Source organism: Parambassis ranga, chromosome 16, assembly GCF_900634625.1.
Source record: "Parambassis ranga chromosome 16, fParRan2.1, whole genome shotgun sequence".
Classification (NCBI taxonomy): domain Eukaryota; kingdom Metazoa; phylum Chordata; class Actinopteri; family Ambassidae; genus Parambassis; species Parambassis ranga.
The window spans coordinates 16,502,362-16,646,540 of record NC_041036.1 but is presented as its reverse complement, the minus strand read 5'-3'; the positions used below and the strand labels follow the sequence as shown (position 1 = coordinate 16,646,540).

The 144,179-nt window shown below is 39.7% G+C and overlaps 1 protein-coding gene across 1 annotated transcript; it reads right to left on the bottom strand.

The window, feature by feature from the left end:
- Positions 1-28,691: 28,691 nt before the first annotated feature.
- grik3 (glutamate ionotropic receptor kainate type subunit 3) lies at positions 28,692-102,630 on the bottom strand. Its single transcript, XM_028424535.1, has 16 exons — positions 102,315-102,630; positions 62,209-62,382; positions 61,813-62,070; positions 61,532-61,713; positions 59,169-59,222; positions 56,456-56,626; positions 55,441-55,584; positions 52,394-52,501; positions 50,303-50,416; positions 47,746-47,949; positions 42,881-43,104; positions 39,334-39,452; positions 32,678-32,895; positions 30,176-30,401; positions 29,719-29,969; positions 28,692-29,017 (listed from the first exon to the last, which is right to left on the bottom strand). Exons 1-16 carry the CDS (start codon positions 102,427-102,429, stop codon positions 28,823-28,825), a joined length of 2,757 nt encoding a protein of 918 aa, XP_028280336.1. The 5' UTR covers positions 102,430-102,630; the 3' UTR covers positions 28,692-28,822.
- Between the last annotated feature and the right edge of the window lie 41,549 nt (positions 102,631-144,179).

Here is a 144,179-nt window from a genome sequence, read left to right as displayed (position 1 = left end):
TTAAAACTGCAAGAGAGGCACTTTGTATTTACCTTTAGTGTGGTGTAACTGCTCCTCTTCGGTATGGCAAACACAAAATAGGACTGACTGTGTTAAATGCTCAACAGAATAAAATGTCAATCGTGGAAGATGGCTTTTACGCCAAATACTAGTTTACGACGAGTTTATTTATTTATTTTTTCGAGTGCTAGTTTACATCTGTCACTTTCCCTCTGCTAATAAAGATGACAAATACTTATATTAAGGCCCATCAGTCATTATGATCCTAATAAAGTGACTGTGATTCACCTCTTCAGCGGACACTGTCCTGATCCCATCTTCATACTGTGATGACACAGACTGGCATCTCATCCAGTCATTACGTATTCAATGTGTATATGTAGTGACTTGGAGTCCATCTGTTGAGGAGCTGAACATTTGTGTTATAAGTTAATCAAAAGCATAATAATCACTGTACTAAAATCAGACCCCGAGGTAGAAATCCATTATTACAACAGAGTATGACAGCCTGTGCTCTTATTTCAGTCACTTCATTACCCCTGATGTCGATTTCTCATATTTGCTGAGACATGCGCAATTCTCCAGGGCTTGTTGTCTCAAGAAAAGCTGCATCAGCAGTAGCACTTCAAGAGGGAAAAAAAATCAGCTGGGCGAGAGAAAAGCTTCGGCAAACACATCCAGTTTCTATTTTGATTTATTGCACTTTGTAATTACAATAACCAAAGGGCTCTGATGTGCAGATATTCCAGTACAAGCTGATTTATTTTCTTGCCACACAATGAAACTTGTTATACCCTCCATGTAGTTTGCTTACTGCAGCGTGCCTGTGCAGTGATTCTATTGGCATGCATGCAAACAATTTGTTGTGGAAAAGTGAACATATCTGAGGAGTGAATGCAGAATAACACTACAGTGGGGCATGGATACAGACCAAATACATGCAGGTTCTGAAGAAGACTTTGTTTCAATTTCAACTATGAAGAACATTATTTAGGTAGATGCAGCACTGCTCTTCGGGGATAAAGCCAGCGGGCCATGTAGTACGTGGCCTGTTTAGACAGATTTTGTCATGGGAACTTACTGGACAGTTGAGAAAATGATTACTCATACTTTCTGTAAAAACTATCTGATTGAGAATGAAACATTTTTCTAGTGTTTGTGGCTTAGCAGAGGTATGAATTCAATGCAAACAATGCCATAAAGGTGGTTAAAAATGGGGGGTATTCAGAATTGTTTATTGTGACGTACTAGAAGATGCTGATCACATCATTATAGACTAAATGTTACTGTGTGGGGTCTGGGTTTGACTGTATGTGGAACTATTCAGTGTTCTTGTGTGGGTTTCTCCAGATGCTCTCATTTCTTCCCACAGTTCACAAACATGCAGTTTAGGTTAATTACCATCTATAAATTGCCTGTAGGTTCGTCTCTGTGTGTGTCCCCCAGTGTACCTACAATCAATGCCATGTCTCTCACTCCAAGCATCTTGGAGCGGTGGCAATAATTGTTTCCATTCTTGTAATACTGATGTGAGATTCACTCATTGCATGATTTAGCATATCAGTAATGCATCCCAAAATACCTTCCCAAAATAACCACAGCAGTCATGTACTCATTATAAATTATGTACATGTTGATAAAGCCAGGACAGACTGTGCTCTCACTCTTGACCATGGAACACTTAGATTAGGAGGCTGCTCCCTGATTTATGATGCAGCCTGATGTCCTTTTGTGTCAGCTACATTTTTTTAGATGTTTCAAAATATGCTCATTTATGCTGTTTCATGATCTAAATAAATCTAAAATTTCAGACTATTTGATTGCAGAATTATAGTTTTTGATATAATATGCATACTATAGGGCCAGAATTGCTAAATGTAAACTCATAAACTTTACATCCATCCTCTTCTCTTCCCCTTGAAAAGCCAGTAATCCAAAACTTGCAAGGCAGATATCTCAGCCAGGGCTTCAGTTTCAGTGGTGTCAAAAGTACACACATTTATTAGTATAGCAGGCGTAAAATAAATATTGGAGTAAAGCAGAAATAGCCTACTCAAAAATTCAACTTAAGTAAGGTAACAAAGTATTTGTACTTCATTACTTTGACACCACTGTTCAGTTTACAAATACATGCATCTCATACAGGGCTACATAGCTAATACGTTATCTGTTATGGGGAAAGACTACAATATATTTACTCTCAGGTCAAATGTTTCTCTGACATAAACACAAGGCATTGGTAAACGTGCTAATTGTATCCCCTTTGCTGGCTCATCTCCTAATTCAGGTAGATACAATCAAGTACGGTGTGTAATTGATGTGTTTATAACTGGCTTACATTTTATAACATAACCTTGTGAAAGTATGCTGCTATATATGCTGAAGGATTTACTGTCTAAGCCTGAGATTTTAGACCCCTTAGATATCGGTGAAGACACTAATCATGATTCCAAGTGAATGCTAATGCTAAAGCATAGACAACTTGTTGCCTATACATTACCCATAAGATTTTAAAAGTTTATCTTCAAACAAACATGCAATGTTTCTCTTGTCTGACTCTTCTACACCAACGGTCAATAACACATCTCCAGAGTTGCACTCCTGCAGAAGTGCCTGGATAAAGCCAAGCTTGTTTTAGGCATTAGATTGCGCTTGACGAATAAAGTACTAACGAGATAGCGATCAGAGAGGGCCCAACTCCAAAGGCAGGCTGCTTGCCTGGCAGCGCTTGATAATCTCTTCGTTGGTTTCACTCAGCTCCCTTTAATCTGACTTCACATAATCCTTTTTTTACCCTCCTGATCAAGTAAACGCTTAATTATGGCTAATGAATTCCATCCAGAGCTTGGGTAAACATGTCTATCAAACAAGATCATGCTGATTTTTAACTGAAGAGAGAAGAGAAGAGGAAAAAAAAACAAATGTGGAAGAGGGCAATCACTAACCATGAACATTTTCTGTGCCAAAATGACTGCAGTCCCACTTAAAACTTGGAGGAGAGCTGGTTCTATAGCTGTAATAGCAGCAATTTACTGCTAAAATGAGAGAAAATGTGGGCTGCTGCCATTATTTTGTAAAACTGAATACCCCTATTAATTAATTTATGGTGGGCCATTAGTATCTGCAAGATGCAAAAAGGAACAGTCCAGTTTTCCATACATTGCTGACTCCTCTATGAGGAAACAGCTACATAGAATTTTAAATATGCAACTTTTATGTTAGCCTAATATATAATATGTTTCAGAGGAAGAGGACGAAACCATAGCTTTTTCACAATGGATTAAATAACGTACTTGTTTCCTGTGGCAATAGAATACACATTCATTCCCAGGTCAAATTTCTCTGCAATAGTCAAAAGGGAAAACTTTCTAAAATGCAACATTACATCAACCACAAACTGTAAAAAAAACAGGAAGAATTGCAATTACATCAAAACAGCTCTATTTTACATATGTCAATGTCAAAATCCTTAAGTCAAGTTGCTTTGATTAAAACATAACATCACCTGGATGAAGAGAGTCTTTACAGACATGCTTTTTAAATGAGACGCTTCATGAAACACTTTTTTTCTTTTAGCTGCATTTACTTTTTATTGCTGTGAAACAACAGCCTTTTAATGAATGTTTACACATTTATTTAGTAGCTTATGTAGCTTTTGTCAAAGTTGTCCTGTTTGTTGTTTATGTGCGAGTATAAAATTCATAAATGGTTGAGGGGTCTGTTGATGGCACGAAAACCAAAGAAACAGGATATTACAGACAGAACACTGCTGTGTTTCTACAGATGTGGCAGTTGACATGTGGAGACTACTTGCTGCTTTTCCTATCATTAGTTGGAACAATGTGTCTGAATGTGTGTTGAAATACAGCTATTCTGTGGAGTTTATGCTAGTAATTACCTATGTCCACTGTGAAGGACACAGTGGCACAAAACTAAAAGTAGAGGTTTGTGCGTTTATATTTATATCAATTGTATGAGAATATTAAGCACAAAAAAATAAACATTTGTGTGTGTGTGCTGGTGTCAAAGTGGCTTGTTGATGGGCCGAAAAGCTGCCTGCCTGTATTATTTACTCTGAGGAGGTGACCACATTGAAGCGATTTACCATGGTGTTACACCGGTTATGATTATGACACACTCCATCAGTTTAAGAAGCTCATTGCTTATCTTGGCTCTGAATGTTGTTTACTGGAGGATTTAAACAATCTACGAGACGCGGCTGTTTACTTTGGCTTTCCATTGTCATTCTCTATCCATGCTTGACAGTTGGGCCTGGGCAATTTGTGCTTGGCATCCTTGAATAGGTTTCCCCTAATGAGGCTGATAGAATGACCATTCATCCACAGGGGGCTCTTGATGTGCCACAGTTCAAATGTTAATCACCCGAGCTACTTTGGCAAATTGACAGAGCTCCATTCACTGCTTGCTCTGTGAATGTGTTCTCTCTAAAAGCCAGGCTTGTGTGTCTCCTCTCATTTCTTGATGTGGGACTAAGAGCAGGGAGTCCCCGCTGACCCTGTTTTACAATCCTGAGCTTACCTCGCTCTCATTTTTTTTTTTTTTTATGTTAACGGACAGAGCGCTGGCACTCTTATCCGCTGTGGCGTTGCTCTGGGGGATGGCGCTGTGGCCTGCTGACAAGGTCCCATCCGGACTCTCTCCATCATCATGTCAGCGTTCACTGAGAGTTCAGTCTCCTGAACAAAGGGGTCTTGTTTACTTACAACTCGGCTAACCCTCCTGGCCCGGGTGTTTACAATCCCTTCATTGAAAATTATTTAAAACATAGTGAGAGCAAACCTACCGTTAAAATCTGTGCTGTAGCACTAAATTATTAAAGCAGGTAAAAATAATTTCACTACAAAACAAACTATTTACATTTTATGATGCAGTGGAGGTGTACCGTATCATGACAAATGTTTGTAATATACCAATAAATAATTTAAGACATAAATGCTGTATGCAGGAATCTAAATATACCAATTCTAAATAAATGAATGAATACATGTTTTTGTTTTGAATTAAAACAAAAACAACCTAGCAAACATACCAAAATGAAATACTTCTAATTTTTTTTTACTACTACTGATATTAAAATAAGTTGGAGTTGGGGTGAAATTTTAATAAAGTGACCACATTGCTGAACAGGATTCAGCTCACTAAGTCGGCACGCTTTCTACAGAACTGCATAGCATTGTCTGTTCTTGAGAATGCAAAATACTGCTGACCAATCAGAATCATTCATAAACAGTGTTTAATTACTGTATTTAAACTTTTTTTAAGCACTTAGTCACATTTAAGTTGCCCCTTCTTTCGGCCTGTGTATAATAATGTTACATACAGTCGCGGGATAGAAGATAAACCATTTTCAGTCTGCACATCCTCAAACTCTTCTCCCTCCACTGAACCTCCTCAGAAGCATGAGCATACTCCTTTAATCCATAGAGGTTACGTTTCTTTATAGATTGCCCTGTTCACCTTCAGCAAACAAACCTGGCCTTGGCCACATGTTAGCCTCAGATCAAAGCCTCCCAGGTCATGGTTATGGATTTAGCCCCAGTGAGAGCAGAACAATCTATATTTATATTGCACTTGAACAGCATGACGTCCAAATGATCCAACTGTGGCCAGCTCAGAGGTTCAGTGAAGTCTGGGTACTCCATCTCCTAGTGTACAGTTCGCTTATACAGATCCTCACGATTACACTCTAGTAGGTATGATACAACTCATTGCTGGGCTGTGGTTAAACCCTCAGTGGTCCTAATGGCCAGTGGCAGTGCACCCCCCTTGGAACAGGTGATGAATTACAGGAAGTGTTACATTTTCAGCTGGTAGTAAATGGGCCCTTTTCATGTGTGAGGCGTTTTTCTGACACCACATTGAGCCAGATATCAGGGGGACACTTGTTGTGGAGGATGATACAGTATTCCTTGTAAACACATGTAGCTGGATTGATATTCTTTACAGAATAATGCACACAAGTGAATGATTTCTTCTCTTGTCACATTAGTGTGTTGTATGGAAGCTCCTCTGCAGCAGCTCAGTATGGCAGGAGAAGGGGGATTGCGGCATCTGTCGCTGACAGTGATGAAACAACCGTTTAACGCAAGGCGACAACCAACACGTGTAGAATCATCACTTTCTCAAGGTGTGGAAGTGGCACTGTCATATTCTTAATCATAATATCCATCCCAGCTCTGAGGCCAGATTAAACAGCCCATTACCCCGCTACTCATTAAAGTGCAGGCAGACACCTTGATAGGTAGAGCCAATTGTGCAGTGTGGTAGAATATTTTTGTATAGCAGAATTCTCTATAGTGTGTCTCTATGTGTGTCATTTCTGCATGTTTAGGTGGTATTTTACTGGAATATTAGGTTTTAGTTATGATAAATAATAACTTGACTTAAACATTTAGTATCTGAATGCCATATCAACACTGAAATCTCTCAAAAAATATACATTCAATTATACACACACAAAGGAGTAAATATGGGTAAAATCCCACCTGTTGAATAATCATCAAAGCATTAAACAGAGGTTCTTTTAATCCATACATCTTCTTCAGATAAAACTGTAGCACCTCAACAGGAATCATCAACATCAAAAGTCACCAGCTTTCTGCATTTATTTAACTCTGAGCAGCCTGCAGTGCACAAATTAGTGTTGATGTGTTGGGATGTCCTGGGCTAAATAAAGGAAATTAATAAGGTACTTGGTTGAGAGGATTTCTACAGCTGGGCGACTGTGTTTATTATTACCGAAGAAGTAGTATAATATACTCTTCTTTGTGGCCCAGTGTTTAAGACTGATTTGGAAATATTGGTAATGATCATTTAAAAGTTTGTTGACCTAATATTAATGGATACCAGAATTAACCCTAACCATGGTTAGGGTTAATTCTGGTACAGTTGTGTTTACACTCACAGTACTGTATAACCAACTGTTCATGACATTGATGCTTATGCTTTGGTCCATTTATAAAATGAAAGTTAAGAGTGAGAACTTGAATTTAAATGGGCCCAAGCTGTGCCTGCTCAGCTTTAACAGTCCTCATGAACCCTCATTTATCACTATTGTCTGTTCAGCTTCGTCAGCCAGACAACCAGTGACCATAAAATGTTTCAGCTCAAACAAATATCTGGATTTTAAAGAATACCTACATAGTTTGACACAAAGGTTACTGATCCACATTCCCCAACATTGATGTGACCAGCTGAGATATTACTCCCCACAAAAGTGGAAGGCAAGTCTCTAAATGTAAACATGGTTAGACCTCGGGAAATAACTAAGATTTATTGCCTGACAGCATGCGTCTTCTTAACTCTACCTCAGATATACAAGTGTCAAAAGGCAGGATAGATAACACGCTTTAATCACTGTTGTTTACACTGCATCCCACCTCACTGGGAATGTTATACTGCTGACATAACACAGGAGGTTATCAACCAAATTATAAGAGTTCATTCAGCACTTTACGTGGGTGGAATATCCATGGATAGCTGGGCTGCACATGCTCAAGTAGCGCGTTGCTGTTACAGCTGAGGGAAGTTAACAATAAAACATGTTTTCCCCAGAGGAGTGAATGGAAAAATCAATATTATACCACAATGTACAATTTGAGTTTAGAAAAAAAACATGAATTATTACATTTCAAGTGAAAATCATGCTAAAATATAATTAATTAATTAAATAAACAGACATGTCTATCTGAGCCAAGCATTTATTGGTCTCAAACTTGACTTTTTATCACAAATTCACCCGTTTGTGTGGCTTGAAATATCAGAGCTGGCACTAACAATGTGGACGTGGGCTGACTTTGATATTGTGTAGGGCCTTCTGCTGTGCAAAGGTGTAGTGAGATGTTTCAGGCCCTACAGCGCCCTCGATGTTTCCCACAATGCATCATGAAGTAGCAGTAGTGTACTCATTAGTAATATGTACCATGAGCCACTGTGAGGAATTTGTTGGGCCATGAACGTGTCATGGGCACTCACTAAAGATGACATCATCCAAACAAGCTGCACCCATTTCAGACTTTTACAGTGGGATGACCCGTCAGCCATCTTTGTTCTGACACTAACATCATTGAGGTCATGTGACAAAGAAATCAAAGAACGACATGTCTGCTGTGAAAGACTTTATTCACCCAAAACACAAACGTCTGTCCAACAGGAACTGGCCACACCCAGCTGCAGCCCCGCCCCTCTGGTTGACTGATGCAACATAAACTCAACACTTTTTACAGGAAAGTGCATCAACCCAGCCACCATAACAGAGCACTGAAATTCACAAGCTAAATGCTAACGTGGGCGTACAAATGCTAACATCACCACCCAGCAAACTAACACCGTTTAATCCTCCTCAACACCGAACACTAACGCTCATCTGCAGGGACATGTTCACTGAACATACCGGTACCCTGTGTGCCTCACATTGTTGGGGGGATGAAGTGTGGAGCTGTGTGGTGAGGGGGTGGGGCAGTGATGTAACCGACTACGGTACATGGGCAGGGGTTCGCGGGCAGTAGACTCGTGGGGTGTGACCTCCAGTGGAGTGGTGCCCAGAGTGGGCAGAGGGGGGGAGGCATGGGTGGTAGGTAGAGTGATGGGGGAGGTGCAAAAGTTGGGGATGGGAGATGGGCGTCTGATCAGGGTACAGAAGAGCAGAGGAAGGGGAATTTATGTAAAATTAACATTGTTGAGCAAAAATGATTCAATTTGCTCACATATTGACAAAGTTATGGCCAAAATAAACAGAAAAACTTCTCTCAGAGGACAAAAATGTCCCGAACAGTGCATGAGGGTTAAATGAGACTTGCATAAAATATAGAATTCTGATTACATTAACCAGCCCATCAAGCAGTCAATTTCTCCCACCTATTTATTAAAATAGTTTAAAATATATTTTTTGTATTTATTTATTTTATTTCCCTGTGTACTAATTCTTTGCAAAATTATGTACAAAAAAGGTGCAGAGAATAAAGTGACATAGTAGTGTTTAATCAAGTTGATTATAACAGGAATAATTCACTGCTGCTGTTTCTGCTGTTCCAACTGATAAGTAAGTTGTTTTTTATTTAACCTGTTTGTGAAGGAAAATGTGACCTTGTGAACCTTTTTGTTATATCAAATCTTAATGTGAGCTGTGACAGAATGTGTATCAGCATGTCAAGCCTATAAGAAATGTAGGGATATTTGTAGAGTTTGAGTATGACAAATACAGTAGAAGGATGCTGTACAACACAGTCTGTGGATAAGAAAGGAAAACATGGTGGGGTGAGGGGGGGGTAGATTTAACAATAGATGCAAAAAATACCTTTCTTACTTGACATTTGCACTGATAAGTCAATACCTCTCCATATTTCAGGGCTTTTCAGGAAATGGGAACACAGGTAATATGAGGGCAATCATCACCAGCAAACACTCAGCAGGCAGTATGAGAACAGGATTGAGAGGTTTTCTCTTCAACCAAAACAGTTGGTGATTCTGTATGTTTTGCTTAAAGCTTCTCTGCCATCTGTTGTAGGACATTTTAGCTTTTGAGTGTACTTTCCTCACATGATTCTGGCTCATAAATAATATAACCTTTTGAAAAGTTTGAACTCATTTTTATCTATATTTTCTGGGACATTTTTAAACAAAAACAAAGAATAAATATATATATATATATATATATGTATATATGTATATATGTATATATATATGTATATATATGTATATATGTATATATATATGTATATATATGTATATATGTATATATATATGTATATATATGTATATATATATATATATATATATATATATATATATATGTGTGTATATATATATATATATATATATGTGTATATATATATAATATGTATATATATATATATATATGATATATATATATACACATATATACACATATATATATGTGTATATATATATATATATATATATATATATATATACACATATATATGTGTATATATATATATATATATATATATATATACACATATATATATGTGTATATATATATATATATATATATATATACACATATATATATATGTGTATATATATACACATATATATATATGTGTATATATACACATATATATATATGTGTATATATATAATATATATATATATATATACAGCTGCAGCTATATTTGGACTCCATCTTGACTGGGTGTTTTTTGGTTCATGTCTCCATATTCTCTAATTAGAGTTAAGTGCTCCTTAGTATTTTACATTAAGTATGTATGTTATTTAGCAAGACTCAGTTTCACTAAACAGCTGCATGAATGCCAGTGAAGTGAAGACGGATATCAAGCAGCTTTCCTGAAGTTTTTAGCTTCCTGCTTGGGTGCTGAAACTTTTAAGGCAAATCTGCCAATGGGAGGAAGGGGAGACTATGATCTTCATGCTAGAGCTCACCTGGGAGACTGACAAGACCTTGCTTTATGGGTCTGCAATTCCCTTCATGTACAACATTTGAGTTAATAGAAGTCTTCATCCCTGACCAACCTCATCAGGCGCTTGCTGCCAGGGAAATTATGGGGCTAAAAATGGCCGTACAGCAGTAGCAGGGTAACTGGGGAGAGAGGGAGTGTGATGCTGAGGCAGGACAAGGGAATATCATTACAAGGTTAGATGAGATATGGATATCGCAAAATAATAATCAGAGCTCAGTTAAGATATAGAGCACAGCCTGGTTTAGCACATTGAAATATACCATTAACAAACTGTAACATAACTCTGTCTGACAGGAATTACATTTATATCCTGTTTACAACAACAGATAGGAGTCAACATAGTTTATGCTTACATTTACTTATTTACATGATCCCTTTTAGGACTACAGTACAAGTTTTTACTCCCAAAAATGGACACATCTTGTTGCTTCAATTTGTCTAACTTATCTTAATCAATGTCTTTATGTAGTCCAAGATGGAATGGTCTGAAAAAAATGAGAAAGAGCACTTCAGCATATTCAGTCTTTGAGACAAACAGAAACAAGACCTTAACATTCAAAGAAATGCTATGTGGGCACTGTGCCTTGACCTTTGGCACTCCTTAAAGAAAAACTGCACCTTTTTAAATGTGGCTGTAAAACCCAGCCTATGCCAAGATTTTCACTACGACTATCCAGCAGTTTTCAAAACCTACACTCTGTATTTGAGGAGTATTACACAACATAAGGTTTCTAGGTGACAAGAGTGGTACAGTGTGGTAACTGGTAATGGACATAGGCAATTTGCACCATACAGCCTCACTGAACAGGCCATTGTTCAACCTTTGCAGCATACAAAGGCCACGCAGGCTTAGTTGAGATAGCCACAGTTGGTAAGGTTTTGGAACTGCATTGGTTAAAAGAAACATATCATCAGAATAAAAAAGACTGAGCAGATAAATTATGCAAGATGCACAAAATGGATGAATAGCAATGATCTAACAACCAAATAAAAGCCCCTCTCCCTTTTTGTGTTTGGTGTCTGGGAAGTGACTGGCTAAATGAGCTTTTGGATTGATGCATTATGGGAAGGACAAGGGTACTGCCAAAACCATGCTGTCAGTGCCACTTACGAGGGGAGAGTCTCCATATAAACATATGGTGTATTCAATCTTTCTAAGCCTTGGGGGGCCCCAGCAATGAGCGATGCGGTGAGGAGCTCCATTAAGGACTGGCTGCTTGTATTTGCACTTTATTATTGCAAATAGATGCTCTCCCCTTCTATTCCATTGTTTCACAAGTCCTCAATTTCACTGGTAAAGGCTCTTTGACAAAATCATTGTTTGGGTTCTGCAATTTGGATTTTTGGTTATATGTGCTTTTTATAGCCATTCTTTCATTTTAGGGTAAAGTCTATGTAGTAATTGATCAAGTGTGGCCTACTTTGCCACACTAATTTCCATTATAGACACTGCAAAACAAATGTATATTTCTCTAATAAATGGTAATGATAAGCCTTAAAATCTATCATCCTGGTGTAGTAGTACGATAAAATGATGTGTCAGGGAGAGATTCATTGTTTTTGTTGCAAGTGCAATTATCTCTCTAGACAGGCATCTCACCCCTAATCTGTTGGTTATTCTTACTGGGTTGAACCAGACCAAGCTTTTGCCAAGATGTTTGATATACGACGCAGCCATTCACCCAGATTGTAGACCACACACTTTGCCAAGTTAATGTCCCAGCCTTGCTAAAAGAGAAAGTAAACCTCTTCACATCTACTCTGATCTGCAAGGAGAGACATCTGTTGTGAGCATCAGGAAAATTGAGGTCATATATCCTAGTGGGTTATTCACCCTTGCGGACAGCCAGAGAAAGTATTTAATTCTCCTCATGTTGGAGCAATTCCTCCACAGAGCCAGCTGCAGTGTGTCAGTGGATTATAAATGACACCTGCCATGTTTTCTTGAAAAAAAAAAGAAGTGATAACCTTTAACTATTTTAACAGCTGTTGTTCTCCAGCAGACATACCATCACTGTAGTGTGGTGTTTTCTAGAAACCAATTCAGGTGATCATTTGACTGACAGTAGAAGTGTGTGTCAGTGTGTGTGTCATTCCTCTTGCTGGAATAAGGAGGAATATAATCAGAGAGAGAGACAGAACAAAACATGTCTGCACCTGATTGGTAAAATATTTGTAGTGACATCTAAAATGCTTGGCATGTGTGTGGTTAAGACAGTGCTGGCTGTAAGCAGTGTCATTTTTAGCTGCTCTAGGAATCAGCTTGGCAGGCCTGACATGTTGCTATTCCTCAAGATGCGTAACACGCTCTCCAGCCAAATGAAATGTTCCCTCGAAATTGAGGTCATTTCTATTCAAATATTTGTTGTCCTGACAATCCAACAGGATGGAAAAGATATTACAAGAATAACTGTGACGACAATGGAAATATTGAGCCTAATCGTAACGGTGCTAGACTGCAACCGGTGTAGACAAATCTTTTTTTTGTGTATGGATCAAAATCTATTCCATGAAATGAATGTCATTGGACAGGTCAGTCTTAAAAGCACAAACAGATGAAGCCATTCTCGCTCTCCTGTTGTGGCTCAGAGAGTTTCTGTTGAATGATGTGTTTGCACATGAATGAAAACCCCTGTGATTCGCAGGATTTGTAATGCAGCATAATTTGGCTGAGCATCAGCCTTAATATTTTACTTGCTTAATCAAACTGCAAGAAAGGGTAATGCACACCACTAATTGGATTGTGTCATTTAATTTAATAATGAACAAGAGGGAAAAAATAAACAAACGAGAGATCCTACTCATTTATGCAATTAATTCCAGATCATATTGTAAGAGTCAGTTCATGGAGAGTTAGTAATATTAAAAGCTTACAGTTAAAATGTCTGCAAGTACACAGTGCAGTATGAAGCATTAAAAAAAACACCCCGCTTATTTTCTGTTGCTCATGCAGCAATACTCAGAGGTACTACAGTTGTTATGGGCTTTTCATGCTTTTATCTATCAGCTGCATGTAGGTTTTTTTAATCATTCTGCTTCTTCAGTTCTATCCAGATCAAGCCAGAGTGAAACATATTTCATCTCAACATTGATCTATCAAGCTTCACTGTGAGGCAGATGAGATGATTAGCCAGAAGCCCTGTACACATATTTTGTCAGGCTTTTTTTCTGATGATAAATCTTTTGCTTTAAATAACCTATTTGCACAGCTGTACGACAAACCTGCCCTCATATATGAAAGATGACAAAATCCCTAAAGAATTGGAAGGTTGGATAGTGACAGCTATCATGAGATCGTATTTTGTTTATTTTGGAATATAGTCATTTTAGATGGAGTTAGATATAGCTGTGATATTGGGTTTAACCAGTCAGTGCTGAGCCCTGGCCCATTTTTTTAGTGCTACTGAGAAGTGCTGTCTTTGCAGGGACCCTTTTTTTCCTACACGTGAAGATCCAAAAGTGGAAACATGCCAGTTAACCCATTTTGCATCATTCCTTTGGGTTTTTAGTTGTTTAGTCTGTGCCTGGTTAGGCTTAAGGTCCAAAACTAATTGATCAAGAAAAACAGTTTTTGGCCTTTTTTAGCTGACATGGTGACTCTCTTGCATCCAGTTATTCGAATATATAAGGACACCTAGCTACTTAAACAGCAGACCTCTTCCACAAGCAATGGTAGCTAAATACCTTTAGAAACATGGCTGTGGGTGTTAAATAAATCTGATTTTATGCTTTACTGACAGGAGCACAGTCCATGACACAAATGAGGCAGAAAAGTTTCACAACACATCACATAAAGGATTAATCAGCAGGGACTGTTATTGTAGATTTCTCTTCACATGTGTGAGCAATGTGCCACATCCTAATCTGTCTTGGCACTTCAACATATAGCCATCAGATTTCTTCTGCCTGACAGCAAGAAAGCAGGATCTGTGTAGCCGGAGGCATCTTCCCCAGGGAAACCTGGGACATATGGTTGTTGCAATGCTAAAACTTGTTATTCTAAAGAACTCCCACTGGACCAGTTAGTAGTAATGACAATATGGGATGAATTGACGAGAGTCATATTTCCATAGCTGTGGCACTGAGGTCCACTCATAGTTTTTATGGCCTTTTTAAATTGATACGTTCACTCATCAAAGAGCATTCTTCCCTCAGAAAATAATGTATATTAGTTGAGGTAGTTCTCGGACCACATCATTGAGAGGAGTTGTTGTTGTGGTGCTGTAGGGATTTGAGGCCTTGTGCACCTTCCCCAGGCTAATAAGACTCTGATCACATTTAGTACATCCTGATCTGGCAGGTCAACAAGCGTGTAAAAACCAGTGTTCTCATTAGAGCACGGAACATTGATTAAGATTAAAATTAAAATGCGCAACGGCACAGTGAAGCCCAAGGACCATGCGTAAGAACGTCAGCAGTGTTTAATGCTCCACAGCCTGCGTTTACTCCATAAAACTTTAAGTTTTGTTTTGCCAGTTATCTACTAGTGATATAATGAATGTAATGATGTAGTAAGTTTTCTATCTCATAAATCAAGTTATACTTGCACTGCATGATGACAGAATACATTTTTTTTGTTCCATTTTGCTCAATAAGAAAGACATGTCCAGTTATTGTTTAAACCTGTTAGCCAAATCTGTGTTAGTGGAAGAAGATGGGTGTCTTTCCTGTAACCACAGTGGACATGTAGGGCTTGTTGAGTGTTGCAGAGAGGTGAGCATCTTCTCGACTCTCTTAGGTCCACTGATTATGATCAGCTCGCGTCAAGCAGCTCCCAGCAGATATCAGCACATTATCTCAGGTTTAGTACAGCCTCTTAATCACACCAGGCACAAAAATCCATTAGTCTCTGTCACTTTCTCCCCAACTCAGGCTGCTAGATCACAATCTGCCATTTGAATGTTATGGTCCCTTTCTTCCCATTTTCCCCTCTGACTCGTCTTCTTGTATCCCACAAGACATTTCCAAACACTGCCTTACCATTACCTTGCCTGCATTTGTTGCATACTGTGCATTTCCATTTGTGTCTGGGCAGCAATCTCCCTGCGCATCATCTCACTATTCTATCAGCTGCATCAGTCCAAAAACATATTTTCCTCTTATGCCCTCGTCAAGAAGATGTATAGCATACAAGGCAATCTTGCAGCTGAGAAACTGACAGTGTCTTCAGTGTCATACCTTAAACAGGGAAGGCTGTGATGGGACAACTAGATTGTGCATGTTTCTTTTTTTCCTGCAAATTGATAGAATCTGTTTTTTATTATTGCCTTTTATCCTATTTGCCTGGTCCAGCCATGATGCTTCAATTGCCAGTATGGTCTAAGTATTTACAGTGTAACACTTGACTATGCAAAGTTACATTGACCCACATAAACTAAACAAAAATATGTAAATATTGATCTTAGAAAGTAAAAAAAACATGGGAATACAACCAATATTTTTTGTTTATGCCTGTGCAGACTATTTTTGCTTATAGAAAAATCAATAGAGCTTGAGTTATCAAATCCAACGTGTGTTGGAAGAGAGTGCCAAAGGGGAGAGCAAGCAGCAGCAAAATCGATCCTGAGATATTGCCTTATTTAACAGGTGCCATAAATAGCAGCATTATGATGTTAACTATTGCTGAAGTTACAGAGAGGACAAGGAGAGGTCAAACTGCATGTTATACTCACTTTTTTGCCTACTTAAACACATCCAGTGTCGCATTTAATTAGGCAATATCCCTGCCTGTTTAACACAACTCCTACATAATGTTGCAGTGTCCCCTGTGTCTGACACACTAGTCACCTGATGCACGGTACCTCTACGACATTTAACTTTAGATTTTTTCTGCAAAACAGAGATTGCTCCTCATAGAGCTCAAAGCCTTCCTGGAAAACCTTTGGTGATTTACACGTTGCATCTCACACATGTCAGGACTAACTAGGGGAGACACATGACACAAAAGTGATAATTAATCAGTGAGGGTAATTGGACACAAAAAATCAGTCCATCAATGAGAACTACATCAAATACATCATTTTGAATAGGCTTGGCAAGGCCAGGTAGATTCCATTAGGGAAATAATTGTATAATCAAGGTGTTTAATTGATAGATGAGGTGTATTTATCCAAGAAATAATAATAATAAAATTGATAGGAAGATCTAAATGGGTATTAACAGAGGGCCAGTTGTGCATTACATGAATGTACTTAATCAAAGCACAACAGTTGTTTTATCCGTTTCATTCATTAACTCTATTTTGCATTTACATTAGGGGCTACTGTCAGCTGGTGCCTCTTTTTTTTAATTCACTTTGGTATCTATGATATGTGACTATGTGGCCCTGCTCCAGCAGTATCTGCTGAACCTGCATCACCGCCCTTCGTGTGCCCTATACCAAAAGTGGGCCCCAGATGTAACCTCTTCTTAATCCTTCCACCACCTTCCTCCTTCCTCTGCATGTGAGCCATCTTGGCAGAACTACAGTGGAAAAGGAGCTTATCAGAAATTTTATTCATGTTGCCCAACGTCACACACAGAGGCCAGATGAGTCCGGGTAGAGGCTTTAAAGTAACAGAAGTAAAACGGGCAAAAGAAAGTCATAGTTACAGTTGTAGTGTTATGTATTTTATACGTTATGGCAAACTGAATATTCACGCTAACGTAGTTACCACCACACAGTGTGTAAACCCCTATAACGTTTGTCAAAAGAAAAAACAAACAAATCAGAATTTTTATGTATTTTTAAATAGAAGTACGTGACAAACATGTCACATGGAAACTTTGTGGGTTGGCTAAAAAGGTTGGCACATTTATCAGTGGGTGCAACTTTCATTGGTCATGTTAAGAGCACTGCATTCCTGACGGATCAATGAGAGCATTGGAGTGGATATGCTTCTTATCCAAGACGTGGCAAAATTATGATACCAATACTTTTTCTAATAAAGGTAAGGCACTTAATAACGGCTGCCAATAATTATGAATGTAGAATTGTACTGTTTTTCACCTATAAAATGGTTCAACCGCAGTCCACTTCCCAGGTGTGAAATTGTACTTCAGTATTTCCTTAGCAACATGTCCCCATGCATAAATGGCATAATAGATAAATTATCAATGACTAGAGATAAATGCATTCCATCTACAATGAGTTCCTCTAATTTCTTAGCTGCCAAGGTTCACATGTTCTTATTGTCATAAGCAGGAGTGCGCACAGCTGTGTTAAGGATTCATAAACAATGAATGGGCAAATCCTGACCTCCAATCAATTATTAATGTGATTATTGAGACAGTGTGATAGCCCAGCTGAATTGGAAATTACTACCAGAAGTTACCATCTGAAAGTAAGCCGAATAATCTGTCATCTATTAATGAACATGTCCTATTTTCTTGTTGAGGTTACAGATGCACACATGCTGACTTGCACTAGATATACTTGATATAAAAATTCTAGACTTCTGGCAAGTACTGTAGCTCTGGGTTTACTCTGACTGTAAGTCTAACCTAGACATTCATAAAACTTGAACAGTATTCCCTCGAAAGGCTTTCTAAATAGGTTGGCAGACATTTTGTTACTGGTGAGCAGTGTTGCACCTGTTTTTTGTGTTACCTTATCTAGGCAAAAAAACAACTGTGGGCTAATCCATAACAAAACAAGACTTTGCTGTCTTTTGTTGGGTTGTAGGGTTTCTCTGTCAGCTAGAGAAGCATACGAGTCTTTAGTTTGAGGTGCAACGCTGCAAATGTCACACAAATAGATGAGCTCATAGTGTTTCCAGTGAGGTGGAGAAGGAGGACAAAAGGAGGGCTCAACCATGCAATGATGATGAAAACCATTACTATACAGTGACAGGAAAACAGCTTCATGTTGATGTGTTTCAAGAGTGGAAGGAGAGGATCAGAAGTCATTCATCCAAATTTTACCACCAACTTGAAGTCAAAACGTGAAGGTCAGTATGGCATTTTGAAAGTAGCAACAATGCGCCAAAAACCAAGCAGTTTATCTTGCTCTCCCCTTCGGCACTTTCTTTTCACACAAAGCCCAATCTCCAAAGTGAAAGTCCACTGCAGGATCAGTGTCACCACCCACCCCTCCAACCTCCTGACAAACGTCTGCAGTTTTATCATTCTAGTGATCTAATGGCATTATGCCATATGTCCATATGCTCCGCTGTGGTCATCCAGCCTAATCATAATGTGTGATTTTTGGGCAACTGAAGGATGTGTTGGTAAAATTGTGGATTCACCTCTGGACTTCCTACTTGCATTCTATGCACAGCCACAGAAATGAATTTTATCCCTGTTAGTGATAAATGTCATTGCCTTATATTCAAATTTAAATAGTCACAAATAAGGACATGGCTCCCCCTATTACACATTATGGAGGTTATGTTTTTACATAGAAACAGTATGTGGATGAACGATGAAGATCTAATTAATTAGATTGTCTGTATTATCTTGCTGGGTGCCGTGTTTGCGGTTGCCCTGTTATGTAGACTTGTTCTTGCAGAAGAATTGCAGTGGACTGAAAGACCTGAGGGATTTACTTCCTCATTCTCATTCACTTTCACTGCTGTCACTTTATAAAAACCACCACAGTTCCACCAATTAATGCTTCATAGTAAAGCACTGCTGTATATTCCATAGAACACCTCTCATTATTTTGGAGCTGTTTGTTCAGTTACAGCAGAGTCACTGGTGGCTCGAGCTCAACAGATGAGGCCTCTCTCTCTGAGCAGCTGTTGCAGGTTATTGATGACCTCATTAGAATGCTGCCTGCGGCATGACGGCTGACTTTGAAGGACTTCCCATAAGCAATGGCACAAACCGCCAACGAAGTCTGTGCCACTCGCTTTATGCCAAATAGCATTTCCTAACGGTCTTTTAGTCGCAGAAGTCCAAGGCAAAAGAATTGGGAGGCAGTGTGGAGGTCCCAAATCTTCATTCACAAACCGGAGGCTTTTTATGACAAAGTGTTACTTGAGTGCTTGGAGGAATTCTTGTAAGCTGCTTTCCAAGGCCCTTTCCGGACAAACATTAACTCTAATCTCCTTCCTTTAACAAATCCACAAGACCCAGGGAAGTTTTTCATCTAATATAGCCAGGATATATTATATCTCTAAATGCACTCATAAATTCAATTACTGGTTATTTATTGTCACGAAAAAAAAGATAATTTACTGTCCCATTTATGCTCGACTACAGGTGCTGTCTCTTTATCTTTTATGTCTGAGACACAAGCTTGCATTAACAAAGCCTCATTGAGCAATAATGCTCTGTAATTAAATATGACTTTACATTTGGCCTCGCTCATAAACACTGGCAACAAGGAACCACAAAAATAAAGCACAATGGGGGACGTAAATTGTAGCTTCCTTCAGCTACACATTAACATATTTGTGGCTTTGTGTGCATATGAAAACCAGCCTAGCAAAACAGTCATCTATTATAAATACTGGAAGCTCAACACACATTTTAATCATGCACTTTACGGCTGTGTTGTGTGGCTTTTTTTGCAACTGTTTATTTATTGCATAGCATAAGGTGGTGTGAGTTAACTGTCTAAAACCAGGGGAAACCTGGGCGAAGTCTGTTACAAAACCAGATCCAAAAGCTCAACTCTGAATGGATGTTAATAAGATGTATCAGCATTAACGCAATTAAAAACAAAACATACAATTAAACAATATTAACCTTGATTCAAATATAGCATGTCAACTACTTAAGATAACACGCTGCGTGTGTTGACATTCAAATAATTTTGTTCTGAACCAATGCTAAGTTGAATTATAGTATCAAAATAAAAAGGTGGTAGGTATAGTTTGCTGCAAAATGTACATTAAATTGCTATACTAATACACTAACCTTATCTTGACACAGCCAAGCAGCAACTTGGTCATAGAGGTGGGAAGCAGCTGTTCTTTCATTTAACCACCACATATTGGGTTCAACAAAGCACCCAGCCTTCACTTCCAATCCCGCTTGAGATGCCAAGAGTGCGTGCCAAGTCCCTCCAACTGTCACTTCCTTATTTAATATTAATGAGCAGTTTACAGACACAAATCCACAAGGCTGCCTTGGAAAATATCAAGTAGTTTGCAACTATTTAACAAGAGTTAGTGGGGATTTTTCAATGTTCTACAAGTTTTATTTGTGTAAGCCAGGTACCCTCTAGCACCTTCCTCAGGAGCAGGCTAACTGTAAAACTTTGTTTATATGAGAGAAAAGAGTCGAGCTTAATTTTTAAAAACTTTTTGCCATATATTATGAAGGAAAGGGAACTTTTGCACTTGACACAGTTCTTTAAATGAAACAAAATTAAACCTATTATTATAATCGAGTCATTACACACCACACAATGTGAAGCCAGGCTAGCTGCTGAGGTTCTGAGCAGTCAGGCCAAACCATTTTATCCATTATAGTTAATCAAATAATGGTAAATGTTGCCTTTGTATAGTCACATTGTACATTGTAGCAAATTTAATTGAGGTTTACATGAAAGAGCATTGTGGCATGTTTGGCAGCGACCCAAATGAACAAAAAAGAATGTAGGGATGGAGTTTGATAGAGAATAGAAAATCATGTGCTGGTGCTCTTGAACCCCCACAGGGACTGAGTGGAGTCTAGTCATAGCAAACATCAAACACCCCTAGCTGTAGGATGCAGGCAACCTTGGAATAAAACACTGACTATCTTCTTAGGTAGAAGTGAACAAAGGGTTTTGCAGGTCCAGAGAATGGCCTCACGTAACAAACCAGGTCATTTTGTTTTTATTAATTGTTAAATTGTTAAATAAGGCCACTTGTTTTGTGTAGAAGCTTCCACTACATGCAACATAGACTGTAAAGAAGATGGATGCTTCCTTGAGTGACATCAAACTCAAAGGTTTTAAAGTGTGAGATGTTGTAGTGACCGACTGCGGAATTGGATCGGGAACCATTTATTTGTTGTTTTATTTGGCTGTAAACATGTATTTTTGATTGTCACCATCAGGAAAGAATAGCAATAGCAGCTTCAGTTTAATAGTAGATCAAACCTCCTAAAGGCAAGAAAATGAATACCTTCTGTAAATTTAACAGTTGCCTTCAGAAGGCAATGCATTTCACAGCTCTTCAAATGGATGAAACCTGCTTTTAGGAGTTTTTCATCATTGAAAAATGTCTGTTTCATCAAGAACAGACTGGATTTTTCTATGTGTGGACTCAACAAGATACTAGAGGTTTTCAAAGGAATCCCAGTCTTTGATGACTGCAAAACATCCAGCATTTTCTGAAGAAACTGCAGTGAAACATTCATGCAGCTAACATTTCATCTCAAAGGTCCTTTTTCCTGGTTTGGAATCTATTGTTTGAGCTGATAGATAAGAGCTTGTCTTCTTGTAGCAGAAAAAAAAATCTGGATGCATGGAGACACATGAATGAAAGTCACTTCAAATATACTGCTTTTAACAACACTCAGTTACTTGTAGTGACACAAACTGATCAAATCTAACACATTTTTTGTGTGAAAGAAGCCTTTCCATAATATTTAAACACACGTGTGTATTTCATTGTTTTAAGTGTCAGGGTTGGTAAGGTTGTGATGACTAGCACAATTATTCTGTCCTTTTTTTTAAGTCAACACTGTGTCCTTTATACTCATGTGCTTTCTCACATCCAGTCCACATAGGCTTTACAGTGGGGTTCATTTGTATGTGACTTGCTCTCTACCAAAGTGAACAATTTGCATAAATGCAGACCTGGAGTGGCCACTGTGTGCACAAATCATTGTTAAACTGCAAAAGCACAGCACCTTCTTGACAAACACTACTCTACATTAAATGTTCAGAAGTGTTATTTTATGTACACTGGAGAAAATTGCCTTTCATCCAGATTTATTTTTATATTCATGAAAAGACTCCACTCATTATCAGGGTCAAAGACAGAGCAGAAAAAGAGCAAGTCACTAAGGCATTTCATGGGCAATGTCTCTGTTAGGCTATTTCACCTAAACTCGAATGGATAATTCAACATGATGGTGTGAAGATAATGCTCTGATACTGGTAGTGTCAGTGATTTGCAATGAAAGAGTTCTGGGCATGGAATAAACAATGGTTTTCTCTCATTATGACACACTGCCATATGCTGTCTCCCTGTACAAATACGACAAATGCAATGCCAGGCTCATTAAAGGGAGGTAGAATATGCATGAGTATTCCCAGTGTGATACCACTTCATTAGAGCATTATGGTGTACTGTAATTACACACTCATTAATTGTTCATCATTTGTAATGTTATTGGGATGGACGTTGCTATCGACCTATTAGTCTTGTAATTCTGCTCTGGCATGCGGCCCACAGTGCAAATACATCAGTCTGTGGCCTGCGGGCTATGTTAGAATTTTGATTTTGTACCAGTGTTTGTACATCATAAAATGTTCACTTTACCATAACTGATCATTTTAAAATGCACTTTTGTGAGGAGGTCTGCCGTTTGTAGTATTTTTCTAATGACGGTGGTGAAAAGAATGCCTAATGCAATTGTCTCATCAGGTACATGAACCCCAGCCTCCTGCATATGAAGGTTTTGGTGGCCTTTGGCTCTGTACATCAGCATACATCATCATCAGACTGATGGCTGGATTTCCTCTTGTGATAATCCAGCAAAATGTGGAGGTGTGGTATTTGTCAGAATGCGTTTGAAGAGCAAACTGTTTTGTAAATTACACTACAATTACAATATATGTTGGAAAGCGCTTGGTTCAAATCTGTTTGGGGCCTTTGTGTGTGGAGTTTGCATGCTCTCCCAGTGACCATGTGTTTTTTTTTTTTTCAGATGTACATGTTAGGTTAATTGGGGACTGTTAATTGGCCATAGTTATGGTATAGCTATATTAGCCCTGCAGTAGACCTGGGGTCCAGGGTGTACCCTGTCTTGGATAGCCTCCAGCCCCCCTGTGACCCTGTACAGGTCAAGCAGATTCAGAATATAAATAGATAATTGTTAATAGCTACATTTAAAAAAATAAATAAATAAATAAAAATACTGTCCATACGCTACATAGAATCTGTCCTATGGACTATATATTTTTTGTGAAAAGGTCATGTTTTCATGCCCCCGGAACAGTTTTTATTCAGTTTCATCCAGTGCAGCTACACATCCTGCTGCTTCCTGGAGGGAATTCTGTTTTCTAGGATGCTGACATTGCCTATAATAAGGTTCAGCACCCACTGGTCCCTCCTATCAAGCCAATCCTCTGGTGCAGCTCCAGCAGAGATGAGTCTCTCACCCAGTGGGTCCACTGAGATGGGCATAGCACGGGCTGGGCAGTCACCTCCCTCTTCCCTTCTCTTCCTCTCCCCAAATGGGTCGATGATGCACAGCCATTGGGCTCCAGCACATCGCCCTGGAGTGTCAAGCAGAACATCATCCAATGATGGCCCTGTCAAGGTCATCAAAAAGAGCACTGGTCTGGATGTGTGACATCAGAGTGGGAAAAAAAGAGCATGCATGGGCAGCAGACTAAAGCATTTTCCATAATGGCAAAGATGCTTGACGTCAGCTCACCCTGCAGCGCTGCTTATACTGCATGTACAGAACAGTGAAATATGTGGGACTAATTCTACAGACCTGACAATGAGTCTGTACAGGTACTGCACAGTCCTGTGTTATTCAGTCTCTCTGCTATTCACAACACCATGCTAACTTGCTGTTCTACAGTTCGCTGCGGCCTATTAACCTTAAATCAAACATACATTAGAGTTTCCATCAATAAAAACTAAAAATGTTCCTAAATGCCTCTCTAACATACTGAGTGCCACCACATATAACAACCTTTTAATGGATTAATTGCTTTCATTAAAATCCACTTAGTGACTGTAGTTTATTCACAAAGTCCAATTTGTTAAAATGGTGTTCTATATTTGTTGATTTCTAGAGATTATCTACAATAATGCACCACCAGCCCTGCTCAGAACATGCAGCTAATCTTTAAAAGCATGTGCACAAAGCAGCCCATAGTGCTATATTAGTCTTCCACAATGAGTTTTGTTTTGAGTGTCTCATAGGTGACTGTGTGAGTACTTTCACTCACCACTGGTTCATTCTTCACTTTATCTTTAACTCGTTATTCTTCTGTATAGCTCAGCTCTGTAGCTACCACTGGTGTCAAATCATTCCCTCATTCTCTTCAGATTTTTCCTATTCTCACCCAATCTTTTTTCATTTCGCCCCACTGCCCCCGCTCACTCCACCTCTGATGTCCTTTCACATCTCTCTTTCTTCGTCTGGCTGGCTCCTATCCTCCCCCTGTCTCCCTCTCACTCTCTTTTACATACTCCTGATGTGCTCCTGCTGGCCCCGGTCTGTCCAAAGGGATTAATTGATAGTGAAAGATAATAAATCTTCCCATTAGGCGCACGGCCCCTGTCCATCGCTCATTATGCGCCTGCTGCTCCTCAACGCCATGGCCTGGGGTTTCCCCCTGCTTTTTTAACACGCACATCTGCTATCACAACGCCAGCAAGGTTAATCTCTCTCTATCGCACATGACTGGCTACCTCACACCACACGTTCTCATTTGTAGATGAACATCATTTGAAACACATCCTTCTATAGTCTCTAGTTTTGCAATACTGTGTTTGTTGTGAGAGATGCACATGCTTTACCACATTGCAGCTGTCACATGCAGCTGTAACCTCCTTTGTTTGGATTATGTGTAAAACACCAGCATGTTGCTTTATTTTATTCAATGTTGTGAAGGAAACATACGCCCTTTGGTGGGGACTGCGTTAATAATGAAAAATCCTTTACTCTTCAAAGGTTCCAGCATTTCCTTGTTTTTTGCACACAAGCCTGTATGTTGATATAAGTGCTGAGGTGTAAAGGCCACAGAGTTATGTCTTCACTGTACAATACACAACACTTGGGTAATAACTTAAAGCTATAGTCTGGAGCACACATCTCCACCTACTGGCAGTAAAAGTAATTGCACAACTATAATACTAACGTAATCAGAGTGCATGTCATTAGATGATAGGATTAGGCAGGATTTTTTTTTAAAGTTTGCATTATTTACTCTGAAATGTAACACATCACTCAATTCCATTGGACAGCCTGCACAAAAGACAGCGTTCTGCCCTACGTATCAAACCACCCTAACTTCAGGAAAGCATTTGTGAAGAAAGACTTGATTTTTCAATCCTGTTGCCCTCCTGCTCTGCTTAGCACGACACAAATCAATGAGTAAATCATCAGATATAGTTTGTATTTTTTTTAATTTAAACTTCATATAACCCATACAGCAAACTGTACAATTGAATTATTCACAGTGTGTTAAAAAGAAAATAATTCAATAGCTTTTCTATAGTACTTTGTTGATTTTCCCCCATGTTTTACTCAGATGTTGGTTATTCTAATGTTCTCTTAACACATACAGTTACTAGGAAAACAAAATCTTTTTTTTTCTTTTTTTTTATAAAACCTTACAAAAACTATATTCATAGAAATTCTGCATGTCCACAAAGAAAACCCTGGTTGGCACCAACATATTAATCGTATTGTTTGAGAGGTTTTCTGCGAAACAATAAAAGCTTTGCAAATCAAAAGAAAGGTATACGTAAAAAAGCAGACTGTCATGACTGCTGGAAAATCAAATCTCATCACACACTGCTAATGGAACACAAGATATGTAGCTTACATTTTGCGTTACTTTTCTGTCACATTTCATACAATTTTTGTGTAAAATGACATTGTTATTCACATTAATTTATATAAAAAAGGTGTATATATTCAAATCAGAAACCCTGTTGTAATTCCAACAAATTTTGATTATGATGAAATTTTCTGTTATTTTCACATATTACAGAAGTGAAATACAAGCAATCTCGAGTCTTTGAATCACCTGTATGAAAAGCTACAGTACACATGAGGGGAAACAGTGATAAAGCATAACCACGAGTCAGCCGTGGCCACACTTTAGACCATAGAGAGATTCATAAAGAGTATAGGTCCGCTTACATAAGATAAACCTACTCTAAAAGGGTTTCCTCCTAAACTCTTGGGGAGACTCAGCATTTCTGTCATGTTCAACTTGTAGAAGTATATTAGCCATCATAAAAGATTTACATATATTTTCCCATCTCAATGATAGTGATCAATATATCACATTATGATGCATTTCCATTAAATAAATAACCAAAGTTTGGGGCAGTGGAATTAGGGTAAAATAGGGAAGTAGGTTAAGGTGACCTCTCTAATGAAATAAATAGCATCTAGAACATCTGACTGTGAACAGAATTCATTTATAACAGTAAAAATTTAGCAAAATACATTTTCTCCTGCTGATCTTATCTACATACTCTACTTTGCAGGAGGTAATCAATAAACAATTATACAGTGTATCTCTACCAAATCAATGCTAAGTTTTACAGACTGGAGTTTCCTTGAATCATATAGTTATTTTATTTTTTATTTTTTTATTTTTTGTCTGCGTATCAACAACGTGAACCTCACAGAGGTTTGCTGTTCATCCGGCTTCCAGGTCACAGCAGCTCTTCCTTTAGAGTAACACTTGCTGAAGAAATACTTACTCAATATAGGCATTGTAGTCAACATGAACACACACAATTTTCATCGTCTTCCTACTATCCGCTATGTTGTCTCTTACAGCATGTTCACACACGACAAGTATGGATTTACACAGTCCGCATAGGGTAAATTAACATAACAAAAACGGTCTAGTCAGATATAACCTTCAAAACCTTTAGTCTTTCGTCCTAAGAAATCACACCCTGTCCACTTTTCATAATGCAAAACAACCATTTCGCTCCCCGAACCACACACAAAACACTTGAAAAATGAAGTGTTCAGAAAGTACATGGGACATTCAGTGGTGCTGTGGTCACACATGGACAAAGACCAGCACAAAGTTTGATGAATACGAATGATTGAAGTCTGTGGATGCTCTCATTCATCCAGGTCATAGTCATGTCTAAGAGTTTAAATCGAGGCAACTGGACTCAAGGAGTCAAGTTCTTGAGTGAGCAGTTGCATGCATTCCTGTGCACCATGATAGTTCAGTCTTTCTGTGTCCCAACGACTCAAGGAATCAAGGACTTCTTGAATTCAGTTGCCTTAAAGATTTAAACTGTTGGACACGAATGATTGAATGCACTTCAGTTTTAAGGTCACAGTTTCACACCTTTTGTCTCTGTGACTTACATTTCTTTACTTATAGATAAACAGATGCAACGCCTTTCCACCCAGGGAATACATAATATACACTGTAGCTTGTTGAATTATGTTTATATGAATGCTCAATATTCCAATGATTAACCTTTTGGATTACTGCAATGATTGTTTCACATTGATAACAACATTTCTATATTGAGATAAAACCAGAAAATGCATTGCCACAAGTGTTTCAAATCCAATTTATTTGGGATACAAGATCCCTTTATAGATTTAAATGAACTCCAATTTGCTTTGCATTGAAGACAAATAAAAAAGGTAATAGCTCTGCTCCGTACTGCTTTAATAGTTGAATGATCAAATCTTTGGCAATCAATATTTTAACTGACTAATATTTAATCATGAATAAAATAATATGACATTAAATCTACTTCTGCTCAAATATTTATAATTCCATGAGCCAATAGTCCACTGTAGAAACCTGTTTTTACTGTGTATGTATTTTTATGCCACTTTGCATCATGATTGTAGGTTTAATAATGTAGTTTAATGCATGTTACAACTACATGAAACATCCCCCTTTGCTATAGGTTTCCATCAGTTACAATACTACAAATAGTTTAAGTATCCTTACAGCTCAGAGACAACCACCTAGACAACTAGTTTGAGGTAACATAATTTTCTGCTGTCAGGGACCATTCAGGAGTGTGTAAATCAACAGGATAAAGGTAATAATTCAATATAATCATATTCATGTGTGGCAAAACTGATTATCAATGAAAACGGCTCTTCCACTTTGTATTGATCTGTAATTTATTGCCTTTCTCCACAAAGTCTTTCTTCTTCCTTTAGGCCTTATTGTCCAGTCTCTTCATTGATTGAGGGTTCCTTGAACGTTGTTTATTTTCTTATGTTTTTTTGTTGCGCACGTAAACATCAGACATCAGACTGATTATTTGGGTTTACTGTTTCCATTCTCAGAACCACCCAAGATATTTCATTAAACTCTTGTAATTTGGATTACAGTGGTGAATATTGTCATACCTGTGTGGCTGATGCGGCCATTTTGAGTTGCCCATGTTTTGTTAGTGTCCCCATATCACTGTGGTTAATGGTGTATCTGGTGATCCCGTCTATGCCATTGTCTCTTGTCTCTGGCAATGCCCCTGACACGTTGGTCAGGAGGCTCTTGCCTGCTGGGGAACACATTGTCACGGGAACACGGGGGTCATCCCAGTGCTGCAGCTCATGTTGTCCTTTCCTGGGAGTCGTCGGTCGTTGTAGGTGTGCATGTTGATCACTGCATCCGTCTTCACCATGACTGGAGGCTGAGCCTTGTGTTTCACCCGTCTCTCGCAGGTGAACGACAGTCTGATCTCGTCCACCATGGCACTGCACAACGACCTCTGGGCAAAAAGGGAGGATGCGGAGAGGGGAGCAAGAAGGAGAAGAGGGGAAAGGGATGGGGGGTAAATGCCTTAGCTTTAAATTGTTCTGACAGCAGAGAGTGTCGACAGTCTAAAGAGCACAAAACGGATTAGAACATTCATGTTGCGTTAATGTTAGTGTGTGTGTGTGCACTTGCATCTGCAATGGCTGTCAGCAATGTCAGACTGCACCACCACATGTAGCCTGCATACGGTTTATTACTGCTGCTGTGTCAGAAAGACTGAACTAGTACGGTGCACAGGCATGCATGCAACTACTCACTTAGCATGACTCAAATTAGTGATTTTCAACAGTAAAGGGTTCATGCAATTCCGACATGTCCAATGACTAATAATGGATTAATTCTCTATGCTCCAATTTGCAATTATGCCTGTTAAAATAAGTAAATGTTGTGGTGTATAGCCAAGTACTCCTGGGGATTAGCCAAAGGCATGCAAATCCTTTTATTACATGTTTGAACTAAAAGCCATGAATAGAGCACAGCTTTGGTTTAGAGGCTATGCGGAATAAGTATAATAAAATAGGTATGATTACCAACTTCTGTGCTAAAATCGGGCTGAAATAAACTAAAATGCTAGAGTCTAATTAAATTACCTTCAGATTAATCTAAACCACAGAGCAAATCTCAAAATAAAACACACTTCATTGGGACACATACCTGCTCACGTTCCGCAGTCTTCCTCAGCTTGTAGATGAATTCAGCAATTGCCACAAAAACAGACAGCACTAGGCCAGATGCCAGCACAATGAATATACCACCCAGGTTCTGGATACCCATGGGGCCTGTCTCACGACGCTCTCCATCCAAGCAGCTGCTTCCACTCCACCACTTCTCCTTCAGCATGTGTAGGCGCCCATCCTCCATGATGCTTAGGATTGCTATGGAGATTTTGTCCCTGTACGGGGAGCCTGGAAGCAACATAAGGCCTATTTTACTTTGGAAGAACTGCCAGCTGGACTCTGTAATGATAAGGTTCATAAACATGCTCTACCGTACAGGCTGACTGATAGCTAAAAGTTTTATGCTGCTGCATCTCAAAAGCAACCTCTCATCTTTCCAAAAACAATGCATGAAAAGGCCTTGATTTTTTTTTTTATTAAAAGACTACTCTTACCGAGGGGAGTGCCGATGCCGTAGCCTTTACTGTCGAGGAGCCCTCCCACCTGTGTCAGGTTACAGTTCCTCCTAACGATGTAATCGATACTGGTGGACTCTGTAATGAGGGCGAAGTCTGACTTCAGCACCCTCTGAATCCCATCCTCAATAGACTTCACCAGTGATGTTCTTGGCCTGCTGCTCATAAAGGCCCACATTTTCTCAAAAGTAGAAACTCGAGATTTCTGTAAGGAAAGAGGTGGTTTATTTAAAAAAAATGACTTCAAAACCTCATTTGAACAATGTCCCTTACTGCAGGGGAGGAAAGGTATTTGAAAAATACACATTGATTTTACAACATAAGAAAGGGTAGCACTTCAAACACAATAACTTGATAAAACTGGTACTACTGCTAGTCATTGGATCTGTCATAGTAAGCCTGAAGAAGGGCTGAATAACCTATGTGGTTTTTTAAAATCCTTAAGAAACACATAGCATTTGCTCATTTATAACATTTAAGAAAATGGTTTCAGCTAGTGACCGATAGATTTCAATGATTACTCCTACAGATCTCCATTGTCACAAGATTAGGAGACAGTAAATTGAAGCTTTGCACACATCTATTCTCATAAGTGCTACTGAAGCAGCAATAATAGAATGCCTTGCCATTAGTCTTGCATCAGGCTATGTGGTATTTCGTGCAATTTTCTCTGAGGTCACGTTTATGCCATGTCTAATCCTAGATAATTACTGTCTAAAGACTATAAGCCATTTCAAATTGTGAAAGACGCTATTATAAGAAGACCCTATTATTGCTAACTCCAGTTGATGCACAGTCCCAACTGTTTAAAACGAGAAACATTTTAATGTGATATTATAACTTAAAAGTGCCAATTTATAATTGGCAAAAGTTGCCGTTGACCATATAGGAGCTTAGCACTGTGGATGCTATTTTGTGTACTTTAAAAATGCATCTCTATAGGACCCATCTATCTGTGTAGAGTGCAAAATGGCACACAAACTTGCTTTTAGCCTATTAACATTAGGTGGTGGTAGATGTAGCAACTGAAAGCTATGTTCCTACAAGCAGTTGCTCAGCTGCATACCTGAATGTTCTTGATTAAAAATGGTGCAAAGGGTTTCTTGTCATGTGGTTGCAGCTACACACTGCAGATTATGTGTTGTTTCAACATAATGATAATACAACCTTCACTATCAGCTTTTATGGTATTAAGATCATCTCATTGAGCCTTGTAGGTGCAAGTGGTGGTGGGCTGTAGGGATATTGTAATATGAAAAAATGCAAGCTACGCTAATGATATAAAATACCATAGGGTGCTGCAGAAGGATCATGAGACTATGGTGCAGTTTGTTAGCAACTTTTAAATACCGTCATCAATGTATCAAAGCATTCTCTCTCTCTACCCGTACTGTCTCCTAGGTGGGTAACATATAGCCATTTTTTAAAAAGCTATTAACTAGAGCATGTTAATTAGCCTGTCTGAATGACGAAATTTTACCTCTAAAGCTGCAACTCACTTGGACTATATTGACGCACAAAACCACAGACAGTTCAGAAGTTCAGAACTCAATGCATCCAGTTGTGTGCATCTGCAAAGCCATTCTGTACTCCCTGGCCTCTCCAGTATTTATCATGCTTCTCTGCCTCATTGAGTTAACATCATTAAGCCTTTCTGTAAGGAGCAGAGGGCACTTTAGCCTTGGGTAATTAGACACCTGTGTCTCCTTCCATGTATGATGCGGTGATCACAACTATGATTTATCAAAGTGCTGAGAATTATCTGAAATAATATTCTTTCACAGAAGAAGATAATTTCACTTCCTTTGAAAAGATGCATTTATCATCAGGTGCTATTCCAAGATATCACTTTATATCACATTATGCACAATCAGGGCAGTAGCAGCGAGTATACACACCAGCAGTCTCAACAATGTATCCTGCAGTATTCACAAGCTCAGCTACAACCATCAGGATCATTTAAAAAAAAAAAGAAAAGCAGACGAATGCCACTGTTTTTTTGTTATCGAATGTTATATACTTATGGACTCTCTTCAGTAGAAATGTGCAGTGTTTTCATTTTCTTACTCTGAGAAACTATAACTCTGTTACATGTGTTATTCAGCACCGCAGCAGCAGTAGCTGAAGGAATGCTCAAAATAATAAAATAAAGTCAAAGGCCCCGCAGGCAAAGGCTGAAACTTCAGAATAAAAAAATCATCAGGAACACATCAAACAGTGTGGAGATGTGGAGAAGCTGAAGAATTTGCCTTTGCTGTGGGAATTAACATTTTTATTTCTATATATATATATATATATATATATATATATATATATATATATATATATATATATATATATATATATACGTTTTAATTTTACAACCATGTGTTAATACTGTACAGTGTGTGTTTGTACTTAGAGTGCTCTGGTTCTCACTAAAAAGAAGGGAGGAAGGGGTGAACTGCTTAATAGCTTTTTACAGTTTTGTGTGTACTTTACCTTGAAGAAAGTCATAGTTGCACCATCTTTGACAACACCATACTCAATCTTGGTCTGTTTGGCAATGTCATCTGCTGAATCCACAGGTGAATCCATTCTCTCCACAGTGAGAAATGCTGCTAAATTAGCTGTATAAGACGATATGATGATGAGTGTGAAGAACCACCAGATTCCGCCTATGATCCTCGTCGATAGAGCTTTGGGCATCAATTCAGAACCTGAGAATGAGGCAGAATAAAGCAGTTAACCAGATAAAATGCCAGTACTGTAAACAGATTAAAAGAATGAAGGAACATGATGGCTCGCATTTTTGTTAATTAGCCTGCAAATGTTTTTGGCAGTTCCACTGGTGTTGATCAAGGTACAGTCAGTGAGGAAACAGAAACTGAAGCCAGCTTGGCAGGTTAGCCAAGCTGTACGCTAAGAATTCATAAATGGCACATCCGACCAGTAAAACATTATTTTTCAGCTGATACGCAGTTAAATAACAGAATTGCAACTGCATCATGAAACTCAGCATACAGTAGTTCAGCAATATCCAATGGGTAATTCATACTCAACAGCCTTATTGTAATCAATACTTTTTCAGGTCATTTCATAGCTCAACTAGTCTCCACATAGTATACAATATAATAGTATTTTCTATACAAATTATCACAATGTGTGTAAAAACTGTAAAACATGAAAAAATCTAGATATGATACTTAAGTAGACTGACAGTCCACATACAGAGAATCATCCTTGACTTTGAGTGCTCCTCTGCTGAGCAATACAGTGTTTACAATGGCTCACTGACTGGTGTTAAAGTTACTTTATATCTCATCTCTGACAACCTTTAAAATACCCTTGTGCTTTGTGAACTCTGTTATTTTACTGAGAAGATTTATGAGGGCAATTCTGAAGAGTAACAAGCCCACAGGAGGGGGGCAGAGTGGTCAGCTCTTTAACCTCTTCTACCAAATTTGATTGGATTTGTCCTTTGTGGTTTGACAACGACTCTACATGGTTACAAACAAGGGAAGATTGTAGCATCCCTTAATTCACTCTGACTTCAGACAGGGAAGATCCAGATGCATTCTCTGGTTGCACTAAAAATGAAGTGAAGCAACGGGTAACTCAATTGAATCCCACACTATAAAGTGCTTGTTGTCAGCAGGGAACTGTATATGGCGCTGCATCAGAATACTCTAATAAATACAAAAAGCAGATCAGTCATACAGTGCCAGGGAAATAAAATACTGTCAATATACCAGTGCAGTTATTTGCAGAAAGACTCATCTCTTGTAAACCAAGGAAATCTAAATGTTCTTTCAGGGAAGACTATAAGCAAAACATTACATAGCTGACGCTGGCTGCTGCATCGTTGCACTCAGCACATAGCATTTGACATATAACATAGTATTTAAGTAAAACAATACTGTGTTTGTAATTTTGTGACCAGGCTCAGGAGGTTTCTGGCTATAAAACTCAGGAGATTAGAAGATATGATATAATTGCTGTATGCAGACTTTGTAAAAGTAGACACAGCACGGAAGCCAGGGACTGTGTGAATATTGTTACATTTCTAAACAAGCTTTGCTTTAACTGGGACAGATGAAATTTGTGGCTGAGAGTAAAAAGATTTTCAGAAATTATCTACAATGACAGACCAGAAACAGGGCAAAAGTGAGTGTGTCCACCTGGGACTTGGAGCTGATGAAGTCACATGACTGCTATCAGGTATTAGTGGGTCTTAGTGGATTCTTGTCCAGTGTGTAAAACACTTTAGGTCAGTGTAATGTTGTGAGGTAGTTCTCTATAATTCAATGGACATATATGTGAAATGATTGTAGTGCATTAATATGTGTTGCCTATGTTAACATTATTGATCTATAAACAATATGATGGCTTAGAAGCAGACAGCTTATCTCTTAGCAATATGATATATACTTTATTTGATCTGAAACTGTAAAAAATGCTCTGTTGCATTCTAACTACTGTGGGATTCTTGTGCAGTGCTATGATTTATAAATCAAGGTGGAGTTTGGAGGCTTTCTCTTTTCTGTTTGATGTTTCTCTATAATGCATAAATATTCTCAGTTAACCAGGGAACTGGCCAGTACTTTAAACATAATGTTAAATTGTATCAGTAGTAAATGATTAAATTGTATGCCAGTTGCAACAACAGGCCACTATAATAACGTTTACACTGTGTGTAAAGTGCTTGCTGCATGCTTTTCTTAAGATGGGATCATAAAGGAGTGTCTCTGATGCTGTTGTTCTCTTTTGAATAAATGAGCACACTGATTTGCATCTAATGATGCCTTTTGAATCTTCATCCTTAGGGAACAAAAAAAAAGGAGCTTTCTTCTGTGAAATCAGTTGTGCATTGTACTAAATACGATGCCCTGGATTTCTGGAGTCTTCCTCCCCACAAGCAATGCCTCACCTCAGTATTAGAGACCCAGGCTTTCCCATGAGAATGATTATCTACACTTAGCTTTCACTGGTGTGTGGTTATCACACAAAGACACTCTTTTACAGCTTGAGGCTTTTACTTGTTGTTAATTGCTTTAAGATGCATACATTTGTAAAAGGGAAATTATGAGTCCACTGCAAATAAGTCTTGGTATGACAAAGTCATAACCTCAGTTTAGTTTATGCATTAAAAAACCAAAACATAATAAAGGATGCAATATTTTAGTGGATTCTGGTGATGGTGTATTAAAGATGCTGAAGCCGAAATTTGTTTTAATTCAAACCAAACTTTCAGACTGAAAGAACAAGTCAACTCAAATCAAACATACTTTCAAAAATGACTTTTTATGGGGAAACCAATTTACGGGAAATGATCAGACATATGTTTGTTGTGAGCAAAAACCCTACTGAGACCCCCAGGAATGCATCTGAAGTACACAAAGTGTTTGCTTTTGCACCTCCTCATATTTTATGTTCTTTGTGTTGTCTATGACACCTCCCTCCCACAGACAAGCTGGTGGATTTTTTTTTTTTTTTTTTTTCATTTTTTTGGATCTCCTCAAACACGTCCATTTGCATTTTAAACATGTCAAGGAAATGGCTTCCGTCTCGGCTGCTGTCACTGTGTTTGGCAGACAAGCAAGGCATGTCTGCTTATGTGACACAGACAAAATACACCTCGCTGCAGATACCACCGTGCAGCATGTGTTACAAGGTGCTGTAGCAGCTACGGGTGTCATGGAAAAGCCAGAACCAGCCTGTCAGATACATTACTGTACATTCAATGTCGTGCTATTTTTGACAATTTCAAAATAATATAGAATCAGTTACACAAGAAATGTTTATATTCACAATACAGATGAATCTGCTAGAGAACACACAGAACACATACAAACACAATGTGATATCCCAGTGTGGAAAAACCTGTGAATAAAATCTGATTTGCAGCAAGCAGCTACTGTAAATAAGGAAAACACTGAAGCGCAGGCATTTACAGACAACACTGTATGAATTACAATGAAAAATTCTCCCCTGTTTAGTTTAATAATAAAGTCCCCTAACTAGCTCATTTTGTTTTGATTCGCTCTCTCCTCTCCGCTCCCTTCCAGCACACTGGTGCTACACTCCCTGCCTGCACCAGCAAATTGGCAGAGCTGCTCTGCAGTTTCACAAGAGTGCTGCCGAGTTTCTGTGCTTAATGAATTGCTGAATGTGTTTGCTATCCTTACGGGCAAAGATCCACTGCAGAGTCTCACTAAGCCTCCTTGATTTGTCCTGTTACACTGAGGTTAAACATTTTGTTACTTGGGTCTTTTTCTCCACAGGTGACTTCATTATGCTATTTGCTTATCTATCCCTGTAAGGGACGCCTGGCAGGTAAAATTGTATTTACATCCCGTTGGTTTTTCAGTGAAATTACATCGGCAGTACAAATCCTGACAGAACAAAAAAAAACACATGACACCTGGTTTCCAAATTATACAGGATCACAGTGAGATTAGTTGGTGGGAGTTACCTACTTGTTGGACAGTTGCTAGTGCGACATATGGATCCCTACACTGAGTCTGAGCAAATCACGCAGTGCTGAAAACGTCACACCATCCAAGTCTAACATGGTTGACAGCTGGCATTTGTCAGACATGTTCTTCAGCTTACCCTTTTCAGTCTCAACACACACACAGAAAGCTCTAGAGTAGGGCCAGCAACTGTGTAACGGGGAAATAAATGCAACAATGTTTTCCATCCTTACCCGCCAATCTCTGACAAGTGCCTGGCATCTATTCTACCCTTTTTAAACAGCAGGTAGGTGACAACAGCCTTCCTTTGTCATGTAAGGCAGAGCTCTGCAGTTGTTCTTGACAGGTAAATGTCTTATGAAACAGTCACGGAATGAAAATCATGGAGCTTGTCAGTTAACCTTTTAAGTACACGCGGCCCGAGGACGGGACGGTTCATGTTTTCACTGCAATATCTCCGTCTGGGCGCAGCCATTTTGTGCTCTTTGTTGACAACCTACACCTCGTTGGAAAGCCACTTCCCTACTCTATTGATTGACAGCTCGTTTGACCATACAAAAGGATCGAGGGCCTGTCCCTAGCCAAAAGAATCCAATGAGCGACTATATCGAGCGAAGCACCTCCCCCCACTCTTACGCTTGTATTTTCAGCCCATTATATTTGACGCTGAATCTGATGCAATGGACGTATAGCCAATAAGATTTCCGTCACGGGGATGTCCCACATGAAGGGGTTGTGGAAGGAGGGTGGGCTACAGGCCTAAGCGTAAACATGAACAATGGATGCCGGCTGTCCATGCGTAAATGCGTAATAGTGAGAGTGAGCGTATATCTCCATTCCAGTGGTATTTCCAGTGACCAGAGAGATGGCGAAACGCATGGAAAAGAAGAATTACACTGTTGAAGAAGTTATTGAAGAGTGTACGAGACGGGAAAGCGACTTTTCTGACGAGGATGTGTCGGATGCGCAAAGTTATGTGTCGTCTGTTGACTCGGTGGAGGAGGACATGTTCATTGAAGGAGAAGATATTGTCCATGACAAGTAAGTGTAACTTTTATACATGTTGCAGTTTTATAAATAGAATGTAGACGTTTCAAAGAATTAGTGAATACAGTGTTGTGTCCTTTGTTTTGTTTACCTGTGTGGGGGAGGTGTGCGCTTTTACTATTCCTCCAAAAGTAGTTGTGGAGGACTGATTTGTGAGGTGAACAATGAATACAGCTACAGTTGTTCTGTGAATGAATATCTGATATATACATACAACCATACATACATCTATAGTTATTTTGTTTTATATATATTTTGTGCATTTTTAGGCAAACACTGTGTTCTATTTCATTTACCTGTGTGGGTCCTTTGTTCTGTTTACCTGTGTGGGGGAGGTGTGTGCTTTTACTATTCCTCCAAAAGTAGTTGTGGAGGACTGATTTGTGAGGTGAACAATGAATACAGCTACAGTTGTTCTGTGAATGAATATCTGATATATACATACAACCATACATACATCTATAGTTATTTTGTTTTATATATATTTTTTGCATTTTAGGCAAACACTGTTCTATTTTGTTTACCTGTGTGGTGTGCACTTTTACTATTGATTTGTGAGGTGAACAATGAATGCAGATACAGTTGTTCTGTGAATGAAAACCTTATTTTTTGCATTTTAGGCAAACTGATTCAGATACAGAGTGGGAGCCAAGCACCAGAGCCAGAGCAGCCTCCTACTCCCAGTGTACAACATCACAAGCCAGTCTACATCTCTGGTGACAGTAAGACACCCATCAAGCTTTCTAGCTGTGCTTTGTAGCAGCCTGTGACTGTAACAGTGGCATACTGAGAACAACATGTGGCTGTGAAACCTGTGGAATTGTAAACATGTAAACAGTTTGCTGTAAGTAGTTTGGGTATTTGTTTAGATAAAGGTGTTGTTTTTGACCATATCTCTTGTTCTGAGTCTTTTCTTGTGATGCACAATTTCAGTTTCAGTAGAATAATGAGCATTCAATGTGTTTTTGCTTCACTAACATTATTTCAATCATACTAATAGTGAATCTGAATATGGAATGAGGTTCCTCTAAGTGGCACCTTTCATTAGAGCTCTCATTGATGTCTGTATGTTGAAGCATTCCAGAGTTATGCACTTTGGTGCCAAAGTGTCCATTTGGAGACTCCAAATGGCACTTTTTGGAGAGCGCCTGGGAATACCTACAGAAAAACCTGTCCCAAATGGTCATTTCTTGTCCAATTACTATCTACTTTTAACTGGGAATAGGTAAGACTTCAGCCTGTGTCACTATATTGTCATCTAATCAACATCACCATGCTCCAGTTGTCAAGCAGCCTTTTTTTACAAAAAAAATTTAGGCGAGCTACAAAATCTTTTTATTTCTCTGTGTTTAGACTTCTCTCACTGTTAACCATTTGCAATTGCAGTAAATCACACAGCTAAAATAAAAATTTCAGAGTGTTACCTTCACAATGAGACCAAGCTTTTGCACATACTCCTAAGGGGTCACAAACAGCTTGTAGTTTAATTTGGGTATGCCTTTGACAGGCGTTTCATCAACTATTGAGGGTGGTGTTAAAGGGTTAAAGAGGCAGAAAGTGGGAGCTAGCGGTGAAGAGGAAAGGCGGTGATGGTATTGTTTTTGACAGGAAATGGGGGTGTATGCGATGCCATACCTTGTTGCATTAAAGAACCGACTCCGAACCAGAAGCTGTTGAGGAGGGTGAAGTTGTTCTCCACCACATCTGATCCGGGGTTACAGGGATGGGCGTCGTACCACTCATACGGGCTAAACCTATGATCAAGAGGAAGTTGGAAGGCATATTTTAAATCTGTGCAGATTATGAGATCTGGAAAAAAAAGTAAGAATGATACTTTCCTTATCCTTCCTGAACAGTTTTTCTTCTATGGATGATTTCAAAAAGTCATACAGTACACTTCAGCTATTCTAAGATGTTTGTTTGTTTGTTTGGAATAATAACGCTACTGATGGTGATGACGCAATCGGACAGAAGCTCTGCAAGCACCATTAATGGTCTCTTAGGCCACTTGTAGCAGCAGAACAAGCTGCAGTAAACAGAATAATACCTTGTAAAGTGTTTACATGTTAGCAAATAGTTGTCTATTTACATATATTGAGTTAGTCTCAATATGTGTGTGCAACTCCTTTTATCGTACACACTTCCCTAGCCAGAGCCTGACTAGGGAATTGCATTACAGCCGTCCTACATAAAAAAAATCTCTTTTAAAGTACATGCACATAGTTATTTTTCTTAGGAAAATGTAGCTAAAGTATTAAAGTACTGTCCCTTTGTCTGATGTTTATTAATATATATTTATTTATATTAGTGAAACACAAGTGTGTGAGCAGGATGTTACTATTATAGCTGCTGGAGGTGTAGCACGTCTGCACTACTTGATATACAGGGACAGCAGATAACTGCAGGCTGATAATCAATGGAAGAGAGAAGCAGGGAAGAAACATTTTTTGGACATTCTCTAATCTTTGATTTTTTGTGAGATGTAGGATAATTTGAACTTTTATTGAAAGGAAACCATGTGAGAGTCTATGGAAGGAAACCTACGCATGCATGCATGAGACAGTGACTCAATTCACACTGCTCCTTAAAAGATATCAGAAAACATAGGCTACTGTAAGCTTTGCCACAACCCCATCATTTATATGTTGTAGCTGTATAAGAGTAAAAACTCGTTTTATCAAATGTCACATCAGGACATTGTTAAATCGCCCGCTGCTGGTTAAAGCCTCACCTTTGGAAATCCCTTTGACTTTTTTTCAACATGCTTTGTACATAAAGGTGACAAATGAGGCAGAGAAATATACATTTTCTGAGGGTATTAAATGTCATGTTTAAGAACTCGAGGAATAAAGCCTCCGCTTAAAGTCATATTAAACCATAAAACATCCATCCTTCAATATCTCTGCCATTTTATCTGACATCTGCTGAAGGTGGCAGAAGGCAAATCCTGAGATATAACATGCTAAATGTCACCGCTTTTTCCTTTTAAAATGTATTTATTCAATGTAAAAATGATTTCCCTCTTTTTTTTCACATAGAATTTCAATATGGCAATAGCTGCTGCTATGATAAAATGTGCTAATGAGATAAAAAAAAACTAACTTAAGGGGAAAAACAAAAAAGATCTTTTTTGTAAAGGTCTATAGTGAAAATAATTAAGTAATATTGTAATTCGAATTGTTCAAAAGATTGATAGACTTTAATCTGATTACAAGGTGCAGCAATGTCTAACATTCTACTTCAATCAGACACTGAATGGGGCTGATGCTTCATCATGAAACAGTCAGTGAGCCTTTTCCAGTCATCATTCAAATGTTTCTTAACCAGACATCAGAACTGATGAACAACAAAAGGCACAGGCCTTCCTAAGTGTTGTATCTTGTGGATTAAAATGATGACTGTCAAATACACTCATTCCTGTATCGAGTCCTGTAAGACCCTCAACTTATCTGCCCTTAATAACAACTGCAGACATTAGCAAGGCCCTCGGCAGCTGTTGCACAAAAGCGCTACTTCATAGCATTTCAAAGAATTCAGTCTCATTTTATTTCACTATAACATTCAGTTAAAGGGCATGCCATCATATAATGTGTGATGGTGAAGAGGCACGGAAAACAGGAAAAAAACTTTACGCACACGAGCAGGACTTAAACAGGGCACAAATGAAGAAACGATGAAAGTCTCCGTTTCCATTATTTTGAGTGCAGTTTCTGCACAATGTAACAGTGCTGATTCAAACTGCTGCTTTCACTGCTAATTTCCAAAAAAGGTTGTGCTGTCAAGCAGAGACATAAGCTTGCTTCAGAGCGTGTGCTTACAGCCCACACATAGATCTGGGAACAGCTTGACATCCAAACATAACATAAAGTGGAAGCATCATGTTTGCTTTCACAAACAAAATACTAAATTTCTTTCTTACTCCAGCAACATATACACTACGCTCTGTACTGTTTACAGGAGTCCCAATGTTGGCAGACATTACTGTTTTTCACTTTCAAATTGAATTTGCCATTTGAAAATATGACACTAACAAACAGTGTTTGTACATGATTCAGAGCATGTGAACCAGTGTATATTTGTGTTAGTTGATTGGTTTGCATGCATGTGTAGAGGTCATGTAGAGGCATCTGAACTCTTTGGAGTGGGTTTTCTTTGTGAGAAAAAAAATCATTTCCCACTTAGCTTAGCACAAGTGCTCATCTTCATCAATACCCAACAGAAATCTTTGAACGGTCTATAGCTTAAGCTCTTTTTCCCCCAGCCATGTAAATCCTTTGTCTTCTGTCTTTTAACTATTTTATTTATCTACAGCTTTAAGAGCAATTTGCATCACGGCTATTATGTTGCAGGCGAGCTACGACACCTCTGTCTATTCTCTCATGTTCTCTGTTTAATACATGATGCCCTTTCCCTTTATCTAGGCCAGCCTCCAAAAAACATACAACAATTTAAAATGATTTTGTCCTCATGTGAACACCCTCCAGAATTTGTTTGGTCTCACAACAATGAACGAGGAGAGAAGAGTGCAGCTGTTTGCTCTCAAGCCTCAGAACTCCTTTCAGCGCCTGCATTACTAGAACTTCCTCAAGCACCACTTTGCATGAGAAGCAGCAGGAAACACAGACAATGACGCTAACAGGATATTCATCATATTCATAACATAATAAAAAAAACAAAAACTGCAAGTGAGATATTTTTCACCCAATCACAAACAGATAATCTCCATCTATTATAACTGTGACTGACTTATTACAGCCTGAATCTTCATTATTTATTTTAATATTTGTAGACTGGTGAATGATGAACTATAATAAATGTCTCTCTTTACCATCAGATGTGTATTTTTTTAGTAATGACAGAGAAGGTAATGTCTTGTACTTAGGTTAAGTTTCTTTTTAAAAGGTCGTTCCAGGCAGACACAGGAAGCCAGAAATTGCACACTGAAAAAGGACTTTGCAGCGCAACTGGAGTTTTTTTGCATTCCTCCTCCCACTGCTGGGCTGTAGAGAACCCATGCAGACATAACTGCCTTGATCACTCCCCAGCAGCTAACACAGTATGATAAACTGGCTCGTGTACTCGAACCCCAGCCTGTAATGATCAGAGTAAATTACTATGTCTACTGACAGACTTCATGAAGAAAATTCATGAAGGACAAATGGCATGGAACTTGTGCGCTTACCTTGCAATGACAAAAAGGACACAGCTAACACCCAGGTAGGCCAGGAGGATGTAGACCCAAATGTCAGGCGTCATGGGGTTCAGGAATGAGAAGAAGCCGTTGTTGGTGACATTGGGTTTGCGATACAAGATGCTGATGCCCATGCTCATGAAGGGCTTGGAGAAGTCAATAAACTTCTCACGCATATAGGTGATGGTAAGAGGAGCCACTGCCAAGTCTGCTCTCTGTAGAGGAGAAAGCAAACGAGCAAATAGTTATGTTCATGTATAATATTTAATATCACTGCTGACCATTTGTTCACATCTGTTGACAAAGGACTCATGAAGCTCAGAGGGTCTGCTAAATGTAGTTGTTTGTTGTTAAAGATAAAATGTATAAATGTGAGTCATTATTATTATTATCAAGAATGATTCAGTCAGAATATGCTGCAGCTGTCTCCTGTGGATTGTGGGATTTAGTCATGTTATAAGATATATGATACATAATGAAACAGAATGAGACATTAGTGGCTACAACAAGGGTTTTGTTTAGTATGTGAAGACACAGATTTGTATCTAGCTGTGACATTCTGTTCCAAAATGTTGATAAAAATGTGAAATGTTTCAGTTCCTCATTGATGCCTTTTGGAATAAATAGACATTCTTTCGATGCATCACTAGGGGCCCTATTTATAAAGCCATTATGTAGTGTCACTAGAATGAGATATGACACCTTATAGCATTACGCAATGCACATGGCTGAGCATGACGGGATAAGTTGCAGCCACCTATTATATGTGTATGACTGCATATTCAGAGGGTTACCATTTATATTGGCGGCCCCCACAGCTCCCCTGCACTGTGGCTGGACAGGAGGTTAATGAAACCAGCTGCTTGGTTCACGCTCGGATACCTCTACCCTCCTAGAAACGACACAACTCACAAAGGGAGGCTTTCTTTGCTCCCCCTATACGGAGCGCTAGGAGAGGAATGAGGCTACGACAGTTCAGCATGCAGATTTTTCACCAAGCTAAAATAGAAAGATGAGCTGAATGATGAATCCATGCTCCTCCTCCTTCATGTGAATGTATGTATTCTTTAGGACGTTCTACAGTTTTAAACTGTTTTACTTCTAATTCTCCTCTCAGAGGAAGAACCCACAGGCTATTCTCAACTAGAATGAAACATTCTCCTTGTCCTTTTCTCCATGATAACTAACACTTAGTAGTAAACAAAGGTCAGAGAGAAAGCATTTTGGCTTATGTGGCACTGTGGTTTATGTGCTCCTGTGGTCCACACCATGGTGTCTAAAATACACAGCGGCCTCTGAAGAGATGGAAAGATGGGAAAAGCAGTGCATCCTGCTGTGCATCTGCTGTCTCTCTTAAACTATTCAAATTTTGTACATCACATACGGCTCTCTCTGATCTCTGTTGCCAACTGCAGCTTTGAACCAACCTGCCACTCAGCCGTAAGATCAACCAGCATGCGATTGCAGAGATCCCTATGGTGGGCTAATATACATGCCGCATGTCCTTGTTCTGCTTTCTGCCTAGGCACACAAACTGGGCACAAGCAAGATAACCTGATAGCACCCTGCTATGTGCCACATGGCTCGGTGTTATCTGGGTTTGCAGATGGTGGGCTTAGTGGTGTTCTCCCTCCGGACTTTCTCACCTGACAACAGCCGCGAGGATTCACAAAGTTACAACACAATACGACAATTCTTCATTCGGCATACTAGAATTGTCTGAGCTTTTTGTTTTTAAATCAGCTCCAGTGTTACATATGCAGCGATTAAATGCAGGGTTGGGTTTCTAAACAGCATTCAAATGTGGCACCACAGTATACACTGTAGCTTATTCTGCATTAGGATTTTTAGGCAGTCATGTTATATTCTTATATTACTTCTAGGAGATAAAAGTGCATATTAAGCTTCAGCAAAATGGGTTGTAATTGCAGAAACACACTTTGCTAAACAATGCAACAGATACAGCAGTGAACAGACAGCAATTTCTGCTACAGGGATGCTGAGGGAGGATGATAACTCTAATGGGTAGATGCATGTGCATTTACAAAACCCCTGCTGTGAAATAAAGGCAGAGTGTGACAATAATGTGCAATAACAACACACTAATATATATGTGTGTGGATTCTCTTGGCCTATATATAAAAAAACATGCAAAGGACTAATTATAAAGCCCCACAGAACTCTGTGTCCTCCAACTGTCTATGTGATATACTCATGTGGTTTGGCAGGTGGGACTAATATGTTTTTGCTGTTGTAGCAGCTGAACTTGTGTCCTTACAGCTATGGGTCAGTCACCCACTACAAGGTCATCCTGCTGCCTCATATAAAAATCAAACTCACATTTGTCCATCCACCTGCAAACGTACTCTGTCTATAAGTAACAAATAAATTGGAGATACTTACAAAAATGCAAAATATGCTATTTTTGCTAACTAGAATAGTATATTATGAATGTTCTCCTTTGGACATAAATCAAGCAGCCTATTCGAACAGACAAAGAGGAAATGGGGTGGCTATTACCTTCCTGTGTATCTGTCGAAACCAAAGATTAATTGCCATGACAGAAACAAATGATGTGTTTAGAACGCTATTAACATTTGCATCACAGCATGATTAAAGTGATCATCTATTGTGACTAAATCAAGTTTAACAAGGCCTGTTGCATCATTTAGCACCTTCCAAACAATGCCCTTTGGCATAGCAGCGAGCTTTGTGACTACACTGAGAAAAATAAAGCCCTGCGTGCTGCACAATGCTAAATCGTCGCACTTGGCAACATTGCAGTTTCTCATTCAGAAGCTTCACTGGCATGGGGAGTAAATCCCACTCTGCTATCATATTCACATCAAAACATATATCAACTCAAAGGCACAAATACTGTACAACTCAGATGAACTGGCTACTATTTCTGTCACTTCTCTGTGAGATGAATCATGTCTTGAAAATTAATTTCATAATTCTTGGTTTTCTTGAAGAAGAGATTTGCATGATTTGGTGCAATTCTGTATTTCAGTGATGATTTAGGGGTACAGTATATGAGCATACAGTTTGAATGTGTTCAGGTCCATTTTATCAGCCAACAACCAGCTACTTTCCTCTTCTTCCACCATTAAACCTTTTATAAATCTCTAAGTTTTTTTAGATAAAGCCAAGTTCCCCTGCAAACGGTTACATTGCTTATCTGTCTGTCTAACAGAGGGGAACAATTTAAGAGGTAACACCCTTAATGTTGCCGTTTCTATTTCCTTGTGTAATCTGTACACAATGCTCCACACAATGTGTATAACACTATTTGCTTACAGTGAGTTATCATTCTCTTTTAAGTCAAGAAGACCTAGGACCGCAGTGTGTGGTTTTATCCATGCTAGCCTCTTATATCATCTCAGGGTCAGATCTCTTGAGTCTGCCTTAAAGTTAATGTTTCAGGTCTGCTGAATCACCATCATCTTATCCATACCAGCAGAGTAAAGAAAGCACTAGACCACAAAATAGCACAGACTAAAAATCCACAAAGAGTCGTCTTGCCTCCTTGGTCGTGTGATAAGAGGCCGTAAAAGCAATAACTAGCAGTATAGATTATAATCTCTCTGCTTCCATTTACTAAAGCTATATATATATATATATATATATATATATATATATATATATATATAGCTATATATACGTCATGATCTATTGCATATGTGTGTGTGATCAACAGCTTATGTTCAGATTTAAGGTCAGTCTCAATCACCAGATGCTACATCTTTACAAAACATCTGTAAACCTTATGGCGCAAACAACAGAACAACACTCATTTTTTTCTATTTGGCTGCAGGCTAATGAAGAGTCTCTCTGTAGCCACCTGCATCTCCTCCCTTTTAAACCAAAGACTAATACAAATAGCATATGTACAGTTTAAAGAATGTGTCTTGCGTTGCGTTGCACCAGCGTTCTGGTAATCCATTTGTTCCCCTAAAGGTTATTGTTATCAACATGGATCTTGCAAAAAGCTTGGGTGGAGAAATAAAGTGCTGCTGTGGGAGCCCACCTTTTTCAACCCTTTCAGCACCAAGCCATTGACTCCTGCTATACAATTCCCTGCACTAAATGCCACTTAAGCTATTACAAGTTTTCAGCTGAGTACAGTGCTGACCTGATGGGGCTGAGGACAAAGAGAGAGCACTGACAGGGACACTTATGAAATGCCAGCAGAGAATTGCCACCATCACTTCAATGTAAGGCTGTTTCATGGCCGACGAGGCTTTGAGTTTGACACAGACAGCTGCATTTCCACACAATCTCCTGGAAAAGACTGCGCATCCCCCTGAATCCTTACAATATATGCAGTATTTTATCCTCATCTTACATCTTGGGAAGTGGTTTGTCTCGCTGAATGGCATCAACACACTTGTAACTTTTAGGCAACCTTGACATAATTGTGCCATAAATGTAAGTGACAGCTTTGCAGGCTCTTTCTGACTTGTACTCAATCATAACTGTATCACTGTCCTCGTGGAGGACATAACCCCAGTTCAATGGCATGTTTTTGCAAGTCTGCGTGACAATGCAAAACTACGTAATTGTAGTGGTACAGTATGTATTTTAACTAGTTTGCTAATAAATAATAAAAATAAAGAATTTTCTTGCTGTGAGGTACAAGAAGATACAGTAGTAGGTTTTATTTTTAGCTTTGCTTAGCATAAAGCATGGAAAGGTTGCATGGCAACTGCATCCAGCTGTGCACTTTTGATGTTTTGGTAGATGTGTTTTGTTAAGCTAGCCATGCCCAGTCCTTATACTACATTTATGCTAAGCTAACTAACATTTGGCAGACAGTACTGAGAGAAAATAAGACAATATGAAATAAAACTTACATGTTCAATAAGTTCCCTGATCATGCCGCTCCACTGACCCTTGTCGTCCTGGGAGCCATATTTCCCATCAGGCACCAGCCGTATCTCATAGGTGAAGCCCAGGATGTTAGCCAGCTCTTTTAGCAAGTCGATGCAGAACCCTTCGAAACGGTCGTTCCCGACCAGCGCCTTGTCAGACTTCTTAAGCATGACATATGGCTCCTCCTGCACAGACCCAAAAGATAGAATGAAAAGCAATGTTGAGGTCAGCTTTTTCAATTTGTTTCAGCACATGCACTTAATTGAAGCAAAGTGATCTGAGCTGACGAGTCGCTGTTGCATTTAACAAGCAGTGACAGCAGATTCAAGTTCAGTGTGCAGATACAGGGAGTGTTAAAATATGAAAGAAGGCTGACTGATTAACAAGACTCTGAGACAGTAATGTAAGTAAACATTTTATTTTTGCAAAGCTCTCTCTGGTGTGTCCTGTAGTGGTGGCAATGCACACAGAATGAATGCTATTAATGTGCCTTCAGTGTTGAGATAACTAATGCTTCTTTCTCCCACACACTGCTGTGCATTGACCTATATAGCTCATGCACAGGTCGGTTCATTTTATGGTCAGGTAGCTGACACCCTTTACTGGCCTGTAATATCCTGCCTGGCTGCTCATAATTTGGCCTGCATAAAAGCTTGATTAGGAGCAGAATGCAGCAGTGAAATGGAACATGCCCATGACGTTCCCTTCATCAATTGTCACCAGCCTCCAAGGGAGAGCAACTGAGCTGATGCCTGCAGTGACAATGACTAACACCGAGTTGCTCATAAATGATTTCCTTTATTTAGTGCCTGTTACCATTTCCCTGCCAGATAGACGTTCGTATCCCACTGTGTATTTGAAAACATATCGGTCCATTTATGCAAAAGCTGTTATACAATTTATTGCCTCCAATAGCCAGATGTATAATTTACAAACTGAGCTCACAAGCAGAGTAATTGATTCTCTAGTGAAGGTGACCCTTGCTTTGTTTTTTTTTTTCATTTTTTTCTTTTTAATGTAGCTTGTGAGGTACAAAGTGCGGTCAAAAAGGAGAAAATAGGCAGTCATGGCACTCTTTATTCCCACAGGAAATTATTTTGTTATGAGGGGAAGGCAGAGGTGATGAAGGTGTAAATGCGGGTAACAAAAACACATTATAACACACTGCTGGTGTGTGGACACACAGTAGTTACACCGTTAGTTGAGGCTATGTGAATTAAAAAGAGACAACCCATTGTTACTAAATACAGAAAACAAAATGCAGTAAATAATAAACATGTTTGTTTGCTATCAAAATATAAAGACACCTAGGCATTACAATCAGAACAGCCCTTTGAATAAATAATAAGATATGAATACTTGATGACGATCCATTTAGAGAGTAAGTGCTTAGCCACAAACTTTGCTCAAGTTGTCCAATTAACTTGATCAAAAAGTTTGCATGTTAAGGGAGAAAGTCATTACCATCTGTTTCTAGCCTTCCAATTCTTGCTATTCCCCAAGGTTTGGACTCAAATCAAAGTGTTTATACCAGTTCTACCCTCACAATCGCAGCATGGGCGTGCATAACGGAAGGAGGAGGAAGGTGGGCCTGCGCAGAGACATTACAGGCAATGGAGTGCAAACAATTAATGTAAGGGGGGGAAAACACATTAAGTGCCTTAATCTCTTCTGCAAAGTTATCACTATAAAGCTGTCAGACGTCTTGTTCATGCATCACTGGAATCAGTTTGATGCAATGTCATTACAGTAAGAAGGGAGACTGATATTAAAGTTGAGGCTCCACAGTACTGTATAATAGTCAGTTTTATGATCTCAAACTAATGATTCACAAAGAAACAGCAAATGACAGAATATAAAAAAAATGAAAAAGTGAAACTGAGAAAAACAATTTTACATAACACCACTCCACATGCTATGAAATGAATAGCCACTACTTCCTTGTACAGTAGTTCAACATTACACCACTTAAATCCTTGTTCCATTTCTCTTCTTTCACAGAGAATTAACAGAGATGGCAGCAGATAGGCATTAATTATGTCCCACCTTGCCCTTGCTTGTCATAATTATAGCTATGTAGTCCAATATAGGCAATAATAATAGTGTTTATCGTGGAAGCTTGTATAGCTGTCTTCAAAGGGCTGTACAGACAGGAACATCTGTGCCAACACCTCCCCGATAGCTCCACAAAGACCCCAGCAGCCAGTGACAGTGTTAAGTATATACAACCGAGGATCTTCAAATGAATGTAATGTGGATCTGTGGGAGGGATCACCTACTTCTTTTTTTCTGACAGAGTAATTAATGCAGTGTCTGGATTAGTATCTTATTGACTTCAGTTTTCTCAGAGCTGTGGTCTGCTGTGTGGATACATTTAAATACATGGTATGGTTTGTTCAAAGATTGCAATGGACATCAAACAAGAAGTAAATATAAAACCTTACACTATATCAAAGCTTGGATTTTAGTCTATACTTTGTGAGCAAACTGAGGAGACATGAAGGACATCCTTTACACCCGGCTACACAGCTGACCTACCAGGATGGTGGTGATGACGAGGGAGCGGTTAGCCAGGGAATCGGTGATGTTCATCCCTTTTCGCTTCGGCACTTCTGTGATGTTAAGACCTCCGGACGCACTCCACTTCCCCACCTGTGGAAGATGAAAAGTGTGTAGCTAAGTGTTCTGTGTCTGTTGGCGTGTCTATGACCCCAGTAGACTCCTCTTCTTTCCCACCGCCCACCCCACGAATCATCTCATACGTGAGTGCCAGGTTGAACACATATCCAGCAGCATTAGATGATTGGCTGAGTCACCTTTTATCCACAGGCTGAGGGGTAGTGGAGTGTGTGTCTTTAAAGACATTGAGCATGCTGGGCAAAGAAAGTGGAATTATTTGAACTTATTATTAAAAACATAGGCTACAGTTAGATCTATCAGTTGATGTGTGTTTAAATGTACTGGGAAAATAAGGTTAAGCAATGAGTCTGAGACAATATTATTAAAAATGGCAAAAAAAACAGAAGAAAAAGCCTACAGTTAATTTAAATGAGGATGCAGCATGGGGTTGCTGCTGAATCGCATTGTGAAAGTAATTTTGCTCTGCAGTCTCAGTAAGATAAGCCAAGAGATTTGAACAAATAAAGGAGTTATACATGCAAGAAGCCCTCGGGCAGAAATCTTTCCATATTGTAGAGACACACTCTGGAACATATCATTAGCACAAATAGTCCTGTGGCTGTCGGTAACAATCTCTGTTTGCAAGTCGAGCCCCTAACCAAATCCTCCTCCCACCCTTCCCACTTTCTCTATTACTACAGACACAGCTTTTAATATTCACTTGGGTTTGTGCTTGAGGTGTATCCATTTAAAGACATACAACCCCCCTTTCACACACACACACACACACAAAGCATGAAAAACGTCTGTTAATGTCCTCCCTGCCTAATCCAGAGAGAGGCATATGCTCTAATTTGAAAAGCACATTAGTTACAGCTTGTCACACAACCAAAGAGGACTCCAGGAGAGAGATTTAAAAATATCTGAATGCTTTCCGCTTTGCAAAATTCTTTTTTAATTGTACCCAATTACAATTAGCTCAATTCATTAAACATAATTAGCAAAAGACTTGATTCAAAAGTTATTTACTCATGCAGCCTCACGGAGAGCATTACATTTGCTTCACCCTCCCGAACATGCCAGCATTGAGTGAAAGCAGCACTCCGAAAAACCTGTTCATAATTCTAGCAGCAGCTCAAACTTGGGCTAATATTCAATTACAATGGATTAGTTGTGGGGGGAAAAAAAGTCCACATCTTAACAGGCTCAAACAGTTAAAGCCGATTCCACGGATATACAAGAGAAAAAAAATCAGCAGCACACTGCTGCTAGGATTTGTCAGAGGCACAATGAGAAGGCACTAATATGGCATCAAATACTTTTCACGAGATGAATGTGCCTCAACTTAATTGACCACATGCAGGACAAGATGCCAGCGAAAGGGAGGAGAGGAATCGTTTCCGAGCTGCAGCGTTACAAGCTCTGTTCTTGAACTGAAGGGTTACAAGCTGAAAAGCCCCGGCTATTATATAGTCTTGAGCCTTTAGGGAGTACTTGAGTAAGTCATAATGGGACTTATCCCTATTTGATGTATTCATAATGTATGAAAGCCCTTTAGTAGAGAAATGTTGTAATAGTCTATAGGCCCTCCAGTAAAAATCAAATAAGTTCAACATTACAAACCTTTTAGTTTGTTTTGTTTTTTTCCCTTTTTTGTGTGAAACATGTTTATACAGCTCATTACCACCAAACAGCATTTTGGGCATCACCTCAAATTATCATTAGGAAAGGCTGCAATTAACACCCTAATGTGTACCCTAATCCAATTTGCTTTATGATCCACTAACTTATGCTTATGTTGATACAGCCAATTTGCTTCCTTGTTAGGAGGTAAATGATACTGTCAAATCTGCATGATCTGTTCCACATCGAGAAGAAAATCTGAAGCATATTTTTGAAATTAGTAATCCATTACATTGTTTTTATGAGAGTAGGAGTTGCATATTTTTGTACACAGCATGTGATGAGACATTAATGCTGTGCTTTTACTCCATATCAAACCAATGTTACCTTTTCAAGCCCATCCTCCTTGAGGCTTATGATGTCCAGGTCGAAGTCCGTCCGTAGTCCAGTTGTCTTGTTGAAGGACAGTCTTCCAGTCAAACCATCCCAATGTGACTGAAAGATAACATATCTACATATTTATGTCTACATTTTGTTAAGGGAAAAAAAAAACTATAAAAACCTTTTAAGTCTGTAAACCAAACCTAATATGTTGGAAACAGTACAAAATACAAAACTACGTAAGAAATGTAAAAATCCTGTCAACAGAACGCACATTATCTTTCACTAAAAGCAAATTCACACCCCCGCACGCACGGACCAAAAGTACAAACACAACCCGTGCAGGCTGCATTTCCTTTTTTTAATTACATTTTACATCTCAACGCCTCCAACGCGTTCTCCCTCCAGACTACGGAGTTAATTAACAACCATCTCCTTTTTTTGCTTGATTCCCCATGAGGGGGGGAAATGTATAACTGCCCCATATTATGATTCCCTGATACCTGCCATCTCCACCCTCCACACACGCACACATGTGCACACTGATGACTCTGCTGGCTGTCATTGTTTCTGTGTCTCTGTTTTAAATGCTTTGCCAGGGTTTATTTAACTCATGTGGTCTTTTGTCTGAAAAAACACATTTTTAATTGTTTATCTGTGTCACTTTCATTCAGTCACAGTCTGTAATCAATCCTTCTGTGTTATGCTGAAACACTTTTCTGATATTTAAAAAAAAAAATTAAACTGTGTCAACCCCCTATAGCTAGCTATAGCTGCCTGTTTGCCCTAGCTTGCCAGAACTTGTTGTGAAAAGATTGAAGCTTCAAGGAGAAATGTGTGGCACTCTCCTTTTCCAAACCCTCTCATAGTTCATTCCCTCTGGCCTATTGCCATCGAGGTGGGTGGCATGTTCAAACAGCTCTAATTCACAGAGTGACATAAATGCCTTAGCCGTATCACATCACAAGGGCCAATTCGACCTTCAGAACATGTCACATTGCTGTCCTGAAGTGAGTGTAAATCAGGGCCGAGTTGGTGTTTTTACAATCTAGCACTACAGTATGTTTGTATGAAGACAACAATATTTTCTTGTCAGCTACATATTTCTAATGTACAGTATCTGCTAATGGGCAGAATTTTGGATGGTGTATATAAGAGTAGTAGTAGTTTCTACACAAACAATAATTGAGTGGAGTGGAGTGAATCGTTTGCCTGTGTCAATACTGACAATCAATAATGATGTGAACTCAAACATTAAAAATACAGCATTAGCATTTCCATTAAAACAACATAATAGATTAGTGGTTACATTATCTAACTGGGCTCTAGTGTTTGCCAAATCCATCTTCCACCTCACTCACTGCTAGAGGCAATGGCCTAAAGAATCACCTCCTTATTTACCAAGTCTTGTAAAACTAAAGGAGCATTATAGGATTAAGATGCAATGCGTGGCACAGTTAAATTGAAGTGGCTGAATGAGACGCGGCCTGTCCTTACCAGGAAAGCAATGTAGTGCTTACTTTTTTAAAATGATTGAACTAAATGGTGGTGTTTATGCAGCTCTGTAATGCTCAAGTACATGAACATCTGCCACATGGGTCAGATCTAATGGTAGCATAAATGGCAGAGGTTTAGGGTGGATGGGGTAAATCATCTTTAGTAGATAGAAACCAGAGATTATATGGTATCATTTATTTATTTTAGAAAAAGAATTCCGCTTCACTATTTAGAGCCAATTCCAAAAACTGTATTATCAGTGGAGGTGTCAAATCAGGAAATCAGGCTTCGCTCTCGCAAAGATGGTGCCTGCTGGTAAACAAAGTCACCACCTTTGGCCATATAAGACCTCTAACAACCACTCAGATTTCCTTTCAAAGTGAGGTTTGGAGAAAAACAAAAGTACATCTTGGAACCAGGGGGAAGTTAATGGTTTCCAAGTTGGTGGTCACCCTCTGGGTTGGTGGCCAAACTACACAAGCCATATGCACATCCAGTTTTCCATCTCTCCTTAGAGGCAAAGTGCAGGCCAGGCAACAAGGACAAAGTGATTCTGTTTTTTTGTGACATTTGAAGTTGGCTGGCTGAGCCACAATGGCAGCCTACTCAGATTTTGGCCCCTGCAGTCTCAGGGCTCTAGCAGTTTTACTCTTCAGAATGCCAATAAGGGTTTGATACCACAAAGACACATTGCGGCATCTCTATTGAGAAAGATGTTGTTATGCTATGAATGAGCGAGTAGGGATCAGGATCAGGAGATCCACAGAGACATTCTCCCTCACTGTCATCACAGTGAAGCTCAAGAGAGAGCTCCCACTGGAAAATAGAAAAAAAAGCATGTTAAAACTGGACACAAATGCTGACAGCGTGCTTTGCAGTGAAGCATATACTGCACCAGTGGTGGTGGTCAACCATGGAGACCTATCTTGAGAAGAAAGTAAAGCACTGAAGCAAGTCATGGATTGTGAGAAGTTGTCATCCATTTTGCTAAAGGAACAGTGGGTGAGGAATCTGCCCTGATAGGAATACTGTGTAAAACACAGTAGTGCAAAAATGGTTATCTGGGGGGGAAAAAAATGGAATTCCTGCCAATTTTTGCATTACTAAACCCCACCCAAGACAAACACAAATAATTTTGTTGTTTGAACAAATCAAGTTACAAATAGAATCATCTCTGCACAGCCTTAATCTGCCATTTTCCACAGGCTTGTGTTTTTTATTGTGAGGCACTCACAATAAATATGTCAGGCTCTCATGTTAGATGAAATAAGAGCCGATTACACAAGTTGTGCTTTCAAAAGGTTACAGTACATGCTTTCTGAAAAATAGGTTATGAATACAGGGAATTTATAAAGCTGACAACAATGCTGCTTTGATGTGTCTATCAAGGCTTGCTTCACTTTGTGTGTGGATATGATTGATTTTCTGGGTAAATATCTAAGCTAAGTAACAACTACATGGCCCTCACTCCACTCCTATTGTCTTGTTCGCCACTCAATCAGTGTTTTTCAGTGTAAAAAAAAAAAAAGCACAACTAGCCAAAGGTGTTGCATCACCTCTTTGATGAAACTCATGAAACGCCCTCCGAATCTCCAGGGTTTGTGGCGGTGGCACTGCAGTGAGTTCACCGTCATCTGTGGAGCATGCTGGTATGAGACGGACACAATGTGGACCGCATCATAGGTCAGAGCTGCATCTGTCTGGAATAAGGGGTGAACATTATTTCAGCTAATGGCTGTAGAAAGAAGTTGGGTCATCAAAGTTTCTGCAGATGTTTTAGCAGTTTTTTTTTGTTTCCATCCTAGGATATTTATACATTACCCCTGTGGCCTCTGTGTGTCATTTTACAGACAAAGCGGAAACATACTGATAACAGTCCATGAACCACTGTAAACTACCACTTTGAAGAAGAATGGCTGAGAAGGGATGCACCAGAGGAGAGGAGGTTTAGACAGACTGGCTCAATCAAAGGATAATTGGTGTGAAAGTGCTTAATGACTATTCTCCACACTATTGTAACACTTAAACCATAACGTTGTGTTGTTTTTTGCCAATATCTGACCTTCCCATCAGCATGTCAGAAGAAAAGCAGGACAGTATAAACAGCAGTGAAAGTCCAGGAGTTTTCAATGGTTTCGAGGCAAGACAGTGTGTCCTTCCTCCCCTCTATTCCAAAATATCACTGTGTGAGCTTCTTATGGGTGCTGTGCCACCATTGCAGAGTGGTTTCAAACTGCATATTTGGCACACTGCCTCCGTATCATCAGTGCTCCATTTCTGCTAAGCTGAGGTCTGTATCATGTTGCCTTCGCTGTAACAATGTCACAGTGTGATGTTCACCATCCTGCTGTGAGTGTGCGGGAATTTAGCATTCAAGCTGAAAAGGTATATTTTCACATTGTAACTAATTCTCTAATTAAAAGGAGAGAGTAAAACATAATGACATCCAAATGCCAAAATTAAAAACTGCATATATACTAAGCTAACAAATTGCCCTAAATCTAGATGCATATGTCCTTTTTCCTACATTTTGAAGATCCTCTAAATGGAAAAAGGAGTGGTAAAACATACCGTCATGATGCCCTCCAGCAGGCCTGAGTCAGGTTTAGGTGGTATCTGCCTTTCCATTGACCATTTCTCCACAATGGATGCAACCTGAGGATTATCCACGTTGAGGATACGAAACCCTGTCATGTTGACGCCACAGAAGCGATATGGCTCCAGATCGATGGCCATCAGGTCCTGTGGAGTGAAGCAAAAATGCATTTTGTCTGATTTTACAATGTCAAGCTTCAGTGACTATTGACATCCTAAAAGTCTGTGTTTATTGATTATAAAATGGACACATTTTTTATTGTTTTAGCATCTACATAATGACACATACTTCACAGGTTACAAACTTTTGCTTTATTTAGCATTTATCCATCCCAATCATAAGGCATAAGAAAAAAAATAGGTGGGAGGGGTCTGGTTATTGTTTGTAGCTCAGAAAAATTAAATTAAAAAAAAAAGCAACACCAATTCTGCTGGATCATATTAATAATTCAACACTTGCATTCCCCTGGCAACTTCTAAGCAAAAAGCAATTCAATTTAAGCCGCAGTAATTTCTGGGGCAGCCATTGTAGCTGAAGTGTGAAGTCACATGTTGACACATGTCGTGTCAGAATGGGCCAGGGGGCTTGGAAAAGACATTTGGATGAACATAGATATTTCATTAGCACCCTGTGGGGTTAGTGCTGGGGGAACAAGAGCGTGTAAGACACTTACTAAAGAACGGTTGTTGCCAGTCACTGAAATATTTCTGCTCTTATTTTTTCTTTTCCACTAGAATGCAGTACAGTGCTTTCTTTTATAAAGGCAGATCAAAGAAAATCACTATTGTTCTATATGACATTTAGAAAAGGCTCAAAAGCAGGTAAACTAGATCAGGTTGCAGGTTTTTTTGGCTTTGAAGCTAAGAATACAAACTAAGCGGGACAGAATTGTTTGTGTGATATAATTCATCTTTTGGGACATCATCATTACTATTTAGCCATTTTACAATGTCAGAAAAGCAACTTGTACCAATTACAGGTTCACTTTTTTGCAGTGCTGCCTGTGCTCAGTACAATCCCACAATAGCATTACACTGAAATCTTCACCCATATCTGAGCACGTATATAAGTGTTATAGTGGTGGGAAACATAACAAAGTTCTCAGAGATATAGCTATAGCAAGGCAAGAGCTATGACAGACTCATTTCAAAGGACAAGGAAGTTATTACCCCCATACCACTGTGCTGTTGCCTTTTCACGCTCTAATAAGCCGGCATTTCTCTCACCTCAGAAGATAAAACGCAGACATCAGTGAATTCCATCGAGAGGAAATTGTATTGCCATCTATACCATGCAAGTATTCATCATTTTGGATCAAATCAAGCCACCAGGTATAATCTTCTTAATGGTGTGTCTGTCAGTTTGCCAGCTTTAGATACCACACACTGATTTTTATGTGTGAAAAATATTTGTGTGGAAAATCTTATCAAATGTTAATTTTAAAGTAAACATCGTACAATACAAACTGTTAAGCCTGTGCCCTAGCAACAAAAAGTAGTTTCAGATTTTTTTATTTTTCTATTGAAGCAATACACATTCTACACAAACATGACACATGGCAGAACAATGTCATTGTCACGCTGTGGAGCGTGAAAGATGACACACATCATGCCTGGACCTCTATGTCATATCGCATTATCACAACAGACTGGCCAAGTCTAAAGAGACAGTGAGTGTGTGTGTGTGTGTGTGTGCACAAGAGAGAGGCAGAAACAGAGACAATAACAGGGAGTGAAGGAAACAGCACAGAACATGCTGGTGTTCATTCCCATTCAGTGTGTTTGTCACCAGAGAGCCAGGGTTGCACTGGAGAGCAGCAATGGCTCCCTGCTGGGTCTGCTTGTATTAGAAGGATGAGATTTTTTTAAGGGTGAAAACTAAAAATAAAGGATGTGTTGTATCAAAAAATGATTTTGAAATAATTTTAATTTCAATGGATAAATATTGACTGTATGATCGAGCAGAATTGTTTCAGTCACAATATTTTGGCCCTGAGCTACTCCAACTGTGACTCAAGCACATTTGATAGACAAAGCTTTGTTCATATTTTTTTATTCAGTGATTATTTGTTGCCTGTGATGATCCAGCCGGTGATTACATTACTAAAGCAACTACTTTGCAAAACACTAGTGGAGGTTTATGCAGTGTAATCACCTGGAGGATTCATCTGCATGTTTGTGTAGTGACAGCCCTGTAGCTTCCTACTACCACAGACCATATACTGTACTTATCAATCATCATTTATATATGAAGTACATTTCTAGCAGACACCTTGATAGGGGTTTAGTTACATCTCATACATCTCATAACCTTTTGTGGCACTATATTGCTAATTTAATGTACAAAATATCACCAGTGTTTACCATACAAAGACATATTTCTGTTTATTATTTAGGTTATATATATATATATACCTTACCTTACAGATAATCAGATATGTTTTTATATAATCTCTTCTTCTTTATTTTTAATGCTGCTACCTCCAAGTCATGTTGTCTTTACACTGAAGCAGTGTTTACTAGAGCAAACTGAAGACTCCATTATGCCTCTGGCTTGTCAAACAAAATTGATGTTATGGACTGGATCCAAACTCCATTGGCAATTAGCCACTATTCATCAAAAACTCAAGCGGATAGGGAGATGAGAACAAACGAGACTCTATTTGCATTAACAAGCATGGTACATTACCAGAGTGGTGAAGATATAGTGGTAATACTCTGTCATCATCCCCATGGTCTGGGCCTGGAGGGACAGGGAGACAGAAGATGGGAAAGAAAGGTGTGAATGAATAGAGATGTGCTAGGTCCTTTTGTCGTGTCTGGGCATTTTAGCATCAACAACACAGCTGGAACAAACAGTGTATTAAACGACTTAAAATGAACACCCAGCTGTTAATGAACATATTAACTTAACATGCGGTTCATTTTGTGGATATGATTCTGCTATTGTTGCTGGATTTTTGCTCCATATGGGGTCCACAGACATACAGAATAGAAACAATACTTGATGCTTTTCTATGCATTTAAATTGTTGGGAATGGCCTGGAGCGTGTGACGTTATCCCAGCAGAGAAGAGAACCTTCAATCAAAAGAGCTTGATAATCTTTGCCTCACATCCGATCACTCCATCACTGCCACTTGTTTCACTCCATCTACATTCAAAGGCAGCACATTCCCATGGCGGCTGTGCTTCCCATTTAATTGTACCATCTGTTGTGAAATAAGCCAAGGTTATGTAAATAAGACGTTATGCCTATGTGGAGGCAAATTCACTCCTGCATACATGAAGGGAAATACATGACATTGATTTTTTCTTTTTGTTTCATGTTAAGCAGGATATTTCATTAATAACTATTTTCCCCGTGAATTTACAGTAGAATACCACATAATTCTATCAGTTTTCCATTTTTCCCTTTTATTTCCGTATACCTCCATACGTCCCTGTACCACAAATAGCTGGGACACATTTTGAAATTATAATGGAAAACGCATTACTATGAAGGACAAAGATAGTACTCCCTTTTAAAATACACTGTAGACACGCTTCCCATTTTCTCCTGTCCAATCTGAGAAGGAATATAACTTGACAGAGGCACGGCGAGTGCATGTCAGAGTGAAGACAGGACCCGACATATTATTGAGAATCATGACATGACAAAGGAAAGATTCCAAGGACATAATAGAGGACTGCAGAGCAGATGTGTAAGGCCCTTACAGAAGTCAATCCACTTGTGATTGATGGAAAAGTAATCAGCAGCATTTTAATCAGTTAATCATTTTTAAGCAAACATGGCCCAATTTCTGTGATTCCAGCTCATCAAATGTCATCTTTTTTTTTTATTCTGTGATAATCTGCTGCTCAGCAGTGAAACATTTCTGTACCCATTTTCTGACATTTTACAGAGATAAAAAGATAATCAACATAATAATCAATAACGTAATCCGTTGTTGCAGCCCTGATTTATATTGCAGGACCTTTGACAATATGGCAGATAATATGGGCCAGTTGTGTGTAGTGCTATTTTTCATAAATCCTCAGATACAATTTGAAAAAAAAAATCACAGCAAAACGCACAGTTCAGTTGTGGAAGAGAAGTCTGAAACTTTTTTTTTAGCCACAAAGCTCTTGCACACTGTTTCTTTCAAGAGGACACTGATTTCTTTGTGGGAGATGTGCTGACTGGCCAGGAGCGAATATATGTCACGTTAGATCTCAATAACTAAAGAAGGACTGAGTTATTTAAATAACTTTGGAGGAGGTGATGCATTTTGTAAACATGTTAACAGAAACTGACAGCAAACTGGATGGAGGGAGGATCCACCAGGCTGTTCCTGACATCTTCAGAGCATCAGACCACCTACACATTCTCTGCTCTGTGCATCATCCTGACAGCTCTTTGTTAACTGACAGTCATTTATATCAAAACACATGTATATATGATTTCAGTAATAAGACAAGTTAGACGTTAACCTGGATTTACATCCGCCGCATAACGGCTACGCTTCTAGGATGCTTCTGGAATGTGCTGCTACACGTCTGGTGTAAATACTGTCATTGACTAAAATGGACGCTTTTCACAGCTTACATTACGACCAGTGTTAATTTGGGGTTATTTTTGTTATGGCGACTAACAGAGTATCTAACAGGTTCTGAATCTGTATGCAGCATTTTTTATAATAAAAGCTGTATAGCTGGGAATTTGTTTTACTATTATAAATATTTTGCTGACAAAACCAAAAAATGAACATAAAGACTACAAAATTAGTACACACAAATGTAGTAATATGAGGCATTTGAAACTAGTCCAGTGGAAATAAATAAATCCTACCTAATGTGTTATGATTGATTTACTGTCAGATTTGAGAGGGGTTAATGGTGTCATTCCTTCCTGTTGTCCTCAAACACCAGGAAGGAACAAAAAGAGGAAAAGCCTCTATAGTTTTTAATCATAACAAATCCACAAATTATTTGTGTCATAATTAACAGGACTGATCAGGATTGTGTGCTTTCATTTGGCTTTTCTAAGATCAGACACCAGGCTTCACACTGACCTGTTTCAGAATCTGTGCTGCCATGTGGTGACTGCAGTCAAAGATGATGCGGAACTCACGACTCCTCTTCATTTCTTTGAGAAGGGGCCTGGTATCCTGCGTGTCGAGAGGGAGCTGGCGGATCTTTAGTCGGATGTTGTACCTTGATGGAGCCATTATTAGTTCCTGTAGTCTTATGAGACCTTATGAGACAAGAAACAGCAGGAGTGAGGGAATAGCTTTTCTTTTAATTTGTTGCTTGTTGTTTGGAAAATCATCACATATTTGTTGTGTCTGTTTACCTGTGCTGTCATCATACACAACAGTGGCTGTTTTCCATTTGAGAAATTGCACCAGGTCCAGAATGGCGTAACTTAATGATGAGTAATCTGGGTATAAATTGGCATAAAAGGTGTCTCTGTTGTCCATGGGGTGATGTTTCCACCGCACCTGGATGTGTGGCACTTCCAGTGCATTGCAGATGGACTGCACAGCATTTGATGATGAGCTATGTGAGGGTCCAAATATTGCAACCACACCTAAAGACAGCTGGTCACAGGCTACACAGGAGGAAAAAAGAAACTTAGAGATTTATATAAAAGTAATTTATTACTCAATTATCTTTTAGACAAGTAGATTTTTGCTGTAATCCACAGTTTTATCTGAATCCTTGTATAAATCCTGAATAGGTAACTTACCTTTTCTTGATGCCTCAAAGCTGTCATAGATATTAATCCTTTGTATGTCATATGTTAATGTTGTGTTTGGCAATAAAGTCCTGTTTCTGTTAATATTATTGACAGCAAATTTAAAGGCAAGTTCCTCCGAGCTAACGAGTGAAACAGGTCCATCAGTTTGTTCGAAAATCCCACCTGCAAAACAAACAAAAACAGATACACAAGAACTATGAATGTCTCAGACATAATCACAAAAAAGACAGGAACAAAGACAATTCCAGATAGGACTAAATGGAGAAAAGTATTAATAGGCATTTACACTTGGGACTAGCAGTGAAGGGAGCTGTGCACATTACACAGGTATTAAATTTGCTCAGCAATCATGGAGCCTCCCTCACCATTTTCAGGGAATGCTGAAGAAACCCAATATCAGCTTTGAAGTCTAAAGCCATAATGGATTTAAGGAGTGCGTATGAGTGTGTATGTGTGTGTGTGTGTGTGCTCTCTTCCATCAGGCCAGCAGTATATCTCAGGCTCTTGTCTCTCCATTAAGATATCCTTTTATTTCACCTGAATACCATGTTGTTGGAGCAGATAACTGGACTTGGGCACTCTTCTTTTACATGAAATTCAAAGGAAGGCAGTTTTCTATTTTTTAAGATGGACTCTACTACTGCTCAAAACATGTCTATATGAACATCAAAGTACAATGTTGCTTTAGATGGTGGTGTGTTTGTCACCAGTAGTCCTACATCCTGATGTAGCAAAAACAGTTTAGGGTGGTATGATATGACAGACCACCAACACATTAAATACATAGTTTAATTATACTTTTTATATGCTATAGTTTTGAGGGTTCAGCGTGTAGACGTTCCAGTGGATCCTTGTGTTTTAATCTGACTAAATATCCAGCATTTATGTAGCTGCGCGGTCTGTTGTGGTGTTGTGAGTGCATGTAAAACCTCCAAATTGGATTGGGATTCATTAGAGAAGTAACCAAAAAAATTGCAGAGAAGCTTAATGCAGATGAGGAAAGTAATATGTTATGCGGAAAGGTCCAATTTTTTTTTTAACCTGAAGGTCAAATCAATGAGTTAATGAGTCCTGGGTGGAGGTCTGCAGCCGTATCAATCCCCCCTGTGTTTGCTGACTTTGCTGATTAGTTCAACATTGCTCTGCCCATGTAACCAGTAATGTGTTTTTGGAAATCCTCCTATTCTGTTAGACTAAGGACTTGTTGCAAAATGCGTGAGAATAGCAATGTGATCTCTTTTTGTTTGAGAAAATCCCTCTGTGATGTCATCAGTGCTAGCTAAAACCCGTTTCCCAAATTACTGACAGAAATGTTCTAATCTTTCTTAGAAGGTAAGTGCATGCTCACCCTCCCATTCATTCAGATTTTTACAGTACAGTAATTCACCGCCTATCCAAATCATCCAGCGTTCAAATAGACTAAGTTCCCCTATGTGTGTGTGTAATTGGTAAAGTAACAAACATTACATGTTCTGTCAAAAATAAGACAGCAAAGTCCCTGTGTAGCTTGGCAGCAGCCTTTAAGAAGACAGTTTAGACAGCTTCTTAAAAAATATGCCCGCAGGAGCATCAGCTTATGTAGAGACTTCCTCCACTCTCTTCATGTTATCCTGTTCAGTAACAATGTAAAAAGGTTCTGTCGGTATCTGTCAATTCTGAGAACGTTCATTGTCATCAAAAGTTCCAAATGTCTATACTTAACTATAATGTTGCATGGGTGTTATTTTTAACATATGAAAGATAACAGATATCACTCACATCTAAACCTCAAAGGATGTGGCCTGTAAATACATTTTAAATATTTGACATTTATTAGTTAATGCTGATCAGTCGAAGCTAAATTTTGTGGGTTCCATGTTACGCAATATTTTAAAGCATCTTACTATATTATCTCCCATCTTGATCTGTTAACTCAATATTTCTACTGTTAGCACAGCAGCTATGATTGTTTTCATAATCTATTCTGTGCAACATATTCAATCTTATAGTTTTACATTGCTTCTAGTTGAGAAATTATAAAGCTATCCTCCTTATAATGACACACTCAATAAAACAATTAAACAAACCTAATTAAAAAATGCAAAAGGCTCTTATTTAATTTAGCCAGCAAGATTTAATAAGCACATATTGATTCTTGCTTTTATGTATTATATGTGTTTGGACTGTGCACTTGCCTTGGATTGCCTACCACACACGAACACTACCTGTCAGCCTGGTATTACTGAACTAATCCTACAGAATACCTGGCTGCAGTGAGCTGAGCTTGGTAATAGCACCTGTGACCTGCTGATGCCCCCTAAACAGACCCCCAGTGCCTGGATCACAGTCTCATATACCTCTGTTGCTGTGGGCAGAGTGGCAATTCTGGAAGCCAAGCTCATCTTACTATTTATGACTCTAAGCCTCCCTGGATTGTGAAGGGACGTGATGCATAAACCTGCCCAGTGGAATGCGTCACATTAAAATAAATGAATCCTTCCATTTCATGGGGAAATCTCATTAGAGTACATTAAGTAATTGCTGGAGTATATAGTAATTTGACTGTTAAGAGGATAAAATGTGCATTGCTCAGAAGCACTCTAACAAATTTAATAAACAGGGGAAACCTGCTTCTTGGGAGGAAAATCCTGCAGATAATTTGCTTTGCCCTTTTAGAAATCTACCCAATGCACAAAAGCAAGGCTTAATGCGCAAGACCTCTCACAACTCCATCAACTCAGGGACAAGCAGTTCTCTTTAGCATGGTACAGAATTTACTGTATTGATGCAGAGATTGGAATATTATGGAGCATGTTTACATGTTCCCATTTAAACGAACTACTCCGAATGTTTGTTATCACGGTGGGCGTGTGCAAATTGAGATGCATGAATTTCAGACTTGTTCTTGTGAAATCTCAGTCAAAAGGCTTCAAATTAGCATGTCTCCAATAGACAAGAACACAAAGGCCTTTAATTAGTCTCTAAGGTCCTACCACAATATATAAATCAGCCACTAATTGCAGCTGTTTCCATAATTTGTCCTTTGAGGACTTTGTGGATCAGCTGCATTCAAAAGCCACAGTCTGATGTGAAGAGAGGATGATTTATTTATTTATTTATTTGTTTTATGTACAGCAGAATGTACATAAAAAGACATCAGCCAAACTTAGCTGCAAGGCAACAGAAAGGAGATGGACATATAGCAACAGTGCTGTTTAATAAAGAGCAGATGCCTAAACACCCCTGGTCAATGAATGAATTTATCTGTCTTCATTTATCAAAGTTATGTTACGATGCTCCGCTTAACAGGGACAGCAGGCTCTAAATTTTAAACCAAACAAAAGAAAAAGAGTGCGGAGCAGAAGAGCAAAACACTAATTGTAAAAGCTATAAAAAACACTTCTCCCAACAATTAGCATGTGACTATAAGTGAAAATGTTACTATTTATGCAAATAAGCGATACAGCGTTTGGTCACTATGCAGAAGAAAGCTTGCAGTGTGAATGCAAATCAAGCTAGGTCCTTAAAGAGGAGCTGTGTAGAGGGGTCTGCAGAGGGGCCAAAAGGAGCTGACAGAGACATGCAATGCAAAGTCAGAATCGGAGCTTTCACATTTCAGCTGTACATGCCCTCGCAAAAAATCAACGTTGTAGCATGAGAGCCTCACATGCTATTCACCCCGCTAACAGCATGGGCAAATGCACAAGCATACACCCATCGTCTGCTGTTTTATATATGGGCAGGCTGTCTGTGAGCCATTTTAGATAGTCTGGTTGGAATAATCTGGGTACCAATAACTTAAAATACTTATTTATATTTTTATCATCTGCTGCGTTTATAGAGTTTGAGGGTGCGCTCAGAATGACAGCACAAAACAAAGAATCATTAAAATAGAACAGTGCCAGGGGGCACATTCACACTGATTACTTTTATCACATATCATGAAAGAACACATGAACATACACATGTTCTGCTTTTCTTATATATTATATTATATTTACATTTCTATGCAGAACAGGCAAGATCAGTGACCTTTATATTATTTTCTACCTAAGTAAGAATCTTGACTTACTGTTACCTCAAGCTACTTTGGGGAGGGCCTTCTAAATCAGATTGCTTTAGATCGGAGATGGGCTGCTTCTCTCTCCTACCTCCGACTGCTGTACCTGACACCTAATTGCAAATACAAGTAGCTCAAATTTTCTCTAGGGGGTGGCTGGGTTTACTTTTTATAATAAGGTAGCTCAGACATCTAATAAGGGTGTCCCCTTTATGTGTCTCTTGAGGTAACAACAGGGCCAAACCACTGGGGGGACTCCCAGTCGGCCTGGGAGCATCTGAGGATCCCCCATGATAAGCTGCAAGAGGTTCTTGGAGAACGCTGGCTGTACCCACTCTGCGAGGGTCTCTGTGATTTTTCCTCTGCATGGAGATACACATACACATCGTTCTGTGCGTTTTAAGAGAATAAGGAGGTCAGCCTCCATCTGGATAAACTATCTTCAAAAGAATATGCAGATAGAAAATGTGCTGGGAATGTTTAGAAGAATAAAATATCATATGGACCAACTGTCACTCTGGATAACACTATAACACTATAACAACTTAAATACAGTTACACAGGTATGTAGATGAATACGAGTATGAGTAGATTTTATTGCTTCTCATTGTAGGATACATTGAGCTTGTTAAAACTGATTCATTGCCGCCAAACAAACCAGTGGAGAAGCCCAAACAATGAAGTAGGCTCATTATTCTCTGGGATATATGTGTGCTCGCCCACTGCATTTCTGAGCGTTGCTCTTTTGTACTTTCTCTTCACTGGTGGGATTCCCAATCTCCCTGTGAATAGCCTTCCGTCTCCCTGGATGTGCAACAGCACTCAGTTTTACAATGACAGCAGCAAACAATGACCAGCACAAAGCACACACACAAACCGCCATGGGCATTCGGAAATGCAGCCAATTTCAGGAAGAATATGTTCCTTCATAATTATAGGTAACAACACAACACCTGGGACAAACTGTTACACAATTCTGAGTCCCGTTAGCTGGTTGCTGCCTTTTGTACCACACATTGTAAAAAAAAAAAAAAAAAAAAAAAAAAAGAATCAGGCCAGGAATCTGTTACATTTAATCAATGATGAGTATCATGAGAGGAAATTAAGGGTGTTGGTTAATTAATGGTGTCTGGCAGCATGTTGGCTCATTAGTTAGCAAAGTCCCCTCGCAGCAAGATGATTCAGAGTTTGATCTTAGCTGTGGTTCTTCTCTGCATGTTCACTTGGGTTCACCCCCCTCTGCTCGGGTCCCCTATCATAGAACAAACACGGTCAGGTGGATTGTAGACTCCAGGTGTTACTGTGAATGTGTTTGTCTAGGTGTGAGCCTGGCCGCCAATCAGTCTCCTGTTCAAGTCGTTTCTGCCTCTTTCACCCATATATATGTTTATAGAATTAATTAGCAGGCAAATGTTACATTATAAAGGTCAGTACAGCTGGTACTGTTTTCATTAATACAATGTTAAGTGTGATAGCAAGTGACTGGTATGTGACATGCTGATGCGGCCACATGTGCAAATGCCTCCAGGGACCATTAACAGTGTAAAGGGGTGTTTATTGAAGTGCCATCTGAAACATTTGCTTTGCAATGCAGCCATGCTATAACTACACCAATGGGGCCTATTGATCGTTTGTGACACCACAAATGATTGCAGTTAGGTTTAATGGCAACCTGTATGGATCTGGTCTCAACAATTCCATAGTGAGTGCTGATTAGTGCATGTTTATTTCAAAGTAGAAATTTGTAAGATATAACTTTAAAAAGCTGGAAGTTGTGTTGCAGAGATGTCTACTGTTGTTAGATTGAAGCAGCAAGTCACAGACTGTACCTACCAACAGGTATGTCTTTTTAACATAACATTAACTTTAATTGAGCTGCATCTAGTATGTGTGTTTTATTAATCATCTCCCAATACTTAAACCTGGAAAATACAAACATGATACAGACTAGTTATCATATGTGATATCCATAGACTCACTTAAAGCAACACAATATCTGAACATGTAAGCTTTAAGGGAATATCACATTGCAGATTCACCTTGACAAATTGCAACCTATGGTAGTAAGATGTATGATGCATTTTTTGTATCCATTACCTTGACAGTGATGTGATTCTGCACAATTATACAGTGACAATAATGATATTGTTGACATCCTTGGAATCTTTGGTTTTAGCTTGTATAAAAATACAGTTGAAGGCTATAGTCTCCTTTCACTGGTCAAAAGTGGCAGCTGGTCTTAGATGTAGAGTAGATGATCAGAAAGAATAAAACGTAATATATTTGAAAATTCTCCATAGATTTATCACCTTGGGGAAAGAAAACCTTCTATATATTTTTTCACTCTACCATAGATTCATATACACACACTGGAATGTAAATAAATATTACATGACCTGCGTCTCACACAGTCTCTCTGCTAAGCCAACTTGAATATGTTATACTGGTTATAATACAAGTATTTGTTTCTTTGTAGCAATCCATCATGCAGAGTGAGTGCTCACATTGATTACTTAGACACAATATGTGTACAGTAAATATACATTTTGTAGGATGGGGTTCACATTATAAACATTATAGCAGAATTGCACACATAAGCTAAGAAATACACTGAAAAAGTATTGCTACAGCGAAGGTGTTTCATGTATCATGTCACTTGGACAAACTTGCAATAATGTGTACAGCTTTCACAAAGCATGATATATTATCATATAGATTGAATTTGAGCTTCTAATGTTTGAGCCCATGATGAGAAAGGCTGTTTTAATTATGTTATTTTTCCCTTTAAACCACTGTCCACATTGAATCTCCACCCAGCTCCATCACAGCTGAGAGGCATTCTTATTTATTTGATACGATTAGTAGTACTCATGCAGCCCTATAATGTTGTGATATCTCCTCTGTCAGAGGACTGTCAGGTAACAACACATTTGTAAAATCTAATTTTATGCTCAAGTGGTTCTGCTTCTGCAATTTATCGTAGCTATCGCTCACCTTCTCCTCTGCTTGCTCTCGCTCCTGCTCGCTCTCCTGCTCGCTCTCCCTCTCCAGTCTCCACCCTCTCTTCCCAGCTTAGTGAGGTGTTTTGATCTCATTATCATTCCCAAACATTCACACCGGATAATCTGTCAGGGCGGGAGCCTGTGCTCTGCACCGTACAGGGCACCCTGGTCATGATTAGGGGTGTCGGGGCGTGCTTGCAATGAAAATACTTTTTTTCTTCTTTGTATATCCTTCCTCCTGCATGCTATAAAACTTGGCTGTGCCAATTAGATCCTTTTGTAAAGAGATATTGCCCCATACTGTATGAGGACAAATGCAGGACAATCCAGTGAGGACACAGAATTGATCAGCCAAACCGAGCAGCAGGGCTCAGTTGCCCTTTTACAAACCACAAATCCCTTTCCAGAAGCACAGCACAATGTACGGTGAACCTCCATTAGACAATCCTTTCTCACAATGCATGATTCAAACAGCCACCTCCCCTGTCTGCGGCCTATTGTTATCATGGAGGTAAAACCCTCCCCATGCCAAATCCTCACCTCAATGCCAGTTCAATCAAAGGCTGTGCCAGAAAAACAGAGAAGAAGACAATGGCAACTAATGCCAGGTGGACAGGGTCTCTGAGCTGCGCCAAGCTACCTGTGTCCATCATCCATCTCCTCACCTTTCTTTGTCTGCATATGGGTGGCAGAAAATATGGAGAGCTGCAGCCTTGGCTCTTTGTCACAGTGGGACTCAACAGCAGCCAACACTACTAAAAAAAGCTCCACACTGTGTATGAACAACAGCTTTGGAAAGAGCACCTTCAGTGTGGAGTGTGTGTGGGCTTAGGAAGTGGATGAATACGAGATACAGTTACCTATTGTATCCTTGGCAACATTTGTCAATAAGCAACTTGATCATAAGCATCAGCTTGTGGTGGCAGCCTCCTCTTTCTCTGGTTTAAAAATACAGTGCACACACTGAGCCGTGTCTGTTCTGTGAGTTATAAATTGCTGCTACACCACTGCAATTTAAAACTAATAGTTTCATCTCAGATGTACTCTTACGATTAAACCTTATCTTTTACTTAATATAATCTCTTTAACCTCACTGCACAATGACATTGCACCTCTACCAGATACTGCTTCACACACTCTGAAGCCTCATACTTATTCTGCCTTTGGCCTTCTATACCCTCTCCCGCTTTCTTCTGCAGCACATTATAATGTCAGTATGATCCATACAAACGTGAACATTGCAAAACTCCGTAAACACTTATGTAAAAGACTCAACTTGACCTTGTACTTGTTCTCTTTTAAAAGGTAATTTATCACTAAGTCACATAGAAACCTGCTGCTTCTCCATGTGCTGAAACTTTCAAGCGCTCTACTTCAGCTGAAGTGATTAGTCACACTGGGTGTTTTCCATCAGTTATGAAAGGGAGACTGCCAGTCAAATAAGTCATTGATGCATGACATTGACATTATTTTTGCAACAGAACAACAAGCACACAGTATAACAGCAAAGAATAGAAGTGACAGGCCAGTCATTATATTTGATAAGGCTAATTATTATAGGATGGAACTAACATAACTGAGGTATTTTTACAAGCAGCTCTGTCTGTGTGAGCGGGGGCTACTACAGGCTTCAAGAAAAAAAAGCATAAACATAAAATAGCTTACAATGTTTTACTTCCGCAATAAAGGCTCAATCTGATGCAGCAGATGGTTTGTTCTACAAGCCGGTCATACACAGGACTTTTATCCATGAGGCTCAGGTCCCATTTTTTGACTTTTAAGTTTCACTGTAGATGTTTTACTTTCTTTTTGTGCTGTTCTTTCTCTCATTTCCAATTGTTGCTTGTTTAGGTTTGGGAATAAAATATAAAAGATTAAACTACATGAATTGACAATGAACTGTATTTCTGAAACTTTACTGTGAAACATTTTTTTGCGCTGTGGTCCAGAATAACTGTTACACAATTTGTATGAGACTGGGCTCTATTCAAATCTTCACTAAGGGCAGACATGTTAACACCCACAGGACAGTGAGTGGAGTGTTTCTTGTGTACAGCCGTAAACACCCCGACTGTCAGGCAAACAGCTACTGCACAAACATCACAGTGACTCTTCATCAGTTTTAGTTTCTCTAGGATGCTATTGAAGGAGGTGGCAAAAAAGTAGGATTGAGGGGGAAGGCAATGAAAACTGCAGCTATGAAATACACATATTTCCTCATACAGAATAGATGTATATGGCAACAGCAAACATCCAAAAAATGTCTGAATAAACCACAAAGAAATAGGTGTGTTAATAAAGTTGATCATGCTTGGAGTGGAGCTACTTTATACTCTTTCTTCTGTTTTGTTGATTCTGTTCTTGACTTGTGTATAGGTGTGAATGAAAAAGAGTCCTCCTCCTGCACACTCTACCTCAGTGCTACCCTTACCTATACCAGATAATATAAAGGAGACAGAGTCTGTTACAATCTCCTATTATCTGCCAGATATGTGAAAACTTCAGGTAATCGTAGACAGAGAGGGTAACTCTTCCTAGATGATGTACTACTCTATTCACCTTTACAGAATATGGTATCACACCCTAGCCTCCATTACCCACTGTAGCCCATAGCATTCTTTTAATTGTAGTTCTGTTTTCTGTCTGTAACATGTCACAATGCCCCCAACACAAACTCATTTACTTTTAATCGCTGCAGTGCTTTCATTATGTTATATTTTATGTTAGAATCAATATTATGTGATGAGTGCCAGTGAAACAGCAGCACTGAATGCTGACTGTATTCGCCGCCCACCTCAATGTTGCTAGAGTTTTATGTCGATGTTCATTCTATCTGGTCACTTGGGAGCTCCTTGGGCTTAGTTTTCATTAGTAGCACTTTGGAAAGACCTTTTAATTTTACTGTCACCAACCTGTTGCTGACAGAATGACACAACCCGAGGGTTAAAGCAGCACAGTTGGATGTGTATATTTTTTTTAGTAAGTAAAAGGTTAGAGAACTCCTCCTGGTCACAAAAATCACACTGTGTAATTGACATTGATTTTACAACTGAAGATGCAATTAATATCAAGGCCTGTGTTTATCGCTGCAAGCTACTTCAAAGTCCGCACTAAAATGGAAAGGAATTGTTTCATTTAGTCCGCCTTATTACCATGCAGTTTTGACAACCACTTAGTTGCTTTAATGTTCAACATAATTAGAACAAGAGTTTGAGTTCAGCTACATATAAAACTCTTTGACAGTGCTATTATTGCCAGCAGCCTCACAGAAATTAGCATCCTCTGCCGGGGGCTTTATGAAAACAGGACACAAGTATCATTTTATGATCTCTTGCATTAGTTTTGTAAAAGGCAATAAAACTCTGTGATATGTTTTATTACAAAAACCCACACAGAGCTTGGATGTAACCCAAATAATAACAAAAAGGCAGATGTGTCAATAATTGCAATCAGGCAATGAATATAGAATAAAAACAAAAACTTCTCAGATTTCTAGAAATAAGCAAAGGGCTTGAGCTGAGAGGTTGACAAGGGTCTGAGGACAAGAGTCACCCTGTTTTTTTTTGTTTTTTTACCCAAAGTCACTGCAGGTGTAGCTAAATATAAACCTGCTCCACTTATTACTGGACGGGCCACACATGCAAAGTTAATGTAGACAAATGAGGGGGAGGTGCAGGTCAGATCATTTGGGACACCTCTGGCTAGTTTCTAGGACAGGAGGCACTCAAATGGAAATTAACTTTCACTGTGTCTGCGAGAGCGTTCACATCCTCTGGAACAAGACCAATCTCAACACATCGGAATTGAAGCCCTAGGCGCTCATTTTTATCCGCAATTTCCAACTTTTCTGCTGGTATGAGGAGGGAGATTATCCCCCTCAGGGCGTGAATAGAGGGCCATGTACTCATGAGGATTAAGCAGAGAGCAAGGTGCAATGAATGTGAAGGACCAGTCAACCCAGAGACATTAACATACTGAGAGAAAAGTCCCACATTTATAGAATATAAATACAGAGTATAAAGTTCGTACAGGTAGACTTTATCACTGCTGTTAAATTAATCCCATTAAAATACACAGACTGCACGACAACCTAAAAAGAAAAACGTAGCCATAATGATCAGTTTCATTCCCCTCATGACTATATGTAAATCAACACGCTTCACTGCAGTGATGTGATTGACAGCCAACATGAAGCCTCTCTTGTAAACAAACTCTCTGAGGCCGGTGGTGTAGCTTTGTGAAACAGATGAAGCAAGTTAGGTCTATATGTGAATCACACAGATATGCAAAAAAGTGACTGTATTTTCTTTTTATGATCTCCATTTCAAAACCTGCTCACTAAATAAAGCTATCAATCTACATCTTCCTGCACGCATCAGCGTTGTCCCGGGGATGATGAGACAAAACAAAATGATAAGACAGGGAGATACTGTGTGGGAAAAAAAAAAAAAAAAACGTTTCAGACCAAATGAGAGTCATTTATTCTCAGTGTGGAGAACAAAATGCGCAAAGCTTATATTTTAGTTCTTATTCAGACATGGCTCGACTATTGTAGGTTTATAATAAAAGAAGCCTGTTTTATCACAGAGCACAAGCATTATTCCTAAGCACTTTGCACCGTCTTTTCAAAGCCGATTAGAGCACGGAGAAGGAGGCCAGCTCATCCTTGCAAAGGCAGGATATTTACATTTCAGTGCCATGTGCAGTGAATTTTAATTTGGCTGTTACAATTTAACACATCGGCTTCCTAGCAGTTTCACACATGAGTGCTTAATGGCTTCGTTAACATCCTGAGGGACTTTCCTCATTACCTGATCTGGTCAGCTCTGACAGGTGCAACAAGTCTCATCACTGATCTTTGTTCATAGTGCCAAGTTCCCTCGCACCACCGATCGCAGCGGAATCCAAATCAAAGCAAAACACTTGTGAGTCAAAAAGCCAAAGCACGAAAAAGAAACGTCAGTCAGCGGCGTAAGGGAATAATTCTAATGAGATCAGTGCCCTTGACAAAAATATACGGCCTGAAGTTAAATGTCTAAATTATTCCTGTATTGCATTTCTGAGAATCTTTGGACACTGACCAAGAACACCATTAGGCCTTCTTAAACAAACCCATTAAGTGTGCGTTTCCAGCACGGATAACGTCCAATGGAAAATGCATCATTTTTTATTTGTTTTTCTCTATTAGAGTCACAGAAATGATCAGATTGTCAGCTTTTTGTGTCCCCAAAATGCCAAAAATAAATTACTGTACTTGTGTATTGATGGTCTTCTACCCTTGCAAAATTTCTCCACAGGACGTAATTCAAATTATTTTTAATGCAGCTACAAAGTCACTATCACCCTTTAGTCTGAAGGTTATATGGAACTGAAGACAGTTCATCTTGCCACAATAATAATTACACAAGCTTATTTCCGAGCATTTCGGACAGCCCTGCGTGAAATATTTTAACCAAAGTTCAAGGTCATAATATCGTATCAAATCTTTCTAATAGATTTGCCTCAGTGTTTAAGCTAAGAACATAAAGTGCACCCCTTGATGCTTTCCTGTACATTACTTAACTTTACAAGTCACACAGATAACATCTGTGGAGTACTTGAAGGTGATTAAAAAAAAGGCCCTAACAACAACACTGTGTTCTTCTGAGCAGAAGCTTGTTTTCTCACATCACTTCCTCCCCACTTGCCCACTGAGTGATGGTCACACACACTGCACAGCATAAATTGTCTTCACTGTTTGCTTTGATCCCTGACATGGACATGGCATCGTTGCTAAAGCAGCTCCGGGTAGAGTACATCCGACACTTTGTTGTTGGAAGAACACATAACATGTGTGCTACCTTGTGAATCGCTTACGTACAACAGGCAGTGCATCACGTCTGATCATTCAACTGAAAAACGGAGCGGAAAAACAGGCTTGTCTGACGAGGAGAGATGATTTACAGTCAGGCTTCAAACAGACTGCATGTGTAGAAACTGAAGCACAGTAGTGCACTGTGTAAGTTATCGCCATAGCTCGTAGATTTACAAAATTACACATTAAATTTGTCATGGCACAGTTGTAAACATTAACGTAGATCTGATCAATTTTGTCAACAGCACCATATTAGCATGAAAAAAGCACAAAATATTACATTTGGCTCTGTGATTTTTCCCAAATTTTCTTCATTACACATGTTTACTGCTTTTGTCACAGTTGCCCATGGGGATTGATTAATATCTAGCCAACATAAGAGGTCACTGAACTGGCTTGATTAATTAAAGCCCACTTAAAGGTAGGGTAGGAGATTTTCTTCTGATGCACTTTTTGTTAAATTAGTGTAACTTCTCTTTACAATCCGAGAGCAACCGATTAGTTCGGCATTTTCGCTTTAAAATGAAGAATATGAATCATCTGTGGAAGCTATAAAACACTAAAAACATCAGCCAATCCTACGAGGCGGCTCTCCTTCTGCTCTGCGTGCACCAGAGAGGTACGTGCATGATGGTCGAAGTCACAGACTGGTTGGGAGGCATGGCTTCGGGGTGAACTCTGAGAGAAAGGGGCATGTGTTTACTTTCAAAATCTGGCTGACTCTCACTGAGTTACCCTACCTTTAAGAATTCTGATGAAAGAATTTCGATCCTCTTTACTGTATCTCACATATGCCACCATGTACATGTTGGTATTTACTGTTGCCGTCCACCTATTGCGCTATTTATGCAGAAAAAATGACTTCCCATAATAACAACAGTCAAACTTGCTGTTGATTGACTCAACGATTAATCAACTGTTTGTCCTCCAAATGTTAATGTGAAAGATTATACAGGATATTTAAATATGATAATAAATTACACACGCTGATGCTTTTGGCATTTTTATGACATTTTTCTTAGATAGTTACCTCATTAGTCAAATTTATTGACCTGTTAATGTTGTAATGTGAAGCTGCCATGCAGGTTTTACTGCAGTGACAACCCACTTGAAGTGACGTGAAGTGTGAATTTGATCAGATATAATCAGTAACTTTGATACAATTCCAAAGATGAATGAAATAACGGGAAAGTATGAGCACCTTACAGATTGTCATAAAAACGTCTTCCCACCCACTGCAGATTAGTGCGTGCCACCTGAGCCGAAGGCATTGTCCTCCAGCAAATGAAAAAGGCAAGAAAATCTCAAATGAAGTAAAAAGGGACTCGGGTAGATCCATACCTCATACTAACCTCGCCTTCTTGTGCAGTCAAGTCTCACTTCTTTTATCTGGCAGGCCTAATGCTATTGATGGGCTGTTGTAAAAGAACAGCAAATCCCCCTGCCACAACAGCATTTTGGCTGCTTAGCATTTGTGGGAATACACAGTAGGAACATTACAGGAGCAGATTATTTATTTTGATAGAGAGGCAATTCGATACCTTGGGTCTACTGAGAGAGGCTAAAATGTGTTCCTTGTGCAAAAACAAGCAGCCAGCTAGAGACTTGAAAAATCAGGAGGGGGAGCGGAGTGACCAAAGGTGCTGAATTGAATAATAACAAATAAACGACAAAGCCGACAAACTCTAAAACCTCGGAGCTGACAAGTTCATTACCCACTGAAACCACCAGGCTAAGAGCTTTTCATATGAGGCTTTTACTAAATAAAAGGTTTCAAAAATAACTGCACACACTGCAAATTCTGTCTGGCTGCTACAATGCAGGTGGCTTGGTGTCAAACCATGGTCATGTTTTTAATTCCATACTTCCCCCTGCTCACACTCCAGCCTTTCTATAGCCGCTATTACACTTCTAACCAAGTATATCTTTGTTCCATTATTCAGCTGTAGAGGCTGCAGCTTGTCCAGATCATACAAAATGCATTTTGATGAATATGAATAAAAGCTAAACCAGGCTGTTTTCAATGATCAGACAGATTAGACGGAATAAGAGAGATCAATGCTCCAATGTGGCAGGAGGAAGACACATGTGCTGGGGAAAAAACACTGTCTAGAGGCCATTGAAACCTTCATCTGGACAAATCCAATTAAGTTTTCCCTTAATTTATTGCAATTATTATTGCAAATTTACAATGTAAGCTAGTTTGGAGCTAGAGTTTTTGTCACTGAAAAAGCTTGGTTGAAGGACATTTCTGGTATTTTTAAGCTTAGGCATAAAACTATTTCCTCCATTTTTTTGTGTCCTAATGACTAAGGGACAAAGAAGCGGTTTTTGCCAATGACAGGCTCAGATTTCTACTAAAAAATGTTGTGGATTGAATTTGTTAAAGATAGACTGTCTGTCTGCCCATCTGCCAGTTTTTCTCACTGCTCACCTGATTTGTGTATAAAATTCATGCTCTGCTCTTAAACCTCTCACAGGCTACCTGTAGGGATCAGAGTAGTAGTGCTACAAGTGTTCGTACAGCAGACCTTATAGAAACTGTACACCTAAGAACGTAAGTTAGAGAATGATTTTGGAAAAAAAATCAAAATCAAAGACACAAGTTTTATTTTTCATAAAACTGTTGAATCACATCCCAACTGTGCTGGCATTTGTGCATTTGCGTCACTATGTAGAATTAAAGGAACCTCAAAATTACGTAGGTAGTGTAGGACTACTTCTACAGGGCAGGTAGGTGACCACTGCTATGCTGCTGAAACTTAGTGAGGCCCTATAGTCTAGAACACAGGAAAGTACAATCGTTTTTTTCTGCCAATCTCACACAGTATAGTAAAGGCCATATGCCAAGAGGCAACTAAACCCGCCTGGCCAATCTCAAGGCTTGTGGGATCAAGAGCCTAAAGCAAGCATAATGCCTGACCTAAAGAGAGTCAACAGTGTGACAAGAAAGAGACTAGCACACAGAGAAACAACCATGATACACTTCCTTTCTCAAGGACTTTCATGCAGCACTAGTTTAGTAACAGTCTCTCCAATGCCAGGGCTTGAAATGCCAAAGCAGAAGTACTGTAATGTCAGTGAAAGGATGAAGTCAAGAACCTATTTTGTCATTCAAAGCAAACTCAGCCTGGAGTGCTAAGACGTTTGAAGAAACTTAAACACCACCTGCTCTACCTTGTCCATTATATTCAGTTACAGTTTTGTGTGGGGGGGGGGGGCAGACTGCAGGAAAATCAAGCTGTACAGCTGTGTTACTGTTGTGCATCACTGAGTCCCAATCCTAAACATCAAGGGAGCATCACTCGACTCTTTAAAGGACACTGCACTAAATCATTTTGGGTGTCTGGAGGAATCAGGAAGGAACAGGTTATGAGTATTACATGTGATGTGTAATGTTTCAGGCGCTGTCATTATCCGTTAACAGACTTAATTAAAAAGCAGAGCGACTATGAAGCCATAATGTGGTCTACTGCCGAACTGACGTCCCCTGTTTGTTTATATAACCCAGATCCAAATGGGGACAGTCAGTGGAAATCAAGTCATCACTTGGTAATACCCTTGTGAATGCGTAGTGCACCACCAGTGACTCATGAAATATGTTACTCCGATCACAGGTTACATCCACACCATCAATCCTCAAGATTAATTTGGCCTGGGAGATGAGTTATTCAATAATTCATTGTGTAATATTTGCCTGCAAATTAATCCTTATTCAATGTGACAAGCAAAATTAAATGATTGCTTACCAGGTAATTTGGACATAATTATTCTTCTTTCAAGCTACCGTGCAGAATCTACAGGGTTGTTGTTTCTGAACAGGTGCTGTGTTGTTAAGACAAAGAACCAGTCAGTGTGCATTTCCCAAAAGAAGAAAATAGCTAAGTTTAGACTGGAGTGTATGAAAATGATGCATGTGCTCTAGATGTTGCTCATCTCCCGGAAAGAGATTTATGATTGGTATGATACACAGGATGCTAAATGATCACGTTTATGCCATATGTCCTGATAAAACCTGGTGTTCATATGTTGCTCTACTGCTTTGTTCGACTATTGCGCACATTAAACGAGGTGTCTTTAACTTTAAACCTTAAGAGATACGAAGCAATTAAGCTGGCTCAGCACACACCTCTCTCCTTCTGGTGACCCACATTTAGCTTTAATATCTATTGTTAAGTTAAAGTATGAAATTTGACACTAATAGCACATTTTATTATCCTTTGAGATCATTTATGCAAAACTAAATTAAGACAGGATAATGCTTGGGGTAGCATTTACTTCACACTTAATAAGTAAGGGAAGGAAAGAGACATGCATTACCTGTATTGTCCTATATTGTGTTTTTGTCTTTTTTTGTCTTTGCAGCCAAACAGTATCAGATACTGATTAAAACTTAAGTGCTATTTTATATACTGCTATAGTTGTGAATTCTACTAAAATCAAAGGTCAATATTATTATAAAGCAGTTTAGAGGAGAATTAATTGATATGAAGCTGTTAACTCCAAAGTGAACTCTAATTATAAAAATCTACACCATAGAAACAGGAGCAACTTCAATGAAGCGACCTCAAAGGCAGGTTTTTTTTTTTATTCAGTGCTTTTTGCGAAATAGTTGAAAGAATCAGAGAGAGAGTTACTGCACCAGGTCGCTTTAATTACTGTTGAACAACAAACCCCTTTCACTGACATTTTCAACTTGAAACCCACCAAGCACATCACTGGAACAGGGAGGAGAAACACATTTGTTGCCTGTCCAGAAAAGAGAGAGGAGTAACCACAGTCCACATATCTGAATGACACAGTTTTACAAACAGCTGACTGATTTCCAAAAGAAAAACATGATATCAGAAACACTCGGAGTGATACAGCCCACTCTGCACAGGAACAAGTATATCCTTTTTACTCACACCTGCTGTCTACCTGTCAAAAGCCTTCACTGTACTGCTGGCTCTCCTCCTTCACTGCCAGCCCCCCTCACTACTCCAGCCTATTCACAATTGCAAGGCCCCCTATTGCGGCCTGTCAGATGCCAGCCTCAGACATGGTGCACCACTGCGCTGGAGTCTCTGGAGCTAACTGTCACTTATTTTTTTCCCTCTGCTTTTTCATGCAGGGAGGGAGCTAAAAGCGCAGAAACACTCTCAGAGAGGAACGATATGGCCGGAGCTGTCAGCCCGCGGTAGAAATCATTAGGCCGTACACATGTTAGGGGGCATGTAACATTTGTATTGTCAGTGATGCTGCTACAGTATGCTAAGGGAGGGATGAGAGCTGTGTGTGTGTAATATATCTGGTATATCTCTTGGATGATTTAAGTAAACTGTACGCATATAAGAATTTATTTCTTCAAAGCAAACAGCTACATTGTCTCACTAAGGAAAGTTCACCAAAACGTCTTGAAGGCATGTTTGTGTGTTTTCATCATGGTCTTGGTTTTAAAGTCCACAGCCTCTGTTTAGTTGCATCTGTATTACACCATATACGGTTAGTGGTTGGAACCTTCATTTATCCTTAACGTGGCTGAAGGAATTATAATGTTGGAGTCTGCTGGACGTTTGTTTGTTTGTTTGTTTGTTTGTTTGTTTGTTTGTTTGTTTGTGTTTAATCCAGCAAGCATTTTTGCAGCTGATTTGTGATTTATGTAAATCGACGACATCCTAGGTTTGGATGATGAGGTGAGCCTACGATGTCTCAGTAACCAAGAAGTGGCCAACACACTGTATTTAGACAACTCATGACAAACGTTTCCCTCTTGGTTTTACTGTAATGTTGGGATACTCTAATAACTAATTTTCAGTCAAAATACATTATCTTCTGAGGCAGTAAAACACATCACACTGGACTAACACAACACATTTAGGGCACTAAAAGTGCCATAACAGCATTAAAACTGTGCCTGCATTCAGTAATAGTATAACACAAGCAGTTATGTCACCTTACACAGAAGTGAGGTTGGAACTAACAAACCATCATGCAAAGAAAAATATCCAGTAAAAGCCCCGACAAACCTAATTTCCAGACAATAACACTGCCTTACTGTCCATTTGGGCCAATCCTGTGTAAATACACTGCCATAAATTCTTGCATTGGCCCTTTTCTTCATCCCTCTTGCACTTTTTCTCCCACCACTTGAGGTAAAGCTTTGTTGTACATGATATTGGGAAAGTACAGCCCAGCTGAGTTAATCTGTTTTCTGCATCAGTGACTTGCAACCATTCAACTCTCTTTTTCATTAAGTGACTGAGGGATCCTGGAGGCTGAGCGGAGCAGAGAGCAGAGCTGCTGTCAAAACACCCTGCCCAGCCATCATACACATTAGCAGGCACCCATTTTGAGAAATAACAGGGGTTGCTTACATTCGTGCCCACACATATCACATTCTTCATATGTGTTTGCAACAAGTTACCAGTTTTCCACAGCAGAGGAAAGAGTATCCTGAGGCACAAGTAATCCACAGTTTGTTTGTGTTTGGATTTTTTTTTTCTTTCTCAGTTAGAAAACTATTGTTTACAGCTTCTTAGCTTCCATAAGGTAGAAGAAGGAACAGGAGGGATCAGCGTCCCCGGCCACGAGGTGCCACCATCTCCTCTCTCCATCTGTCTGCCCACTCTTCCGGGGGCTAATTATCCTAATCCCTCGGATCCAGAATGTAGGCTGGTGGCATGCGCCTCAGTCCCAGGATGCTAGCGTTTTGCCTCCCAGTTAAAATGTGGAAATTAATTACCGCCTGCCCTGCTGCTAGTGGGAGGAGGAAGAGGAGAGGCAACCGCAGGAAGGCCTGTCCCTGGCAGGTGTAGGAGGGTGCCAGGGACTTCTCTTGAGGGTTTCATGTAGGGGCCATGACTGCAAGCTCAGTTTGTTGTGGGTGGTACCACTAGACCCCTGTTAGTCGTTTGAAGTCTCTGTAGGCACCACAAAGATATAGATATATACATGTAGAGCCGTCTTTGTTCTGACATTTAATTCATCCAAAACTATAAATGTTCAGATTTATTTGGTTGCAATTACTACAGATACATTTGTTATGGTACTTGGTGACAATGGCAAGATTAACATTTAACTTGTTAGCTTGTGAAGAGCCTCAGAGGCTCGTTGCGTTGCCTTTTTATGACTTCTTGATCGGTTTAAGTAAACTTGTGTTAAACTGAGACAGATTGATCTATCCATCCCAACTGAATCAAATTTCTTTAAAGTATTCCATACAACTGTAGTGTGGTCGCTTATATTGTCATTATTTGCCTCGGTTTAACTGAGCGTGAGCTTTATCATAGACTAAAATGCATTTTGACTTGTTTTTTTTGCATTGTGCTACAAGGCAGACGAGCGTGACTTCATTTTACCGTTCAGGAGAAACATCATCCATTGTGAAACCACCGAGGACCGTTTTCCAAATAATTTAATATGTGAGAAACATAAAAACCGATGCACATGTGCTTTCACCATTTCCTTAACACAGCTGAGTGAATGAAAAAATAACCTGCAAGATATATGAAAGCTTGCACTCTATTCCAAAACACCCACATGGCCAAATGACACAGACATACTCAGTCACACTTCTACTTTGCCAAGGGAAACGGGGTGAAAAAATACCTCCATAAAACGATATTCATAGTTGAAAAATTACCGTTCTTGGCATCCACAAAAAAATCACACTGTCTATTTTTCTCACAGGCCCCTGCACTCATTAGTAGCCCTGTAAACAAACTGATGCCAATATCGACACAATATGTGTTAGATATTCACATTCTATGCTTTTAAAGCGAAGAATCAGACCTACGGACATTCTTGCAGTGCACTCTTGATTATATCACACATACCATGTTGACTGTTCTGGCCAAATACACACCAGTATATTGTTCAACAGCTGCTGCACAGCCCTGTGTATCCATGGTGTCTAGTCTGAGTCACAGGATGCAGACTGTGGGTATACAGCCTGATATCAGCTGTAGATTTTCCAAGACTTTCCCAAGGACAAAGATCTGGAAGATGCGTGAAAGATTTATATATATAAAAAAAACAAGTGTCAGGATACTTTACCCCTTCTCTGACAGTGCCATTTCACAGTAACATAGCCTTGACAAATGTTCCAATTATCTCCACAATCGTCTGGTTGTATGAAGCTACACCAGAGGTGTCCAAATTCTCTACTCCAAAGGACAACATGTGGAGGAGCACATGGGCTAAAAACACATTGGGAAATATCTTGTTATTCTTTTAAAACAGTAACTTAATGGCTCCACCCTGACCAACATCACTGAAAGCCAGGGACCACAGGTAAATATTACATGAATGTAAATGTAACTTCTAAATAAGAGAATAGGCATGAGCCACAGTGGGCTAATATTGCCTGTGGGCCACAAAAATGTGCTGCCCCAGGCTAGACCAACTTACTAGTGAAGGTTATGTAGGGTCAGCGTAAGCATAAGCTCCTTATCTACATATATGTGTTGTATGTATTGATTTGGTGACTGCCATTATCAATGTGTTTTTTGTTGTACATATTAATCATAGCGTTTTACTACAGATTTTCACTAAAAAACATTTACATTTAGGGCATCAACGGCTTTTGGTGCTCTTAAGTATAAATAAATATTATACAAAAAATATCATTTAGCTCTACACAGATGTCTGGGAGGTATTCTGCAGTCTCCGGAAGTGTAGCTTGTGGATTGAATCAACAAATGAAAGCGAGATGGTTCCATTGTCATCAAGGACCCTTCTGCAGATTCTCTCTGCATCTTAGCGGCCTTGTGTGTGTGAGATTGTCACCAAGTACATTTTATTTGACGCAATCCGTGCCTGACCTGTGTGCCAGGTAGGTAATGGGGGTCATCGGTGAGCAGGTTGCTACGGAGATAATAAAATACCTGAAGGTGGAGAGGAGTGTGCGGTGTCAGTGGTATCATGCTCTTTCCTGTCCAGACGATGTTTTCTTCCTAACACCGAGACAGAGCTGGCTCAATTCTGTTCCTACACTGTTTATTTACTGTTGTATGTTACACCTAAATATATAAATGCTTGCAAAACATAATTTATCAATATCTGAAGTTATTATCGAGCCTGGACAGAATCTGATTCTTTATTATTAATGAGCAGATATTACTGCAGCCCAGAGAGGACTGGCTGAGCTCTCCAATTCTCCACTATAACGCAGAGATAAGCAACCGTGTGACAGGGAATGGCCCAGAGTGTGCAGGTTTTCACTCCAACCAAACACTGCACAGGGCGATTTCACTGATTAGCATGCCTTCTAGCTGACAGAAGGAACTAATTAGCGTAATCACCTGCTGTACCCCGGCACATGGTTTCCCATCACTGCTTTAAAGCGAAGCAACTTTGTTTCTCCCTGAAACAATGCTAGCTAAGTTGATTACGCCATCTAATGACCTTGATAGCGTGATGAGTGGGCCCGTGTGCATTCATGGCTTTTAGCATACTGCTGGAATCTTAACACTGCACTTGACTTCCAGATATGTGATCCCACCTTCACATATCCTCATTAGGAAGCCTTTGCTGATCATTAGTGCCCTAAGTGCCTTTAATTGATAGTCATCTCTCACAGACGACTTTCCCATTATATGCTGACTAGCCCCTGCACTTGTTAGCCCTACAATTCCCCACTCCTCCACCTTTCACCCCTAACTAGATTGCATGGTGATGCATTGAAGTGTTGTGTCATTTCTTGGAATTTGAAGCATCTCCTGCTCTGTTCTGCTGTAGGATACTGTTTACTAATAATTTTCCCACAATGCAGGACACAGCATAGTGATGGCTAAAGTCCCAACCCTCATCACTTGTATCTGTCATTAAACCCTCCATGACCACAACCATTATGTTACTGTGGTTTACTTTTGGCCTCCTGCCTCATATAAACAGTATGAAGATATATATAAGATCTTTGTCAGCCACTTAAATGGGTTGCTTGGATTGGTACAATAGACTCCTTGAAAAGCCTCTCTGTCTTAAATGATGCCATTTTAAACAAAGCACCTGTAACACTGTCATAGCACCCCCCCCCCCAATAGAATCACCTCAATATGATTAGTGTTAAAAAGTAATACTGCTGCAGTACATTTCTTTTTTTCATTACCCCACATTAAGCCAGACACAAAGTAATACATTTGCTTTTAGTGCATACAGGAGATGATATTAACATTTAAGTGGGAGGAACTAAGCTGCCATGTTGAATCAGCGTGTGGTCAGTGGGACGTGCATTAATATATGTAGTGTTTGCGGTTGGACAGTCTATTCTTGATCCAGCAGATGTGAATGCATTTATTAATCATTATCCCTATTAAAATCTGAGATATCTAAAATACCATGGAGACTAAGTCTGCGTTTGTATTTTATCTCTTTGCAAATGAATGAACAGACATCTCGGAGCAGCTCCTTTTCTTCTACAGCAGCAGGAATTTGGCAGCTAGTGTCTGACCTCCAGGCATGCTAACAGGCTAACGATACGCTAATGTGTCCCATTACGCCCGATTTGCCAGGAGGGGATTCTTTTTGTTGAGCATCACGCTGCTGGTGGATTTCAGATGGGCACTGTATAATGATGCGCGCCTTTCTTCCTGGCTCATAAAAGATACAAGAAGTAGTCCTGCTGAGAGTCATTAGGAGGGCCATTTGCACTATGCCTTTCTTATTCACATGCTTTTTTTGTGGTCTTTGAAGAGAGCCACAAGGCTATGCAGACATCATGAAAATGAAACGGGAACTGCCATCCCGGCTGGAAGTAATTCATGTGAAAGACCACTAAACATCTGTTCAGTTCTTGCAATTCTTACCAAAAAAAAAAAAGAAAAAAAACTGGCACTGGGGGTTAGTGCCTTTTAAGTAATCAAATAAATGAATAAATCATGTACTTATAAACAAACAAAAACTTCTAATTGTGTGCCAAAACTGTTTCATGCTTACATTTGCAGAGCATGAAAGACAAATTAGCATTGTGTGATGCGAATGTAGGAAGTCATATACCATTTTCTGCCTCCTCTCTCAGGCCTTCCTATTACCATTCCATCGACAAATTGAATCCAAGGCTGATTTGAATAGCACCACTGTATAACCTCTTATTTATTCATTGCTTTTCTCTCTCCTACATACTTTTAAATCTAATAATTCTTTTCTTTCAGTGCAGCCACTGCCACAAACACTGAACACCAGACAGGTCCCAATGCCTTCTGGTCCAGGAATCTCAAGCTCAATATAAAATATTCCATATGGTTATAAACTAATCATAGTCATCCTGGAGACTATTATGTCATTTGGTCATGTGATCAATGTTTTTTTACAAAAACCCTGACAGCGACTTTTCTGTTTATTTGCCCATCAGCGGCGGTTCAGCATGTTTTTTTGAATGAGGTGATATGGACAACATTGTCTATCATATATATATAGATATCATATCATTTCATACTTTACACTTTCCCTTCATTATGTGAGAAATTGGCAACAGATAGGAAGAGAGGAATACAAGACAGGGATGCGTGTATTTAAAGTATTTCTGATTCTGATTTGCCTGATCCAGTGAGGAGTTAGTTTGTAGAAAATTTTACATTTGGTGAAACAACCATAGAGACCTATAAGCATGTAGCAAAGAAATGGCTTGTTGCTATGTTTGCCTGATAAACTGTACATTCACACACTATTAACATTAAGTTAAAAAACTGTAGTGCAATCTTTACATCGACTGACCCAATCTCTCCTTTTTGAGATCTTTCAAGCTAATAAAGATTCTGACTTTTTCCTTCTTGACTGTTCTTAAGACCAGTATCTGTTATTATATTGATTAAAATACAGGGATCACAGTCTGCAGCTTATAATCGTTCTCCTGCACAACTATGAAATTTAATAAATTACACAGGTGCGTTAAACCATATTATGCCATAAATCTGTGCACTAAAACCCTGGACATTAAAGATGCTTTGAGGAAAAAGTAGGGCTTGGCAGTGAGGTTAAAAAAAAATGGGCTGACTTAAACTAAGCTGCCAAAAGATGCTGGTAATTAAAATTTAATACCTTATTTGAAGATTCCTTTTGATTCCGTTGCACCAGAGTCTTGGTAAGCAGCCCTGTGCAGTCCCAGGCTGATGGGTAATTACTCCATTACAGTGATACATCTAAAATCTGTCCACTGTTTACTCTGTGCTTGCCCTCTTACATTACGCTGTCTGCTATGCTTGACAAGAAAATTATAAAAGAGGCTGGACCAGGCAGCGGTGAGGTGTGTGTGTGTGTGTGTGTGTGTGTGTTTCTGGTGATTGCATTAAATGGGGCTATGATTTTTGCCACTGTAGAACCAATCACGTTCTTATAATGGATGACTTGTCTCACATTAATCGTTGGATGGTTTTAAAGAATATGGCTCGGAAAACACCCATGTTTTATCAGTGTGTGTGTGTGTGCGTGTGAGAGAGAGAGAGAGAGGAATGGAGCAAGAAGAGGGGTGGGTAAAGTCAGTTTAAGTTTGACTACACTGTGATCAATGCTGATCATGAACGTTGTAAGAAATTTACAGGCATCCTTTTTCAATTAAACACTGTCAGAGAGCATGACAACCATGAGGTGATATGAGGGAGAATGTAATGTTAATTAAGAAGAGAGCAGTATCACTTTTATTTGAACAAACTTTGCACTGATTGCATTGGGAGATACGCTGACATCACTCTGGCAGAAATTTAATTGAAGGTCATTTTATGATGTAGTGTTAGGTGGAGACATGCAATTATACTTTAATAATAAATATGTTGATAATGTTTACTCTGCCGCATATGTGCGGAATGATTAAGTACCAGTATGCTGGGGTGTAGGGCTTATAACAAGGTGAATCACAGCAAGTTAATAACCAGTAGCCATAACACTGACCCATCCCATCCAAACCAAATACAGTGAAGAAAACAAATGGCTTCCATATTCCTGTGACCTGAGTGGGCACACACATCTTAACTCTCTGGGCAACTTAGTCACCATGCCAACAGCAACAAACCCTATTCATCCCCATATTTATTTGTTGCTCCAGAGAGTCATGGAATTAAAATGTGTTTGGTGAATGCTAGGTAAGGCAACACTAGATGCAGTGATGCTGATCTTTTACATTATTAGGGCCAAGGCTGTAGCACATCATCACACTCAAAACTACTTTGCTTTTCAATGCCTAGAGACAAGGTCAGCCAAGTGGGTTTGCAACCAGGAGGTCACAGATGGTGCCTGAAGGAGAGCTCATATCACGTACAACACCTTCTATCTTCTATGATTTCAGAAAATGGCATAGCATTGACCACAAGTGGTGCCATGGAGCTGTGTTTTTTTTCTTTTTATTTTTAAAACAACCATTTACTGATGTTAGCTAACTTATAAGCTATGGATTAAGTGATGAATTTAACAAGTATAAAATAAATCAGATGACAGTGTGAAGACAGCTATGTTACATTCACTACAGTTGGTAAATTTGGTTTGTTCAACATCACAGAAACCATTTTTTTTCTGAATTTTGATGTCAAATTGCTATCAAAATCTGTTCTTATAGAATAGAATAGAAAAGAATCTGAGATTTAAGCCAGAATATAAAAAGTTAAAGAGATGAAGCAATTCATTTTTAGATACTTGTGAGAATATAAAAGCCTGGTTTCCAATAATGTGCATAAAAAACATGGCTGCTCATACAAGATATGAGTGCATCTTACAGTGTTTCTAACCATTTGTAGGTCTGGATTGTTTGTCTCTTAGTATTTGTGTTCTCTCTGTCACTGTGGGTGTATGTGTGGTGAAGTCTCAGCCAGCTTGTACAAGTGTGTTGTTGTTATTTAATCTTGTGCGCCTTTTGTTGCATATGGTGTGCCTACTAATATTTCACGATAATAGCTTTAAATGCAGAAATTAAGGATTTCCTTCTGCCCACTGAAATGCTATACAGCTTTTAATAAAACAATATTATAATGTAAATGGTTTTAGGAAGCATATGCTTTGCTTTAAAAGTTGACCAGAGAGGAGTCAACCTGTTTCTTAGATTTTTTTGGTCTGTTTACAGTCAAAGAGCGCTGGGTGCCTGCAGAGCCTCACCTGCACCAGCTCATCTGTTTTTTTTTTTCTTTTTTTCTTTAATGTCAGTATCCTGTACATAAGAAGCTGTCTCTGTTTTAAACACAGCATATCTATCATTTGACCTGATCCTTTCGGCCCCACCCTGGTACTCCTCTTACACGATCTGAGCACACTGCTCTGACAGGCGCTCTGCATTATATTTCTTTCCAAGCATGTTCACCGGCACCTAACTACAACTTGTCAACAAAATGACATCCCATACTTTGAAATGAGATGAGAGTATGTCTTCAGCATCGACATATTATCAGGAAGGTGTGCAGCTTTGCAAGACATTACATGTTGTTCGGCTCCTAAAGAAGGAACATGCTGAGAGCAGACAGCGGTGAGCTGTTTTGTCCAATTCCATTGTTATGACAGTGAAATTCAAACTCTACAACTACTTACCTACCTAATTTATTCTGGAATTGTTTGCTACCACAAACACTTAAGTGTAAAATGCACCTACATCTACTGAATGCTAGACAGAACAATGAACTCATATGATGAATTCACCTAGCTGCAACACAACACTATAACCAGTCCCATTGCCAGTACAAATACTGAGTAATAATAGTGATCAAGATTTCAACATTTTTCTGACTAGAACAAATTTTATAGTGCAGTTCTTCTCTTACTTTCCATTATTGCCTTTTGGTCAACCTTGGAATGAAAGCTGTGTAAGTCAAAATTATTTTTTAGAAGAAGCATTAAAATGTATCAAAACTGTGCTCTGATGTTATTGCCGTGGATTAAATAGCACACATAATGATCAAATGAATCTCAAAAGGCCTTTTAAAAGGCCAACACACTTTCAGAAAAAGCTGTAAAACTGAACACCATCCATCATTTTCATGACCTAAATCAGTGTACAAGTTAAACAGAGAAGTTTCAGAGCCAGCTTGGGGAAAATGACCACACTATGAGTTAGTGTATCTTCATCATCTTCAAACAGATCCAAACATAGGCACACAAAGAGAGGAGACATAACCCAACATGTCATTTCTATCTTGGTGAAAGCACTCTTCAGGGACCCTTGACAAAGCAGATATTTTCTCTGAGGCTTTTGGTGCATGGAAAACACCTTGACTCATTTTTTGACAGAACAAATGTGTAATGATACGACAAGCCACTCATCTGCCACAGCCCACTGCTTCTTATGTAAATGCTTGAGCCGAATATGATGGTGGATTTACTTTTGAATATAAGTCTCTTTTCCGACACTGTGCAGTCTATCACCCTGTACAAGGCTGATGCTTATTCCTATTTCATTCGAGAGCTGTGACTACATTTTCTATCAAAGCAACACCGAAGCAAAGGTCCTGTATTAGAGTTTAGGCTCAGCAAATGTGCAACAGGTAACATCACTGAAACTGTAATAGGTGAATAAAGCTTATGCGCCAAAGACAGAAGAGTGATAAGAAGGCAGTACAGAAGTGAGACATGGAAGACCGCGCTTCTCCTTTCAGCATGAGGGAAACAAATGAAGGAAAAACTCACCAACAAACACCGAGTGATTTTATTGAAGCTCAACAGTAAAAGGCCCATTGGTGAGTAAAATGTCTGGATGCGAATAAGCCTGTGGCCACAGTCACCACTTCTTTGATGGAAAACAAGATACACACTGGCATGCACTCCAATGCAATTGCACACATCACAAACAGAGGGCAAGTTATTCTACAGAACATGGAAGTTTTTAGGTGATACTGCGTAGGTGCTGTTTTTGTGTTCAACATGGGCGATAGCTTCAAGGAGCCCAAAAACCAGCAGAAAGATGTCATTTCATGTGTCTTGGTTGAGTGAGCAGCAGCTGCTAGGTTGAGTGACTGGAGGTCATTGCAGCTATCTGGTGAGTGGAAAAGCCCCACAGTGATGTGTGGACAGTGCAGTCCAGCTGGGCCTGTCACCAGTGGCATGAGCCGGATCTGTCTGTTGCCTCTGAAGTTGATTTGGTTTGCTGAACCAGACAGAAGTCTAGCCTTTTGGATTTGAAGTTACTAAGCATACTCTGAGTTAAACACAACAGGTCAGTGATGGACCTGGGACAACACATCCCTGTATGACTGGATTAGATGTCTCGTACTATCAAATCTGAGGCTGTTGGGCTGACTGTGACAACACCAAGGCCTCAATATGCTTGCTACAAAGTTGTGTACTTGTGATTGCCACGAAAGCCAGTATGGCTGGCTATAAAAATAAGTAATTAGGAGCGCTGCTGTTTTGACTGACAGATGAGAGCCACAGTTCAGCAATCAGGCTTCATTCAGCTGTACCTCTTTGCCCTATTTTTGGATGAGCTGTGAGTTGGCGAGGATGCCGAAATGGTGAAGGCTGGAAACATCTACAAATGCTTTGTTCATCTTTATGTGCGGTGCGTGACTGAAAGAGATGGGGGACTCGTTACTGTGTTGCAAGCATCATAACTGCGGCCATCACGACTAGAAAGAAAACTGCTCTGCTGAGGGTCCTAGAGAGAGAGGTTTGCTCAGCCGACCGGAGCGTACCATTGGATCTACACTCCACACTACAAAACCAGAGCCAGGATTATAAAGGATCCTCGCCAACCCAGCGACAGACTATTTCCGCTTCTACACTCAGGCAAACACTTCTGTGGCCACAAGTGCAACACAAAGAAAAAACTTTATTCGGGCTGGCGTGAGGACGAACTCTACACATTGGCATATTTCATATTTAGACACATTTCTGTGCTGTTTTGCACCAAAATGTCCTGAACCAACCCACAGCTGCCCGCAGAGTCCAAAGACTTGCTTCAAACTAATGTTACAGCTTGATTGCAGTGATGTGGGCGTAAGTCTCAACTTTAAGAAATTCAAGTGTCACCTGAAGCTAATGCCAGCGCATAAAAAATAATTAATACAGTCTAGGATTTGATAAGTTTCACACTTCAGGCAGTTCATCCACATTGGCTATATGAATCAATAACCTGGGTCAGAGCCCTCCAAGTTCTCCATTCTGACTGCTTTAACTTTCAATCATGTCTACCAACTCAATGATTATAAATGCCACAACGGTAATTCTTTCCCTATTGCTATACTAAAAAAGACATTAAACCAGTCCATTTGCAGCTGCTGCTGCTGGTGGCAGGCAGACCGAGAGCAGGAAGAAGCACCTCTTCACATAAACATTGTCCTGCTTTTCTGCAGCTGCCAATTCATTTCATCCTTGTATCCATACAATTCAGTATGCATTACTGGTATCTGTAATGGACCTTTTCATTTTTCATTTATTGTACGTTGTCACTGAGATATCAGGCCCCAGATATGACATGTTTGAAGCATGAATTCTATGCACTGCATGTCTCAAAGAGCATTACCACGTTGTTATCTGTTGGTAACATGGATCTCCTGGATGGGTGAAATTTTTATGAAACACGTCTTTCATGTGGAATCATTTCAAGTGAATACATTCTAAGAAGCAACAGGAAAAGTCATGTGGCGCATTCTTTGACACAAAGATGAGACAGCAGCACTCCGGACGCTACGGAAGAATGGGGGACAATTATGAAACACCATGCAATCAAGGGGGTCTGTGACAGGTTGAGCCGGGTCTGATGAGCCAGCGTGTCACTCCAGAGCTCCGGGGCTCTTCAGCTAATCAACCACCAAGGAGGGGCCTGAGGGGCGCGATCACTCAAGCCCTCCATCACCACGCCAGGAGGAAGGCAATCACCAGCCCATTTCCATGTGCTGTTATTCCTACTGCCACCCCCAACCTCCGACTCTCAAATCAAGGTGCACAGATGACCAGGGAAGCACTGGATGGAAGCAAAGGTGGCTGCCGGGTGCAATCAAATGAAGTGTTAAAAAGAGAGATGAAAGAAAAGAAAGAAAAAACTTTTTTGTTCCGCAAAAGGTTTGTTCAAGCCATTTAATATCTTTAAATAATCACAAATGGATTGGAAACAGATTGAATGGGGCTCAATTGCTTTCCAACCAGCAGCTTATAAGATCCCAGTGATTGGACTAGCAAATTGAAATGCAAGTCTTGTAATACAGTGCGTTCGGGAGACAGAAGGCGCACAGGTCAAGAAACGTGAGAAAATGGAGTTCTCATTTTAACCTGGCAATGGTTTAACAGAGGAAGCACACGAATGGGGCTTAAACAAAAGCATGTCTTTTACACTTTTAAAAGAACATGACTTCTGTGGTTATTCCCTGTCATAAGAGCAGGATGATGGGGAATAAGAGAGGAGAATAATAAGAGGGGTGGGGGCTCTCACTCTTATTACCATGACATGTGTAAAGTGAAACAAAAAAAAAACCTGACAGGCCAGTGACTTGATAGTTGTCATTCTAGTTAAACACAGCACATAATTGGAGGTAATATCTACTCACGCCATCTGGTTAAAGTTTGACAGTGGCTGGAAAGGCTCCCTGCACTAATAGGTTCCACTCAGAAAAGCACACAGACAACAGGCTCATCCTGTCATCTCACACTGTGACGGAATACTGACGAAGAACGTGAGGTCTCTGATCTGTCTTTGCTCGAGCTACATTATTATAGTCTTGAAATCCAAATCACATAACCTGCTGATTGTCCCCTAGCCTCCTAACCACCTCTGTAAGAGGAAAAAGAATCTTCCTTTTTCCCCCTTTGTTAAATCACTGATTATTATTACATGCTGAGGGACAGGGTACATGCATGTACAAGACAATGCTCTCTATTGAGACATTTCAGGGCATTTGCAGTGGTTAGTGTATTTAAAAAAAATTAAATTCTGGTTGCAACATAATTGATTATTTTAGTCTATGTAGAAAAAAGTCAGGAAAATCAAGATTTTTTTTTCGCAAAATTATCAAAAATAGGTACATTATTCCCCAACAAACTGATGATTAATTTATTAAAAAAAAACATCTGTGCATAATAGGAATAATGAATAAGGTTTGTTTTCTGTTGACCGGATAAAATTCCCTTCATTAATTGCTTTCTGTAACTGCTTTATTGTGATCCCCATACAAAAGAAATGGTCCTGACCACATTTGAAGTAATTACTGCTCTGGCAGACAGGCGATCCATATGTGAGCAGTGCAGAGGGAGGCTGAGCAGGACATTAACTGAACATTAATTCCGTCATGCCAGCATGATGACAATTAGTTTTAATGTGGGCAGTGTTATACATTTCTCCAAGTTACAATGAAGGTAACAAAAGCCCCTTGGTGTGAATGAAAAATACAGGAATTAGAATTTGCATAAAGTGTAAGGCAAACATGTTATTTGCTTCCATCGCTCCTGTCCAACAATTTCTGACATTTTTTAATAGACCTTTCAAGACATTTAGAATATTGACATTTCTAAACACTGTTACCTTCTACGCATTTTAATAGATTTGTAAGTCTAGACATATAATTATAGCAAAGAGGGTTTTTTTCTGAGTCACTGTTTCACATTTTGGTGTGATGGCCATGTGTGTTTATACACACACACACACATATTGCCACTGATACAGATGCTGCATGTCAAAACCAGTGTGAAGAGAAAGTGCTTCTTCGTCATGGCATTTCTGACTAAAATGGCTGGTGAGAGGAAGGACATGCATTGTTTGCTTTACCAATGAAAATATTCAGCCTAATACACTGCAGATGCCTCATTAAATTTGCATATGATTGTTGCAGCATTGCTTCAATTGATCCTTTTCATCAAACCAGATAATACTGGCTGATTGCAGATTGTTTTAGAGCAGGCACATTTCACAGTATTTTGCTCGGTCCTGGTGAAAAGCAATTAGGAGTATAAGCTCACACCTTATCCAGAAATTATTCAAGCTTCCGCCAAATTCATTCTCTTTTATTTCCTGGTTGATTAAAAACATTGACATACACAGAGGTTAATGGTTGGAAAATAGAGAATCCATATCTGTACAATGAATATTAAGGATATAATGTATAAAATGTATATATACAGGCCTATATTATAAAAACAATATACATGAATTTAAGTCAATGTTAGTATGCAGTGTAGCCACACTAAAGAGCTGAACACTGGCGGTAGGAACAAAATGCTTGAAGCTAGAAACAGCAGCACTTGAGACAGGAAAACATAATTTAGGAACAATCAGAAGCCTAATTCTTCATTAACTCTCTGAGATAGAGAATTGATTTGAACAAAAAAAACCTGCTGCTTAATCACAAGCTATAATCTCCACTAATCAGTCCAGTTTGCCAACTAAGTGGTTACTATGACAGCCATCTGTACTGCTCCAACTCTAAAAGGATGAAAACCCTGCAGGACAGTTAGTTACCATTTTTTTCTGGCTTTACATTAAAGGCCCCTAATTCATACAAGCATCACTAATAGCTTTACTAAAATGTACTGCCAGGCTCAAACCGCCCACAGTCTCTGCTGCTTCTTCTCTCTGTCAATGATAATCTCTGTCTTGTTCCATATATTTGAAGGTGGTCACATGCAGACAAGCTGTCTTCAAATGAGTCACAGGGGGAACCTTTTGTGGTTAACCGCAATGCTCTCCAGGGGCGACCTGGACAGTAGATGGGCAGCCGGTAAAACACTGCGCTCGCTGAGACGGAGGACACACCATCCCAGATTGTCTTGCCTGCACACAGCGCGAGTGCTGAGTGGAATCTTCTGGGTATTGGCTGTGTTAACTAAATTGACATTGGCTTCCAACCTCCTGGCTATCCATCAGTGGAGGGATGAACACAGAGGCTACGGAGGTAACCCTCCAGTCTTATGCACTTCCTGCGGTAGTCATCGCATTTGTTACTGCCGGGATTGGATTTTTTTTATTTTTTTTTTTTAAAAAGAAAGAAAAAAAAAGATGTGTGAGGCAGAATGTAGAAGAAAGGATCTCTGTTTCCCCCCATGATATTTTTGGTGATAGCCATTTATTTGTAGTGGTTTTGGCCTGAAGAGGTTTGTCTTATCTGTTCCTTCTCTTTCTCTCTGGGGGGAAAATAGAGGGTGAGTCTTCTCTAGCCTGCTCTCTCACAGTTGATTAGTAACTCCTGCTCTACCCCTACGCTCCAGGGATTCTATGCCAGCTCCCCTTATACATCCCCTTGTCATGCACACACTCACACTTCCACTCTTCCTCTCACTCCCTCTCTCTCCTCCTAAACACACACACACACATATCTCCCTGGAACAGCAATTTGAGGGAATCACACAACCAAGACCTGACATTTGCGGCGCACCTATAACAATGAGAGCTTGATTAAAAGGACAGAAGGAAACAGTGTCAGCCTCCATTCATTGTCCTTAGCCCAAGTTAAATAGGATTTAAACCTGTGCACTGCAGCTGATACCTTCACTGTCAGACTCTGATTGCCTTAAAGCAGTGAAAAGAAAAGGTCTTGTTATTGCAGTGCACGCGTGTGTAGCTGTATGTAACTGGCGAGTCAGAGGTGACCAAGTTTACGCAGAGCACCTGGAAATAGATAAGGATGAAGCCTATGTGGGGAGGAAAAAGCAAAGCTAATACCACTTCGGTGAATGCCATGGCGTTTGAAAGGCACAGGAATAAAGCTGCGTTTTATCTGGCTTGGGGCAACACACAAAAGAAAGCCAGCATTGCAACGTGGCGAGTTTTAAAATTGGGATCAAAAGGTTCAAGCTAATTAACCAACTAAATAAGAGTCCCCTAGCTTCATCTATGCAACCACCCTGGTTCAGTCCTCCTCTCTCCTTCCCTGCCTCCTCCCTCTCTCTCCCTTGCTGCAGTACTTTGTGTGCCTATGGTGTGTGTGCGCTTTTTTGCCAACATATATAGTGTGTCTGGAAAAGTGAAGACAAATTGCTCCCCATGCTGAAATGTAAAAAAATAATCACCAAATTACCTCCAACAAGATCATTCTAATTAACTATGTTATATTGTGAACATGACCCTGAAAGCGTAATACCCTGTGATCAAGCTTTCTTCTCAGACTGTTTTGATGTTATTCGACTTTTCTAACAGAGCCCCGAGGAGGGCTGAGATGGGAGAGTCAAACGGAAAGGACAAGGGCACATAATAAAGACAAATGGCTAGAGCATGAAATTTGATTCATTGCCTTAGTACAGACACATTCACAGGGAAATAGCCAACATTGACATGCCATGAATTCAAAACACTGTCAAATCCAAAAAGCACACGTCCTCCTATAATGACATTGAGTCCCTGAAGGGCCTGCAGGGGAACTCAGGCAATCTGTGGCCCAAATCAATCAGCTTGTTTTTGATGGACGTCTCTAATAGAGGTAGCCTGAATTGTGTTAATTTTTAACTATCACTGACTGGTTTCTGTTGAGGTAGGTTGCATTGCATAACAAGACTAAAGAAAATAAGACATATGTGTATTTTTTGTTGAGTGAATGAGTGAAATGACCCTTTAAAGCACCTGTTTTTAACTACAAAAAAATACAAATGGCAACCAATTAAAAATCAAATCAAACATGCACACAACAGCAAAATGACTGCTCAGTTTTTATTTGTATTTTTACAGCCATAAGGAGTGTGCCACCTTATTTATTTCAATAGACAGAAGCATATGCTTGCAGCAGACCTTTCACTGCAGAGCACCCACTTTGTAGTACGATATGAAAACACCATCTGGTGTGTGTGAGCAGCGGCTAGGCTACGCTAGCTGGGGCTAGATAGGGCCCTGCTGTGTCACAGGATTATCTTACTGGTTGGTAGATCCACTCTATTAGCCCCTAGTGGTTTGGATTATTGGATGATCATTACTAAGTGTGACTGAACATCGAGCTAAGTACTTGAATTTCCTAGATACAGTTCGGTTAACATTAATGTGGACACATTTTGGAGAATTATGTATTTATGGCACCTTGTCTTGGACACACACTGTTTATTTAATACTGTACACTCTGACTTGGATTAACAGCATGTGTAGTGTTTGCCGTTTTTTAATGTTCTTAATGTAAAAACAGGCCGTGCACTTCAGAAAAGACAGATTATGACACGCCTGTAGAGTGCAGAGTGCACATGTGTTTGTGGAAGGAGGATGTTCCTTTCTAATGCATCTATGCAGAATCAGACACGAAGAGAAGAGACAGCACATTCTGAGACGGGTCCTCCGCTCAACAAAACGAACATCTGCCGTTTCTCATCAGCGAGATTGAAGCTAATGATGAGCCACGAGTGTGCTGACAGAGAGAATGGAACTGGATTGTGTACAAGAGGCCCACTGAGACCAGACATATGTTTTAGAAAATGCTGGGGATGAAATATGGGTTTGTATAGTGTGCATCCGTGTGTGTGTGTGTGTGTGTGTGTGTGTGTGTGTGTGTGTGTGTGTGTGTGTGTGTGTGTGTGTGTAGCTGAGATGCCCGGGATGCGGCAGAAAAGAGCCCCCCCTCTATTTCTTTTGCAGTTCGTTTATCCATCCATGTTTATATAAGTGGATGAAGGGGAGTGTGTTAGCACAGGTAAAACAACCGTTGTATTCCTCCCATTTCAATCTGCGTTCGCTAACAGATAATGGAATTACACATCAAAGAAGCTTCTCTCTGTATCCAATTCTTCTGTGACCTCTACAAGCCTTTGTTCATATTCACCACAACAACTCCCGGCCCCAAGCCTCCGCCAGCAGGCTTCTCCCTGCTTCCTATCTCTCCGTCTTGGGGGAGATTAAATTTAGATGAGAATGAAATATTCATTTCCACTCAGCAACTGATGGCCGTCTTAATTTGATACAACTTTTGATGCAACACTTCCTCATTGTTCTTTTTCATCACCAAACACTTTTAATGTCCTCATCTTCCCACCCAGCCATGCTATCCTCCTCTGGGTAATTCTCAATACAAACCCCTCTTTGGATTTGACTTTGTTAAAAGTAGAATTGCAAAGTACCATTACAGCTTTTCCGCGCTCTCTTCAAATACGTCTGAGTCATTTCAGATGAGACATTTGCACAAACCCTGCTGAAGAAGGATCTCAGGGAGCAATGCAAGAGGAGAGTGCACTCTCCATAGCTCGCTAGAAGAGTTAATCACATGAAAAGTTCTCAGCCTGTCTCCTACCGCTGGTGCGCGGATAACAACAAGTCACTGAAGTGGCTCTGTGTTTGGAGACTGAAACGGAAAGTGGTGACCACAAAACCCCCCGATTTATCCCACTAAAGCCTCTGAGTGGTCACACTGCTTCGAGTGCAGCACATTTGTCAGCTCACATTTAAATGTTGCGTGGCTTTTTCACACGCAATAATTAAATCTGGTGTCCTGCCTGCTCAAAGCATTTTGGGAAAGCTGAATGAAAAAAAAACCTCTGACAAGGTGTGGTGGGGGGAAGCCGGGGAAATGAAATCAACATGAAATCATGAAGAAGATTGATTAACTGGCACTGATTAAGTGCTTTAAGTATTAGGTAGACAAAGTAATTGATTATTCAATAAATCCCTGTCAGGCAGTGAATAACCTCACCGAGAGAGAAAAGAGACAACAATGCAGATGAAAAGGACAATGTGTAATAATCTGTAATCTCTCGTTTTTAGTTATTCTACATGTATCCTAAATTTCCAGATTGGGCCCTGTCTGCAGAATGAAGCAAAACCTGCACACAGCCCACTGTAGTTACAAAAAAGCATTTCGTATTCAATGACATCCTTACTTTACTACATTGAATGTGTCTTTTTACCATGTTGACAAACAGATTTTTTTTTTTTTACAGACTATGCTATATTTAGGGAAAAAAAAATACATGCACATCCTTGGATTTATGAAAAGCAAGCAGAGGCGAACTAAAGAGAAGCACAGCATGTAAGAGGACAAATACAGGAGGAGCACTCTTTTATTCCCTCCAACAAATAGAAGCTGCTGAATGAGACGGAGCGACCATCTGGCCTCAACTTAGAGCAATGCACTGTAAAAGCACTAAAATCAATGGCAACAACTCCACCTTGGATGCCCACCATTACCCAGATGGTGTACTTGGAGAAGTGCAGGCCACCTAACCAAGAGCAGACACAGCACAGACAGAGAGCGCCACGCTCAAATACCACCGCCCACCACCATGAATTTCACTGGTTCGCCTGTGCTGGTAACCAGCGGCACATTAACCGTTACTTATAAGAGAGCCCTCTGTTGGCTTTAGCAGGGTGGCTGTGACACAAAACAAACGACACAGACTGGAAAAAAAGGACAAACGGTGCACTACACACCCTCTCCACACAGCACTCGTTTCCTTTCTGAAGGAGTCATTAGAATGAATGCCGACATTCTCTCATGGAGAATCTTACAGCATGTTATCTCTAATACACACACGCTGAATATTTCATACACACCCTCAAGCTTTTCTACTAGGATGGATAAAATTACGTAAATGTTATTTCATAGGGATATTGACTATACATATTTTATATAATCTGCACAGAAGCCTGGAAAAATATTAAAATTAATATACACACTTGAACAAAATCTTTGTGTAAAGACCTTTGGAATTCTTAGTTGTTTTTTGTTTTTTTGTTTGCATTGATTCAGCAACCTGCCCCTGCACATCTCCCTTCTGAGCTTGTCAAAATGCACTCACAGGACAACAACAACAAAAAAAAACCCAAACTGCTTCTGCACCGCAAGCAATGATAGATTCTATAAAAAGCAATAGTGCGACTGTAGCACATTTCAGGGTAAATTTGTCTCAGCACTTTGACATTTTCAAAAAACAAAGCCTGTCAAGTCTATTTCAGGTCTTCATTTGAGCTGCTGCCAAAGTAAAAAGAAAAAAAATAATAATAATAAAGGGGAAAGAAAATGGACCTTTGGCCAAGCAATTTCAGTTCAGATGAGTTGAAAGAGAGCCCTAGGATTTATGCAGTTTCTGAGACATCACTGAAGTCCATACACAGCGATGTCAGAAGTCATGGTTCCTCAGAGTGCAGCAGTCAATCATGGCTGGGGCCTGTGTCATGGCCACAGATGAAACCTGAGAGTAAACATTATTCCACACATCTATTGCTTTGTATTTCTGTTGGGATTAAATTCAAAATTTGGATTAAATATGCAGAAGGCCAACATTCACACGAGGTCACTGTGATAGTTGTAGCTATCCTGCATGTTGTTGCAGCCCCAGTAACTTTGAATTAGATAAATGTTTCCGCAGAGCACCCCCCCCACAGAGCCTGTCAGGAGTTATGAATTACAAAATCAGAGTGAGATGTTGGTGATTTGCAGATGTGCCATCCTAAGAGGTTTGGAAAGGTCGTTTAGAGTACAAGATGTGGAATATGTAACGTTCATCCACTTTCACCCATCACCTGGAAGACAGAAAGCCTCATGCCATTAAGATGCTCTCAGTCCCTGCCTTGTACTCCGGTTCTCGTAGTTATATGTTAATGTGGGCCAGTGCCATTTTGAGTAATTGTCCTGCATGGCACTCAGCCAAATGTCAAAAACGATTTGCCTCGTGACAAAAAACGTATTGATCTTCATTCTCTTCCTGTCTCTTGGCCGCGTAAAATATTTCATCGCATCGCCAGCCTCAGAATGACAATTCTCACATTGTTCCTGAGTGATTTGAGACAAAGCCAGCACCAAGCACAGGCTTTTTCTTAAGGCTTTGTCAAAGATGACCCATTTTAGTGCACAGTGTAACTTTGTTAGGACTGTTTTTCTTTATGCTGTTGTATCTGTTTGGCCCTCTTGTTTAAATTATTATGATTATCAGCCTGTTTTAACTTTCTGATGGAGCTGGGGTTTTTTCTGGATTTAAGGCTATGGTGTTTAATTTAACAGACTGTCCCTAAAACTTACTCTGGGGAGGCATGGCAGTGAGCCTGGTGACTCAACATGCTGGCTGTACAAAATGGAACAGACAAAGCAGAGTGCATAGAGGTCACACTACCCCACAATATTTCATTGCATGGTCTCTGAATGGACACGGCATCTCCCATTTTCTGTGAGTGTGTGTTAAAATGCACGTCTCTCCTGTTGCTTACGCGTTTTTATATAAATGAAAATTCACATCAGAGCAGACTGAGTTGAACCGTAAATGAAAGGGACTGTTCATAGATCCCAAAGTAACTGCTGCCGCCGTGAGTACACGGATGGAGACTCGCACGGTAATGCGCTGCATATGGAGCAACTTTCAAGGTTACAATATAAACGTGCGTGTGTGCGTATGAGTGAGAGGAAAATCTGTAATGTGAACAACTTACCTATTCGAATAACATGAGGCATCCCATAAGAGTACTGAATCCAAAAGAGGCACGCAATCAGCGATGCCCAGTATTCCCAAATCGCGCTCCGGGGAGACAGCCAAGTATTTCGCATGGTTGTAAAGTCGCGGGATCCACTTTTTTAAAATTCCAAAGACGAGTCAGAATTGCTCATCAAAACTGAATTCGACGAGGCATATATGGATTTTGGTGTCTGCGACAAAATCTCATTGTACTTGGTGCAACATTCTCCCAGGCTTTCTTTTATTTCTGTTTCTCACAAGTCTCAGAGCGACTCGATCAGGATGAAGCCCACAGTCCCTCACAGGCGGATCAGCTTAACACCTGCGAACGCAGGCTGCTACAATTAGCCTGCAGGAGTCTCTGTATCCCCTCCTACCGACGATGCTATCTGTCTGCTTGGCAAGTGCCACGGCAACAGCCGAGCCGGACTCCCCGCACCGCGGTGGAAGAGAAGAACTGCGCCTTTTGGGTCTCCTCGAACGATCCTGTTTGCCCGAAAGAGAAACGGTGCAGGATGAGAAGCGAGGAATTTCAACACACTTGGTGCAGTTTAATCACTCCAGTCCTTCATTCCACTTATTATAACAGTTCAGTGAAGGAAAGCCTCTCCGCGACGCTCCTCTCCAGTTACGCACGGTGATTTGAGCGAGGCTGGTTCATTAAAGAACCTCCAAATGTGCTCTCAGAAGGATCCTTGTTACACACTGTTCTTTTTACAAATCTAGCAGTTTGTGCTGGATGGAAAGGTAGCGCAGAAAGCGGTGCATCTGCGTGCGTCTGAGGACCCTCCTTCCACGGTGCCACTAGAGGCACGCGTCGTTACGCATAGTTGTCAACTATGTCCAAGAAGTGTTTTATGGAGGTGAGAGGGATCCGAACAGTCACCCGGGTCTCGCCTTGTCCAAAAAGATTCAGGTCCTACACTAACATTATAGCACAATTAATGCCTTCAGATTTTTATTATGACTTTTAGATTATTTTGTTGCCCGGTTGTATTTTATTTTTGGCACCAATACATAAATGATAATAGCCTACATTTATTTCCCTTACGCAAAAAAACAAGGAAACCCCTCAAATCAGCTTGCAGCGCCGTGAACATGATAAATTATTTGCATGAGGGAAATAAGTGTCAGCAGAGGGTTGGGCCATTGACAAAGCAGCCTTCTTATCACTGTTATTTGAGACATTCTGTCTGTGTCAATGAGAACATGAATCCTCCGTAACTGCTTGGTGCCTGTCTGGCTGTCCATTTTTCATTCTTTTCCAACAGCCGTCAAACACAAACTGCATGTTGCATATGCAGTGTCAGAGAGAGGGAGAGAGAGAGAGAGAGCTGCTCATGTCCTCTCTCTCCACTGCAGTGAATGGGGCAAAGCCGAGTTTAATATGTGGAGTTTCCTGCCTGTGATTATACTTTATGCATTTACACATAAATACATTCAAAAGACAGAAATTAACAAATGTAACTATAGATATAATAAATATTTCCCAGTATCAATCAACATTTCCTGGCAAGATATGATCACATTTTTACATCATAAAAATATATTTCATTCTAATGAGCATGTTTTACATTAATGATTTACAGTTATTCGGTATATATTCATAAAATCCCACCGCTACCTTTTTTTTTGGCGTTTAATACAGTGCTTTTGATGAGATGGTGCTGCTGCGGCTCATTGGTTTTATTTTTCTGTTTGGAATAGGGGAGAGGAATAAACTGTGCATCAGGGGGCATGCAAGCAAGAACAAGCCAGACTGACTGCCACTGCATATTCATGTCTCCCAGAGCAGATTTATCGCCTCTTGGCACAATGTAAGGACTATCAACGTGAGTTATGTGGCCCGGCTCTCGCATTATCGAGATTCATTGACTTGCTGCTCTTTCAAATACAAAATGTACACAGCTCTAGCAAACAAGACATTCTGGGTCTATGGGTGCCCTCTATAGAGAGATGGCGGTGTGTGCTCTCAATCACCTGGGTGATAACTGGAGGGAGTCAGACCACCGGGAGCAAGTGGGACAAGATCCCCACTGTGACAGAGAGGGAAACAGAAAATGTACTGTCTCACTTTACATTTTAAATAGTCGCTAAGGCACAGTGGGCATGAGTTTTTTCTGTTGTTGTTTTTTTTTTTTGCAGCATTAAATCTTCATATACAGCCATCCATTTTATCTGTCTGACATAGTAAGAAGTGCCATGTGTTAAAATGTTATATTACCTCTGCCATCATGAGAAACACTTTTCACAGACAGAGTGGAGCCAGAGCCACACTGGTGTCCCCCCACAGTCACATTGGTCATGTTATGGTGCACACACGTTTGTAAGAAGATCTTTTTATTTAGGTAAAAATGCCAATATTAAAAACATTATTGTCATATGTATCTAAGGGCTGAGGGCTGAGGGCTGACTGAAGCAAAAAGAGGGAAAAATGACATTGAAAAGCCCTTGAGATTTATAATAATAACCACAGTTTAAATAAAACCTCTCTCTACTTAGTAAACTTAGTAAATTAAAAAGTCATTCAGCTTTTTTTAGGCCGGTCACACATCCACATACGTCAGCGCAGTCAGCTTTATCCTTTTCTTTGTCAGATGATTGCTGTTGCATTTACAACCGGCCGCCGATCAATGCCTTGTCTGGCAAGTTGGTCATAACTAATGGCTCTAGAAACATCAAGTCTCTATTGTAAAGAAGGGAACATTGACATGAGGAGTACTTATGTGACCAGATTGATCCGAACATTTTGTTTATTTTTTTTATTTTTTTGGAGGACTCGGAGAAAGGAGAAAAGACAATCAATTCTCATGCCTCTTGCTGCTTGCTTATGCTGTATAAGTCTATGATTGGCTGGAGATGATGTGCAACCCAAGAAGTGAGATTGTTCATAATTATTTGGAAAAATTGCTGCTACTTCGATAGAGCCTCACAAACGAATCGCATGAAACATTCCCGCCATTGATTTTGCTTTTCTCTTTGAGAGAAGCATAAAGAACTCTGCCACCAGTAGACTGAACATAATACCGAGGATCGAACTTTTCCGATCAACAATGGCAACTCATCTCTAAGTCTAATGCAATTATACATTCAATGTCCCTTTTGAAATATTTTTGATGGGATTCACTTCTTTTGATGGCTTTGTTAAAAAAAAAAAAAAAAAGATTGTTTCATCAAAAGACCGCACAGTCCAACTCTTCTAACTGTGAGGGAGTATTGATCTCTTGGAAGAAAAGATAGTGATAAATCAAAAAATAGTTTTGAAGGCAAAGAAGCTTGATGTTTGAAAATGAATATTCCTTGTTGATTTGTTTCATAGTGAGTAGAAGAAAAATGTACCTGTGATGTCTATTTTGTATTTCTTTCCTTTTCACAAAGCTGTATCTACATGAAACACTGTTGAAAATACGTGACCGCTGTCAGCCGCCGCACACAACAGCTTTATGAAACAGGCTGCAATGTCATAGAAGTGCCGTCTGAAGTCATGACATGCTTTGTGGCAACCCCATTACATCAGCTGTACAATGCCCATGCACCTTTTTTTTTCTTTTTGTTAGCACATATAGATAATTAAATGTCGATTCACCCTCTTCAACTGTACTGGGGCAATATAGCTGCTTTTCTGACAGGCTGAACACTTACTACAGCCTCATGCTTCTATTCAAGGCAAGGTGCCATGTGCAGACAAGGTTATGAGGAATTGGCCCAATTCTGCCGTTGATTGCAACGTTTACTGGGGCTGTAGACCGCTCTGGCTTGGAGTTAGAGACTGCTCAAGATGTATGTGCTGCTGCTGACGTATGTGGCGGTGGTGTGTTGAGGGGGGGAGAGAGGGGGAGACAATCACAACCCTGATCAGTCATCCAGACAGTCTGTGAGATGGGAAATGACTGCTAGCGGGGTTCAGCCACTGGTTATAGATGAGAATGGCACAGAGTAATAATAGATTCCTGACCAACCTGATTTATCAATTGAATTATTAGTGTTATCATCCCTATCATCCCCCATCATATATCTTCAATAACTACCAAATGCCAGCTCACAATTGTGCTGCAGTTTGTATGTGTGTATAAAAAGAAAAATCACATCCACAGTTTTATGACCTTTAAATCAACACTTCCAGAGTGTATACAGTAGTAATAGATGTTACAGTAAAAACACGAGGAATGTCAAAAAAGGTAATATGACCCCCAAAAAAGAAAAAGGTGTTTCTAACAAAATCCAAAGTTGTTCAACACTCGCTGGTGCTTAAACTTCAGGGAGTCCTTCAAGGTCAAAGAGTCAAGCTGAGGAATTAAAATGCCACTTGAACACTTCTACTGGAGAACCTATAGAGTGCAATCAAGGACTGATTAATTTTCTCAGCAAACTCTCTGTGATTATACTTGACCCTGTGTGCACTGTGTGCATCAGCAGCCCTGACCTACACTCAGGCTGTCATCTGAATGCAGTCAGGATCAGCATGTTGTTTTTTGTCCTGCTGGGGTCATATTATTTGCATAGTGCAGTGCCATGTTTCAGATGTAGTGGGAGCCTAGATGTTTTTTTTTCAATAGTTCATAATTCATCCAATAGTAATAGTGCAGCAGTTTAACATGTTTTATTATGTTCTCATACGTTATGCAGCATCCCTAACTATGCCTATGCAGATTTGTGTTACACGGTGTTTTAGACAACCAGCAACCTGTGCTTCAGAATGGGGCCACATCCATGATTTTTCAAAATGATAACTTATATGCCCATGGACCAAGTTTAGCATAGGGGAATACTAATGCAATTTTGGAACCAGTCTCTACAGGCCATTTGAGGAACTGCAGTTTTTAGTACTTACCACTTGTCTAGTTTCTGCCTTTACATGCGACATGAAATAAATTAAATTTTGTTCCTTTTTTATCATAGTTTGATATTTTTAAATATAATCATCTTACTATTGAAGTTCGTCTTTTCTAGTTTAATTTGTCTTGCTGCACAAACATGGTGGCACAACCTGGCAGACACTGTGGAATGAATACTATATTACATTTTGCCAAAGAGGCTATATGGGATTTTGGTCTGGGTTTTCACACCGGGTCACTTTAATTTTCTAATATTAGGATTATATATATAAATATGAATTATATATATATATTTATGAATTAAACCATGAAGTTCGGTGCTTAAGAAAAAGTGGGGGTTAAACTTCAAAATGCTTTACTGAACAAACAGACTTTACACCAAGCTGACAACAAAACTCAGAAATTAAAAGTTGGACTGTTGAAGTGAAGCTCATCGATATATCCTGGCAGCCAATTTGACAACAAAAGGCATGGACAGAACAACTATTTTCATTATTCATAAAGCTGATGATTATGTTCTCTTTTAATCAATAGCTTTGTCTGAGTCCAAGGTGACATGTTCAAATGCCTAGAAGCACAAGACATTACTATTCCACTGTCATTGCTCGTTAATATCATTATCCATCAAATCCTAGACTGATAGCCTGAGCTGTTTATGACAACAATGGTTTCATACTGGAATACTTTTAACACAACACACAAATGACGCAAATCTTTGTTGCCTCACCACACTGATTTGTCACACAGAGCCTATTACTGTGCTGTGCTTACTGCAGTGTATCAGGTCCTGAAGTTAAGGCTATGCATACAAACCTATAGCTAATTATGGTGGCTTTAGTTTAGAACTATAGAAAGGCCAGCAGAGAAGCACCTTTAAAGTGTGTTTACTGTCTCCAGACAGAGTCCTTCAAAGTAAGGCGCAGTGAGAGCCTGGTATCATGACACGCGTTGCAAATGCTTAAGCAGACAATACCCACAAGGCTTCGTTTGGGAGGTTATCGTCACTCTCAGTAGCTTGAGTAGCCTTTCTACTCGTGACGGAAAGGGAACAGTGGTGACAGCAACCGTACGATAAGATACTATGTCTGCTAATATTGCACATGCAGCTGAACGAGGCCGGCCTTTGTTGTTGTTTACACTGCATTTGCCCATCATTAGGCTTGGCAAGGCTGGCTGCCTTCTCCTTTTATATTAATTAAAGTGAATATACAGTAAAGACCGCACGTGTGGCTCCCAGCCAGAATTTTGAAGTAAGACTCAATTAACCTCTGTGATCCTGTCTAACGCAAAACAATGAGACATTAATTATATGCAGCATCCAACCCAGACGAGCTCAATGGTTTCAAAACTACATTATAAGTGGTTTCGAATGCATTTCCACCTTGTTTTTGTTTATGTCTGCCAAATCAATGGCCCATTAATACATCTGCAGCAACATACATTAAAGTGGGGATCATGAAAGCACAGGTTAGCAGGGAATGCAAGCTCGGAATAAAAGTTTTTGCAGTGATGCTACAGAGATGTCAAGTATTTTCAGAATGAACAAAACAAATCCTTCCATGCTGCACCTTCTTCTGCAGCAGGATGTGTCTAGACATGAATGAACAATGACACAGTACTAGACATCAATGGACAGAACGCTTCATGTTTCCAGAGTGGTTGATGGTCAGATATCTGTGCATCTAGGTTTTGTTTACATACAGTATTTTATATTTTGTTTTTGTAGAAAAGACATACAGCTTCACAGTAATGCGTTGGCAGTGGCAGCCATCTTGCGGGATTGCATCAAGATTTCCTCTCCTTTGTTTGTGTCAAAATATTAAGATACTGTATGTGGCTTGTGAAAAAAAATGAGTGGTAAAGACATTTTTGTTTGTGGGCTGGGTCAAAACAAATAGTCAGACTGTTGTTTATATGACCTGGATAGGTTAATTTAAAGATAATAATCTGGTTAAAACAGACTCTTTGCAATGATAAAGACAAGCACCTTGTAACTATCTTATCCACTGACTTTGCCCAGCCACTGCTGCAACTAACAGATTTAGCAGTTTCTTAGTTACAATTACTGATGAAATAAATTACCTTGAAACTATAGAAATGATAGGAACCTTGTATACAGTACATTGTTGTTTTATTTGGTATAAGTATGTGACATTTGTCTGGATTGACATAATAACTCAGGACATTGTGACAGAAGTGACATAGTACGTTAAAAATCTTAACAGTAAACAGCAGCTAAGGACAGTGATCAGTGATATCAGAGAGGTCACGCATTATTGCAGCTTGATGACTGCATGGATTCCTGTGTGTGTGTGTGTGTGCGTCTGTGTTTATGTTGTGTAAATCCTAATCTGACACACGCATCCACAAATTCAGACAACTAAGAAAGAAAGTGTCTCGCCGATTTGAAACGTGTTTGAATTTGTGCACAATACAGTGTTCCGCAGACTTTCATGTTATCACATTGGCAGTTATGAGTAATTGCACCCTGCAGCAGTCCCTACCCCTGGACAACTTTTAATTATGTTACAAACTGCACATGCTCTGCTGCATTAATGTCTCCGCTGGAGTCTTGAATGATTACATTCACTTCGGTGCTGTACAGGGACTGGTTCCCCTAAAACATGTTTATTAATCTTATGAGATAAACTCACACCATGGTGTTTGTTGATGGGAGTCAGGGATTATCCTTTGTGTTATGTATGATAAGGAATTTAAAAATAATGCGTAGCAAAGCTGCAGAATGCTTGCAGAAGCTGAAAGGCATTAGGTGAACTGAGGTTTCAGAGAGACGAGCAGACATAGATTGCTGACACCATGAATGAATGAATCCACTGCACAGCATTCCTCGGGCATCCTGGATCATTTATGTCTTGTATGGCCCATGCCTGAAACATCTCTCCCTGTGGAGATGAATGTGTTTGTGTGCTGTCCATCATTGTTGGTGGAGATGAGTGTGAAGTGAAGCACACACCAACCAGCCGCATGTCACTCACAGTTTCATGTTAGGCAAGTCCCTCTCGTCACACATGAGTCAAGGAACACGCTGAGTTTTGATTGCTTCACAATCAATCTTGACCAACACATCAAAACAAAACGGGTTTTGTAATGACAGATAAACAAGCAGCAAGGAACAGCTTATTTTCTATTTTATTTGTGTTTCAATTGTGTAATTAAAATTCTTGCTTCGTGACTGATTGTGACTTATAACTTTCTGCAAAACAAATAACGAGCAGCAGATTGAATGAGCTGTACTCTGTGAGTCTGCGTCTCTGTGTCTTGTGTCCAAGAGTTTAAATTGGGTCAATGGAACTGAAGGATTTTTTTTTTTGAAGACGTTTCACCACTCCCCCGAGTGACTTCTTCAGTTCTTTAGCAGGACTGAAGAAGTCACATGGGGGGCTTTGTCATCTTCAAAACAATTCTTGAGTCCAGTTGCTTCAATTTAAACTCTTGGACATGACTATGACCTGGATGAATGAGATAGTCTGTGAGTTGTGACCCTGTATCGCCTGTATGTTTTTTTTCTAACTGTAGTGTGGCAGAAAAAAAACACAAATATTTAACATGGTATAAGGCCATTTTCCAGACATGATTTAGGAGACATTAATGTTTATAAGGTATGAAAGTTAATTGTTACAAAGAGGTAGAAGTCTGTAATAATGATCACCACACCCACTAATAATCTCTGAGTGGACTAAGGGTTAAAAAAAAAAGAAGAAAGAAAGAACAACTGTAATGTGTGACGAGGATCATTGGAAAATGTGCTCTTTCAATCAATGTACACTGCACCGTGCTGGCTTAATCAAAGATCTTGTACATGGATAATCACTACAAGTGAACCTTGCCATGGCTGACATTTGCATATATCGAGTTACAGGAGTCAGTCTCACTCAGACTCCATCAGGTGGATCACTGCGTGTGATGTTATCTGTGCATTTTTTTCCCCCACATATCAGCGTGGTTACAGTTTGAGGGTGATTGTGTTAAATGGCGAGCTGGAATGCAATTTAAACTGATTAGACAGAAACAGTAATTTTGATGAAGGAGTGCAGAAATGTGTAGGCCAATTTGAGGTTAAGTACACACTGTAAGTGTTAATATGTAAACACATGACCAGTCGTTAACGAATAAACTCTTGAATTAGTATTTAATGCTTTATTTCTGTAGGTTTGTTTGAGGTTCCTTCAGTAGGTTCCAACCTAAGGTTTGGGTATTTTGCATATGAGGGACCAAACAGCTCTGGTGACATTACAGTAGCACAAATAGCTCACTCTCCAGCCACAAGTTTCTTTAACAACACTAAACACTAAGAGCTGACCAGGGATGACTATGCATAGACCTACTCTGAGCCCTGTGGAGGAAACTTATTTCCTCCTCTTCTGTTGGTGATCTTGTTCTTCCAGAGAAGCAAAATTCCCCAAATAGCAAACCTCCTAAACACCACATCCTTCCGTCGACTGTGCTTCATATTCTTGTTTTTGTAATGTTTCCTGTTTTTTTTTTGTCACTCATTTTTTTCTGATGACTACCTGGGGTTTTCTACTATGTTTTGCATGAAGTTGCTCCTTCTACTGATGCTCAGCTGCTGCAGTGATGATTCTCATCAGTACCTCTTCAGCATTTTCCTGTTGTTAAATAAATCTCTCTGAAGATATTTGGCCCAATACAAATCTCATGGGGGTTAATTAACCTGTATTGTTCATGGTCACATCTCTTGAAGGCCCTGTGGGAAATAGTGCTTCTCCTTTACTTGCTTAGTCAATAAGAGGGAATGACCTGACAAGAACATGTAGTGTGTTTAAGTTGCTGCATGTTCTGTGTAGGCTAATGAAGCACCATGGCTCTTTTGTATACAATATCCTTTGAAATCTGGTTTATTACTTTTGACAACAATGTCTCTGTGTGTTTTTGTCATACATAGGCTTCATGTTACTGCTCTCATATCATAACACCTCAAGTGTTATAGCAGATACCGCTTGTATCCTCCTTTTATTAAATAAACTAAGCTCTGGCTTCACCAGGGAACAACCTTAAAGATCGGAGCTTCAGTTCAACTACCAGACATTTAAGTGTTTCAACACTGGGAGGTTGCAAAGGTCTAATTAGCCACTGTGTGTGCTCTGTCAGCAATGGCAGACCTTTACAAGGCCTCTTCCTTCCTTCTGCCAAGTGATCTCCAATATACTGTAACTGTATATTACGTTGTCAGGCACAACGCCGCCCGTTTCCTGTGTGCTGCTTGGTTCTCCCCATGGGAATGTAGGAGAGGATACAACAATTATCCGTGGACTACAAAGGGAAAGGTGAAAGGATTTGTATTTACCAGCCAGTGAGTGGTTAATGACAATACAATATGCTGGAATTATGGGGATTACAGGCCAGGGATTTGTGTACAGTCAATGAAATTTCAATCAGCACCTTAGTGCTACCTCAGTAAATTAAAAGAGTTTGAGTGAAGCAGGGGAGCCGTGCTGTGGGAAAGGACAAATGAGCTGACAATGAGTTTTTTATAGTTTCTCGTGTGTCTGATGCATCATTTTTCTGTATAAGAAGAGAGAGAGAGAACAAGAAAGAACAAGGGAGATGTCACAATATACTGAGCATTAGGGTGGCTCAGCATGGCTTTCTTGTCAAAATTAATTTATTCACCTTAAATACAGGTACAATTTCAAGAGTTTCAAGCTCTAATAACAAAGTAGTTAGTATTAAAACAGTAAGACATGGGGGGAAAGAGATAAATAAAAATAAAGATATGAAAAATATGAAAATAAAAACATATAAGTAGATTTTTGTATATTTGCTAAAAAACCATAGATTAACCATAGATACATAACTCATTTTTCATCTTCCACTGTATGAGTACTAGGTCTGGGAATATATATCTTATTAAAGTGAAGTGCTGATGTTTCTCCTGAAAAATATTTGAGCAGAACATGTTCCAAAAAGCTCTCTTGACCATTAGAATATGGGCGATCCCCATGAATAGAAAATGTCCTGTAAAACCAGCCAGTACTCAGCCTTGTCCTTGAAGTGAATGACCATAAAAGTTCATGACAATCTGTCCTGCTTTCTAACATTTTCTTGCTCTTGACCGTGTGCAACAGAGAGACAAAGACATGGACAGGCCCTCAAACAGGCCCTGCTGCTAACAGGGCATGAATATCACATTCCACTGTATGGTTTCATTTAGGCTTAGAGTAATTAATTACCAGCCTATTATGAGAAGCCTTTCTGACAGGCTGCGCTGACATGTCTCTGAACCTAGAAATCATCTACACTACTAATCAAACGCAGGTGCAGTATCATTAATTAACAATGTTTATATGACAGAGAAATATAGTACTGTTTTATGTATAAAGTTGCTCCTTCTTTGCACCTGTGTCGTTAGTAATGTATTAAGTTGCGTATGCTTGTATCATATTTAACAGTGAATTTGCACAGAAAAAACTTTTTTTTTTAAACCAGCCATATGCTCTTTACATTATTGACCCTTAATTTCAGGAAGTGCTTTACCCAAATGGCACCATCCACTCCGTGGAGAGCAGTAAAATGGAAACAACAGCATTTGGAAAAGCACTCATCTTAAACTTATTATGCATAGCACACTTAATCCAAATCATCCACAGAAGAATAAAGCCACCCATCCTGGTGCTCATCACTGGCAGGCAGGCAAACATGGTGGCCTAACTAACAAAAGATCTGATTTTTATTTTTTTTATTTATTTAATCAATAACAGTCACTATCTCCAGAAAACTGTGACATTTTCAAAAATGGCTTCCTTCTACAAATGTACGCCTTTTAAACAAATGACTTTGGAAAGGAAAGGATCCTGGTTGTGACTTAAGTCCTGCATGTCTGTGTTTCTTTGGTTAAGTGAACTGTGCCAAAAAGCACAGTCACTCTGGTGATGGAGTGTTAACAGCATTCCTTGTTTATTACTGTCACACTCACCCTTACCAAGTCTGTATGTGTGTCTACTCTTGAAATATATATATATATACACATATATATGAGTGTGTGTGACACATTCACATAACATGAATGTAAAAGCATAATGTAAGCCAGTCGATCAATAGTCCATCATGAGTGCACTGCACAAACTCAAGAAATAGTGTGATGAATCATCTCATCAAGCTTCTCTGGTATCCAGGCAACACAGTGCATCTTAAAGGTACATTTCAATATAATACCTACAAACAGTACAGTAAATAGGTAAGCACAGAAATAGCATACATACAATCACACTGGCTTTTAAGGGCGTTCTGTCTATTGGAACTGTTTGCAAATGTAACAGAACCATGCTATCATGTATATGTGTTTCAGAATCGTGTCACCTTTTGTAATCACCACTCAGATAAGGTTCGACTCTAAAAGCTACTTATCGAGTCAAAGACTGTGATGATTCAGCTTGAGGATTTAGTGTATAATCTCCCTAAGGAGTCAGAAGTCTACTGTAGCTGCAGCCCTTACAAGAAGTGGTCAGCCACAAAGGATTTGATTTGATTTTTTTTACAGGGTGCCTTATTACAGTAGGTGGCTCATTTCAGTTTGGGGTCATACTCTAAGGTTCAGATCACTCACTTCTTTACGCTGTCATGGGGAAGGAACCTTGTGACCCTACAGAGAAACCTCATTTCAGCTGCTTCTACCTATGATCTCTTTCTTATGGTCACTACCCAAAAGCCTGTGTCCATAGCTGAGGGTCAGCCCACAGACTGCAGCTTTGTTGTGTATAACCTCAGTCACACAGCCTGCGTCACTTCGGCATACAGCGGGATCTGATGAAAAAAAAAATAGTCTGAGAAAAGAACTTCTTTTAACACAACTTGAATGATTTTTACAAAGGTTGACTCGGAGTAGCACATCAATTGTGACAACGTTATGGTCCAGCCGCGCATGTAATTGAAACAATCGATTGCAATTTCATAAACACAAATGTGCATAAAGCACAGAACCGGTAAAGTGAGCTGCTGTTGGTTGAGTGATCAGAACTGCATGCCTATCAATCTCTCTCCGTCTCCCCCTCCAGGCTTGTTTATTGTTTTCCCATTGAATGTTGGATAGGCAGTGCGCAGGTCTGTTATCATGTTTCTGTGCTCTGTGTAGCTATCACTTATCTCACTTCAGCAGAACAAAGAGGGCGAATTACAGGCTCAAAAAGTCACCTGGATCATCTTTTAAACTTCAAACTTCATAGGTTTTCTGTAGTAGAAACAAATTACCCGGGTTGTGTTAATTGAATGTTAACTGTGCTTATGACCTCTCCTATAAGCAGGGATAGTCTAATCATAGCTTGGCAGTGGTATCCAGGCAACCCAGGTCTGTCAATCTTTGGATTTCACTACGTTGAAACTATGTTGAAACAGTGTTCATATGGTGTGTGTGTTCCTAACACAGTACACTCTGCACAGCATGGCAGATGTGTATGTAGACAGAGCTGCTTACTGCTGCATCTCTGACCTTCTTTCACTCTATGAGATCCAACCAAATAGGGAGTCGTGTGAAAATGTGTAAAATCTCCAGCCTCAGCTGAACATTCCCCTCTTAATTCTATTCTATCTATCTATCTATCTATCTATCTATCTATCTATCTATCTATCTATCTATCTATCTATCTATCTATCTAGGATGCTAAACCTGTTTCTCTCTTTCTCTCTCTCTCTCTGTTTCCTACTGTTAAATTAGATGGGAGTAGGTAATGAGACAATTTCACGCCAGAAGCATTAGTAACAATGCTAATTAATGTCCATTGTCTTTTGGATCAGCTAAATATTAGGCATCAGGCTGAATTATCTCCCTGTATCAAATACCATTAATCAACATTTGGGGCCACCTGCTAATCACGCTAATGTGCTCCCTATCCTGAAAATTGGAAATATGGGGCTGCATGAATGCGTAAGGAAATCAGAGGTGCTGGTGCAGCATTCAGATTTTACAAGCATATGAACAGCTGATTTCTGAGAGGACGTGCTGAACAAACAGCAGTGACAGGGAGCAGTGTCAAATCAAACATGATCTGATAATCAGCTTTATTTTATAGTAGTATATTTTAAAAAAAATCAATTTATTTATTTATCCATCTATTAGTGAGGCACGTTTTCGTCATGCGCCATTTTCTTGTCTGTTTGTACATTTAACCATGTAACTGTACACTGAGATACTTCAGTCTGCTAGAGGAGCACTTACAACATAAATGTAAACATCAGGCTTTGTTGTGTGAAACTGAGATTTAGTGATTGACCCTTTTCCTCAAGTATGTTGTTGCTTCAGTGTTCAGCATCATATCAGAAGAAATCCATTACAGTTGGAGGGCAGGTTTTTGAGTAATGGGTGCAACTCACCTCTTTGTGACCTGAACATTCTCACTTTATTACTTTTAGTGTTTCTCTATAGAGTTTTTCATCCTTGTGGATTGAATAAAAGAATAAAAGTTCAGGTTGGGTATGCAGAATGTCAGATGTCAGTCTGGGATATATATATACTGTATAAAACAAACATTGTAGAGAGGCGGTTGAAAGAAAGGTTCATGAAGGATATAAATTACCTGCCACATAATGATGCTATTTAAACACAATCTAATCTACATGTAATCTGCATTAATTAAGGTTATATATTGTATATTTGTTGAGTTGTTACCTTGTGTGGCAGCTGGATTCTTGCAGGATTCGTGAATATTTAGAGCCAAAGTTTACAAAGCTACTAGAGTGATTTCTGACCTGGCTCGGCTACTGCTGACTTTTCAGCCTCATGAGTGGAGAAACGGAAAAACAATCCATGCTAGCGTATTGCAAATACAGTAACTGAATGATTTCATACTGCGTGATACTTTAGAAGGAGTATACTGTGTATTGTATAGTATGTTGTCGGTGGTATGTGGTTCTGAGTACAGCCTCTGTTTTATTAGAAATACCAACATATTTGCTACTGCTAGTTAGCATTCATGGCTACTCAGTGGTTTGTTGTTTCTGCTGCACTCATTTGATTCGTTGTGCTGATTAGATCAAATTAAGTTGTGATAGGTGTTAGCAGGTTGTTCATCCAATCACCTACCAAGTTTTCATTTGAAGGAACCTGCCCATTGCAAATAGTTTCTTAGGTAGTCCTCCCAGGTGGTTAACAGTTGTGTGCACCAGTGAATCTTCTCGCAGGATTTCTCTGTAGAGGTTTGTCAGACTATACCACACCTGCCTCAATCCTACAGAATCCTGTGTAACTGAAACATCTAATGTTCTGCATAGGCAATAAGCCACATGTCAGACAATGGTTAAATGTATAGTAGAGGTAATTGTTTATGTTAACAAGGAAATTAAGAATGATCAATTTGATTATTTTATTTATTAAATGTTGTTATTTAGATTGGACTCCTCTTCATCTCTGAAAGGACTTCATGTTCAGCTGTAGGTCGTTTTGGATTTTTATATCAGATGATGTTATCAGGAAGGCTGGCTAAGGACAGTGTTTGCAGAACTTATTGGTGACGTGGGAGTAATCACGGGGAGGTTTTAGAGGAACAGCAGTCTTATTTTGGACTTATTGATTTTTTGACTGCCACTGGCAACGTTAGACAAGTGAGGCAGGAATTTCAACCCCTCCAACTATTTGTGTGGAGACTAATAGAGCTCCTCCAGCATTCACAATGGTGCACTCATTCCAAATCTATTCTCTGTGATACTTTTAGATATTTTAGGGTAACTTCAGACTTCAGTTGCATTCATTGCCCACTGGCTGTGTTTTGTTGCCAGTTCAATTTACATGTCATGCATCTGGTACAAATTCTGACAAGTATAAAAATTGCACAGCTCTGTCAAACCTCAGGCTTCCTGTGGAAAGCTTTGCGAGGAGCACTTATAATTTCTCTTCCTGATCCCTTCCTGGATCACTGCACTCACACGGTGGTGCGTTACAACCAAAGCTCATACTCTGCAGCCCCTGCTGTGCTTCCTTGCCCCTCTTTCTTCATCTGATTTCTGGAAAATTCCAAGAATATGCTCGTCTAAGGCTCCACCACTGCACTGTGCTCCCTTGATTCCCCTTTACCTTTAATTCAGTGGGAAATGCTAATCCAAGGCTTCCTTGTTGTCTTTACAATGGAGAATAATCAACAAAGAGGCCCTGTATTAACATTTGCAATCCCTTTTTGTCCAGCATCATCATCATCGGGTCTCAACATCAGCCTGTCAGTATCAGTAGGGATGTCCCAGTCAGGTTTTTTTTTTTTGCCTTAAAGTCTGAGTCATTTGATTTTGAGTATCTGCTGATACCGAGTCCCGATCCGATACTTTCATAATACATAAAAAAAAAATAAAGAAAAGCAAAGCAGACAGAGTTGACCGGAATGGGTGACACAGCCCACACTCAGCACCCCCATATCCCTCATAGCTTTCTTCATATTTGCAGCGTTGTCATGCAAAATTAGGTGGACCCGTCACTTGTCAATTCCCCAGTTGTTTAGCATCTTTTCCATCGATTTCCACCTCTTGCACGCTGCTTCCTTGTTCTACATTGCCAATATTTAACCAATTGCGTCTTTGCAACAAAATGATGTCATGCCGCACGTGTTGTGTCTATGTGTGGAGTCAAGAGGTCTCACTCTGTGCCACTGCATAACTATACATGTGTTAAAAAATACGCTACCGTTCAAAAGTTTGTGGTCACCGGGCCAGTTCTATAGCTCCTCTAATCATCAATGAGCCTTTTTAACAGGATTAGCTAACACAATGTACCATGAGAACACAGGATTGATGGTTGGAAAAAAAAAACCTTTTTTCCCAGTGACCCCAAACTTTTGAACGGTAGTGTACATGAATATGTAACTGACTAACTCTTATAGTTTTCCATTAGTGCATGTAAAATCTGCAGGACAGGACAGGACTCGTCACACTTACAACCAAAAAAAAGGCGGAGAAACTGATTGTAGACATTTTTTTAATAAAAACCATAATCCTTTAGATATATAGGTGATTGTTTTTGGTCCATAAAACTAATCTAACACGGTCTGACAATGAAAAAAAAAGTACAGAAGAATAAAAATAATATAATAGAATAAAAAAGAAGAGGAAGAAGAAGAAAGAGAGTGAAGAACAATATTTGATTGCCTAGCAACGGCAATCAAATGAATAAAGTGAAAGGGTAGCATCCAAGTCTCATGGATTAAAGTCCAGACATGGGTTTTTGCCACCTTTTACTCCTCTGTTTGCAGACTTAGTCTAGCTTTACACTAAACTAACCCACAATTAGTTGGGGGCTGTCGGCCTATTCAGTGGTGATTATGTCAGGACATGTTGCATGTTTAAGTATAGCAAATAATCCATGATCAGTAATTCAGTAGGATCTAGAGTGAAACTGAGGGACAGGCTGTAGAATGGATTATGACAGGGAATCACTGTAAGTTAAATTCATCGTGTCCCTGTAAGAGCTGAGCGCGGTCAGAGGTTTTCTCATCTGCCCAGCCTCATCTCACTCACTTGCCAGCAAGGATGCTTCTCCTGAGGTCATGAACTGTGGAGAAACAATCACTTCCATATCAGTAATCATCCTGCGATTACAGTAATGCTAATCAGCCAGTAATCACCGTGCCTGTCAGGCCCATTGATGGAGTGTCGTGGGGGCCACCACTCTCATCAATGTGACCACACAGCTGACAGAAGTCTCATCCTGTTACAGGCCCTCATTTGAACTCCCTCCAGCAGGAATATGCTTACTGAGATATTCATCCTGCAGCTATTGTTCCTTCCTTCTAATCTCTTCGCACAGAACTTTTTTTTCAATTTGAGCTTTTTAGAAAGGCTAATGTGAGGAGAGGACCTCCAGGTCTGATCTCACATTTCTCATAGTCAGAAAGAGAAAAGAGAAAGTCAGAGTTTCGGATGTATGTAGATTAGGTCTGCAAATTTTTTTTTTCTTTTAATTAATCTGAATGTGACAGCTTCATTCACAAGCACAAAGAAGCTCAATTTATAATACAAAACAGAGAAAAGCAGGCAGCTGTTGACATATCCCAACAGTCCCTGCAGCTTCTGTCTAATCAGAATGTAAAAGTGAGTTCTCAGAAGACGCCTTTATACATTTATGTCTAATAATTTAATACAAAATCTATCCCTAGTCAAACTACTGTATTACCCATCCATTTGGCGCTAGAATACTGAAAACAGCTAAGTCAGAAATGAATGACTCATTTGTCCCAGACGATGATTATGGTAACTGCTCATAGTGTCCGCTCAGTTGTACTGCTGTGCATTCTGTTGTTATTCACTGCAAACATGTTATCTCTTTATTCCAGAACAGCTCCTGTGTCATGGAAGTAAACATTTGTTCTACAGCTTATTAAAACGGTCATGAGCAAAATACACTCTGAGTCATTGTCAAGGTGTATTTACTCCCCATTTCTTGGGGGATATGAAGCTACATTTTAATTTGTTAAGTTTATTTGGCCTGTCCTGTTTCACTAAACAGCAGCAGGAAACGTCTGTTTCAGTCCGGTTTACAGTCAGTCGGTGAGAGCAGCGTGTGTGATTGCTGAGTGTGCACTGTTAGTCCACTAGTCTGTGTTCAGCTGTGGCATTGTTTCTCAAGCTCCCATGAGAAACTATTACATTTTTGGAAAATACTGCAGATGACATACTGGATTTGGGTTTTCCTTTCCTGCTCATAATAAGAGATACTGTAATATGCATTCAGTGGACTTTGTGAGCTCTGGTTAATTAGGGCTTTTCTATACTGTATTTTTCATGGTTGCTCAGAGGCAGAGTCAGAAGTCAAGTTGCAAATATGGCACAAAATTCTGAAGGATTTGTGTTGACCGCAGCCTGTGGGGTTGTCTGTAGCAGAGTACTCCTCCTTACCTCTGACTAAGGCCAATTTTTCCCCCATTAAGCTGACACATTTACTCTTGTGATTTAATTCAATCAATTGGAAAGGGCAATAAGATATATTCCAGCCATGGGACAAAGGTCTGCATCATTCGTCTGCAGTCAGTCTGACCAGAACAATTATACAAATGACCTTTGAACACATTACCTTATTTACTTCATTAGGTTAAGTGGTTCCTTCGAGCTGGGCCACCACAAAATCTGCACGTGCCTCTGACTTGGCTACTTTTTCAAATAGCGTTATTTAAAGAAAAAAGGTCAAAAGTCACCCGAAAGCATATATCAGTCAGCCAACATCCTCCAGCAATTGCCTTGCAGTCATATACCCTCATACTGAAATCGTAACTCAATGTCAGCAGAAGCTTTTAGTCACCTTTTTGTTGTGGAGCTCTACAGATGGAGGGGAGGGAGCGCAGCATTTTGGGGGGAAAGTGGTTAGTAGTGAATATAGACTGTCACTGCTGGGAGAGCAAGAGGGAACGAAATGAGAGAAAACAGGTACATCTCCCCCAGGTCTATAATCCTGAGATTACTGTTTGCTCTGGGGCCTGTCTGACTGCACTCCGGGCTGCCTGTGCTTCACTTCTAATCTCCTTGGCCCCAGCTGTCCAAGAATTGATTTGAAGATTCTCTGAATCAATTACTCTCCTGTCCAAGGTCTCATTGCCTCTGAGATATACTCACACATACACATGCGCACATGAAAAACAAATGCAGAGATGAATCTACACGCACCACACATTCATCTCTCTGCAGTAAGCACTCATTCACTGAGGTTAATTGCACAACCTCTGACACGGCAGTCATGAACCAGACCTTGTACCTCATTGTGGTGCATTATACAGTGGTAGGTGGCTATTAACTGGGCTCAAATGAGTTTTGATCTTTTAGTTAGTCCACCTATTTGACTAATATGTTTGTCTCTTTCCACCTTCATTTTTCATTGCATGAATACTCTACAATTTTCCCTTCCCACAGATGTGCGGTTATTTAAAATGTGAAACGCTAGATGTTATCTTGCACCATAAAGGGTGTATAATCGTAAACACTCATTTTTTAATGGATTCTCAAGTGATGGGATTAAATGGATAGATTCGGACAGCATGTATACATACCGCTATATATTTCTATATGTGAGTCCATGTGTACAATTCCTTCTCATCAGTAAGGTTTTAACTACACACTTGCATTCCTAAATGTATAAATAATTCATGTGAGCAGGGAGTAGGGAGGTTTGTACGTAAGGGAGAAGAAGCTGGAGCATGAATGTCGACCAAGTGCTTTCAATTGAGCTTATTATTTATTCATCTATTTTTATTGAGTCATGGAAGCCACAGACAAGCCTACAAATGTATGATTATTAAAGCAGGAGAGAAGAAATCGACTCCTTTGGTGTCATGGAACTTTCTAGAGGACCCTACCAGCCCCCCTGAGCAGTAATTAGTATCCCTCCATGCAGGACTGAAAGAGGGAGGAATCCAGGGAAGCTGGTGCTGGCATTCTTTTCATTTGCCAATCCAACAGTGTGTGTGGTAGCTTAGAAATACAGTTTGCAGCTGCAAAAAAATAATTGCAGTTTATTGCCAATTAAACTAATGAGTTCTAAAATAGCCTCAAGTGTGTTGTCTGACAAAGCAGCAGAAAACTGCGCAGTGAAAAGGGACAGTAATGTAACAAATTAGCAGGAAAAATAGGTGATGGGTGAAGCTTAAAGAAAGTGAAGGTCAGCTGTAGAGCCCCACACACAAACACACTCGCCCCCTCCTTGCAAATCAGTGTGGACTGAATACCCCAGCATAGAAAGAGATGTGCTGCTCTTTGACAGATGTCACCCCTAGGCTTAGCCTCCAAGCGGTGCGTCATTAATAATGCAGCGTACTTTTGCTCAAACCTGCCTGACAGATGTGCATAGTTTGAGCCCGAGGTTCCCCCGCTGCTCATCAACAGTCTGCTGTTATTTTGGGGGGGCAGGTTGTACTACACTTGTACACTATGTTTTTAGGCAGAGGTGACTCAGTCAATACAATAGTGCTAACAAATTTGTCATTTCCCCCGCTGTGCTGAGGATTCAGACGGCAGACAGGTGAGCATGCAGAGCCTAGAAGAGAAATACCAAAGAAGAAATTGTAGACAACAGTAACTGTGTCTGTGTTTACCAGCCTAAGTTTCAGGACTATTTGACAGAAATGCTGCATTTTTTTTCAATACAACTCCCTCAGATGTTTACATTCTTAGTCAATGAAAAACAGTTTGACAAAAAACATCTAAAAAATTTAACACCAAATATCAGCTGCAACGTCCTGCTGTTTTCACTCACGAGTGAGAATACTGAATCTAGACCGGCATATCATATATTGAATATCTTACAGTTTGTCCCTCGAACTAATGTGCAGTCCAGCAGCTTAAAAGCACAAACTGTTTGTGTAGCTGTACTGTATCAACACCTTTAAACAGCGTTCCCATTAAACATTGAAAAAGCTCACAGCCATTCTGCAATCACATCAAACTGGTCTTAGTCATATTTTATTTATCCATGGCTAGTCAATAGTCCGTTTTTCCCTTCTCTACAGCACTCTTCATTTCACTCTTTAACAGCTGTATGTATGTGATAGTTACTGGTTCAGATTTTAAGTTGTTATTTTTGCTGGATTTCAATCACGAATCAAGAATCACAGAACTAAAAGCTTCCAGGAGTTGTTGAGGGAGTGATTGTTAGAGCAGACCTACACAGCAGTGAGTCATTAGAACAACAGTATGATGAGCTGAGGCAGTGATTCATAATGCTAATGAAAAATGAGCATGGCTGTTGTGCTGTTCAAAGACTGGGTCGGTTCGCATTAATGCTCTCCAGTCAGTTGTGGCTCTTATGGTAACTGTCACTTAGACAGTTAAAGCAGCTTAGCATGAAGTCTGGGAGATGTCATTCCAGCTGCGTGGACGCCACATGGACTGCGCGATGCTGCTGAAGATAAACAGCTTTGACCTGACAGTGTTTAGTTGAAGGCTGAAGCATATGATATAATATACCATTCAGGAATGGTATATTATGTATGTTCAAATCAGGAAAGCTTAAAGGAATGCAAACCTGTGAGCAGACATCTGGCTGTTCTGCTGAAATCTGACCACCTGTAAAAGACATATTAACATTTCAAAGCAGGGAAAAGAGCAAATTCCAAACCACAAGTTCCCCCTTCACCCATATTGCCATTTTTGTAATGCTAGAAAAGATGTTATCACCTTACAGATGTGACAGCCTGAAAGGTACAGCAGTGTGGTATCCCTCTCTGGCACCCCTGTGTCTGGCATCATCGCAGGGCCGTGCTGGCACAGAGGTTATTAAAAACACAGCCTCTCCATCTGTCAGAGCACGGTGTGTTTCTGGCCTTTTGTTGCTTTGAAGATGCCGGCTGTCAGGGTTTCCAGCCTATAAAGTGATTGGAGATAAAACCAAAATCCTTTATCAGCATGTCTGTCAACTATCGACAATCCCATCTGTCTTCCCAGATAAGACTCGTCTCGCATCATGGCTTCAGAATTTTTACAAGGCGTGGACGATTCTGACTGATGCTTCGAAAAAAGGGAAATGCGATAAAATTAGAAGCAGTCTCATTAAAGATTAAATGTGCTAAATGTTGAGTCTAATAGAATTTCTACTCACATAGTGTTGTGATGGCAGAAAACACGAGCAGCTGAAGTTGGAACTCAGAATTCAACAAAGAGTTTCACTGCACTGTCATAAAAAATACTAATGCATTTTTCTTTGCACCAGTACAGTTCCAACAGTGTTATATTTTGGGGGTTTATTAATGCCATTTTTCTAACATCAACAGAATATTTTCGTGCACATTTTTGAGACCTGACTTAATAAAAATCGCTACACGAGTATCTAAACAGTAACAATAATAAAACAATAATAAAGCACTGTGAGTGTAAAAGTATCTGTGTCTGAACACCCGTATAAATTCTGTTCTGAATTATTAATGTATGAAGGCAAATGAGTGCTGCCATATCAGAAAGCAGATAATCAAATGGGAACGTGTGGAAATAAAAGCCGGATTAATAATGAATGAATTTGTCCCAGATTTTTTTTTCAGCTGCAGCCAAAACTTAATATCTTCTGTCTCAAAAAATTTAACTTTTAATTTCATCATCATGTGTCCTACAAGTAGTTTAGAATTCTTTCAGTGTTCCTACTGGTGTTTGACATCAATAATGAAAACTCGATCCGTCCCACAGTTTTATCCGTCTCTGTTAAGTGCCGTGTCTACTTTTTTACTCTAAAATTATTTTAATTTAAGTCAAATTAAATGTAATTTAAGTTGAAGCTACACAAATCAACAGTGGGATATCTGTTGACTTCACTAGAAATGTATGAATTCCTCAAAGAAAAGCAACATTTTGGATATCATGCAGTAACTCTAACTCTGTGAGTCCCTCGGTATGAATAATCTGGAATAAAGAATCATCTAGGATTTGCAGTGATGCAGCTTCTTTTTCACCCTAAGCTAAACTTTTCATATAAAAATCAAGTTGAAGCCTATTTTCATGGCAAGTCAGTATGTTCACAGTGAATGTGTTTAGCTTTATATGCAGGGTGTTCTTCCAAAAAAAAAGTCAGTGTAGTGACCAGTGACTCAGTGACCAGGCATGTTTGGAGTCTGTCAGTGTGTCACAAAACATGTGTATGGTTAGCAAAAGCGTTGTTATCAAAATATTATTATTAAGCTTAATGAAAGACACTAAATGGTGTAGACTAAAAATATGTGGCTAAAATGCCATTACATCACTGTAAAATGCACTGTATGTATCTAGGTTATTGTCTTTTACCTAATGTTAGATATTGATCCAGCTAACAGCTCCTCCAGACCTAACAACAGAGTTAGTTACAAAGTGTTCTTCTCTTATTAGAAGTCAGAACATGGCTCTCGTCTCTTAAAGGGGCAGCATCAAAACCTGTAAGTGTGCATCATTGAAAATTAAATCTGCTCTACAACAAAATCATCATCAAAATATTTGCTTGATGAAAACAGGCCAATTTATCATTTTGCTTATCTTATCTTATCTTATCTTATCTTATCTTATCTTATCTTATGTATCTGAATGACATCATACAGACTTCCTACAATTTTGAAAAGTATCTGTCTCACTATGGATTATCCAAAGTTCAGTGCCTACAGTAATTGGTGTTTGACTTCAACATACTCTTTTCCACCCCCACATCCCATGAGGTAGGGCACGGTTTCAATCATACCCTTCCACTATTCTAACATTACGGGTCTCCAGTGTTCCTCTGAAACAGAAGTAGTAATGGCCCATTATTTCGATGCACACCAACTATCAGCATGTACCACAGGCTGCTAAGGGGAAAGAGCAGAGGTGAAAACAATAGTAGAGAGGGTGGCTCCAGCCTGTCGCAAGAGATCCACAGAAAAAAAAAAATCTACATTTCCAAGAACAGCTCAGCTGAACAGACCATACATGGCTCAGGCTAGAATCCACTTTCAGTGTTTCGAGGGTTCGCTTTTTCTTTGACGTCAAGCAGTAAACCACAGAAGCCCTCAAATTAATGCAGCTAATTGCCAGAATAGCGAATAACAACTAGTCAAATTAGCCATTTAAAACGAGCTTTAGATATTATGCAAAAGCAACTTCAGATTCATAAGAGGGAGAATAACCATGCAGTCAGGGGAAAGTCACAATAAACTCAGAATGAAGGGAAGGATGGGGTGAGGGGTGGAGAGGGTAAGAGTGCTCAGTAAATGAAAAGGGAGAGAGAGAGAGAGAGAGAGGACAGTCACCAACTGACTAAAAAGTGGCTTTTATCATTTATTCATTTGAAATGCAAAAGCAGGGAGGCAGACACTGAACATACCCAGCTAAGCCCTCCTCTCTTTCCCTCACTCATTTGCATTGAAAGGACTGCAGGGTTTGTGTGAAGGCTGAGGCTCATGAGCTTCATGGCGCTGTGTGGGCCCCCCTTGAACCAATTCATACTCCCACATGTTAGTGCACATGTATGAGCGCTGAGCCCCTGGTCACATTTTACCCAAAGTATGGAATACATTAATGGATAAGGTTTGTAACAGCTTAAAATAAATATATATAATCTTATCTGTGTTGGTTGGTGCTAAGACTGGTTAGTGCCAAGTCCAGTGGCCACACAAACAGTTAATCAGCAGGAACATTTAGCTGTTAGCCTCTGCTTAGTACCACCAGCTACTGTGCATCCATGAATATGAGTAGCACTACAGCACATGTTTTGTGGTATTAACATTTAATTAATATGAAATGACAATCCTTGAGTCCAGTTGCCTTGATTTATACTCTTGGAAATGACTATGACCTGGATGAATGAAAGCATCTACAGATATATTATGAAATGATGTTCGAATGCCTTATAATGTGTAGGAGCACATTGGCACTCACAGCAGGAGAGGTTGGCCTCGTGTGGGTGTTATGGAGTGGATTTTCATTGATGGTGTTCAGTTGTCTGTCTGTGTTAGCTAGCCCCTGCATCCTACTGCCCTGTGACCCTTCACAGGATCAGGTTGGTCTAGCAAATAGATTCTGTGACAATATGTGGTAATCTGTCAATGTTATTACAACTGCTCAGTGTAGTTAGGTGCCAGTGTCTAAAAGGAAGCTGAACAGCCTAACTTGCTGATGGGAAAGTAAAAGCACAAAGCTCATATGGCATCTTGCATCCTTCTCTGGTTAAAGTGTTCAAAGTGGGAAAACTTTACCTTTGTAAAACAAAGGCAATGTTGTTAAAGGTTTTAACTCAATTATCTAACTAATGGTTTTCTAGCGCTTAAAAGCATGAATCCCAACCTTTGGTGTAAAAGTGTAGCGGAATATAGAGGGAAGTCTGGGAGTCTCTGCTTGGACTGCTGCCCCAGCTTTCTGGCCTTGGATAAGCAGGATGGATGGATGGATGGATATATGATCCACCACCCCTCTTCTGGACATTTGTTAGCATTTATATTCTATGTCAACATATTGTTTTTTTTACAAAAATGTTTTTACATGTTTTCTGTAATGATTGTCATCCTTGACAAAGTATGCTAGAATGTTAGTCATGTAATCCCTCTACGTTCCACCAGTGTAATGTAAGCAATGCCCTTTAAGCCTTTCTCACTAATACAATAAAAATCCAATCCACTCTCAGCTGGAAATTAAATCAGAAAACTCACTAAGAAATTAGGCCTCTGAAATACTGATAAATAACACAGGAGCATTACTCCCTCGCCCCAGGAACGGAATATGTAACAGCATGGTAACCAACTGAGTAGGACATCCAAAATATCCCCAGATATTGAAGAAATAGATTATTTTACAGTAGTGTAGTTTTGTTTTTTATTTAGCTCCATTTAACTCATATAATTTGCTGTAGTGTGCTCACTTTAATCATTGTCCTGACTAAAAGAGATGGCATGGAATAAAATTGGAGAAAGAAAAAAAAACAGAGGGAAGATTCGTGCCCATAAACCTGCCTTTGTAGCAATAAACAGATGAAGAGTAGCCAGTGCGCTGTGATCACCTGCACCCATCTCCAGCCACATTTGTATTTGTCTCCAGACATCTTACTAACTACAAAGAACTTTGTGAAGCACAGTGAGAGGTGTATGTGTGTGGAGCCAATGTGCACAGTTAAGGCTCTACTGGAGGGAGGGGGCAACATGCTGACCGTCACTTTCCCTTGCTGTCAGGACCAATCAGTGTCTGGCAAGTTAATGGAGAACACAAAAGCTATTTAAAAGCTACATTTACCACTTGGCTGATTCCATTACATTGTGTAATTTCCAGGTGTCACATTTCCCCTCCACACGTCTGTCTTAATGCTCTCCCAAGCACCCTCTGATTAGTCAGCCTCGGCTGGCTCCCCCAAATCCACTCTAGCAGAGCACCCCATCCGTTTACATCCTCCTTGAAGGGAAAAACTCCTTACTGCACATTTTATTTGGGCGTTCAGCAAGTTACCAGATAATACTAGACACTGGGCTGCCCGTAAAGTGCTGCAAACCTCTGTTCTTGGGTTGCTAAGGTTGTGCACATTTCACACTGAGTTACAAAAGACAACAGACAGAGTACATGCAGCTTTTCAAATGGCAGGATATGAATTGATGAAAAATATGAAAAATTTGTACCTCCAACACCTCCATCCTCATTGTCATTGCCTACATCCAGGTTGAAACTCTGGCATCAGAATCACCTGGACAGTTGATGCTGATAGGTCCAAATAATCTCATCTATTGATCTCAAATGTTTCATGATACTTTCAACTGCTGTTTAATTTAGCTTCAAAGGGCAGAATGGCTCTTTTATTCTTGACAGAAAGGACTGAAAGTACAGCTAACAGGTCGTTTTGGCTTCTCCTATGAATATTTCACAGCCATGGACATGAACCAGGTTTTACAGCAGCCCTTTGAGGTGGAGGGAAATCATTGCAGGCAAATTATAGCAATCCTTTGTGCCCAGAAGCTTTTAATGATTTGGTATTACATGGGCATGCATAGAGTGGACGATGAAGTCCTGTTTTACCTCTTATTTTGACATTTAGGGTTACGTTTTGTCCTGATTTCTAACTTACTATGCTGAATGGATCCAAGATTATATTCATTAACAATGGTAGTGGATTACACTTTAATCTTAAATTACACTTTAATCACATTAGTTTCAGCACATTTTTCTTTCCTTTATTCATCATGTCTGCAGGTCTTAAATTCATGTTTATTCTGATTGTAACAATGTGAAGATCAGAAGGAGATCACTGTATCAGATGTTGCCACTCGGTCAGCTAAGCACTTAAAAAGTCAGCCATGGATTCCCAGCGGTGCTTGATGGCGGTCAGTAGATAACCTCTAGTTCTTTGTCAAACAGCTGTGGGTGTTTAATCAGGGGCCAGATGTTGACTTGTGGTCATCCACAGAAATCAATGTTGGTTGAAGATGCAGTCGAGAGCATTCATTTGATTTGTGACCTCAAGTCTCCCTGTATTTGGAGTTTGGGGCCACATGGGAGCTGCCACCTCTAAATGTTTGGGCCCATAGAGATACTGCCGCAAGAATAGGCACACTATTGATTCATGTCTGCTTTCTTTTCCCTTTTTTCTGTCCAAAAATAGTGCTCTCAGAAAGCATGTCATTTTCTCCATCACTCTGAGTTCATAGTCAATGGAGTGTGAGCACTTGCTTCACATAAAGGTCACTAGCCTTTTACAGTCAGGGACACGTTGTTTTATATGCCCAAGTTGAGGTTGGGGCTGGCGTGCATGTTTTTCTTCCTATTTTTGCACGAGATTCATGGAAAAAGTAGCAGTCTTTCCACCATCCGCTTCCTTTTCACTCCTTTTAATTACATGCAATACACTAAGGTTAGATCTATCAAACTGCCAATACTTACAAGTGGGGAAATAAGGATGTAATTGATTTCAGGATTAGTGATCGTTGCTATTGAACCATGGCCTGCAGTGCGACTCATAATCAACACAACTTACAGTAGGGAGGGAATGCAGCAAGATAATGAGATACAGAAACAAAGATAAATAAATAAGAGTGACGGATCTGCCTGGAAATACTGGCAGATTTTACGAGACAAATAAACCTTAATGCTTCTCCTCCAACAATTCCAAATAGCTAATGTAAAAGCAATAGTTTGTAAACACCGGGGAGAGCCTCCTTATTTTTAGCGCAGCTAATATCCAGCCCACAACAAATTACAGGTCAACAAGGTTGATTTGCGAGTCGGGTCCTCCTACTCAAGTCACTGGTGAATAGCCCACTGTCGGAAGAGTATATTAAAAGGACCCAAAGGGCCACTAATGATCTGCTCTCCATCAATGTGCAGCTTGCCAGGAAATGTCCTGTGCTTTAATTAATGATTGTGAAGCTAACAATCAATTCACGCGTATGTTAAAGGAATTAAATCTGCCCCCTGAAAATGTACCCATTTGGTGGGTGGACGTGGTAATTGTTAGTATTACTGACAGTGAAGCGTGTCGTTTTAAAAAGATAGAGGAAAAATAACAACAAGGCAGGCTGTCCATCTTACCTAGGGTCAAATGCAGTGTGTGGGAAGGGTAGCATTCGTCATGTGAGCTGTGAGCTATTTTCTGTCTGCTGACTGACTGCAGGCCATCCTTCAGGAATTCATCATTTATCAAACCGGGTGATATCCCCTCCGGCAGGACGGGAGCGGATGAAGTCTGACACCTCTGGGTCTGCCTCGAGAGAAGAAGGCCAATCGGGATGCATTAGCTCCTAGCATAACTACAGGATTACTACCACTTCCATTAAACTGAACTTACAGATGATAACAAATGAATACTCAGGAACGCTGAGAGCTACTTAGGCAGGAGCAAATGTTTTTTCAGTAGTTCTTTTAGTAGGCTATATGCACAGTAGTAAAGTGCATGTTGTAATACAAATAGAACTATTCTGTATAGAGCTGATAATTTGTGTAATATATTAATGGTGCTGATCTGGCTGCTAAATGGGCAGATTTACAAAAAAAAAAATTAAAAAGTCAGATTAAAAAAGTATCCACCGCCCAATATAGAATCTTATGTTGTCCCAACACATAGTAGGAGCCACACAGACTTTCCAAAGTGTGAGAATTGTGCCTACACGGAAGCAAAATTTTACAGTGTAACATATGAAACTTCTATCTTACCATGACATTGTAAAGCTCTTAAAAGGTTTACAATGCACAACAGAGCACAACAGAGCACCGGACACTCTTTATTTGCCCCACAGCCCCCAAATTGTAAAAACAAAACCTGTCATGCCAGACCTGAACACACAGGAAGAACCGGGCCTAACAGTTACTGTAGGTGAATGAAGGCAGGTATATTCCCTGATGATGAAACCATGCGAAAAGACAAGTGTCAGCTAAAGGTAGCCTATCAGATCTGACTGCATGAGGACAGGTTGTGAATGTCCAGTTAGACTCCTCCTGCTGACATCAGCATTAAGCACGGCATGCTGAAACATGCGTTGTGATGCTGCCAGAAATGATCAGTGTTGTTGTTTGTTGAATGGGCCTACATAGTATGAGGTGCTGAAAGTAGTCAACAAATGTTTGGATGGAAAAACAAGTAGCTCCCTTGCCTTAAGTTTCTAAGCATCACTGTGCACTCTGCATCAAGAACATCCATTTAGACTGTCTGCTGGGTACTATATGGAAAAGAAAGGCTTGTCTGTATAACCTGCAGGTTTGTGAAACACAATTACAGCTTGAGAGGATGAAATTAAACATAATTTTAAATTGTATTTTACCCACTGAAACTAATTTTGATGTTATCAAAATATAAGGGGGGAAAACACGGCAGGATTATTTCCAATTTAAAAAAAAAGCGATTTTGAACAGAGATCTTATCATTGAACTGCACACAGACTCAGACACTGAAACACAAATATACATGTCTCTGTAAATACCACTTTGTTTTCTCACACACGCGCTAGTAAGAAATGCCCTTTGGGTTGACATGAATATGCATAACCATTTCTAGATTTATCACTGTGTGCACTTGGCATATACTTAATGGCTCCTAAAATAGAATCAACGTTAATATTTATATTACTATTACATTTTGCATGGCCCCTTTTTTGTTTGCATGTAAACAGAAGGTTAAAATATTTGCGATGTAAAATCTATAATTAAATGCAAGTACTAATTGGATGATCGTATTGCCAATAGTTTAATGGAATGACCTCCCAGTATGGGGAGCTAATATAATTAGATCATATGCTTTACTAGATAAGCAGTGATAGACAGACAGGGCAAAAAGCACATTTCCCAAGGCAAAGAGAATAACAAGTATGTAAATCTGTAATATATAAATACACTTCTGAAGGATAATTCACACTAAATCATGACTGTAACACTGCCTACACACGTTTTAGCATGTTGCTTCTGGGTGGCTGCTACGCACTCTTGTTTCTATCCTGGTTAAACATATGAACACATAAAAAATTAAGACAGCTTTACTGTATTTTGTGTGAGGTGTCGTTAGCAATCTAATTTTCATGGACTCTGAATATCTTTCACACCCTTTTGTGACAAACGCAGCTGCCTCGCTCTTTATTTTATCCACTGACATCTTTCCTTTCTCACAAGTCTGCCTTTGACTTTGAGTGCCTATTGTAGCGTGTTCACCCGGACAACACCTGACACCACAGCATGGTCACAAGATTTTATATAGAGCCCTGCACACTAAAAAAGGATTTAAAAAAAATAAATTAAAGTAAAAAAAAATCATACTATATATTTGTGCTCATGCTGTAGGTGCAGTTATTTTTTATGTTTGAGTAAAATGATCATTTTATTTCTTGCAATTAAGCCATCAGCCAGGGGTAAGGCTGAAAAATAAGCTGCTTTGTTTAGAGGAACATTTATCTCCATGTGCCATGCTGGGAAAGGGGGCCACGGCTGGATGATGTCAGTTTTGCTCCACTGGCTTGGTACATTAAGCTGACTATTTGCTCTATGTGAGAATCAATAATGGGGCATCTGTAGAGGACTATTAGAGCAGTAATCTTACATGAGGCAGCATCCTCATGATTCACATGAAGTCTAGAAGAACATCCTGTACAAGGGTAATGTCAAGAGTGTGGGAAAAAACATAATACTGTAAAATAGGCAATGGGAGAAAGTATGACCTCAAATTGAGGACTATTGTTAGAGCTCTATGCCATGTCTATGCTGTGTTTTCAACAGCAATAAGCATTAAGTACAGTAGGTTTATTGATCACCTAGCAACACCTACACATAATCCTGCGAGATTTCAGATAGAACTGTCAAAAGATGTTGAGACAGTCGGATCTGGTTGGTCAATCAGACAAATCACCAGTGATTTCTACACATTTGGGAATAGCTGCTGCACCATTGCAGATTTTTTTTTTTTTTGTCACATAGAACCTGACTCACTGAGCCATGATTGTACAGTGGCCCCATACCTCTCATCAAGCACTCTTCAGCTCGGGCAATCATCCGTGCCCTTACCTGTGTTCCCCTGGCAGTTGCTATGACAACAGCCTCCGCTTGATCAGCCTCCTATTCATGGAATGACACTTGAATGACCACTCTGTGGATCAGTGAAACGCACCTATCTGGATGAAGAAATACAGCAAGAGGTAATAGTAATGATGACAAAGATGTTGATCACCATAAACTCTGAAAAAGTTGTGGCGAAGTCCCACAACTGTTAATCACTTTCTCAAAAAGATGTGTCTGTTGACAAAAACCTTGTGATCCACGTGTGCACTGTAGGCTAGGCCAAGTTTCTCATGGCTAAAAATAAGTCCAGTCCATTCTGTGCTCCAGTGTTCCCCCCTTTTACTGAAGTGGACTATCCAAACTTTGCAGTAGTGTTTATAGACCACATGCACCTGAGTTTGACTGGCTGGCTGTTTTGTGCTGAAGGTCACAGTGGTGGCTGCTGTGTTTAAATTGAAGTTACTTCTGGTGAAGTGGTGGATTGATTCTGATCTGAACATCTGAACTGATTAATTAAACCACGATAAATCCTCCCTAAGTAGTCATGGTTTAGTTGTTTTTGAGATGTTGTTTTGGAGGCATAAAATCCCCCCTTTTATAACAATAAACACGAATACACAGTTGTATTGTAATGCAGTAGACTTCATAAATAATGAAACCCATCCCTCCCACATCATAGTGACATTAGGCCACTGCATTTTATTTATTTTCAGCTTCAGTAACTATCAATATTTATTAGAATCAGAATCATTTTTCGAATCATTTAAAGGACTGCATGCATTTTTAACTATGAATACATATATGAGTACACTTCAAGGTTTAAGCAGCTGCATGTAATTTTAAGTGAGTATTAGTTTTTCATGACAAGCTGCGCTGCACGAATGCTGCTCGTAGCTGATGTGAAATGTTCTCGCTAATGTCTGCTCGATGTAGATGGGAGATAAAAGTTTGAAGGGACCCTCTGTCTCATCATCATTTAGACAAAACAAATCTATTGATTGTGATAGGTGGCCAGGGCAGCCTCAGGCATACATACATATATAAATCCAGTGAAGCACATTTAAATGATGTATTCACCTGGTAATGTAGGCCTTTGTAACAAAGAAGAAAAGAATTTGTAAAAAAAAAAAAATGCAATAAAACAGGAAATAAATGTCCTCTTTTTTGATTCTAAAGAGCCCTTTGACATCTTGACAGTGTAAAACCATATATTCAACAAAGCCCTTCATTATTAAAGTAACATTTGATGTACTGTACAGTAATCGTTGTGGGAGTCAAAGGGGGAGATTATAAACACTCACACTTCCTTCCTCATTCATACAGGAGAGATTAAAATGTGACTAATGCTGTTGCTGAACGAGGATTACACATGCACCTTGCAGCAAGATGAACGCCTTACTGCTGTCAGCAGGGCTGTGTTACACAGGAGCTGAGTGCTGCTGATGCAGCTCATTGTAAGGTGAAGCAAAGAGACACATATAAACAAAATATCCTCTGAAAATGTTCTTATTTCAGTTGCACATCACAAAATTGTGTTGGTTAATACCCACCGTGTGCATGCATGGATTTATAGAGTGATGATGTGACACCTTTTCACTCCATGTACAGCTTAGGACTGTCTCATATTGATCTTCTTGATAAACATGTCTTAGGCAGAGCAGAGTCACACACATTACTCAGGGGGTACAAGCAAAATGTGTCGTGCATGAGATTTAACAAGCTGTACAACTCATATTTTAGCTCACCTAACACGGAGACTTCAAAGTCGCTTTCCTCAGCCCAATGCAGGAGCCGCAGATGCATTTGCTGTGTAGTTGTAATGTTGCCTCGAGAGCTGGGATACAGTAATAGATTATGACAGGGCCTTTTCTCTACCTGCCTTCAGGGCAGTTAGTCATGTGTGGTTGAAGTCAAGCTAGCCCTCTCAGGACCTCTACAATCTGAAGCATATTCTGTCAGCAACCCCCATCTCCCATACAACATTCTGTTCATGTCATCTATCAATCTTTACCTTCGCTTATTCACTAAGCTCAGAGTAAGGCCCAGAGTTGACAGTGACTGCTGGTGCTTCTGGGGCTACGCAGCTCCTCCCTCCCTCCCTCTGCAGCATGTTGGCAGAATGGGCCATCGAGCAGTAGACGGCCAATCATATGTGACAGTATGAGGACCGCAGACCTTAGGAGGAGGCTGTTTGTGGCGTAAACAGATTCTGACAGCAACACTGACTAACAATACACACAGCTACAGAAAGTGGAGCTATTTATATCAGCTAAACCCCCCTCAACAACCAGGTGACAGTGCAGAGATGAAACATGAAGGAAACCAAAGGCACTGACATGAAAAAGGAAACAAAACAAACCTCTTTCTGACAACACAATAAGTGAATATGAGCAGTCAGACTTCATTTAACCAGAACACCTTCATGCTGCTGAGATGTCACTTTAGCTTTTTTTATGTGAAGCATGCCCCCCATGAGCCACTGTCATAAAACAATGATAGAAGGTTAATGAAAGGCGAATGGACAGGCATATACCTACACATTCAGTTTAATGCCAAGTAGACTTTTATGAAAGGACATTGTCCCGTTGTGGTGGAGCGCAGTCAATGGCAATTTTTCACATCTGTCATGAAATGGCAGTTCAACAGTTTGGTGAAACCGCAGCTGAAGTGCTGACGAGACTCCCTCTGCACAAACACTTTTGTTTACACCTGAATTACTTTAGGAAGGTCAGTTATGCAGATGCTAAGTGAAAAAAATTGATGGATGCCGACTAGAGATACATTAGATCTTTGTTTGTTCATGTAGATGTACAGTTTAGGCTGCAATGGGAAGTACTCAGGGGGATGTATATTATCATGGGGGGGGTATTAGTGCATAAGAATTGCAGTCTACAGTATCTGTATATGAGTTGCATGGCAGGTCTGGATGGTTTGCCAATAGTTTAAACCAACAAGACAAGTTGACCTTGTTTGGTTTTTTGTGGCTGCAGAGGGAGCATCATGAATCTTAAAAACTGTCTAAAGTTTGGTGAAATTTGATCTAAGACTGAAGACATACATTATATTTCAGATGTCCAGAAGCAAGTTTACAGCAGAAATAAAATTAACTAAATGTGTGTTAAAGATTTCCATACAACACAGCCACACAGGGGCACACTTTCTAACCAATAACTGACCATTAAAGTCATATAGAAGATTTATGCATAGTAAAAGGAGAGCTTGCATGGACTAAATGTTGATGCTATCACAGGTGGCTACCACTCATGTTTACTCCACTCATGCCCCTCACTCATTTTGATTAGCTGGGAGTTAGGTAGTGAATTCAAATAAAATGAACACTGAAGTTTCTACTAAAAACATGAAAAGAGAGGCGTGCAATTTTCTACCCCACCACTAGGTGTCCCTGAATCCTACACACAGGTCCTTTAATGGCCGGCTTACACTGTGCGATATTGGGCTGCAGACGAAAGACGACCATCGTAGGAGAATCGTGGAGATGTCTTTGGTCGTGGCTCCAAAACGGTGGTCTTATGTCGCACTGTAAGGCAGGTTCCACAACAGCTGTTGTCAGCATCTTGTGACCAAAGATAACCTGTGATAAAATTCTAGCGGTGTCAGAAATTTAGGATGACTATCTCACAGTGTGACAGCTGCTACAACCAGTCACCCCGCATCCACGTCTTCCTCCTCCTCACACGTTGACATACGACGTAACCTGTGATCTCGCCTGCGATTTAGTAAATGGTCATCGTACAATCTGCACACATCAAACTTGACGTCATACCAAAGGTTATTAGATTCACGTCGCATAGTGTGTCATGCAATGGTCTTATAAGATTGATAAAAATCGCACAGTGTAGAGAGGCCATAAGGATAAATCTGGTCAAGTCTGCCTAGTGCTGGTCTGGATTCATTAGCGCATGCATGGTGTTGCGGTGTTGCACTTTAATTCATGATCCATTCTACCCCATTCTTTTAACACCATTGTGCACCCCACATAACAGGCAAGATATGTAAACCAACAAAAACTAAGCACAAGTAATTGAAGACAATAAAAACAGTTTTGTTGTTTTCTGGAAACACAAGAACAAAAAACTTGCTAATACTCAAGGGTAATAGGGCAATGCAATGGATTAAGAAATTAACTTGTTTTCATCTCACTGCAGTTCATTATTTCAAAGAGAATACAACATTAAGATGTTCCTCCGATAAACAAAGCCTGAATAATTTCCATGCCAAACAATGTCTAATGGTTCCTGTCTTGTTTGAGATTATTTTGGAATATCTTCACAACGTACAAAGAAGCCTTTCATGCATCATTTCCCGCAATCCAACACTTATTAAAATAAAATGACTAATGATATTGTAGTTGTCACAAACAAACAAAGAATCACACACAACAAATGGATAAAGTACAAATACAGTATTTGAAGTCTATGTTTGTTCCTGTTCTATCTTTTCACTAAAGTGTCAGCTTGAAACCCAGATTTGAAAACTTCAAGTTGTCACCAAAGTAAATAAAAAAAAAGATGCCCTCCCAGCTTTGTGAGGCATAAATAATTAAAGTAAATGTTTGAATTCGGTGGCATTTAGTAGAACTACAACCCTGTGATGGGTGAATTCAAACAGGTGGTCTTCCCACAAGGACAGAATCAGCCTCATTAATGACTCGGAGTCCTCAGCTACATCAAAGAGGATCGGCCTCTTTCCTTTTCTGGTGGGAAAGGCTCTATATATATGACCAAGCAAGGTAAACACTGCTGGTGGGGGGATTTCTCTCTAATCATCAACGGCTTCAAGATATACTCCTTTCTTTCATTCAGATCTTTAAGGTGGAATGAAAAGAGAATAAATTAAATTGTAATTCCAGGTGGAACCTCAGCGTTGAGTTTGCATTCCACAGATAACACTGTATACCCGCCCACCAAAATTGATACAAGTGAGGAGTGGCTGAATCATTTCGAAGGCTCTTATTACACAGCTGGAATACTTATGAGGAGATATAATGATGTTTTGTGTTATTATTATACTGATGGAAGGCCAAGGCTTTAGGTTCACCTTTTACTTACCTATAAAGTGGGTTTTATGTTTTAAAAAAATGCTGATGTTATGTTTGTATTACAAAATAAAAACAATGTCGCATTTAAAGAGACATACACTGCAGTGCATATACAGACAGTGGATCATTTTTATCTTTATTCCTATGATTGTAATATCCAGTTTCCCTTTTTTGTGGGCTGGTGTTAAACTATTAAATTTTTTAAAAAATAAATAAATTGAACGCCTGCAGAGAATAGGCACACTGTTGAGTGATTCATCAGCACCCAGCATTTAATAAAGGACAAAATTAAAAAGCTGAGGGAATCAGCTGTTTGCTGGTCTTTAACAGAGGTGAGCGCCAGTTAAGTGTTATTTTCTTTCTATGGCTCAAAACCCTTCCACAAACCTACTATCTGTATGTCTCATTCTGGTGCCATTTTTAACGTTCATTACTGCCCCTTGAGCCCAGCAGCACAAAATGGCCACTAGTGGACATTGTTCTGACATTAGGGTTGGGTAACCCTAACCCAAACATCAGACTCAAAAAACACACTTAGGTTAAGATTATGTTTCCAACAGTTCCAGTTCCACTTCCAGCTTTGCCAAAGAAAATATTGAAAACTATCTTTTGAATTTGGCAAATGGATATCTGGTCAACCGCCCACACCTGGGCACCAGAACACCAACCTCTCTAAGCTTTTCTGTGGCAGAGTTTGGTACTGTCGCCCACACAGTGAATGCTGGGTGCAATGAAAGAAAATATTCTCCCAATAGTAACATTCTCTCTCTCTCTCTCTCTTACTGATGAAATTAACATGTAATGGTCCATTAGTTGAGTAATGTTACTTTCTAGGTGCTATTTGTCTCTAACATGATGACATAGTCGGACAGATGATGTGTTTTTAGTCATATAAAGGACACAAAGGTCAGAATGCTTGACTGTCCCCCAGTGCATTCCTAATGTTGTCACTTCCTGTCCGTCTCATGACAGATGCAGTCATTAATGCACCAGACTGAATATTTCTGAGCTGTATTCAGAAACTGGTAGTTTGTAGCTGCCTTTTTAATGCAGCATTCAACTGCATAAAATCTTATTGATTGAATTAAGAAGAGCTGGCTTCCACTCCACTCTGGCATCCCGAGCAAGCAGCACTTACAAATTGTGATCTATGGTGAGTAAAACTCCTCACATTGGCGAGCTGCCCTTTCATTTATCATGGTGAGCGTAATCACTGTTTATCTGTTTCGCATCATGGCTCCTACCTGCACAGCAGTCACTTTTAGTGGCATTAAGTGAACACGTGGAATTCACGGTGCCTGGGAATATCACCTCCAGCACGTCCCTCCAGTAGTGTAGCCATAATATATTTACATTCGAATTCATCACTATTCATAGCAATATTTCAAAAATATTGAGACATAAACTAAACAAAATGAAACCCTGTAGGTTACGAGTTCAGTAACTGCAAGGTAACCTCTCAAAGTGCTACTAAGGATAATAAATTAGAGCAGGTTTTATAGGTTGGGATGATGTGAGGAAAAACCTGAAGGAGAGTTAATGATAGAAAGGCATCCAGAGGAGCTGTGTGTTCATGATTAGATTTCACCACATGGCAGATGAGTAATTCATCTGCTTTTAATGTGCTGCAGCTGCAGTCTAATGATAGAGTCCAGGAGAGAAGACCTGACCACTGTCAGTGTGTGGTGGGCTGAGAACTGGACTAATACTCACAGGATTCCAAGAAACTGGCTATGTGCATTTATGTAAAAATAAAATCCAGAATTTCCAGTGTCATACAGGAGGACAAATGAGAACAAGCAGTGCTAATAATCCAATAGAAATGTACTGCTATATGGTATGGACTGTCTGTCTCATCTGCCAGCAGTTCTCATTTGTCTGTATGCCACAAACATCTGCTTAAAAACTGCTTCATCCAGCAATGCAAACAGATCTTTACATATGAAGGGCTCTATAGCATCCCCATTGTTATGCTAAGAGGACTGGTTTCATATTTGAAGGGTTTGACAAATCATGAGTAGCAAAACTGCACAGAGAACTGGGTGAGAGTGCAGGGTGGAAATGACAGAGTAGGAAGCTATGGCAACAACATGGAGCTGGCAGTTACTGTGCGGCTTTGCCTTGCAAGAAGCTTCTCATCCGACACAGAGCTAGGAATAAGAACCACTTGCCCAGTCAGGAGAAGCCCTAATAAGTAAAGGCCTTATGAATTATTGATTGTGGTATACCCCCCTCCCACCGCACTCCCCTTTGCAGCCCAGCATCCCTATAAGAAACAGATTCCCTTTAAATCCAACAGGCTTTGCTGGGCTCTCAGTTGTGGATCTCTGAGCACAGCAGCTCTTCAAGAGAAAGGGAGCAATGGATGTTCCAGAAAGAGAAACCAATTAGAGGCGCCATGGTGTCCTCTAGCCTCCCCAGTATCTCGTCATCCTTTAACTCTTCTCTATTGGTTGGAGTCAAATATTTCCCCAAGCAGCACTCATCTAACGTTCAGTTGCCAGTCTTGATGTGGGGCCCAGGTTCTTCTTCCTGTCCTCTGTAGTCCATCCCCAGTGGTCAGTCCCAGCTGTCTGCATTGACAGCCTGGTGAGACCACACTGCTTGTTTCTGACTGCAACAAACAAACTCACAGGCCTGTAGATCCTAGCCACCCAGGCGAATGCACTAACAGTGAGAAAGCTGGGGGGTTTTCTTCGGGATTACACGGTCAGTGTATTCCCCAATCTCATTGTGCATTCTGGAAACATGTCAGTCACCACTCAAGGACAGGCACAGCTGTGTGCTTAAGATGCAAAGACTGCATGTATGAAATCACCACACTAATAGATATTGACATGTAGTCAGTCTTATTTGATAGTATTTGCAGTCAGACTGCAGCTTCTTGAAAAGTATCTGCAATGTATCAAAATATCTTAATTCTTATTGCACTGCATAAATGTACTTTGATAATCAATTACTCTTATATTTATTTTAAGCACAAATCGCACAGATGTGATAATTTTCATAATTATTTTGTACTTTAATTATAGGGATATCTTTGAGTTTATGACTGTATGAACAAATAAAGACATTTAGAGTTCTCTCTGCAAGCGAGCAGAGAAAATCATCTGTAGAAAATAAGACAATATATAAATCCATATGCCTGCTTTGTGTATAAAATCATACTCATACTCATTACTCAACAACATAAATTTCAATCATTCATTGTCCTTGTCAGAAGGCCTACTTTAGTAACCAGGTGTGATGATTGTAGGAATCCAGAAAAAAAGGAAAATCCCAAATGAATTTAGTATCTGTTATGGAACTCGGGATCCATCCACACAAATACGAGTGCAGAGAGAGATCTGGTATTCATGTGCTTTCTCACCTCGAGGCAAGTTCTTCACTTATATATGACTGTGTATAGTATCCATTCCACAGCTCGCCATGCGAATCTCTGCCTCTCCCTCGCTCATCCAGGCAGGTCATAGGGGCTGCCAGATAAGCAGAGCTATATTGAAATATTCAACACCAGTCAGAGACCAGACCGGGATGTTAATGCTTGGTGTCTTAGCGTGCAGGATATAGAGGAGGCTAAGCATGGAAAAAGGGGAAGTTGAGAAAAAAAAACGAGCGTGAGTATGAGAAAGAGAACAGGAGAGTGGATGATGAAGACTAACTAATCTGAATAATTGTGCAGCCTGACATTTACACGATGAAGAACCCTTTTTAGTTTCCTGACATCCAGAGCCCTCTCCTGGCCAGATGGAATCCCTCTTTGTCCTTCTGTCTTCCTCTCCTCTCATTCATCAGATCTGCTCTAGCAGACCCCCCCCCTATACTCCTGCCCTGTCATTACAGATCAGTACAGCTGATTGTTATCACCAGGCTCTCTCAACACTATGAAGCTGTAGTGTGGAAGCTAGAGCAATTGAGTTGGCTGAGGGTGTATTATCCAGCCTTACATGATCTCTCATAGTGACTTTTAAGGTTAGAGGAAAATGGCAATGACAACCACTCAAACCACAGCAACATGACTGGAGTTTGACAGGGTTGTCACACACAGGGAAAAAACTGCACCAAAAACAAAAAATAAAACAAACCAAACGAAACCTTGAGAATAATGGGGATGGAATTACAGTGCTGATACAAGGCTTTCCTTCAGGGTAGACCACAGGCCTGAACCTGGTGATGTATCACTCCTCTAAAATACATTTGATACAGCATTACCATAGTACACAAGTGCTGTAATCTGAAAGTAAATAAGGGCCGCCTCTTTTACTTCAGCTGTGAATTAGGTGAATATTGTGTTTAACAGTGTCAATGCCAAAGAGAGACAAGAGGGATAAGAGCTTATTGTATATTTCAATGCGATTCATCCTTTGACTGGAAAGAAACCTTTGAAAGAGAAATGCACTTATCCAGTGTAGCTTGTTTCCTGGGTATTTTGTGCTGTCTGGCTGAGGAGATTTATACAAGTCGCACCAGAAAGAACTATATCCCCACTAATGCATAGGATGGTCTGAAGAAAAACATCTTTCTTTTTTCCCCTTCAGCTTCTGAACAGTACAGTCTGGAGACACAGAGCAAAAAAAAACATATAACTTTATTTGAAAACCAAAAGCCTTCGCCATGTTGTCAGTGCCAGAGGCCATGTTGCTCTCAGTTAATGCTAACATGGGTACAGTGGTGGAGGATAAATGGATTTAGTATTGCCACTGGAAGTTGCCACTGATGTTTGACACAAGGAATCCACCTCTTTCTTGAGTCACTACCTCTGTCGCACTTCCTCCCTTTGTGGTTTTTTTTGGTCATGGTAACACCTTGTCAAACTATTTTTGGTTTTACAGCTACTAGCAATCATTCTATTTATGTGCTAGACCTGTTGGTTATATCTGTGATTTGAACATTGTTCAGCATTTGTTGCTTGTTTCTTTTGTCTTCTTCTTATAGCTCAAAAATAGGGGAAGTAGGCAGAAAATCTCTAAACATATTATAGCTCTTATAGCTTATAATATTTTCAACCTCAGAGCAGAACAAAGCACTTTACAACACTTCACCTCCATGCGTGCACTCTCATATCCAGTTCCTGCTGAGA

What these genes read in the sequence shown, in the direction of transcription:
- grik3 (XM_028424535.1), bottom strand. Translation starts at nt 102,429, where the DNA reads ATGCGAAATACTTGGCTGTCTCCCCGGAGCGCGATTTGGGAATACTGG. An exon ending in TGCTGGAGGGCATCATGACG is followed by an intron (nt 55,585 to 56,455) that starts GTATGTTTTACC and finishes CCCTTATTCCAG; the next exon opens with ACAGATGCAGCTCTGACCTA. An exon ending in TCAGGGAACTTATTGAACAT is followed by an intron (nt 43,105 to 47,745) that starts GTAAGTTTTATT and finishes TCTCCTCTACAG; the next exon opens with AGAGCAGACTTGGCAGTGGC.